Here is a 108,149-nt window from a genome sequence, read left to right as displayed (position 1 = left end):
TATGACAGAAATTCAACGCTGCTATTAATTTACATGAGCTGGGTGAAGCGTAAGCAAGAGGAGTGTGGGGGAGAAGGAGCTGGCAATGTTCTCCAGGCAGGTTCCTTACGCCAGCCAGGATCGCCTTACAGAGATCCCCAACTGCACCCTGGAACCAGAGATGCAGTGGTGGTTTGGGTGACCCAACATTCCAACCCACGGGAAGTGTCCTGAAAGGGGGAAAATTGCATTGGGGTCTGGCCAGGGTGCCTGGGAGAAGGAATTTTTTGGGTTTCATCCAGCTCTACAAAACTTTCAGGCATGCACAAATCTGGATTTTAACTTACATTTTACCAATTTCAGGAATAGAAATCTATTTTCCTTGTTGGGGGAATAAAAAGTGAACTGAATTCAGTGACAGAACTCCCTGTGTCAGGCAGTGTTTTGCTACCTGCTTGCTCCAGCAGCTGTTGGGGATTCTGGCATGAGTCACATTTTTGCAGAATGCCTATAACCACAGAGATGCTGAGGCTCAAACCCAGTTAAACATTTTGGGTTTTTTGGGGGGTACAGATCACGGTGAACCTTAGTACTGACCTGCCCCCAGTGTTCTGCCCTGGTCTCATCATGGTCGCAATGGTGAGGAGAGGCACATGCTCCAGGAACCAGAGAGAGGGATGATGTTATGTTTGTTTGATACCTGATTAAATGAGCTTCCCTTGGTTTCTCTGTGACTTGAAGTGATTTAATTAATGCTGAAACTCGGCATACACAGGCTATGGCAAAGCCATTCACGGTTAGCATGGGCTACATCTATAGAATTATTTCTGAGAAAGGAAAATGTCAGCATGATAAAAATGGAAAGTGTTGTTAGTGTGCCATGGGCTGCCAGGAAATGGGGCTGCTACCCTATTCTAAACCTGGATCAGACTTTTAATGGAAGTTAACTTGTTCGCCCAGCCCTTTAACATTTAAAACTAATTTAGTGGAACACCCACCCCCAGCTGAGGGCCAGCAAGTGCTGCCGCAGGAGGCAGGCAGGCAACCACCCACTAAGTCATCAGTGCACATCAACTGCGGACAGCCAAGCGGCAGCAGAACTTCAGTCAGGCCATCACAAAAAGTGGGAAGAAACCCCCAAATGTCTGCAGGTTTACAAGATTGCCCTCTGCAGCCAGGGCAGTGAGGTGGCTGAGCAGCGAGACTCAGGGTGTCTGTGCCCCAGTGACTGCTCGCACACCTGGCCAGGGCCACCTGCAGCCCAGCTGCTCCCAAATCCACACCCTGCTGCAGGCACAGATGCAAAGACCACTGGTGAATTTAGAGGAAGGACCCCAGATGAACTGCAAGGAGAAGCAAAGCTGCTGGCCCGACATCAAGTGTGGAAATTGCATGGGGGAGAGCAGGACAAGGAAGGACACCACCGTTTCAGGTACCGCTCTTTGATGCCAGCCATTTACAGGCACGATCGAATTCTCTCCTTCCCTGCAAGATAGCGTTTTTCAGCATACAACTCTGCTACAACATTTCAGACAAACATTTACCTACCGGTAAATACTAATCTGCAATTCCATCAACATCCTCACCAGGCCAAAATCCTGACTGCTGCGGTGACAGAAGCCATCTGCATCTGACCAGAGGCAGGACCGCGCCCGCCTCCCTTTCCCCGCGGGGCAGAGACTGAGACTAATTCCGGCCATTTGGGCTCATCCAAAGCGGCTGCTGCAGCAGAGCAAGCGCTGTTCCCAGGCTGGGTCCTCCAGCAGCTGCGAGGGGAGAGCTGCCACCCCTTCCCAGACCAGCTCCTGCTGGCTACTGCGAACCTGCACGTTGCAGCTAATGAGCTGCCAGTCCGACGTGTCAGAGCCAGACCAGGCCGGCTTGAGCAAGGCTACAATCAACAGTGAGAGGCAGCACAAAGCTTTCACTACATCAGAACCTCTATTTTCATGTTTGTTTTTAAACCTGACTGCTGAGCTATACTTCATCTTCCCCAGTTCCCCCTCTGCAGGACATCCACCAGAGAACTTCAACACTGACTAGAGAAGCTAAAAAGCATCCTAGGCAGCAAGGGCAGCACTAGCCAAAATCCACAGGAACGGTTTGTGGTGGTACTGAAGATATATTTGCATTAAAGGGTCTTACTGCCTACCTTTAACTGCTGGTATCTGAAGCAAGCACAGTCCCAAGGAAGGCTGCTCCAAGCAGCAGCTATTGCAGAAACACCTGCTAGACATAAAACTCATGGAGGCCACTGTGCCTAGGTCCTCTGAGCACCAGGAACATCTCTAAGCCCCCACATGGGTCATGCAGGAGAGGGAGGCTGCAGAAACAATTTTAAATAATCACCCAAGTGCTGAGCAAGCCAGTCCCAACACCCCAGAGATGGCCCACGTGTGCAAATCAGACCCTGAAACTCCACAGCTTTGGATTTTATGTTCCTCTTGGCATTCTAAACCCAAACCTTGTTTTCCAAGGGCTGAGCCAGGGTCTTGCTTCAGCTGGTGATGTGCTGGTGTACCAATCAGAGGCAGGGGAAGCTTCCTTCTCAACAGCCCTGTCTCTGCAAGGGTTTAAGCAGGAGGCTGGCCATGACCCACTGCCCACCTTACCCACCTGCAGTCCTGAGGTGTGGGGGATGTGGCTCCAAACCCTGCCAGGATGGAGGGTCCAGGGCACATAGCCTCTCCTTCCCTCAGCCAAGCTGGAGGGCTGCTGCCAGAAGTGGTGCCTACAGGAGGCACAGCAGCAGCACCAAGACAGGTCCCAGGTCCATGGCATGCTTTCAGAGCCCCGGGGCAGCTTCCTCCTTGGGCAGTTATGACCCATGATTTTGGGCACATGCCGGAGGTTTTGGCAGCCACTGCTTCAGATCCAAGTCCTCTGATGGATCTGCTGGCACAGTTCCCAGAAGACCATTGTGCAAGAAGGCACTGCAAGGAACACAAAGTTCACGCTGAGGAATATACCAAGGTTTGGTATATACCCAGGGGGTGCCATCTGGATTTGAGAAGAATTCGGGTGTCTATCTACCCAGTTAACAGCTTCCTTAATTACCAGCTGTCTTTTCTTTCAAGAGTAATCCATTCTTTGTAAATAAAGCTTCTCATTGGCTTACCTGGTCATAGCACAAGATATTTACCTGGAAACTCCACTTTGGATTGGTGCTACAAAATGAATTAAAACTTCTCAGAGAAGTGAAAGAAAATCCACTAGCACCACTGATCATCAAATGAATAGTGATTCTTTGGATGAACGTTAAAACCCATTTATTCAGGCTTTTGTGCAAGGGTGCACAGTCCAGCAGTTATGTATACACAGTATGCACATCCTGACAGCATACAAAAAGGCAAGGAGCAATGGGTGTTTACACTGGGAATGTATGTACAGACATATTAAACTGGGATTTTTACATTAGAAAATTATCTGACACTGTTCAGGTATCATCAAGGCTATTAGAAATTGTGTAGAAAACCAATAAAACTTGGAAAGTATCTACTGTTATTTCACTTTACCCAGGCTGGATAGAAGTCAGGCTTCCCACACTACATCACTTGTGGACAAAGCCTACAGGATGCCCCAAGCACTTTGGAGAGTCACATTACTCTAGCACATCCCATTACAAGTTAAAGATTAACACATTAGTATTATTTCCTGTTTTCCTGGAAAAAAACAACAGCTTAAATACTTCAAATAGCTAATTTTCTCCTGGGAAAAGACATCAAAGGAAAGATTCAGAGACCACAAGAGAATCAAACACTAATGAAATGTTGTAACAGCACTTCCTGGTCCTTCCAAAAACTCTTCACAGACCAGGCACCTAATTTAAAGCACTGTACACTGTCCAGATTTACAGAAGTGCAATAGCAGGCCTTGGCAGACCCCAGGTCTTCTGCAGATCTTTACCTTGCTCCTATCCTAAGGGTTGCAAGAGATCGTACTTTTGTAACCTGCATAGAAAGACACAGAGAGATCAAATAGATTTAGCAAAGATAGAAAATGTTAGATAGACTAAACAATAGATAAAAATATGCAGCAACATCATATGAGCCATACTTCACTTTCTGTAGCTATTCCATATTTAATTCTGACTGAACTTTTTTCCTAAGGGGTCAGCAGAACCAGGGAGCCTCAGAAACACAGTGGTTTCAGAAACACAGGATTCTTGTGGCCAAGGCACCCAGGGACCCATCTTCACAGATTTCAGCTTGAAGATCAGGTCCAACTCTCTATGTACACTTCTATGCCAATTTTTTGCACATAGCAGTTCAGTTTTGGTATTAAATTTTAGCATTATAAAGAACCTAACTGAAAATCCACCCAGGGAGCAGTTTTAAGTGGCCAATCTGCTCTTGCAGGTAACAGAAACCACATGTGAGTGCAACACAGATTGTGTTAAAACTGCTCCCAAAGATGGCTGAAATAAAATGCCTTGTACACAAATACACTGAATATAAGACATCCTTGTAGAACATTCAATCACAGCCAGTATGATTTCAGACATATTTTCCTTTTAGCATAGCACATGTGCTGCTTGCTGCGTAAGCTCTGGCATTTAGATTATTCCCTTTGTTCTTTTGCGTGAGCCTTTTGGAGAAAAAGGTAAGGACAGCATAAAGAATCTCTCTCAAATTTATTTCTCTCCTAAAGTTCTCCGGTGGAAATCTTTACAATGAGTCAAAACTTACTTGAGTGGAGACACATTTCAAAAACGTCTATTTTCCATGCTGAGTTTTAAAAAAAAAACATTGTTGAAGTGGTTTGAAAATTGTTTTCCTTTTGGAGAATGACTCCCTTTAATATATTATGACTAGGCAAAGAATAACCAGTATTTTATATTCAACCTTCCTATATGAACCTTCCTTTGTTGTGAATATCTCATTCTGATTGTTTTAGAGAACGAAACACTTCAGCTGGAAGCAGTAATATATCACAATACTCTTCAAAATTAATCAGGGAAAACAGTAAACAACCAGATTCTCTTTGATATTAGTAAGCAAGGGGAATAAGCAGCTATTTCAAAGAAAGAAGCCTGCAATACCTTTTTTTTTTTTTTTTTCATTTATGACCGCAGGTACAGCATGTAATGTGTAGGAACATCAAAACTCTATACCACAGCCTGTTTCCCTCACAGATCATTTTCTGGCACAGAAAGTCAGCAAGAACTTCCAGGGCTTGACCATAAGCAAATAAGGCATGTGGTTAAGACTGGTGTTTTAAAACTCTGACAGCAATTCCTAGACATGGGTGGGGAGAAGGAACAGGTTTCTGTCAGTGAGTGAAACTGTAGGCTGGGAAGGCGCCACTGAAACCAGTGAAATGCTTCCCGGTACTAAGAGATCCCCAGGAACAGCTGGCTGCTGGGATATTTTTTTTTAAGTCATATTTTAAACTCAGTTTTGAAAGGTCATATTTTTAAAGTTATTCAAGATCAAAGTTCCTATAAGTAGCAATTTGTACATTTCACTTTAATATAGCCATTACAAGGCCTGACGTCACATGCTGTATTAGAATTCTCCAATTTAACCATGCTTTCTACATATTTTATATATATATGTGCATATATATACATACATACCAATTATCAAGTTAAACACAAAACCAATCATGATACCTTTCCCTCAGAAAATAGTTTCTTCCATTAAGCTTCAGATTGCAAAGACAATTTCAGTGTCATAGGCAAAACGTAATTTTACAAAATTGCTGGAGAGGAAAAAAAAAAAAAGCATTTCTACTCTTAAATTGGTGGAATAAGCCACAACAGAAATAATTAAGGGAAATATGATGGAAGAATGATTCAATATTTTCTTGTCCAGTGCTCTCAAAATAATCCAGCAAGTGCAAATAAATAAAAAGCCACATGAATTTTACCAAAGAATTTAATTTGGGAAGTCCATCTTGCCATACCCAGCTGTCTGCCTGCATTTTTCACCTTGAGTCTAAGGTCTAATTAGTCAGCTAAGTGCAACGTATTTTTTTGCTAGGACTTCAGGCTTAAACTTATCCTCACAATGTTTTTAAACTAATAATTATGCAACATATTGCTTCCCTGTCTTAATTTGCATCCTCATATTGAAACAAAGTTATTTAATAGCATTGAAGCTCTCAGTGATGTAAACGGAAATCTGTTCTTCAGATGAAATAAAAAGCATGACACATTAGCAAGAAGAAAAAAAAAACAAACAAAGACAAGCCCAAACCAAGCAGTAAAGCAGCAAAGAGAAGTGAGATGTAAGAACTAGTTCAAAGAAGACTGGGAGAAGCACAGTATGAAAGGGCCATCCCAAAGCATAGGGAAGACACTGCTGGAGAGAAGCAGAATTCCAGAATTTCTTTTCATGGCCCTCTATTAAAATTAACAGACACAGGTATTTTGCCCTGCACCTGCCACTGTTTTTTACAGACAGGGAAGGCTGAAGAACCATGGGATACCTGACTCCTGCTCTCAGATATCTGTGCTTATGTTATAGAGGAGTTCAGCTTTTACAAGAGTGACGTGCAGAAAAGGTTCAACCCAGACAGGAATAAAACTATAAATAAATCTTATTTTGGATGCCATAGGAAAAGCCAACTATTTCATGGCTCTTTTTTTTTATTTTTACATCCAGGATACCTGTTGTGCAGAAAAGCAAAACTGCAGCAGCATGCAGTTGTGCCTGACGGCTCTGCTGTCTGAGCAGGAATAACCATCCTGCTCCAGTGCTTTCTCCTGCCTAACCCAGCCAGCCAGATGAGCTACACAATGAAAGCACAGAATTTCTCTCTCCCACATGCTTCCTTGTGCATGTGAGCAGAGCTAGGCTTAAAGCTGAACCTCATGGGTATAAACACCTTGATTCAGATTCTACATTAGCAAATTAGTTTTCTGACATTTTCTCCAGAAAGGTACCAGCAATTAGTAACTAGTCAATACAATTATTTATGCTATAAGGTGGCATATGCCATGCATGTCTGATAAAAGAACATGCACCCAAAATTAATCCAAAGACTATTTTGAGAAGCAGCAGTAATAGTTCTAAATTTGAAGATGATGAGTTCACTGACTTTGCTGAAAAGAACACTAAGATCCCAAATGCAAAAGAAGAAAGCTGTGTTTCCAAATGGTATGGAAAAGCACAACTGGCACTGAGCAGAGAGACAAATGCCCAAAACACTGTTCACAAGAGAAGAGATCCAAAAATTCAAAAGGTGAATTAAACTGAAGAAACACTATCAAGGACATGAAACAGAGTGGAGTGCTGATTAATGGTTTAAAGAAGATTTCTTAAAATTTTTAGAATTTTTCTGATGTATGAACAAAGTTGCCTGAATCTCAAACACCAAATCTGTTCACTTGGATATAAATGGACTTGTTCCCAGGAACAAAGGCAACAGCAGGATCGACTCATCTGTGTATTCTGGATGTTATTTCTCAACTTTGCTGAAGACAGAAATGCACTTGGCAGAAAAGTTCTGACCCTTGGTCTCAATGCAAATGAATCTCTTTCTGGCAACACAACTGCAATTACCATATTCACAGAGATTATTAATTAATCAGAAGTGCTATTTGAATGAAAATGTGGCTCGTCAATGTATTTTAAGAAAGTATTTAACACAGTAGTCAACCATTCACCTTAAACTCAGTTTAGCAGAATGTTACTGAAGCCATAGATGAAGTAGTTAAATACTGTATCAAGTTTAAAGAAGAAATCGAGGGTGAATACCAGGTGTGAAAGCTGAGGCTGTGGGGAGCTGTGGATACAAGATCCCGAGGAGCAGAGGGTAGGCAGCCAGGGAGCTGTGGAGCGATTACTGTTTCACAGGGGGACACACTGGTTTCGTGTTGCTGGAACAAGCAATGGGGCAGCAGAACCCTGCATGTGCACAGCTCCTGGCCCTGCAGAAATGTGCAGGGGCAAAATTACCCACACTGCAGAGAAAGTTATAACACAGAGGCCAGGCTGGGAGCACATAGCCTTAAGAACTCCAAGATCTTTTGGTGCTGGGCAGCAGGCTTTCTAAAAGCCTTCATATAATGGCAACTCCTCCTCTGTAAAATAAGGTAGCTTAAAAGCAAACAGAAACAAACAAACAAAAAAAACAACAAAAAAAACTAAATCAGCAGAAAAAGCAATGCAGTTATCCTACCTCTGAGCTTGATCTCTTTTTCACCTGATCCACTTATCCAGAGCACAGGAAACATTAACTCTTATGCACACGTGCATTAGGAACATTTGCACCAACCGGGCCGCCTCCTTTGATGTGCATTTCCATCTCCCCTCATTTCTTCTGCTGCCTAAAAGCTACTGCTGCAAACAGAAACACTCTGGACATATTATTTACAAAAGCCAATATAAACACCTCATGGAATACCAGCAATTCAAAATGCTCTGTTAACTCCTGCTAAACTACGAGTTATGTGGGCATAATCCCTCTTCCTGAGGCACTGCTTCAAGTATTGTGGTCCCTTCTGAAGAAACTATATAGCTTGGTGAGAAAGCCTTTTGGGCTTGGCAAGCCTGCTTCATTCACATCGAACAAAACATATACATTTGACATGGCAGGCAGCAACCTCTTGGGTGGAAGGAAGAAGAAAAAAAAAAAAGCAAAGCAAAACAAAACTTCTTTAATAGCACTCCAAAGTGGCAGTTTATCAACTCAGACAGTAAAGCGAACAAAAGTGACAAACTCTATGAATCAAAACAAAATCAGGCAACTGGTCTACGCCTATGGATCTAGACTCGGCTCAGTGAAATGGAAAGTGCAACTTGCTCCAAAAAATTGGCTTCTAAATTTGCTAAACAGATTATTGGTCACACACCTGCCACAGGACTACACTTTTCTGAAAAGGAGTCCTCCACACAAGTAAATAAATGAGCCAGTAAGGGAATCTAGTGCACATTTGCATTAGGGTTTTCTCCCCTTTGAGACCTCTACCATCACAGCAGCTCTTCAGCTTTTAGTTGCCCCTTGCTACTAACTGGGTCCCCAAACTGGGAAAAGGAGCAGGCAGGCAGAACTCCCCTGCCTGCAGACCAGTTTTGTGGGGAGGAAAGGCACTGGACTCTGCTGCTTGGGAACGGAGTGCCCACAGCTGCCAGCCAGAAGCATCTCCTCAGGCACCCAGGCAGCACAGCATTCCCACTGGGAAGCAGGTGCTCTCCACCTACAAGCACAAACAGCAGAATGTGACCCCAGGGAGTCAAAGAAATCACCAGTTTGTACGCTGATACATTGACACGTATTACATTTTCCAGGAAAATCTTATCTCCCAGCCAAGATAAATTAAATTATGTGTATGAGACAACTCCTATAAATAAGTGAACTTTGCTCTTTTGTAAGGAAGCTTTCAATTTTATGTTGCTATTTTTACTCCAAGTACATTAACAAACACCAGGGTACCTCAGCCCACCTGGATACATCATCTTTGTTAAAATCCTTGATGTCTTGGGCAGAACAACTTTTTAGATCATCTATATGTAAACAGACATGGAAAATGCTTGCATAAAGGTTCCTCTTCAAAAGTAAAAGGTTTTAACTGATTATTTTAATCTCTATATTTTCTTTTAAAATTTAGAGAAAATATTTGTGGCATTTTTTTCTTCAGAAGTTTGAAATACCTCATTTAGAACAAACCTCCTTTTTCCTCAGAGTTGCTCAAAGCAGGTATTTGAAAAACCCTAGAGAATATGCTTTAAGAAAAGAGCAAAAGCACAATAATGCTTTCCAAACTGGTACAAGTGACTGAAAATGTAGTAAAATGGACTACTTCAAAAGACAGAATATCTTCTCGCACAATGAGGCATTGTGTGATTGTAATAGCCTGTAAATCGTGGCAATATTTTGCATCTTTTCCTCTCCACCTCAAGAGCATACTTTTTTTAAAATCATCTTTCAAAGCACTTACCTCCCCTTTCAAGTATAATATTGGGAAGCTGCATACCTATGCAGAAACTCTCTAACAAGTAAGAAACCTCAGAGCTAAGGCTTCAGCAGGAGGGGCTCCAACAAAAGGGAAGTATCAAACTAAAAATATGCATGTTTACAAGTACCAGGTTTTAATTCCTCACAGCAGTCCTGCCCTAAGGAGCAACAGAAGGGTCATGTACTTGTACCGAGTGCAAGGCCAAACAAATTCAAAAGAGAACAGAATGGCACCTGAGAGGAGGTCTAATTTATGTGAGAACATTTTAGCAGGTTATTTGTACACCTATTTACATGGGACTGTTCCTGTCTTTTTCAAGTGTATTAGAGAAATGAAAAAGCCCATTAACTTATCATTGTTTAAAACACATGGCCATGCATGTGTTTGACAGCACTGTCCACTGTAAGGTGCAGTATCAAAAAATAAAACCAAAAAAAACCAAACCCAAACAGATCAAGGTTTCACAATAATTAAGATATCCATTAAACTAAAATTCACTTAACCTGGGGCTAAGCAATATGTAGGCAGTGATTGAAAGTTCTTACATTACCCACAGAACTCTTATATGGCCAAATTACCCTCTGTTCTCGAGAGCAAATTTGCTGTGATGATTCAGATCCTGTTTTGAATCGAAAAACACCAGTGCTTCCTCCTAACTGTATGTGATAATTTCTTAAGCAAAATACCATTCTCTAGGGATCCACTTTGATTTTTTTTATTTCATTCTGACCAAAGTGTGAAAGAAAAAGATGATCAAAATTTCTACACTGCTCTTGAAAAAGAGGCTACTGGAATATGCTCCATAAAGCTGTCAGAAAAAAAGGGCATTAAATAACAACAATGGACCTCAGAGAAATTAACTGTATCTCTTTATTGTTAACCAATGAATGTTATCCAAAATAGTAGATGTAATTGTAGCTTAATTGTACAACACAAAACATGATGCTAAAGGAAAAAGCTTGTGGAAAATTACTTCACCGAGTAATCATTAAATGTATTCTTAGTACTTCTTCACCAGTAAGTGTTCCCAACTGCTGGTGAGCAGCTATTATCACTTTGTTCATTGTGAAAACCTGTATTACAAATGGTTGTTCCTGGTTGTTTGAATAAAATAAAATTTAAAAAAAATCACACAGCTTTATAAATGGATCTAATCCATTTAGCCCTACTCTACATGTTGTAGATTTACGAACAACAATCTTTACTGGTGTTTTTTCCCAACACTGAAACTGATGGATCAGGGTTAGTGCACGCTTTTCAGGGACAAATGAAAACTCACTGGAAGCACAGTATTTCACCTGCCATGGCAAACTGTTCAAATACTTCAGAAATTTGCTTAAGCTTCGGTGTATGAAGCCTGTGAAACAAAAATTGTTCTTACAATGCACTGCAAGTTGAAACACCAACTTCCACCAAGCAGCATTTTGAAGCATGTGCACAGCATCTGCACATCAGTCTTCAAGGTCAAGCAGATATGTTTAGCCCCACAAACCAAAAATATATTAATGTATCTTTATTTAATTTTCATGATGTCACCCCACATAGCCAAACTTTTACTCCACAAAATAAAAAAAACGAACTTAGACTGTTCATGAGAAATTTAGACCTATTGTGCATGAAAAAAAATGTTTAATAAAATGGCAAAATTTAATAGGTAAGTGTAAATTTATGAGTGCATAATACCAAACAGAAAAGAAGCTGAACCATCCTCAGAGAAATCTAGGTTCTTCCACTGTCAATATTCACTAGGGTACTGTAACACAGGGAGTAACTGAAGTCCACATTAACTGTAATATTATTACTAAAGTTCAATTTTTAAGCAAATTTTTCAAAAGAGCAGGTTTCCTTTACAAGAGGGATAGGACTTGATAACCTGACATCAGATATGACAATTACAATACTAGCTTCACTGAAAACTGAAGCTACAAACACTTTTACTCCAATTCTGGGATATTTCAATTTGTATTTGAAACCCAAACTGACTGACACACACATTCTACACCCCTCCCAGAATATATAGTATACCAGTGACAAATTACAGCTTTAAAACACACCAGATGCTTTTACAATTTAAACTCAACAGAAGGCAGTTAGACAGTATTTAGCACTATAAACCCATCATAAAGTAAAATAAAATTCTAGGAATAAGGGCTCTTAGCAACTTGGATGTTACTGTGTAGTGACAGTCAATTTAAACAGTTTTTTTCATGGTGTTTGAAGGACCAGTCATCATGTACGTAGTAGTGAGGTAGGATACTGTCCCCTCCCTGGGACTGATGTTTTCATATGCTCCCTTGCCAGAAAGGTCTAGGTCTCCCTATTGCAAATAAAATAATTACAAACAAATAGCACAATAAGCTTTCTTTATTTTTTTTCCCCTCTTTGCTGCACTGGAACATTTTGCACATCTAAAAGAATCAGCTAGGAAAAGCAACACTTACTCAAGCCTATCAGCAGCCATATGCTGCCCACAGGTAGTGTTCCATTTAAAAACATTTCCTGGAACTACCACCTGTCATCCAGACCTTTGTGAACAGGTAGGCAAAGAAAACCATCAATGATGACAGGACATGAAACACCAAAGAATTTCACTTGGGAGAAAAAAAAAACAAACAACCCCCCCCAAAAAACAAAACAAGAAAAAAACAAACAGAACTGAAAGTGAGCAATATCAAATTCTTAATGGAGTAGCTACACTGAAAACTAATTTCAAATTTCATACTGAAATAGTACCCATCTAGTTTAGGTACCGTTCCATTCTTCTTTCTATTTCTTAATGTTTAAGCAATATATACACTTATCAGTCATTATATACTTCACATCTGTTTTCAAAGTGGGGAAAAATACCCCAAACAAACAATGAAGTTGAAAACACAATGGGGAAAAATTTGCTATTAACCTCCACACCCTCCCCCCCACAAACCTACGGTTAACAGACTGCCTTTCTGTTGAATAGTTTCCCCTAAATTTGTCTTCTAGTCACTGTAGTCAACCTGGTATTAAGTGCTTTGGCAAAGTGGGGTGCAATCCATCAAATCTGCAAAGGCCTGCTTTTTTTCTCTGTTGGTGGTTCAGCTTTACGAGGAACATATATGCAAAATACCAGCTCTCACATTGCTTCAAACTCATCAATACGCTGCTTTGTATTGCCTTGTCGAATTTGCCGGAGAGTCTTGTACTTATCGCGGCCTGCTTTAACATTCTCAGCATGAAGGACATCATTTTGTGTTTTCTTGGTTTCATCTCTGGCTTGAGCCAACTCTGAACTTAAAGCCTGTTGAATAAAATATTTGAATTTAAGTGCTTTGACTAATTCTTTAACAGTTCTGGAGTTTCTGATAACAACTATTCTGCAATCTGGGTAAAAATTTCTTGAATGCCAACCTATGGAATGCTTGTTGAGCTCCTCAGTAACTCAAGTTGTGAGGTCTATCAGAAGGAATGCAGAAGGAAAGATAAGGAGAGCATAGGATACTGTACTTATATTATTGTAAGCATCAAACTGTAACAAAAAAAAAAATCCTCATACACCATAAAATCTGAGAAAGGGACCAGCAAGATAAAGTAGGAAAAAAACCACCTTATTTTTCTGTTTTTCTTTAACTAAAGCCTTATCTCCCTGATCTGGCCAGTGACTGACCAAGAATACTGCACATACACTCCACTAACACAGTACTGCCAGACAAACTAGCAGCTTTCCTTTTCTTCTGTTTTCTTCCCAAATAAACATTTTGTAACCAGGAAAAGGGCTATCACTACTATAGATTTTTTTGCCTCGATGGCTAAGACTTAGCCTGGGAGGAATTGTTCAGTTTCAGGGAAGTAAGAGTAATCCAAAATGGGTGTAATTTGAGTTTCTGCATTTACAACACCTGTGAGAGACTACAAACAAACATAAATACCACCAAGCAAGCATCTGTTCATACCACTTCTTGAGTTTTGGTATTGAAAGAGGAAAGCATTATGTTTTAACATGCAGAGTTCTGGAAATTATATAATTATTAGAAGCATTTACTGGCCAATGCAACAGCGTACTTACACTTTCAAGCTATAAAGCACAATCTTGCATCCAATCTTTCTATATATTCCACTTCTGGAACACTATGAATGATATTGGTTGATAAACTGGTCATAAACCTGATAAATTATAAAGAAGCTGTTTCCTTGGCAGACCAAAATATCAGTGAAATTTCTTACAAAAGAAGGATGAAAACCCAAAGCCTGAATTTTGTTGATACAACTATGAATCTTCATTACCTGGAGCTGTTTCTTAACACGTTCATTTTTCTGTGTTTCTGTTACCCGTTCTTCCTCACTCCTGTGATTCATGACACCATCAGAAGACAGTTCTGCACTGGCTTCAGCATTGTTCTCATCATGTTCATCGTGTTCATTCTCTGTTGGAGGAATAACTGGTGGGGGTGGAGGTGGAGGAGGAGCAGACATCACAGATTTCAGTTCTTCTTTGGTCTTTTCCAAGTCCTCTTGGGCTGCAAAAGCCTAAATACAGTAAACAGTACTTAGCACCTTTTTTAAAATGCTTTATCAAGAATCAAAAAAAATAAAAATAAGTATTTGAGATGTTCTCAGACACATGAAACTGTCCTTTATAACTGACATGACTAGTTTACACACTGATAATTGTCAAATAGAGACAGAGTAAAAACCAGATATGGCTCAAAATAAGCTGTACTAGGGAGTTCAGCTATTTCCAGCAGTATACAAGAGAAGAGTGAAAGAATAGGGCAATCAAACCAAATGTTTTCCAACTTCTCTAGCCACCAGAAATTTAAGGGTCAGGGATTTCCTGATCAAAGGTGACGTCTTCAAATTTCATACTTAACCAGAACTTAGGAAAACTTGTTCAAACCCTTTTGGAACGCATGCACAGTAACTATTCACATTCCATAGCTAATTAGAGATTTTATGAAGAAAGACTATTTTGCTTTAAACTTTTGCCCAGTTGCATTTCATATGCCTTTGTTAACTGTTTTGGTTCATCTTTCCATCAAATCTCATAATTTTATACACATCCCTCCTGAGGTGTTTTCCTCTCTAACACAAAGCTCCAATCTATTTCATCATCACACAAAAGGAAGCCATTTCTAATCGTTGACCATACCTTTGTGATGAGAATTTCCCCCCCTTCATGGCTATGTAATATCAAGAAATGAGTTAAACAGAAGCATAGGCTAACTTCAGTAGACTGGAGGACAAAAGCCTTTAAGAAAGACTTTTCTGAAGCCTAAGGGAAAGAGAGAGATTTGACCCCATGGACTTCTAGTGAGATTTCCACATTCATTTCCCTTAGTTTCTTTGAAGTTCTGACTTCACACAGCATGGGCTCATTACTTTGTGCTGCCATTCTGAAGCTTCCTCTTCTTTCTTTTTCTTGGCCTCCTCTAGAAGTGCAATCTTGGCTGTGAATTCAGCAATTTCTGCTGCCTGAAACAAACAAAAGAACAAAGAAGTTTTAATTTGGTATCAGCCTGGCTATGCAGTGGAAGGAAGCAGAGCCTTTGCTATGATCCAGCTTGAAAAGAGTTAGTTACCATCCATCACTTCTCTGTGAAAAATAGAAATTTTAAGCATACATGACAGAGGGAATGAATCAAGAGTACTCTTGCATAATGGAAATAAGTCCAGAATAAAAAAAAAATATTTACCTTCTGCTCTTCAAAGGCTGCTAGGAAACAGCAAGCTGTCATTACAAACTACCATTTCAGGCTGTTTCAATCTAATACAATTTTAATGGTCCCACCATTAAGATTGTGACTCTGGATCATAATCTCAGTACTATTAAGCTAAGTCTTGCCATCAGAATTACGTGCTAAGTTTACAGAAGATCTAAACCATTTATAGTTGAGAAATCATTTCTTCTATTTTCACGCCTTTCTTGATTATTATGCACAAATCTTGAATTAGAAGTAGTCTAATCCAGAATGCGAGAAGACACTGCAAATACTGGCAACAGGAGAGGAAAAGCAACAAAAACACCCCAACAAACCCCAGTATCACCAACTCCCCACTCCCACCACCACCATCAAGCTTCAGAACAGACCTGACTCAGAGAACAGGCTTCCCAGCAGGCTGTAGAAGGAAGCTACTCTTGTTCTCAGCTGAATAAGCCTGAGACTATTAGAGAATGTAGTGAGTCTTGTCAGTCGGAATGGTGGTCCTCTTTTAATCTCGTACAGATACAGAGTTTTTTATCTTGCAATTAGTGGCAAGTCTAATGCAGTTTCCTAACACATTTCTCACAACACTCTGTAACAGTATCTCAAGTACTTTTGTGTTACAATGTACTTCTTCATTTGACATAAACAAGAGTAAAGGCTAAATTTTCAACTATCTTTTCCAATTTTAACCTTATTTTGAGGGAAAAAAAATAAAGTTTCTTACTAGCTGTTCCTGGTTCTTCATTTGATCAGCTGCCTGCTTGGCTAGAGCAGCTTTGGCTACTTCAGCTGCTCGACGCTCTTTTTCCAGGCGTTCTGCTTCCTCTTTTGCACGTTTCCTTTCTTGATCCAGTTCTAGAGCTCTTCGAGTCTGTTCCTCTAGCTCTGCCAAGAGGAGAGTTTGCAGACAAGGTATCACTACCTAGCACTTCCTCATATGTATCACAGATACCAGCTGTAATATGCCCAAAATAACGTAACCTAGAACACTAACTGAGATTTACAAGACCACCTCAACCTAAGAAAAGCAGTTGAGCACATTACCCAGAGCTCTGTTCCATATGTGGTTTCCCCGCCACTTTAAGACATTCTTTGGATATATTTTATCTCATCTGACATTTCTGACAGCCTAGTGTCTCAGGAAAGTGTCGCCTCACTGATAAATCTAAACACCCAAATACATGTACATAGACATGCACATGCTCCTATTACTTTATGTACATTCAACCACTCTCTTAAAGAAAGCAAAAAAACTTCTTCTTTGTTAAAATGCCTGACAGATTCCTTAATTGCTGCCGAAAATTTAGGCACATGTCTCCTGCAAAATGACTTAAGACCCACTGGAAGGGTCAGAAAAAATCTTTGTACATCAGAGGAGGAAAATTTGAAATCCAGGGAGAGATAATAGCTGTCTGGCTGCCTGCATAGCAAAATATTGAAATCTAAAGGGCAGAACCTAAAGGAAGGTTCTTCTAAAGGAAGAAGTAATAATCTAGGAGTACTGCAAGGTTAGGTTTACACAGACAAAATTAAACCCCTCCCCTGATGAGAAAAAATAGGTGACTATGTAAAGAGTCCTTCTAAAGCTGTTTGGTGGTTCTAATGACAAAACTTGCACTATGTTCTTGGCTAGGCACAGCTGTCATAGACTCCTTCAACAGAAAACCTAAACAACTACTCATTTTTTCCAGCAATCCATTTGCCTTCACCATAAGCTTTAATACTATAAAAGCACCTCCCCAGGTATGCTGACACATGCTTCATCTTTACACTTCTAGTTTTAAGTAGTAATGTAACCATTATTCTTCAGTTGGTTTCCCAGGCCTACTACTACTTCAGTCATTAAATTAAATGAACAGGATCACAAGTATGTGGGGTTCTACAAATGCAGTACCTAGAAATTAAACAGAACACAGAACTTTTTAAAAACACTACTCAAATCTTCCCATGAAGATGGAGAACATGAAACTAACACAGACCATTTATATAAAGACTTTTCCATGTGTGCATAGAAGGCTAAAAAGACATTTTGTATTGCATCAGAAATTAGGCTATACTGCTCACAATGAGAAAATGTGAATTACAAGAAAATGTATATTGTCAAACCTCCAGAATCACCCTGTTTCAGAACTGACACTGTTCTGTCCTGGGCCAAACAGCTCTCCCTAAGCAATTCCATGGCACAGATGATGTGTTACCTGTCTGGATGCGTCCAACCTGTTCTGCATTGAAAGACTGCAAAATGCAGGAGAGCTGGAGAGAAGTGTCAGGTATGTATATAAATTTATGTAACTTACTTGCATAGAGTTAAACAGTGATTCTATCTATGATGCTTGAAGCCAAGAGTTAGGAAAAGAAAGAAGCAACAAAACTTTTATGAATGTGAACCAAGCCTGAAGTAGGGAAAAAACAAACAAACAAAAAGAAAGAACATGGAGAGGAACAACTGGGAAGTCATGGAGACAAGGACTCTACAGGGTGATTAAACACAAAGAATTGTGATTGGTGAAACTACATGTGCTTTCACTAATGTTAGACAATACTTTAGTTTTCTCAAATCTTACAAGGGAATACAAAAGGAGGAAGAAACAAGGAATTTCCAAATTTAAAGCTAAATTCAACAAAATCCTAGAGAAAGTACTTTGAATCTTTCCCTCTAATTTCCCTGCTCCCTTCAACTCCAGGTATTCAGCATTTTAAGCGTTTAATAATTCTGAGTTGAACTGTGTATACGCAATAATTTTCTTTTTACTAAATCAAAATTTTTACTATATTAGAAATTGGTTTTATATTAAAAAGATACAGACAAAAGTATGCACACCATTGTTTAAACACTGAAAAAGAGTATCTCTCATATAAAATAAAACACCATTAAATTCTTGCCACTATTAGTAAAATAGACTTAACCCCTCCCACACAGTTAACAAAACATACTGACATACAAAAAGAATTGTGGAACTGAACTACCCAGCTAAACTAAACACTGTCACTAGATTTAAGAAATCTATGACCTCACCTTTCTGAGCTTTCATTGTTTGCTCCTCAATTTGTCTTAAGCGCTCCATTAATTCCTCCTTCTCACGCTCTATTCTTTCCTTTTCCTTTTCTGCTATCTCCCTTTTTTTCTTCTCATTTTCTAATTGTGCCCTGAAAAAAAAATAGTAAAAAGGTTTTTTTTTCTCTCCAACATATTAAATGCTACTCTTTGGATACAGGTAGCAAATTTTTCAGTTTACTCAGCTAGCAGGGAAGGACAGACAATTTTAAATGCTTCTAATTCAGCTGCTGCTTCAAAATACTGTAGAGAAAAACAGTTTATGAACAGAACTGATAATCAGCCTTAGTTATGGTCAGCCACATAAATCCACAATTATATCTGCATTTTAGGCATGATGTTTCATCAGGGCTAGAAATGGCAACAGTATTTTTTAGATACACAAAAGGTAAGCCAGGACATTCTTCAATGAACTTGCTTTAAGGGTTCACCAGTAGAGTATAAAATCCTCTAACAATCAAACAACAGAGAGCTAAGACTTGCACAAAATACATAACAGGGAACAACAGTACAGCTACTATTACTGTGCTGAAAGCTCAAAAAAGATACATCTTTACACTAAAACAGGGGAGCCATGCCAATTCACAAACCTGTTTACATAGTGGAAAAAGAAAAGCAGTTCTCTCTTTTCCAGAATTCTAAGATATATGATATTCTATCACTTCTTAAAAAGGTAGAATTTTTTTCTGTTTCATGGAAGTTTGTTAATTACCTTTCCAATTGTTTCTGATGTTTCTCTTCTCTAGCTTGGGCCTTCATCTGTTGCACTTCAATTGTATCAGGTTTCCTCCGCCTCATGTACAATTCATGATTTCCCATACACAGTGCCAAAATTCGCTTGTTAATTCTCAGACGGGGTGCATAAAAAACAAAATCCTAGGAAAAAAGTAATTCCAGTACATCCATTAACCTAAAAAATACACTCATGACAAGATTCAAAGCGTTGCTGCATTCTTGCATTGGTTAAATGAAAACTTACACATACTTTGATATTTTGAGCAAGCAAACAACATAATCTATAAATCTAGTTACTGTCAGAAACTTGTAAGAAAAATTCAAAATTGCACCATGAATACCCCAGAAATTAGCTGCTTTATATAAAATTGTTCAAAACATTAAAAAAATGAGACTATATTCTATTCTGAAGTCATTTAACCTAGAAAGTCTCATGAAATGTGCTGTTGGAACAAAAAAAAAAAAAAGAAAAATAGAGGAGGAAAGAGGTAGAGAATTTAGCATCTTATGCTGTCTTTTCAACTACAAAGTATTTAGCTGACTTCGAACCTCCCCCACAATTTAGGAGTATCAAACAGAATGAAAAGAGAGGAAATAAACATACAAATGAACATTTTCTTTTGATTAGTGACTATTCTATCAGTAAAAGTAATAAATGTCACCAATATTTACTCATGCCTTAATGCCAGAGCAAGTCCCTGCAGGCTTTAATCCCTTCACACAGGAAGTGATACTATTGCAGACACTACTTACAGGGGCCTTTTTGTCAATTGGCTTTATGACAAATTTTTTGTCGTTAAAAGAGATGTTTCTTATTTCACTCCAAGGAAAACCAATCTTGGGTGTCAGCCTTCAAAGAAAAAAAGTCCTCATTAGAAGCAGCAAGGATGTGCACTTCATACACACAGGAATTCAGTAAGGCTTATGTCTGTACCATTCTCATTATTACACTTAGCTACATTCAGAATATTACATTTATGACATTATGTTCTAATAGAAACATTAACAACAATTCAAACATATTTTAGTAAGATTTTTCTTTTTACAAATATTCTTTCAAATTAATTACATTTTAATAAATTACATTGCTTTGTAACACAAGGAATTTTGATCTGTGACTTATTCTGCTACTATTACCTACGTACTAAACATCATGCATTCATTCTTTACATGGCATTGGTAACTGCATTTTCACTTGAAAGAGTAACTATTTAAATGTGAGAAATTGACATTTCAAATACGGAAATTAAAGTAGCTTTCAGCCATGTTGTACTTCTGGTTTAGCTCAGATTTGTGTTCTTACATTTTCAGAATTCAAGTTAAATTTATTTCCCTTGCATCTTAAGCAAAATAAATTAAATCAGAAATTGTCACAATGTTACACATCAATTGCATAACAGAAAATATTTTTCTGTCAGCACAGAGTTTTTTTTTAATTCATATTATCTTAATTATAAATATCAGAAAATATTTAAGTATTTGATTGCTAACTATCAGGAGACAGGAAATACCAAAAATTGCCTCATGGCTCAATCTGATCTGAACATTTTGAATATTTCCAGCTTTCAGGAGTTATATTGCCATCTAATGGCAATTAAGGCTTACAGAATTTTGTTACAGAGTATATACATCTAAAGTTGACTGCTCCTATCTGGAGTTTGGCATATCACATGTAACCACCTTCAAATCACTGTGAATGGCTTGTTGACACCAGACACAGCTAACAAGTGCTTGTAAAGAAAGAAAAGAGTAAGTCTGTTGTTCCATTTCCAAATTCTTTGTATTTCCTTAATTTCAGCTTTTCCCTCTTCAAGTAGAACAGATTATTTGATCTCTTTATCAGGACACATGAATGATCTATTTTCTTTGGTGTCTAAAAGGTTCCCTTTTCACTTTTAAAATATCTAAGTTTTTCATGCTCCAACATCTATAATCCTTGTCATGGCTCTTACAAATGTTTCTCATTAAATATGTTGCTCAGCTTTAAAATGTCCTTTTCATCCTGACCAAAGGGAATGTTTTGAGTGAAAGGTACAGGAAGAAACAATATAAACATGTAGTATTCCATATAATGTGTTTTAAATTTAATTTTCCATAGAACTGCTCTTCTTTTCCCTTCTTTAGCATCCCTGATCTTTACAATTCAAACATTCTGGCAGTTAACATCTCTCTCTCTTTTTCTATCTCTTACATAGATTAGAAGGAGAACCTGTTTTGCCAGATCTTACTGAATAGGCAGTAAGATGGGGGTTGTACAATCTCAGGTAGCAACTCCTAGGACAGAACTGCAAAATGAGTATTTTCCACTTACTTATCATCATGCTCATAAATATTCAGACCCAATGCATCAACTCCTAGCCACAATTCAGTTCCTTTTTTATTCTTTATTTCAAAATAGTTGACTCCATACATTTCCAAGTCTTGTGCTATCTTAAGGTACTCCATCATAGAATCTTCCCTGATGAAGAAGAAAAAATTGGTATAGTTTAGACAACAAATCGTAAGTACAATGTAAGAATAAGGGAACTGCAGAATAAAATAGCTGGGGTAAAATTTAGTTATGAATTAAATCTCTAAAATAGTTTGACTCAAATACTTTTAAGAGCTCTACACCCTAATATCCAAGTAGAATCCAACCATTGCACTTTGTCTTTCTGTGCCATGAGCTAAGGAAATACTAGATGTATTTTAGAGGCAGACAACTGTGGACAAAGGCAGTTGACAGCCTTTCCAGAAATCATGTGGGTATACCAACAACCTAACTGGAAACTCAACTCTCATGGAAGTCTTTCATAACTACCTATCCTGGTCAGAATAAAATAAAGCCACTTTCCAAATAAGTACCTCCCAAAATACATTTTTTACATAATTACCTTAACATTCCCCTGTGCTCTTCATGCCAGTTCTGTATTCTTTCTTCCCACTGTTCTTTTGTCAGTTTGTGCTGTTCTAACACACTGTGAATAGAAATTGTTGCTATTAAATGACACTGGCAACAAACTTAACCTCTTTTGTTGCACAGCACAACATATGCTTTAACTGAATAAACTTAAAAGATGACTTCCTATACACTGTTCACATTTTCAGCACAGAAACAAATTCTGTATTTCAACAAATTCCCTTCTAGGGAAGAAAAGAGGTGAAACCTCTTTTCTTGGTATTCTGTATTCTTTGTTATATAAAAGTCACACTATTGCATACCTCACGTAAGTCATAAAATGTAACGCTTACAACAGCTGAGAATGCACACCTATAGAACCCTCTGGCAACAATGCTGCAAATTAATCTCTAGGTGCGCAAAGATACACTCAAGCTTTCATTCTGCTGTCATTTGAAAGAAAAGGTAAGACATTACAACAAGTTAGCAGACAACCTTGTTGAGAGTTTTTTTATTAAATTTTTTATTTTTCCTTTATGAATAAAATCAGTAGCGAAGCAGCTTCAGAATGCTATTTGATGTTTAATCTACAAGAGGCTGCAATGATGGAATTATTCTAGAACTTTCAATGTAGAATTGCAGTAAGAAATCAAACGCATATACTAACTGTATTTTGCTTTCATTCCATGCACCCAGCATTTCAGGGGTTTCTGAAGAAACTGTTCTAAAGGACAATTAAAAAATCTGAACATTTGTCTACCGAAAAGGAACATGAATTGTATGAATTTGTGTTGTACTCGAGCAGTGTATATTATTTGCAGTACACTTACTTTCAGGAAATTATTATCATTTAAGTGTACAAAACCATAAAAACTGAAGAAAAGGAGAGAGTATCAAATGAATTTTAGTTACTTCTATATTGGAATATTTAGATTTTAATTTAGCAGAAGCAGGCCTCCAGTAACATTACATGATTTTGGAGTACTTTCAAACTGTGTTCAACCAAGTCCGTGCAGCTGCTTGTGGACAGGACAGGAAATACATCTCAAGAAACCTGTGGCTATGACGCTTCTTTGTTATTTAGTCTAAATTAGGATCTCTAAATTTTACTAGCAAAAAGAGGAACTACAAGAAAGCCACCATTAAATACATGTTATCACTTAATATTTTATAAATAAAAAATGTGCTACAGTTAAGTCTGTGAGTAGCATTTGGTGCAAAATCCATTTCACTCACCGCTGGGGGAGAAGCCTGTCATTGGCTAGGTAGCCCAGTTTATGGATTTCCTTACTGTAATCTCCATACTTGGACTGGACAGCATAAGAAGCCAGCAGAACTGCAGTTTCTGGTGGGCAATATATTTCATCATTTAAGATCGACTCTTTGACTTGCAGGAAGAAAAGTCTCTGAGTTATTTCCTGAATTAATTCTTCAGATACATCCTCTGGAAAAAACTTGGCCCTGAACTTAAACTGCAAAGGATTTTCTTTCCGTACATCTTGCTGTGTTACCTGAGGGAGAGGAATAAAGACAAAAATAAAAAGAGCATTAAATGGTAACTTAAATGTGATTTAATAGCACTTAACTCTTTAGCTTCTCTGCGCTGAAACCCAGAGCTTCCTGACAAGCCCACTGTGGAACTCACTGAAAGGTTCACATGGTGCAAACAAGCATATCAGTTTGAATAAATCAGACAATTTTGAAATATTACTTAAAGGCTGATGAGGAGATTTTTTTTGTAGGCTTGTGTGAATTTTCATTTATCACAATATAGACCTGGAAACTAAGAAGTTGCAATAGACATTAAAAAGAACAAAATTATATCCAAGGATGATTTGCAGGAAGTAATAAATTAGGGGGTCTAACAATGGTCCTTTAGCAATAACTAGAGCACATTTCTTCAATGTGAGTGTGAAGCTGGATTATTTTAGAAGTCTTTCAACTATTGAAATAAATATATGTGCTTTGTTCCAGTGCAAAAACCTTAATTCCTTTAATCATTTTTTTTTTTTTTTTTAGAATGGATAAGCTTTAAAACTGTGATTTCTGCAAAGAAATCAGATATGGTCTTAAGATTTCCTCTACTTCAGATTTCAACAAATACTCGTTTTTATGTAGAATTTTATTTCATTTGTGCTCAGCTTGTAGCACCAGTTTATGGCCAAAGCAAAAACATTCAAAACTAAACTAATTTTAACATAAAATAATAATTGTTAAAATGTACATTCACAGTAAAATAATTCTCATACATCCCAGTTCAAGCACTTTATTACACATTTAGTTTTATGTGTACTACTACTAGTCCCACTAAAACTTCTTTGTTATGCAAGAAATTATGTATGTTTGCTCAACTTGTAGGAAGTCTCAAAAACTGTGAATATAATAAATATAACCTTTTAAACACCTAAGATACATAGTATATATAGATTCAACATTTGAGACGTCAGTTTTAAAAGTTTCGCTCACTTTTCATTATTGTCGTGCATTATTTACAGACACAGCATTTCATCTGTGAAAAATTCATTTCAGCAGTGAAAAATTAGTTGAGCTCGCCATAATAAAATCTTACTCACACATCTATTCTTTATCAGATTTTTATCTGTATTTACTGAAAATATATAAATAATAATATAAAAGTGAGAAACAGCTAATTTGATGCATATCAGAATCAAATCTTACAAGTTTTTTTTAAAACTACGATAAATAACTGTCTAAATCAAAGTTTAAAAAATGAGCACATCCTCAGCTACTTCTGAACTGTACCGGAAACTTAACTTGCTAAAGGTTTTCACAGAGCAATGTCTTCTGTATTTTTCACAACTGATGCAATAAATCCCATAGTCTCCAACCACCCAAGACAAGCCATTACAGTTAACAAAGTATCTGCAGCACTACAATGTTTACTGTGTATGAAACAAGACACATATGAAATTCTAGGAGACAGATTTGGTGGCTAGCAGGCTTAACTCACTGGATTTACCACAGAGGAGAAGCAAAGATTACCTAAGTGCAGACAGTGGGACTTGCTCCTAAAACCCTCTCAATTTGCCCTTTAATATTGAAGATAAAAAAGGTATTCTTGGTTAGGTTGAAGTAAAAAAAAAATATCTCCATTCTAAACAGTGGCATTAACAAATAATCTGACAGCCAATATTAAAATAAGAAGTGACTGTTCAAATTCATAAATACAATTTCAAGTAAAATAACCCAGTTCCCAGTAACTGGGAGATACAATGCTGTTTGGGAAAAAAAATAAAATTATCCTACAATCTACCTATTAGATACCTGAAGTTTAGAAGCTGATTATTTTGCCTTGTTTAAAGATTCATAGCTGTATGCATACAAATTCCTAAAGCTCAAATACTTCCCATATACATGGCCAAAATCTAAAACAACAATTCTATTATGTCTTGCTATGTGAAAATGGGATAATCATATGAATTCAAGTTCTCCTAATGCATGCATTCCACAGTACTGGAAACCATCTCCTCAAATTAAATATTGATGCATCTTTGCCTATTCTTTATAACTAATCCAACTTATCACTATTTTGTCATTTTAAGCACATGAAAAGCAAATTTTCAACCAAATTTGAAGCCAGCTATACCTCACTTAAGATATTAAATCAGCAAAGCTTACAAAATATATTCAAACTGTACACTTAGTTAAATATGAGGGAATTGTTACCTTTTTATTTAGCTTCAGCCAAGTTGAGTAGCCTTTGCTGTCCACATACTGCAGCCCAAAAAACCAGACTTCACGAAGACCAACAGTTTTCACCACCTAAAGATAAATGAGCCATAATGAGCCATCAGTAATCATTACAATACATTTTTTTAACTGGTACTATGAGGCTTATTAAAGCTACATAAGCAATTTCAAACTGAAATGTAATCAAGTCTTACAAGAACAAAAAAGATAAAATAGCAACAAAACATCAGGTTCAGAGAACCCCAGAATTCTAAATGAACTCAAATGCTCCAAGCTACCAACTGGAGCGTGCAGCTCACTGGGTACATCAGCACCTGAGGAACAGAAGGTAGTAACAGGACCCTGAGGTTATAAAGCACATCTGGGAAGTGACCTGCACCCCCATGGAGAAGTGAGTACACTTCAACCGAAGACAACTGGTGAAATGATAATAAAGAGTAGTATTTGTGGACAAGTATGAGATAATGAGGATGAACTGCCTCCTTCAAATAGTTCTGCCACCTTCTAAGAGTTAATGATAAAAGGGGTAAGGATGATCTACCTAATTAAACATACATGACTTTCCTGTAAGATTTCAGATCAGGTCTATCACCAAAAGCTACTAAAGGAGCAAAATTGTCCTTGAACAGAAGGAAGGTTGTTTTATGGATACAGTGCTTAAAAAGACAGACAAAAAACACAATCTATTTTCATAACAATTATAGTGTAACCACTAGAGAAGTCCCCCAGGACTTCAAAAAAGGATGAAACTGATGTGCCAAAAATCTGCTATAAAAAACCTTCCATAAAGATCTGTGAATAACAGCAAAAAGATGAACCTCAATAAATGATCATATTCAATAAAAGCAACATAAAAGACAGCAATTTAAATCATGTGAACAAAGTTCTAGTTGTAAAGCAAAACGGCAAGAAAGATATTACATTACTATATACATGTATGGTATTCACAATTCTACATAAAGTCTGGTCACCTCAACTTATAAAAAAAGATGCTGCAGCACTGGAAATGTTTCAGAAATGTTGAAAAGAATGATCAGTGACTTGGAACATTTTCTGCATAGCTAAGACAAGAACTAGGGCTACTGACAGAGAAAAAAGGGAAGCTATGACACAGGTCTATAAAACTTGCATGGCATGTAGAAGGAAAATAAGGAATGATTGTTCATTATTTCTTATAATGTAAGAAGAGAATCAACAGAAATCATAACATAGCGGGCTCAAAGCAAGGAAAAAGAAGCACTTTTACTAGAGAGTATAATGAAACTGTGGAACTATTTTACAAGTCTTTTGCACAGCAAAATTAATCAGAAAGGTCCAGCAAAGATTATTAAATGACCATAAACTCTGGCTCCAAAGATCACATACGGTAGTACTTACATATGTCCTCAGGTTGGACCATGGTGCCATGCTGCTTTACTGAAGGCTGTTTTATGGAAGCATTCAGATGCATGTGAAGTAAATAGAATTTTACACATAGATCCTCCTCCATTTTAAAGTAGTACTATCGGGTTGCAAAATTAAGATTTTGAAAATTAGAAAATGTCATAGGATAACTATGCAAACTTACTTCTGCTGCCTTGTATATTTGCATAATCACTTAACCATTTGAATGTGCACCTTTTTTCCTCCTTTATCATTTCACCTTCAAACTCCAAAGCACATAATGGACAATGCTTGTGGATCCAACCTGATTGATGTCTTGAGTGGGCACAGTTATTTCCTCCAGAATTCCCACATAATTTACTTTAGATTGTATGCTACTAGTATGGTCCAAACAACATTAAATTTGGTAACCCAACGCAGGAATTTCAGACCTGCTGTTTCTTTTGGCACAGATATCCTATATAACACTGATCAAACTACTTATGGCTTTATCAGATGACTGAGAATGCTCTTTACTTAGCAGCTGTCCAAGCTGAGCCCTCATACCTTATCAGCTCTCTGAGCTGCAAAGAACCGCAGATGCTCAACAGCTCTGCCCCTAAGGCAGAAGGAGACAAGTGCTTATGCACACGTCAAAACATTTTGCTCTCAACCCACTAACTATGGCCCCTGAGATGCACATGATCTAAATCATCAGGCAACCTGGGTACAGCAATGCAGACCTACGCAAGTTTGCAAAATCAACATTAAAACCAGCAGAATCCACAAATAAGGAAAAAGCATTGCCTACACTGCCTCTCAGCTCAAAGGAAAGAGAACTAACATTTCTGAAACTTTGTAGCAAGATAATACAGGAGAATGAAAAACTTAGGAGTTTGATTCTGGCTCAAAACTTCTATTAAGTAGCTTCAGGCAAGCGTTCATCACATCTGTAAAAATAGATTTATCCACCATCACATCCTACAACTTGACTATTAATAGGCAATGAAAACTTCCTGGAGAAGAAAAGCAACCTGAACAATGTATGTTTGGGCAAATCACAACATACACATAAAGACAACTTAACAAGGGTTTCATACTGTCACCTTCCACAAGATGGTAAAGAAGGCTTTGAAGACATCTGGAAAGAACAGTGGGGTACAACACAAAATAAAGGAGACAACCCCCACATTCCTTCTGAATGGCAGTTACAGTGAACCAAAAGCTACTGATGCACAGTGCTAATGAAACAAAACAACTCCCCCATGATTACCACCAGTGTGTGGAAACATATCCTTCACAGGGCTCTTCCTCTTCCAGGAAAGCTATAGATGCTTAACTGGTTGACTACCAGAGGACAGATCCCCCTCTTGCCTATTCTGACCACTGACAGAATAGACAGAGAGACAAATGATAAGTATACTAGAACACCTTCTGAAATGCAAGTAAAAAAACCACTGATTTCAAATGCTGAATTCTTGCTTGATAACAGATGATGATGAGAACACATATATAGAATGGAAAACAAATCAACAACTCCAGAAAACGCCAATTAAAAGCTTAAAAGAGCACTGGCTGGTAAAAGGTTGAAAAACTGTTCACCAAAAATGTAGGAGTACTAGATAACAGCTGAATTCATGGAGAGGTTATTTTCTGCAAACAATAATCAGCCTGTTTGTCATGTTCACCACTTCTGCACAAACCTTGAAGGCCAATCCTTTCAGTAACAGTGCTATTCGATCCCCTTTCTATAGAGAAGGGAGATAACTTCTTGTCCAAAATTCCAATACTGTTTAGATCTTGATGTTAGACTATGGAACTCACACATGAATTTAAAATCAGGCTAAAATGTTTCTCACACACAACTATTCTGGTTGATTTCTCTTGACACAAATTTTTTTTCAATTTAAGATTCCGGAGGTAAGAGTTGGTGAGATGTCAAACACCACACAGAGAACTGAAGAACAAAGAAGAGCATGACAACAAATTCAGAACTGTATCTTTGTTCCCTGTTTGCGAATGCCCCAATTTGGATGAGCCTGATTACCTGGGCACAAGACATCACACAGCAGAATGTCACCACACCCAACAGTGCACAGCAGAAGATAGCAAAGGCTGGCAAAAGACAAGTAACAGCTTGAGCCTTCTATGTCACCAAATACCATACTTTTATTTGATGATGATGATGCTGGTTAGGCAAAAAGCAAAACAGCCTGTTTTTTTAAGAAGGCTTTTTAAGAGATGTGAAGTTTATTCCTACATAGGGGCTAAAGATATACTGCTACTGATGTTAGAGAAAAGGGCAGGCAATAAGGGTTAAGAGTCAGTCATCTCAAACGAAAACTGCAAAGGCAATTTCATTTATCTAAAAGTTCAGTATTAAAACACACATTCTCATCTTTTCAATTTATATAATAAGACACTTAATTGACTCTAAAAGGTCAACTAAAAGTTTAAAGAGCTTTTTTGATGGCTTACTTTCTCTTAGTACTCATCATTACATCAAGCATCTATAGTGGAATGGACAGAAACAACTACTAGACATAACTGTTCATCTACTTAAACTATTTTTGAAGAGTAATTTCAGATATTTTCACATTTCCTAAATAAAGGCATACATCTTGAATCTAGAGAACAAAACATATTTATTGGTATCTTATTGGCAAACGACACAACACATTGACAAAATTCTATTCTTAAGGTTTCCTGTAACACCCCACAACACAGGTCAAAAACTTGTTCTGAGATTCTGATGACTAGCATCACATGAGTGCAAGAACAACTCTGTTAAAGAAGTCGTTCACTTGGTCCATTCGACTGATGTACAACACACACCATCAAGTGAGCGTGCAGATCTGATACATCTGCAATCCATAAGCACATTAAGGCTGTCATTTTCAACAATTCTTTTTTCCTTTCCTTTTTTTTTTAACATAAATTCCAAGTTGGTCCATAAGACAACAGTATTTAGTTCTAACATTAGAGAAGTGAAAGACCATCTTATAGTGTCTATTGTTGGAAAGCAATTGCATTAGCTTTCATTAATGAACTAACTTACTGTTTAATGAATTTACATACACATTTCTAAAATATGCAATTCTAACAACTATATTGCAGTAGCAACTATAATATTATTAGACATAAAGACCACAATTAATTTCAAAGCAGTTGCATACACAATTTATCTGAAGCCTCACTGGTAACATATTTGTCTTTGAATTTGAATATGTTCCAGGAGAAGTAATGAGGAAATTCACACTAGCTCAGATAGCTTAGATAACATAAGGAAAAACAATTTGTGCATGAGACCACTACCACTTTTTCAGACCATACCTTAATAACTACAATACTCTTATATGCTTGTACTCATATATACATAGAGAGAGATATAAATTACCTGATCAAAGAGCTGCTTGCCTGTTGTATTGGGCTGGATGGCAAATTCCAACTCTGCATCCATTGTGGTTACTCTGACATTGATCTACAGAACATAAAGAAATATTTAAATCATACCGTAACAGTGTAATGCTTCTATATCCTGTGATTAGCCTATAAGAAACAGTAAGTTCAACAATTTTAATGGTCTTGTGTACACATAAAACATAGCTATAAGAAAAACAGAAAATTTTAATCTGAAAAAAAATCTCATCTTTATTTAGTACAAAAATGTAATCAGGATAGTATTTACCAGTATGTTGGAAGGTAAAATTAAAGAACAAAGCTCAAAATTAATTTAAGGGGAAAGCTGACATCACTACTGAACAGCTGAAAAACACTGGGACACTGAGCTACTGGGCACTATCTTTCAGAGGGCTTCCCAAATGCATGCAAAAGAAGTTGTTCTTGGTCACATATATATCATTTTAAGGTATTTACGCCTAGCAATATAAACAGACAAGCAGCCTCCTGCTTGCCATTTCTAAAATCAAGCAGTTTGGTGGTCAAACTATTTAGAACTAGAGCTTGCATATCTCAGGTCAGACTAGCAGTAAGTTTTGATCAATGGAAAGAAAAAGGACAGAAGTCAGCCCTCCTTAGTGCCAACCTCCTTCAACTCCCTTACTACAAGACAAAAAAAATCACCACCATTCAATGTACCTCCTTCTCCTGAAAGGGAGGACCATTTTCCAGATGACTCTTGATAATCACTGGGCTTATTTGTTAAAAAACAAGTAGTCAAATACTGCAGGAGATAATTGGAAGCCCTACTTGGAAGTACAACAGTCTCTTACAATTTCTCTTCAGCTGGTACATATAGAAGTGAGAATTTCCATGAAGCAGAACAAAGTATTAAATGCACAGCACTGTTTTCTCAGCGTAAAACAGTCCTCCACTCCTACTGCCAGGGTGTCACATTTTATTCATCTTTAGTGCATAGGAATATAAAGTGTTAAAGGTCAAATATACCTTCCTATAAATGCAAAAAAAAACAAACTCACACAGATATATTCTAATTTTTCTCTACTGTTAAAAAAGGAACAGAATAAATTAGGACTTGTATTACAGGTGCTTACACTCCTTGATCTATGCATGTGTGAACCATTTCCATTAACTATTTCCCTAATTTTGCCACCAGGTGGAATACTTTGAGAAGTGATTGTCTGGAAAAGAAGACAAGGCAAAACATGGAATGAAGATCTAAGGTGGGAAAAAAGCCTGCAGAGCAGTTTGTCCTCATGCAACAGATAAAGTTTGATCACTGCTTGCTTCAACATCAAGGAAAACACAAGGGGGATATACAGGACAAGAACAGCAAAAGCCTAAGGACCTCTAGGTTATAGACTTGCAAACAAGAATGATAGATGGGACTTAGCCAGCTTTATTGTGTGTGCAAACACTGATAAAGAACAAGAATTGAAGACTTTGGAGTAAAAAACAGTTTCATTTTATTGCAAAATGTTTTTTTAAAAATAGAGGTTGTGTGTCAGGAAGAGCGAAAAAGATGTTTTCTGTAGATTCTCTCAGTCTGTCCATTTCAAGAGAAGGAAAAAATACCCTCTTAGAACATAATTCCTCTAACAAAATAACTAATTTTAAATGGTAGGTCTAATTCATTGCTAGTTGCACTAGTTTAAGCATGAGGGATTGCCCCTTAATTTAAAAAAAATTAATTTTTAAAACAGCTTTTCTATTTAAAAAAATGAAACCTTCTTTAGGGCAGTCACAAGTAAGCATTATTACAAAGGATATGGCGAAAAAATATTTTTCTTAAATGCCAAAGTGCTCTGTTATATAACAGCACCATTGCCAAAACAAGAAGCATCACAGAAGATCTACAAAGCACAGCAAGTTCAAAACTAATTGCAGCAGCAGGTAGCAGAAACTTCTTATATAAATATCCTTACAACAAATGTCATCTACAAATGCAAGAAATACTATCTGAGTTTATCCTTCACAAAACTAGAAGAGTCAAACAGTAAAACAATAACTGTAATACAGAGACAAACTCAATATAGTTCTAAATTCTGTCTGCCTCGGGATGTTACTACCCCAAAAAATTTGAGTGCTCCAAGAGTACAGAGTTTCTACACCTGCAAGAGGTACAGACATTAAGAGTACCTGGTCACTTATAGACATTACAGAAACTGCTTAAGCCTGTAGCACTTCTATTAATCTTTCAACTTCCAATTAACAGATCACTCAGCTGCTAATCAACATTTACACATTCAGTTTTAATAAGAAAGTTACAAATTAAATTATGGCAATGTTAAAATGTTACCTTTTATGATAAGCATAATTTTAAAATATACAAAGTTAACACTCAGTTAACAGTTCATTTTGTTTCCCTAGAAATTTGGACTGACTTTGATTTTTGGCATACAAATAGCAAGCTTCTGCAAACTTGTAACATTGTTTCATAGCTTTAATTATTTCTATTCATGGAACATAAAGTTGCTTTTGTCAAAACCTAAACAGCCCCAAAGGACTACTTATCTAATTCAGACCTTGATTACAGGGCACCCCCTCAACAAAAATCAAACCACTGGTATCAGTTGCATTGTCTGTAAAATAAAGCTAGAAAGCTACATAAACAAGAGTCATAGGGGAAATTTCTACATCATAAATACAGCAGGGAATTGAGAAAATGGGCAGAGAAAGAAGGTCCGGGAACTTCAGCAATGGTCTGTCCCTCCTAACCTCTGCTGGGTATCTGGCTACTTTGAAGCAATGCTCTTCACCTGACGTTGGTGACAGGGGGAAATTATCTGAACCACAAATTACGGACAGGCACTAATATGAACCAACTTTATCACACAAATAGGGAAACAGGAAGGAGCTCTTGCAATAGTGGCAAAAGAAATGCATAAAGGTTTCCTGTAGCAAGTATTGGAAGGCTACCACTACACATACCACAAGACCCACTCAGTGACTGCTCTTCAAATTTGCTGTCACCAGGATCCCACATCTTTCAAACAGAATTTGACAGCTCACTTCTTCACTCTAGTTCAGTCAACTACTAGCTCAAGTTTGCATATTAAACAGAATCACAGAATAGTTTGGTTTGGAAGGGACCTTTAAGGTTCATCTAGTTCAACCCCTTGGCAATGAGCACAGACACCTTCTCCTACATCAGGTTGCCCGGAGACCCATGCAACCTGACCTTGAACATTTCCAAGGATGGGGCATCTACCATCTCTTTGGGCAACTGTTAGAGTGTCATCTCCTGCATCATAAAAATTTACTCAGTGTATGTAGTTTGAATCTATATCCTTCTAGTTTGAAACCATTTCCCTTGTCCTATTGCAACAGGCCCTGATAAAACGTTTGTCCCCACATTTCTTGTAAGCTCCTTTTAAGAACTGAAAGGTCACAGTAAGGTCTCCCCACACCTTTCTCTCCCCCAGGGAGAACAACTCCTACTCTCTCAGCCTTTTCTCATAAGGAGGGATACTTCATTCTGAGAACAAATTTTGTAATCCTCCTCTAGACCTGTTTCAACAACACCATATCCTCCCTGTGCTGGGACCCCAGAGCTGCTGCAGCCCTGCAGGTGGGGTCTGAGCAGAGCAGAGGGGCAGAATCCCCTCCCTGGCCCTGCTGCCCACGCTGCTCTGGATGCAGCCCAGGACACCTTTGGCTTTCTGGGCTGGGAGTGCACACTGACAGCTCATGGCCAGCCTCTCACCCACCAGCACCACCAAGTCCTTCTCAGCATGACCGCTCTCCATCTGTTCAATTCCTCAGGCTGTGTTGACTCCAGGGGATGCCCCAACCAAGGTGAAGCACCTTATACCTGGTCTTGTTGAACCTAAGGAGATTCACATTGTCCCACTTCTCATGCTTGTCCGGATCCTTGGCATCAGCAGCAGGCTGAGTTTATCTGTATTTTACTAGACTTGCTTCAGAATGATTAAACACAGCCAAAGGAAAGGGAATACACATTGATTATTCTTTGCCAAGGGTGCAACTGATGTTTTGATAACAAATGTTGCTAATGGGTTATGAGGATATTTGCCACAGCTACAAAATACTATTCATAGAAAAACATTCTACAGCAAATTATCTATTAAATAATTTATCAAAATAAAGAGTATAGTCAATGAACATATCTGGAAAAAGAAAAATCGATGTGCACTTAATAAAAGCATGAACTTCATAAGGGAATTATATATATTTTTTTTGCATTCTTTCACCTATAAGGACTTGAAAAAGTATTTCTACATTTTCTTGTAGAACCTAACTTCAGCCCTCCACAATTCATGGGAATATTACACCATTACCACATTAAACTTTGAACCTCTCCTCAAACAGATACATGCACATTTTGTCCATGAAATATGCACAAAACCTGGCTGTAAGCTCAATAATCTAGAATTTTCTATTACTCCAGCCATCCTTTGCAGATATTAGTTATGGCACTTCATCTTTCACGATGAACTCCAAAACTGAGTAGGTACCAATACTGAGAAAAAAAGCCATTTAAAATATCGTGGAAATGGTTTCCAGTGGTTTTGCTTTGGTTTAATAAATGCAAGTCAAATTAGTCATTTGTGAAAGCCACAAAAACCAGTCTGATCCAGAAGAAAATTGCATATGGCAAAAAAAGTTTGTTCAAAGAGCTTCCTCACACTGCTTCAACGATTTACTACCTCAAGTTTGCATATTAAATTGTTTTAAGAGTAGCAGTGTATTAGTCCAACTGCTTTACAGACTGCACACATACACACAGCACTCTTTCCATAACAATGTCAAAGTAGCTATAGGAAGAAGTGGAAGAAAAAATTTTATGAAGAAAAGGCTAAAGGGTAAGAACTAAACAACATTAGGAACAGAAGGGTACAGAATAATGCCAAACAGATTTTACCAATAGATGAATCAAAAGAAAGCAGTCCTCCAAGCTGACAGCAGTTGTCTATTTATATTACAGAAATGAATAATAAATTCAAGTCATAATTCAAATACTGCATTACATAGACTCAAAAGATTTTCCTAACATCACTGTAGTAAAAAAAACCTATACACTATTTCAATTTGACCACCTTACAGAAATTTGATCTTGCAAATATTAGAATTTTATATCATCATATTATTCCAGAATTAATTTACTTCTGAATACACAGTTTCATAAAACATTAAATAAACCTGAAAAAAAAATCCTTTTTAGTTTTATTAACTTTGACATCTATCTCTGTTTTCTTTCAGGCATTGCAGTTTGTACAAAAGTGCTGCAAATTACCGCCAAAACCAGATGATAATTTACACCCTATAAATGCAATATTTCAGTCAATTATATCCAATCTTCTTAACGTATGAAATGATTAACAGTTATGTAACCTATGATATCTAATTTTAGCTTCTATGTTACTATTTTCAGTGCAGATCTGTGAGGATGCCATACAGCCGAGAAACATTTTGTACCTATTCTTTTAGTAAGAAAGCACTGAAAATTAGAGTCAACAAATATTCTGTTCTTCAGCAAACTGAGAACTAAGCATACTGAGAACAGCACTTGCAACACCTCAAATTTTGATTACAGCAGCAAAGATGTAATTAAACAAAGAAGCCATCAGTTTTATTCAGATGGATCACAACATGCTAAATGAAACTAAAATTCACACAACTAGGTAGAACTGAGAAAAAGTCTCTTTCAAAATAATTTGGTTTTAAAAGTAGAGTAGATGCTGAATAACAGCTTGAAAAACTGGAAAGCCACTTTGTCACAAACACAGCCAAAGCAAAGGAACAGACTTTCTACTGAAACAATCAAAAAAGAAATTGTTTCAATTACGTATATTTTTCAGTCACATAGTACCTTAATATCTCAGGACAATACACTAAAGTTGTTTCTACCCTTTCAAAACAGCCTTTTCACCCAAGCTGTTTAACCTACTAGCCTCTGAGAAAAAAAATCCGAAACACGTGACCTTTTCCTACCATGTATAAGAATCGTTCACAGTGGCATGAAACTTATTTCAGACTCAGATTTCCAGGAAAAATGAAAGATGATTGCTATAAAATTCCAATATGCCAAGACTTTCTACTGGTCTTCATTTACTTAATTTTGTCTGGAATACTACATAACTTTTCAACGTAAAACCAAAAAGAGTCAACCCAAAATCTATTTAATTGCATTTCCTGTGGTTCAGTGGGCACTGACTTAATTTAAATTGATCTATGGCTTATTTATTTGTTATTTTCTCAACAAAAAAAAAATCGTTCCAGAAACACATGAGGAATTTATAGTTGTACTGCAGAGGCTTACATATTTAGAAGACTATCAGACTTTTATGAAAACTATCAATTGGATCATTACAGCAGAATCTGAAAAAAAGAAAACCTAAATAGGTCACAGTAATACAGAAGAGAGAAAACACTGTCAAAAATCTCACCACTTGTGTTAACTGGGTTTTCTTAGTTCTTACTCATGATTGTTTCATTAGTTTTCAGGTTAAATGATTTCCAGCAATAAAGCTACAGAACACTGACTGTCTTATTGCAACAGCTGTCAAAAATAAACAATGAGGACTTAAAGCATAAATAGTTTCTGGACTAGAAGAACATTTGGTTATTGTGGATTGTGCATAAAGACAACTCCCAAGAACTGCAGTAAATATCCATAGCAAGAGACCTTCTACTGTCCAATATTATCAAATCTGAGCAGAACAGAAAAATTCTTCAAAGAACAACGTTGGATTCATTAAACACAACCGTGGATAGGCTCTTACAGTCTCCAAAGAAAGAAGGAAAAAAAAAAAGAGGTGAGGGGGTAGGAAGAGAGCTCCAAAGCAATCTAACATTTAAGAGGCAACCAGAAGAAAATATAAGGTTTGATTTTTATAGGTAATACTAATTAACCTTTGGCAAGTGTGCTACTTCTTCATTCACTGATTACCAACTATAATCGCAGCAACCTGCAGTTTACAGGAAGACATTGAGAAATGTAATCAATTTAATTTCATTTATAATGGCTCCTTTCACTTGGCTTCCTCTAGGACTTCACATGCACCTACATCAATAGACACATGAACTCTTCACAGAAAGTTCCTTATTAAAGAAAAAAAAGCTACCTTTGGCACAAGCACAGCTTCCTTGTCAAGATCTGGTAGCTAATATCCATTATTAGGGTGGATTGTGTGCTCTTTCAACATCACTACAATCTCAGTTCTAAGGATATTGCTTTCCTCGTGAACAACCCTAAAATTCTTATTTCCTTCAATTTTCTCTGGTCCTTAAAATAGAGGGAACCCTGCCTGCCTAAATTTAATGGTTCCAATCCCAGAATTTAAAAAGAAGTTACCTCACCCAAGCTTTTTTTTTTCTAGTCACCTCCTCTGTCGCTCCATGCCTCTATATCCGCGTGCAGCTGAAGGCCTCAGAAACCGCATGAACTCACAGTGACTTTTTGCCTCACTCTTAAAAAACAGTTTTTCAGTTAAGAAGCTCCATCAAAGGCAGTACTCAATTCTCATAGCCAGCACTCAAACAGGTCAGAAAACAGTATGCTGCTAATTCGTTTTCCTGCCCTTCATAGTGCAGCTTTCTGTCACCAATGAGCAGGATACAGACAGCTACTTCCAACTGGAGAAAGTGCCAAGATACTGCCCCTAATCCACTGGCAAGAAGAGAAGAAATTACAGAAACAAGGTATGGGCAGTTTGTCATCAGACCAACTGCGAGGCTCAGAATAGAACTTCAAGCCCTTAGTCCCATGCTCACACTATTCGTTGAGCTGTACCAGTTCCAAACACTGGTGTACAACACAGATTATTTACAGGGGTAATTTCTCACCAATAGCAAAAACCTTTTATATACCTCATATAGAGAGGTATGTGTGTATACACATGCACAGACACATTTATTCTTAGCAACAGACCTGCCCTGCTCCTATTCTGCTACCAAAATGAAACATCAGGAAACAAAGAAAGCCTGAAGGCTATTACATAAACCAACTGAGCTGAGTAGAAAAAAACCTGACAATTGAGTTCCCTTTCTGAATGATTTGCTCACTGGATACAAGTGCAAGAGACAAGCAAAAGACACTTAACACAAGGTAGATGAAATCCTAAGCTAGCAATATAACATTAACAGAAAAAGAATCAACCAAATGAATAAATAAATCCTCAATCTAGAATTATTATCAAAACAGAAGATGGAGATCTTTTCTGCTGGATAGAAAGTGGGTGAACCCTAATCTTAGCTGAAGTGAGAAGAACAGGAGATCAGAAACTGCTTATTTCCTCCCTTCAAAACTTATTCTATGTGATAGCCTCTACCATGGTAAAACTACTAACTTGGTGCTGACACTTGACACACGTTCTGTCTTCCCCTGCCAAATCCTGCAGCAAACCCTTCCACTGATTCTCAGACACTTGGTCAGGCACAAATTATGCTTCCATTAACTACTGTAAGTCAGCTCGTCTCAAAGTCAACAACTCCTGTCAGCCAAATGGGCTCCAAGTACCGCTCTCATTTCCAATCACCCTCCATGCAATTTGCAGTACCGTGCTCCATTGACCATTTTTTCCATACATTGGTACTACACTGTCTCAACTTCAATTGTACATGATCAAATCTTATGAAACCTAGAAAGGGAAGAGTCAAAATAATTAGAACAGATATAAGATTATACCTCTAAAATGTAAAAATCTTTCTAAATTTTAGATTAATATAAACCTGCTACTTACTGGTTTCGGCATTTTTCTTGTTTTCTGTCGTCTCCTGTCCACTTAAATCTTCCAAAAACTCTTTGCCCCCTTCTGCCAAAAACAAAATTAAAAGGGTTGTTTTAAAATTAATCAAAACTTAATCATAGTAAGTAGTACAAATTCCAAAACAAGTAAGCATACTCTACATGTACAAAATACACTTCTCAGTAGATGACATATAGAAAGAGCAACTAATTTAGCCAGTGCCAGAATCTACAGGTCTCTAAGCAGTAACATCCTTCCTAATTTCTGTAGTATATTTATGTAGTAATGTTACAATAAAGAGATGACAGTTCCTCAAGTCCTACAAATTCTTTTAAATATTCTGTCAACATACAGCATCTACTGTTAAAAGCCTCTAACATTATTTACAAGAAACATCATCAAGACAAAAAATCCACTAATAATTCTGAAGCATCAAAACTTTTATTTCCTGGCTATTTGTTTCTCTCAGCAAAGGAATGACAGTAATTTTTCCCAAATGAAAAGAAATGCAAGTATACCAACACCATTAAAAAAGGAAGAAATTCTGCTGTGCTTAAAATAACAATTTTTTTTCTTTTTAAGCAGAAGTCTATAAATTATGTCTATGTGCTGATGAAAGTATTCACTATTGTTTTCTGTTCCAAAAAAGCTTTTATGCCTTGAAAAAATATGCTTCCAAAGTTATTGGTAGATATCATCCTACCTCCTTTTCAATTCCTTTTAACTCAGAGCAAGCAGCTAGTCACCTTCCTGCACACATTTCCAGTAGTGACTTCCACAAATCAGATTGTTGCTGGTTTGCAAGAAGCAAAGACTGCATCGCCTTCAAAAATAATATTAAGTGGAATTACACTTATACTAAGAAAAATGAGTGTGACATGCTAGTCAGAATCATCTGAGATTTCAGTATTATAACTCCACAGCTACAGCAGATGAATAAAATCTTCAGAAGCACTTAAAGAGAGAGAAAAACAGAATACTTGGAAGCAATCCAGTTTTCAAAATCAAGCTTTTGTATGACCAATCTTTCATTCATAAAGAAAAATGAAAAAGTACTTTTATATAAAAATTACAGAAGAAAATTTTCCTTGCTTCTTAGCAATAGAAATACAGTTTCTAAAATATTAGAAACATTTGCACAGCAATTTAAGGTGCCATAGCACTTTATTTTTTATTTCTCCTTCTAATCTGTAGAGATATGTTTGAAAAGGGACTTAAAAACAGATAAAGGATGAAAACAGAATTTAAGAAGCATAAATGTTGCTGGCTGGTAAAGAAAACAGATGTTAAGACTAAAGATTACAGAAAGACAGCTTATGGCATAATTCAAATATGTAACAAAACTGTGTTAATTTCAGAAAATCAGCCTGAAAACATTAAAACACTATCTTGAAGTTACATTCATTATGATATAACTAATCCAGCCCAACTCTAAAAGTATAATACTTGATGCCCAGCACACAGACAATTACCTTCCAGCTGATTTTTTTAATTACAGAAGATACTCTTGTGAACTGGACAGTATCAGTCATGTCCCAAATGCAGGCTTGCTGCCTGATGTGCAGTGCCAATTTATGCACTGAGCCAAGGCATTTCCTTTTCTTTATTCTGATCTGCACAGAGCAGAGAACTGGGTAGGAAACCACCACATGCTGTCACTCTGATCATCCAAATTTTATACCTTTCATACATTTCAGCAAAGAAATCATGGTTTATTTGCAACAGGTTACATGGCTCTCTTTGTGATTAACATTCCACCTTCTACAGGTTCAATGATTCTCTCGTTTCTCCTGCCAATCACACCACATGCTAAGCCATTCCCCTCTGGAGGCGTGGCCTTAGGGAGTCAATGGGTCCTGAGTTGTGGTCCCAGTCTCCCCCTGCCAGAATTACCTTTTCTCCACTTGGAGCTGATTCAACACGGTTGTTGAGTTGGCTTTGTTTGTTTCTTCCTTATCTTGGGAGTTCAGCCAAATATCCTTGTGCCTCGTGAATTTTGCATTCCCTGTGGCCACTATCAATGGAACATCCTTCTTCCCAAACTTTGCTAACTTTCCCCTGGGTCTGAGATGATTGAAGAGTGTCAAGCCCTAAACTTTTACAAGGCAATTCTACTTACAAGTCATTTATCTTTCCAACACCTGGACATCAGCAGTAAGGCTACTGTTGTAAGATACTGTTAAATATGTTCTTGAACATTATGAATACACTTTTTCCTCTATTCTTCTCCCCTGCTTTAACCACAAAGGCTTCCTGGGGAGGAAAAAAAATTGGCTTTTGATAAAAATTCAACAGTGTTTTTCCCTTTCAGCGAAGAGACTGCCTCCTCTTCTCCCTTCTTTCCCTAATGTACACTTTGGAAAAATTCAAGGGAATAACAGAAACCAAAACAAGCTTGGCTCTAATATCTGCTAACAGTTAGCAGGATTCCAAGCTATAGTACTCCCTCTGCTCACCTCTGACAGCAGAGGTTCAATGCTTGAAAAGCTGAAGGCAGATTGAAGCCCTAGAGTTACACTCAGTTAATTAACGATGCAAAAGCCAAATTAGATTCTCATTCACCATTTTGTAAGTGTGCCAACTCAACAGTACCAAAAGGAACAGAAAGTAGCACAGCTACCTTCCTGTGCCTTTAGTTACACAGCACTGAAAAGAAGGGGTATGGTAAGATGACTGATAAGGAAGTCCAGTCTCCAGGAGAGCAATGACAGCACATGGCACAGGACCAAGATCTGTGCTATCAAATTATTCCTTTCTGAGGTCTTTCCAAGAGACAAACACGTCTAGAAATTTCTACAATGACTGTCATACCCTCATATATTTCATCACTACAAATTCATTCATAAACACGTCCCAGACTTTTGCTTTGGGATTTACTCAAACATTTTGTTATAATACCATCAACAAACCATAAATTATTTATTTGAAAACTCCCTTTAAAACCTTAAGGTAACTTTTAAAATCAAAAACATGACTACAGAGTTTTATGGATTAATCCTATGTCATCAAACCACAATTGGAAGACATGTTTTCACATGCAAGAGAACAAAGTTATCAGCAAAAAGCAAGAGTCCTCTTATGTAAAATAAAAATGAAGTCTCACTGTTAGTCCCACAGTCTCATAGGCCTGAGAAATTTTCACAGTATATGAGCAACAGAAACAAATATGCATGAAAAACAAACAGCACCCTATGTATTTTTTGTTGAAAAGTTTGTTCATAATATCTTTTACTAAGTAAAAAAATTCTGTAATTTATTTTTAAAAAAAAAATTAGCCAAATATAAATTTATGGCCAACTATGCTGACTTATTTCCATTGTTTTCATTTAATATATAATACAAAAAACAGCCCGTGTCAGTCTTAATATGCTTTCATATTCAAAATGTGCAATTTTGAAACAGTACATTCACACGAACACATTGTAACTATTATATGTGAATACAAATCAAGAAGTTCACAGATCTTAAAACTGCAAACATTGACATCAAATAGGCACTGAATAAAAACTGGAAATTATCCTATCTTTTCCAATTTTTGGCACCAGCTAACATTAAAAACAAATATGAGGGAAACATTGGGCTAAAAGAAACTAAAAATTGCAGCCAGGCAAAATATTGTGTATCTCCACTGTTATTACTGGAGTAGCAGTTCACTTTTGCTACTAATGCCAGTTCAGATAAATTTATATTTAGCAGATGCAAAATTTTTAACTTTGAAGCAACTAATTACTTACACTTACTTTTATCGTAACACTCATGGGAAATGGCAATAGAGGAAAAAAAAAAGCCAAAAAACACCAGCAAAAAAGACCTCAGTCAGCTGGGACTGGGAATCATATTCCTTTTGATTCCTGCATTCTGAAACCAGCTTATGACCTACTAGGCATACAGGCTCATCTGCATTTAAAATCCTAAAGGTCCCTCTTCCAAGTCAGGATTAACAGGGTTGTGACTTTGCAGACTTCCTACTGCTACAGCACTCAGGACCCTATGCAGTAATCGGACTCCGGACCAAAACAGAAAAAGTATCAGCAGGCTCCGTATCACAAACGGATAAAAAAGTCATCCAGAACATCAAGAACTCTCTTGAAATGAAAAGCTGTGATTTCAATTTGTTTCTCCTACTACAAGGCAGTTGAGATTTTTAAATCATTATCATCCATGTTTCTAGTTATGCCACAGAAAGCAACAAATAAAGCAATTGTTGAAAGATGACAATGAAGGCTTTCTTCAGAAAATGATGGTGCATAAAATGCCTGATGCCAAAATTCGGTCAAATAATTTATGCAGCAGCTGTTTTCAAAAGATACATTCATACACACAGCCATGGGTCTGAGGTCAGGTGAGGATGGGATAGCAAGCAGAAAGCTCGAGCAGAATGCTTGGCTGGTAGAGAAGCAACACTCAAAAGTGGAATCCCTATCTCACGGTTAGGGCCCTCTCTCAGCAGCAGTCCGTCCAGCAGCATCCCTCCTAAGCCTGAGCAAGATGTTCACCATCTGCTTCCCTAAATACAGATAGATGCCAGGGGCCACAGAGCTTTACCCCCAGCAAAATAACTCACTTGTTTATTAAGAGAAACTTATTTTAAATTAATATACTTTTTCTTTCCAAAGTCTTATCCCATTCCATTTTCTGTGGCACCTCTAAGTTTTAGATCTTTGCAGCGGAAGCAATAGGCAATTCACAGACCATTGGACCTGAATAACTGGTCTCAGATTTCTACAAAAATGTCTCTCTACTCCCAAGCAGTCTGTGAATGTCTGCAGGGCAATCATCCTTCACACCAACAGCTCCCTAATGACACACTTGGTGCAATCCAATAAAGAAGTTCCTTTGCCACAGACTTTACTTCTGCATACATCTTTTTCAGACGGACAGAGCAACCGCCTACACAGCTGTCTGCAATAAAAGCAAACCAGGGCAGGAACTAAAACAAGCCATTTATTTAACAAAAAAACAAAACCTAAAAAAAAATCCCTGAATTGTACACCTAATACACAAAAACTGAGATTTGACCAGTACTAGACATCACATACAGTTTTATGTGCCAACTTTTTTATGTGTTGTATTTTTCCCTTCTTAAAACCACCATTTCCCCCAGTCCTCCCTTCTCTGAAACACCAAAAACAGGCTTGCTGTCTCTGAAAAATAACTGAAATAGAACTAGTACAACTTACGTATTCAATACATCTATAGGAAAATTCATTTTGAAAAGTGAAGTGCTTCTTCTTAACCGGACTTCCTGTAAACTTCAGAAGTCAAATGAAAACCTGGCAGTTGCCAACACAGTATCCAACTAAAAGCAACTTCATACCAGTCAAGTAATATTTATGCACTGCTTGCAGTTTTGCCAGCTAATAAACTGGTATGTTTTAGATGTGCTACATGATTTACATACATTTAATATTTATTGAGCTTAGTAACCTTAACTTCAAGTACCCACAAATGCACTATAGGAAATAATTCAAAGATTCTGAAGAGTTCTACAACGATAGAATGGCCAATATTACCATCTACATTGGATACATCATCAAAAATGGAAATCATGAATTTAAACTGATGGAAGCACTGTTGCTTCCAAGTGCAATAATCCTTTCTCTAAACATACAGTTAGCAAAGAAATAGGACATGTACTCAGAATTTTGAATATATCTCATCTCAAAGTCAACAGCATCATTCAGAAAATACAGTACTTAAGTCTCTTACAACTAGTTCCATAAAATAAAAGGAAACCTGTGAACTGGCCAGCCATATCATTCTTCATATAAAATAGCTAGAGTTCTTAAATTGCAATGTTTTAGTGTAAAGATTATTAACTGCCTTTTTGGGCCAACACCATATTTCCTTTTCTTTGTACTACATGACTTGAAGGTTTCACTTTACAGAGTGATTAATAAATATCTAAAGCAGAAAGGGAAAAAAAAAAAAATTTAAATCCAAAGTACAGCTAAGTATTAGCCTATTGGTAAAGTTAGTCAACACACACAGTTCTTCAGTGTTGAAAGAGTCTACCTAGGCTCCTTCAGCTCCTTCAGCTGCTGAGCACGCAGGACACACTGGGTGCTGCTTTAATGGATCAGTATCTTTCCACAATCAGTTCTTTCTCCAAGTGTTTGTATAAAACTTTGTTTACATTTATAAACTTGAAAATCCTCCCTTTCCGCTACTCCCACAGACATCTAATGCAATATAAAGCGATAGGATGGCTTTGAAGTATTTAACCCAAGAGAAAGATGTAATGCCTTCAAGAACTTTCTCCTCACCTCTGCCAACTGAGGCACCCCTTCTCAAAAAGCAGAGCGAGGCTGCTGAAGAAGGCCGTTCACCTATCCTGGCAAAGGCTAAAGAAACTTTGCCAAGAACTGCCTTCTCACGTCATAACATCTATACATCTTACCCTCCTGGTTTTGCAGCTCGTAGGTGGATCTAAATCCTCACTCTCTTTACGGCTTTACCCAGTTTTCTGTGAAACAACCTTGTTCTGGCAGTACCATTACCACAGTCCTGCAATGCTCTCTACTGCAATGGCAGAAACAGTCCGAGCAGAACTCTTTTTGTCATCTCTACACACACTTTTACCCCTTTCTCTTTGAGTCAGCACTCAATGAAAACTCTCTGGACAGCTCCAGACATGTCACACCATGTCATTTTTTCATGCGTTTTCTAAAGATGTTTCACTTTTGCTCTCCAGTTTCCCAACCTAATAGAACAACTGTGTCACTTCAGTACAAAGCTTGGAAAAACGCCACTGCCTTGCAATTGCCGTTTGCTGGGAGGCTGCTTATCTGGGAACATTGCACTGACTAGCAGTTTATTTTTCTCACAGTCCCACTTATGCTAAATCAATAAATCAATGGAGGTAAATCTTATAATCCAATAAACAGTTACTACCTGTCCCACCTTTAATGATTAAAAAAACAACTTCATGGCAGTAGCCATAGTATTACTGTACACCAACTCCACATCTTCCCTGGGAGCACACGTTGCGCAGCAGCGCTGTGCCAACGCACCAAGAACTGACAGCAACAACCGCATTTCCACAATCTCCTCCATGTGCGAGGTGCTGTGCAGGCACACGCATCCCCAAAAATGCTCCCGTGGCACAGGCACGGCGACAGGCATCTCCGATGGAAACAAAGCAGAGCGACATACAGGGATACATTTGAAGCCTCACACGAACCAGCCACAGAGACAGAACTACTTAAAACTCAGAAACGCCACTCCCGTAACTCAGTTTAAAAAATGGAATATTTTTAAAAGCCTGTACCAGAAAGAGGAACACGAAATACTTGTCTAGGGTGTTACACAGACTGGAAAAGACAGGTTAATAGCACCTTACAACTAAAGTGATTAGTTGTGTTGGCATGGAGTCCAAAGAGTTTTTTTTTTCGCGTTCAGATTAAGAAACTGACAAAAGACAAGTGAATTCCACAAAGTTGAAACTAAAACCCCTTATCTGCGCTAAACTTTAAGCGACAAGGTTAATTACAAATGCCCACGACTTGTACAAAACATTAATCCATTCAAAAAAACAATGCACAAAGGCTCATTCAGGGCCGCTGCGCCCATTACGTCGGTCAGTACTTAAGGACTCTTAAAAACGCGCATTTGTCGAAAACAATAGACAGCAACAGATGCTCCACAGCACTTGTTTATGAAGTAATTCCTTATTATTCTCCCACACCGCCGCACTCAGCTGGCCCGACCCGACTGCCACATGTCTTACTACGGTATAACCTCCCGAGCCGCGCCGCTCGGGGACATGAATAATGCAGCGGAGACTGCGCGGGCACGCCGGGGGCGCGCTCCCGGGGCTCGCCGATGGAGCGGGGCGAGCCGGGTCCCGGTCCCGGGCGGAGGCGGTGCCCCGCACACGAGCGACGCGGTGCCGCGCTCCCGCCGCCGCAACAAGTCGCCTGGTACCCCCCCGCCCATCGAGGAATGCGGGCTGGCTCACGCCTTGGGGTGCCGCCCCCGCGCTGCCCCTCCGGCAGCCGCCCGCGCACCCCTCGCCTCAGCGCTCCCGCCTCACCTGGGACTCCGCTCCCTCCGCGGCGCCGAGCGGAGGGGGGGGGGACGAGCCCCCGAGGCAGCGTGCTTGGGGCGCGGCGCTCTCCGCTCCTGGCGGGGCGGTGTGTCCCCCCCCCCGCCGCCTCCTCGCAGAGGGGCAGGAGGCGCTGCGGGGCCGCCCCGCGCTGCTCACCGGGGATATGGCGCGGAGCGCAGCGTGTGCTGTGACAGCTCCGCAATATGGCGCCCGCCGCCGCCGTTCGGATTTTCCCCCCCTATCAGATGTGGCTCCTGCGCACGCACTGCGCAAGCGCGGCGCGGGCGGGCGGGCGGGCATGCGCGGCGAGCGGCGCGAAGCTGCTGCCCGGAGGGGCGCGGGGGTGGGGGCAGCGGCCGTGAGGGGCTCCCGCGAGGGTCTCTCGGCGGGAGAGGGAGACGGAGCTCCCGTAAGGGGACGGCGGCGAGCGCGCGCCGGCTGAGGTGGCCGCCCCTCCGTACGCAGCTCCGCGCCCCTCTGCGCGCTACCGGCGGAGCCGGCGCTCGGGGACCCCGCGCAGTCCACCCGAGCGCAGCCTTGCCCGTGTTAATGTGAGCCTTTGGCAACTGCTCCAGCGGCAGAGCTGCCCTCCGGGACCCCACTGCTCGCTTGAGTGAGGAGGGGATGAGGAGAAGAAGCTCTCCCGTTAGCGCGGGCGGGCGGGAAAGGAAAACGTAAAAAAAGGCTTGAGCCAGGGAGGGGGAGTTGGCGGCGTGGTTTTTGGTTGTTTTTTTTTTTTCCGTGCAAAGCCCCGGCAGGCATAGTGCCGCCTTTTTGTGGGGCATGTGCCCCGGGGCGCAGTGTGAGGCCGGGTGTCACACCAGATAGGGGGGCTCGGAGCTGGCGATGCCACCAGCCCCGGGGTGCGGCGGGCTGGAGCGGGGTGAGTTGGGGGCCAAGGGCTGAGAAGGGTCGAGCTGTGATGGCTCATGGGAACAGGGATGCCTTCAGGGAAAGTGCATGGAATGCAGTCTGAGTGGAGAGCACTGACCGTCTTCCTCTCCTCCATATCATCACAGTGATGGGCGTTCTCTCTTTTTTTCATCACTCAGTCGCGTGAAACAGTCACGCTGGTGGATGGGATCACACCTTTTTATTTATTTATTTTTTTAATACAGTCCCAATGGGAATGTAGAAGAAAATAGCAATAAGGAGAATCCTTCTGAAGGACAGAGAGGTTGAGGCAATCCCAGCCCCCACTGTGCTTTCTCAGTTTATTTTTGTTTGCAAGGAAGTAAAGGTGCTCCCTGAGCTCAGCGGCAACCCAAGCAGGGAAGCCAAACAGCAAAGCTCAGTGCAAAGGGATCCACTCGAACTATCGAGTCATGCAGCTGCTATTAATACACCTCGCCCTCTGGCTCTCTGATAAGCAGAGGTTGGGGGAAGAACTATGAGGAATTTTCAATTAAAAGCTGCTTCAAAAAGAATAAAAAGAATATTCTAGGGTGAATTGGAGGTGGGAAGAAGGGGAAGAGGAGGAAAGCAGCCTGGAAAACAAGGAATAATCTCCCAGAGAATTTGTGGGAGCCTCACTGATGAAAAATTCTTAAATTTTTTAAACAAAATTTAAAGAACATTCTGAGAAGGCAAATGACCACATAATACAAACTATTATAAAATTAATTATTGACACAGGCTTGAACATAAATACTTTTTCTGGAGACATTTACTTTAATTTGTAATATTTTTATGCATTTTTGCTGTATTTCAAACAGGCATTTATCTTAAGGGTCATCATCACAGAATCTGAACATTGGTCTGTTAAAGGTATGTTCCAGTTTCTCACGTGGGCTAAAATTTCATTTCCATCTTTGTGCTGTTTTGCTCCAAAGAAGAAGTGACAGTGGCTAATTCTTTATTGCCTCTGTTGAGGCAATAAATAGATAAATAAATAAAATACTGTTTCACACATCCTCATGTGAAACAGTATTTTGCAGTACATTAAACTTCTATGGCAGCTTGCGGCATCTGCAGATACACAGTTTCACGGACCAGCCACCATTAGTATGCACTGTACTGTTCCCTGTTCAAATGGCCTTTACCTGCAGGTCTGAGCAAGGGAAATGAAACAAAACACAGAAAAACAAACGCTGTTTCATTCAGTCACTTATAAATTGGCTATGATTCACTGCAGGGCACAGATAAAATGTGTTTACTTTAGTTGACTGAATTAAAGGCTTGGTTTCTTCTCAAATAGTCCATTCTGAACTGGCTCAAATATAGGATTATTGCACTAGTGCTCGGTTTCATTACTGGTGTTGATAGCATGTGAAAGCCAGTTCCTTTCAGTTTGTGCATTATCACTGCAGGATATGCTTTATCTCTTACCCTGTTACATGAAGAATATTATTGCTCAGAAATGTCAAGGTAAATAATAGTCTTATCTTCCTTGTCAACAGTATAATGTGGTTTTCTTCTCACCTTGCTCCCTTAACAAGGTGTAAAATTGCAGTTTGTCTGATAAAACAGGGCAGTAAAAACAGAAGTGTAGTTAGAGATCATATTCTTTGTAGCCGTGAAACTAAAACTACAGAAAGAAGTAGAGGCAATAAAGAGAGCTTTCAGATACCCCTAGCAACTTAAATTACACAGTTCTTTAAGAGGTAGGTTATAAAGATAAAGCTAATGATAAGAATGCCGTAACTACAAGACATAAAAGTTTATCTTCCAGCAGTAATGCCAAATCCCAGCTCTTCCTTAAGAAACAGATTTTAAACTTCTTGTTGCCTGATCTGAGAAATCAATCCTGGAATCCTTTCAGAAAGTAAAGATTTTAGGGCCAAGGTTTCTCTTCTTCAGTGCACCTGCAAAAGCATAAAGCATCAGTATTAGTGAATACCCAGTTGTGTGTTAGAGTCTACTTTTATTAAAGCCAAATGTACAGTTCAAGGGCATTTACTAGACAAGGCATTTTGGAAAAGAGAACTAAGAAAAAAAAATACCATGATAAATTTCTGATTTTCTTTTTTTTTTTTTTTATTTTCAAATGGTATGCAAAACACCTTGACATTACTTAATTCAATTATGATTTATGCCACCAGCCTTGATAGAAGTGTAGTGCTGCCCATACCATGCCCCTAACGTGAAAAGTTATACATGGACTCAGCCTACATGCCTGGAAGGCAGCCATTCTGGGAATAATTATACATATGACTCAACACACATTCTCAGCTATTAATATGTTTACAGAAGCAGACCTGACATTGTCTAAAATTATTGCAGGGTAATTTTACTCTTACTAATTGCATGGTGGGTAATTTTACTCTTACTAATTGCATGGTCTAAAACCAAATTGCTTTTTCTTTTGTTAGTTTTTGAATAACAATAAAAGGATACATTGCCTTAATGGACATTAATAGTAATTATTTGTCCAAAAAGTATGTTGGATTGCCCTTTAAAGTCTTTGCCAGAAGCAAATGCAATTTAAAGTATTCTGTGGTCATCAGATGAATCCAATTCACAGATAATTTAAATATTTCGTGAAATTACAATAAATGTCTAAAGTAATAGTTTTTATGTCTCTTGTTAAATTTGTCTGTCATTTAAAATTAAATGTATCTAATTCCAAAAATTATTTTTCATGCATGGTATTAACATATCAGATTTCACTAAAAATAAAAGGGTTCCAGTAGCAACACTGAGAATTCCAAGTTGCCTTCATTACATGCATATGTACAGTCTTAGCTTTGATCAAGTTCAAAAGGCAAAATAGGGTATGGTCCTGGGGAATTTGTGTTTTCCCTCTCTGAAATACCATAGGATGTGAAGCTTATTTAGGTGTCCTCCAGGGCCAAGATCCTGCACTTGGGCAGCACCTCCAGAATCCTCTGCTCCAGAGAAGTTTGCAACTCCATGTCCAGGATAATTCCCTGCATGAGTGTTGTAATGAAGGAGGACAGACCTAGTGTGCAAAAAGTTACATGGAAGGGGGATCCTCCCTCACCAGAGGCACACAGTGAACAGAAAGGATAAATCAGCACCTGAAAGCCTGCACAAAACACCTGAACAACCGTAGGCAGGGTAATCTACTACTGAGCTGCAGTGTTGGCAGCTGGCTCCGTGTCAGGCTATCCTTCCACCCATTGATTTAATCACCTGGCTGAGGAAGCTTAGCCTCTAACATTGACTGTGAAGCCTGGCTTCACACGCCTTTCCCACTGAAAATCCAAGGGGTTGTTTGCAAAAGCTTTGTGCTGCAGCCAAATAAATTCCTGCCAGAGTTAGATTTAAGAACATTGTTTCTCTTGCTGACTGTGCTCACCAGAAGCCTAAGACCCAGGTGACTAAGACGCCCAAAGGCTTTATCACTGATGCTCCATCACACATGGTGACTTTTTCCAGTGACAGACTTTTGGCTTTTTCCTGGTATTTGGTATCTGATACTACAGCAAAGATACCATTGTGGTGTCCACCTATCTCAGAGTCAAATATTAATACCTTTTCTACTCAAGATAGGGAGTAGCAGAATCACTTGTAGAGGAATGTGTTTATTGAAGTGCCAAATATGGATCTCAGCAATTCATTCTAAGTGAATCAGTATTCACACCTCTTGGTAATACTTTGCTCATTTACCCTTTGTACACAAAGTGTATTATGCAGCACTTACATTCCATTATGTCAATCACCTTTATAATGTTATGATTGTTTTGGGGGTTTTTTGCAACTGCATGAAAGACAGGTTCACAAATATAAGCTGCTTGCAGTTGAGGTTGGGGCAAGCTGTCTGATTTCTTCTATGTCACTACTCTTGTGTCATGTCACCACAACATGCCTTCACTGGTACATAAGGTTATCATCTAATAGCTGACACTTAACTGGAGTTCCTGCTTGTGTCCACTTAATATTTTTGTCTCATTCATAGTTATAATTATTATGACAAGTACAAGTTGTTCTGCAGTGACAGCACTGTTTTGTTTTTTTTTTGTGGCAGTGTTTATTTAGTTAGAATATGGCAGTAGCTGTGTCACGTCCATAGCACTGGAAATCAAAGTCATTGATAAACATAACTCACTTCAGCAAAATAATGCTATAACAAAATAAAATAGTATGTAATGTACTAAGCAGTTAAAGGCACCAATACAGATGTCTTTTTTGAAGAATCTATTTCTGCAGCAAGAAAAAAAAATAATAAATATATATGTATATATATGTGTGTGTGTGTGTGAGATTACCAGGGAATTGGATGCAAGTTTTTGAAAACTTGAAAAATGTATCCACCTGTTAGAGCCAAAGCAAGTTATTTGGGGGGGGTTCTGTTGTTGGGTTTGTGTTTTGTGGGTTTTTTCACTTGTCTCCTAAGGTGAATGTACACTGTTCTGAGAGACAGCTATACACTGTGTTAATAAATAAAATCATAATAAAATGTAGATCTTTTTACTACAAATCCATCACTGGAGTATTTTTAGGTCCTTGTCCCTTCTAATTTTACTGCATTTTCTTGCTTCTTTATTAACAAGCAGAAAAAACAAAACCATAGAAAGAGTGTTAAACTTTTCAGGCAAAATATAGTCTCAACATTTTGTCATCTCCCAGTTTTACAAAAATATAGATGTCAAAACCTCAAAATAGAAGTACATATTTCTTCACAAATCCAGCCTTTTTAAAATATGGGACATTTTCTGGAATACTTATATATATTGAGGGGGGAGGAGGAGGAAAGACTGAAAATTGAAATAGGTTTGTGTTTTCTGGATATGGGGCATTTTTGATGGCATGCCAGTAGCATCCCAAAAGATGAAAAAATGCCTAAAGGAAACACTCCATCACCACTTTAAAGGGGATGTTCCACAACAGTCTCCTCAACCCATTTTTGCCAAAGTTGTTTTCAGCTAAACCTTAATCATAAAACTGCTTTAAAAAAATAGCAAAAAACCCAAAAAAGTCTCAGCATTAACATTACGTAAAGAAGTAGCGAGAGACTAAATACAATTCCTCTGTTATTTTAAATGTTCTATGCTTCCACTGAAATCACTGGTTTATTTCAGAGTTAATCTGCCATTACTGAGTACAAGGTTTTAAGTCCACGGGCATTCTAAACTTCTGAAGGAATTTAGGAAGAAGAAGGCTGAGCTGATATTAGCAAAAGCTCCATTGCTGAAGCAGATATCCCCACAGATTAATTTTTTCCACCTCACGAGCGTAAAAAGTGAGGAATGTATCGAGGCATTTCCTTGCTGAACAAGAATACCACAAAGCTTTATCATCAGCACACCTACAAAGATGTAATTTGGAGGCATGAAGGTAATTTAGCCTTAAGAGGGCATGAGCTTTTGCAGCAGCAATGTTGCAATTGAAACTTATCAGATCAAATCACCCTTCACTGAAGTTCATCAAAGAGAAACAAGGCAGAAAAAGGAGAAAGGTAAGGTAATGCTTATGGTGCTAAGATCAATGCGCTGTGTCTCCCAATATATTTTTAAAGGCTGCTTCTCTTTCATTTCACTGTGTATGAAGAGGGTCTGAAAGATTTAAAAGTATTTATTTGCCTTAGGAAAAAAAATACTAAAAGATGTGCTACTACTCTTAAGGATACCTCAAAGGCAGTTGAAGAACCAGGTGGGCTACAATATAACAAGTACCAAAACCATGAGGTGTGATTAAACTGAAACAGGAAATTAGTCCCCTTAAGAATTTAAATTCTGCTAATGGCTTTCTGTTACCTGGTGAACAGAGATTGAAAGGATGGTACATAAAGGCAGATTTGATACTGCAGATGCTGATGAAGTTGAAATTAGAAAATAGTTACATCTCTGCACAAAACTAGATTGACTTAGATTGTGGGTGCTTGGAAACAGAGCCCTGTGACTGACTGACTTGGAGTAGCTGGAATTCCGTCCTGTGGCTGAGGCAAACTGGGAGCTCTGCCTGGTGTGGATTCCCTGTAGACCAAGAAGTTACTAGACTGCTCAGTCAATCCTTCCAGCTGGAAACACCTCAGTTGTCTTTTTCTGCTTTCCTGATGGACGTTAACATAAAATTTCTAGGATAATAGTTTTTTTCCAGGGCTTCTACCTTTGTTGCATTTGGTTGTATTTGGCTAACAGGTTTTAACAGGTTTATCATGTAAACTTGCAGAGGAACTTAACTTTGATGACAAAAGCTGGGCTGAAAATAAAGTTATAAAACAGATCCCCAATGAAGACAGAAGACATACCAATCCCAGCTATTTACCTTGTTAAATAATGAAAAGCTTTTTTTCCTATATCATGAACTAATGTTCAGATTAGACTGTAGATTACACATTATTAAATTTGATATTTGGCATTAAATGCTACTTGCAGCCTACATTGAAAACTAGCAGATTTGGTTACAACCTTTTTCATCTGAAAATTCAAGATTTTGTTACATCCCAAACTTGAATTCTGGGAGTAGGTTGAACATCTGTCTGCTGCATGCATCTCTATAGACCAACTGTTCATCTTTTCAGTTTAATTAGATGAGATGGAGCATTCCTCCTGCAAAGATGTTTGGTTTGCTCACTTTTTATTTCTTTTTTTAAAAAATAGGTTCCTTGCACCCACTTAACAGATCAAGAGGAGAGTTATTCTGGTTGCCCTGCTGATTGCTCATCATCTTCTATATGGAGTTTCTTCTACATGGAGCCAGTCAAAATCATTGAGGCTTTGCATGAAAATGAAGGTTTAGTACCTTGAAGATCTGCCCTTTCTTGTTTTTTTGACATAATTTCCTATGGTTTAAGTATGGTTGAGATTTTTTTCCTTCATTGCTTCAGCGGTGCCTGCAAAGTTCATTTCTGTTGTCAAATTACATAAAAATGGGAAAATTTCCTCAGTGTTTGTGTAGAGGGAGCACAATGTCAAGTTAAGTTTGCACAAGGTAGAGAAGATAAAAAACTAATCATGCACATTATGTGTTAAAAATATTGTTTCCAGAAAAAGACAGAGCTATCAATGCAGACAGTACAATACTTGGTTATGATCTAGAAAATTTTTAAGATTGATCTATGTACAAATGGTACGATCTTGGCTGAAATCTGTATAGCTCTGGTTGTTGCAGTCTAGAAGGCTACAGAATTAGGAGACATTTGGATACAAAATTGGCATGGAAAAAAGGCCTGTAACTGAATTAGAACATTTTGCCTAAGAAATTGAATAAATAAGAAGAGATTCAAAAATGCAGGCCTGAGGCTTAGGAGAGGACAAAACAAACAAACAAAAAAAACCCTTGAAAAAACAAAGCCAACCCTTCTCTGAGCACTGTAGAGGAATGGAAAACCAAGAGGGGGTGAGTGCTCCATTTCCATCCTGTGGATACAAAAGGAGCTGAGCAGAAGGGAGAAGGCTTGAAACCTTCTTTTGGAAGGATATGCTTTGTTGTATTTCTGTTAACAATTCAGACACTGCGAAAAAACATGGTATAAATTTGGAATTGTGATGTAATTGCAGTAATGTGTGAAAAGCCCGGGCAAACTAACTCAGCATAAATGTGCTCAGGGCTAGTAGTCATCTGAATCTAAAACCTCCCTTTAAGCCTAGGGTTGCAGCAGCTCCTAGAAGAGAAGACTCCGTAAAAAACAATCTTCCTGGGGCAACAAGGATTATTTGTGTCTTCATGTGTTATCTCCCATGAAAAAGCACAAATCACTAACAAGTGAGTAACAAAAAGCAACAGCCATCAGGATGGTGAGTAGGAAAGGAAAGGAGAGGACTGGGATCAACCAAGCCAAATGACATGGTGTTGTTTCAACGCATAATAGCCTGGATTGAGGCTTGTGGTCGATACACTGGACTTGAGGTACAGTGCCAATGAACAAAGTATTACCTAAGGGAGTAAGTAGCTGCCACCTGCCCTAAGAAATCAGGGGACCACTCTAAGTTATGACTACTGTCTTTCAGGGAAAGTGTAATTGCTATCCCATTTCCCTTCTTTTACTTTCCTCCTTTCTAAGTTCTGTTTTATTAAGCTGTTTGTGAATAGGAAATACAGTATTTTAAGGTCATTTTTTAGTAAATATTCCCTTATAGATTTTTCTTCAAGGTCTAGGAAATGGATTGAAAATACAAAAATAGTATAGAGAGCTTTCATTTTCTCAGTCTTGTAGTAAAAGAGGAGGCAGGCTGTGTAGCTGACAACTCTGAGTGTTGTCTTTTCATCAAATAACAAAACAGACTGCAAAACTCACTGCTCCAGGATGTTATTAAAGTCAAAACACACAGCAGGAGTCTAAGAGGGAGGACAATATTCTCTTGTACTATATTTTTGGATATTCTTGTTATTTACATAAGAGGTAATAAAAGAAAAAAGCAGCTCGAAACACAAAGTTTAAACAAGTTAGTTAGAATGAATTCTCCATCACCCCAATTCTGTCGAAAATATGTTTGAGTTTGCTTTGGTTTTGCATCTTCTCTAAAGCACTGGGAATCGACAACAGTTACAGATACACAGCTGGGCTAAATGAACATAATGCTGTATGGCAAGTTATATGCTTCAGTAAGCTCAACGTTTTCTTAGAAATAAAACTAGGTTTGGCCCACAGAGAGAGCATGTCAGTGATCAAACTATACATGCCTCAAGGAAAACCAGAGGAAGGAATCTCTAAGGTTTAATTTTGTAAAGCAAAGTTTCAAAGAGACTGCTGAAGAGCAAGTAATTGCTCCAAACTCTCTTTTTCTGAAAGGTCATTTTTTAGTTCCCTTTAGGAGCATGTACCCTTTAGGGGAATGTAAGAAATACATGTTACACAACTGTTCAGAAAATCCTTCATTACCATGGGAAGTCAGTCTTTTAGGCTACTTAGGCTTTTGGGAAATTCATTTATGCAGAGATCCATTTCAGATGTTACTATACAACTACTGGGGCTTGGAAAATCTTGTTCACAAATGCAACAGACCATGAAAATGGTGAGATGGATTTCTGTTTATAGCTCTTCTAAGAAATTCAAACTTTTAAGTTAAATTGCAATAGCCAACTATTAAGATCCTCGGAAGTGCTACCATTCCCTGTGGAAGGGTTTGTCATGGTTCCACCCAAGATTCTTTTTAGTTCGCTGTATTTGCAAAGGCTCATTTTGATATTCATTCTCCCACATATCCAAAATCTGATGGCAGTAGTCCTGCTTTACAACTGTAAAATGGAAGAAGAGAGTCCTGCTCCCACGATCTATTAGCAGCATAGTCACAATGTTACTGCCAATGGTAGCAGAGCAGAACACAACATTTTTGCTTACATGTCTTTTTCATTAGTAGTTGTATGCTAAAACTAAAACACCACATTCTGCAAAATATAACAAGGAAGGCTTTTTCGTTAAATCAATTTTACAAGTAAAATCAAGATATGCCTGAAGTCTGCATAAGGGCTTTAATCCAGATATTGTGAGTAAAACCAGCAGAAGTACTGTCACATGCGCATGTAGGCACATTCTCTGCCCACTTCTTCACTTCTGCTGAACGGCTGCTGAAATTTCTTCATCAAAACTAAAGCCTTCAGAGCAATGCTTTAGAGAAGGTTCAGGCCTTCTTCAAGATGTTAGTATAATGAGATGTCATTTGCTTTGCATTACATTTTCAAAATCCCTGGAAGAGATTTTTAATTGCTAACACTTTTGTTCATCAGTTTAAGATACTCAGTGTGCTCATCTGCATCTTAATATATTCAGACATATCAGTTACAAAAATATTTGTGTAATACCTAATGTTATCTATTACTTAAAAGCTCACTACATTCCATTGCAGTAAGATAAAATACAGAGTAAAGTTAGTCTCAAAAGAGCTATGAGTCTCATTAGTAGAACTGATCATTTTAGTCAACGAACTGCTCATATGCATTTTGGTTTGCAGAACTGTGATCTAAATTTTTCCTGATTCAGTGAAATCTAAACCACAGGACTGGTATTTTTCCTACCACATAGGCAATGCCAGAAAGAAATCTGTGGGGAAAAAAAAAATAATTCAGCAAATCAAGGAAAGACGAATTAAAATATACTGTTTATTCTAAATTTAGACTGTTACATTTCTTTGCAGAAGATGTCAGAGCTGTAGCAAAATTCTGGGAAAAGAACTCAGGATTTTCCCCAGATTTATTTCCTTGTGAAGCAGAGGCAGATAAATCTAAGACATCAATCCTGCAGGGAAGGATGTGGGTAATTCTGGTCTCATATTTGGTCTGGGTGGCTGTATCTCAGCTGCATTTTGAGGAATGCTCCGTTCTCGTCCTACGCAAGAAATGTACTCTGTCATGCATAAACCTGGCCACACAGCATGAGAGAGAGCCTCAGAGAACCTCAGAGGCTGGTTGTCAGTAAGTACAGCTCAGCCTTGGCCACCACTCTGCATCAGCAGAGAGACAGGATGCCCATGGGCTGCCTGTGAGCATTTCTGCAGGTGTCACATGGGCTGACACTTCCACGAGGGACAGCTGCATCTTGACACAGGTTGTGTTCCAGAGTGATGCTGGAGGGTGAGTGCTGTTCTAACTGCTAACTTCTGTTTACTTCTTCTAAAATACGATACTCTCAAATAAAAGAATGGAACTCTGTGGCCTTGTGTTTGAAATGAAGTATTTTAGCTTCCGTAAAATTTGAGTGTTTGTAATAAAACGGATGTAAAAATACAAGTATTTTTTCCTGTAGCTGTTGTATGACAACACATGCAGTGAGACTAGTCTTTTGAATGCAACTGTTCATATGTTCACAGTGCCAAGCAACTTCCCTTTTTTGTAGCTCTTAACTATTAGCCTAGAATAGGTAGATACAAAAGGAAACAAATTCAGGCCAATGGATGTCCCAATGCTAGAAAATGGTAGAGACACAAGCAGGCCTGCAATGACTACAACAATGGTGGCCCAGGAAACAGCCCACACACTCCTACCCTCCCTCAATAAACAAATAGTAATTTCTGGGAAAGCATTTGCTTCTACATTATATAACAGCATAGTTCAAATTTCTTCCACCTTAGCAAGACAGCAGTCTACAGATAAAAGCTGACAAGTGCAAGAAACACCCGTCCTGAAACCACAACTGCAAGCAACTCAGTGAGACCAAGATGTTACAAAGAAACTTTGACAGACATTTGCTTTTAACGTTACTAAAAAAAGTACCACGATTAATTCCAGAGGGCATAAAAGCTGGAGCTAGACATTCATTTACTTGTCTTTGCACAGGCCTCCGCATTGGGACTGTAAGCCCAGCTCTGAGCTGGCGCAGCACAGCAGGACTCTGCTAACTTCACAGCTGTGCCTGTTTAAATCACAGAATTTGGCGTGGTCTAATACTTGAGAGCTGCACGATTCTGTTCCCCTTGTTTCCACATAGAAAGCAGAAGTGTATGAAGGAGTAATAGGGTAGTGCACTACCTTAGCAGTTTGGAACCACAGCGGTACCGCTATGGGTTGCAAACTCCATCCTCATGCCCGCACTTTGGCTAGGAGCCCTCAGAGCAGCACGGGAGAAACCTAGTGCATGCTATGTATACACCAGCACAGCGCTCTGCCTTGAAATACGAGCCGACAGGCAAAGCCAGTGGAGTACATTGGAAGCATTGTTTTATTGCTGCCTTACCGCTGAGATTGCTGAATGGTCACGAAAATGCCTGGTGCTGCTGCCGCACTGTTCCAGCAGGACGTGACCTGCTGCAGGAGATGGCTGCACACTGCGTCTCTTTAGAGTGCAGCAGCAGCTCATATGAATGCTGAAGAACTGGAAATATCAGCAGAGTTCTCTCTATGCAACTGGGTTTCCAGCAGCTGGACTAGTGCCAGCTAAACTAGCACAATTTGAAAGTCAAACAGAATTTCTACACCAGCTAGAGTGTGTCAGCTGGACTAAACCCACACAGAAGCTGGTCCCGGGGAAGCAGAGTGGGCCCTTGGCTCCTCATCACAACCCCGCTGGCCCACACCACTAGCCAGGCCCCATGGCTTTGGGTCACTTTATTCATTTCCCATGCTTAAAGGTTCTTGACTGCATGCAGCAATCTTGGATTACAAAGGGGCATAGGCTACATCTCAACTGTTTTAAGTGCTGCCAAGAATAAAGGGAACTTGGGTCATGCCCAAGCTAGCCAAGCACAGAATTGTCAAACCAAGGCTTTCAATAAATTGCTTCTCAGAAAGTCACAAGGCCAGCATTAAAGAACAAAACTCACAAGGACTTAATAATAGTTTGGTGTTCTCTTTATTTCTTTTCCACGTTCTTAAGTTTCTCTTCAAGTCTGGGAAGAGAACTTACTTGCTTGGGTTTAGATTTTCAATTCCTAGCTAATTACCAGATTTTGAAATGACATAAAATAAGAATTTTACTACAGCATTTTAAAAATCACAAAATGTAGCAACTTTGAAAACACTATTGGTCATATTCTTGATGTCCTATACATGCTTCTAGGATCAGAGAGAAGGATCCTCGTTTGTAACTCCAGTTACACCATAAGAGAAGGAGCATAACTGATAAGCTTATTCCAGCTTGTATTCCCACAAAGTCCCAAATATGCAAGTACTTACTGGTAAGCTTCCAGCTGTTTTTTCAACCTATTTTATATTGTAAAGATGTAACAGATATGACCATTCACATCCATAAATGTTTGTGGCATCACACAGTTTGATTCTTGGGGCAGTCCTGTGGAGGGCCAGGATCAATGATCCTTATGGGTCCCTTCTATCTCAGGATAGTCTATGATTCAATAATTCTAACCTTGTCCTTCTCCACATGTGCATTAGATACACAGAAGTATGTAATTTGGCCTTTCACACAACTGCTGGTATATACTTTAAGAAGCTGAGCCCCAGTATTGCTTCATACACTGATTAGCATTTTTATTTTTGTGATACTTCCAATGACTGTGAACAACAGCAAAAAAAAATTTTAAAATTATGGCCTTTGACCAGACAACGTTTTGACATGTATGCTTTTCATTCAGCTCTTGCCAGCTCTCTCACATTTTCTACCTCCGGCTGTAAAAACCTGATGAACACTTTTGCTCCCCTTTACTGCTGGTACCTGCCGCATTTCCAGGACTGTGGACGAGACGGAGCCCGAGCTCGCTGTGCCTCCTGGTGGACACACAATCCCCTGCCTCAGTGCACTCACTACCTTTGAGCATCACTCTTTCTCTAAGAATCTTATACTAAAGCCTTTCTCATGTGCCATTGAACTGCTTCCCATTACAAACCAACAGACTGCCACTAACAGGAAATTAATTCCTTCACAGAGGTTTATACAAAGAGGTATTTTTCAAAGATAGAAAAGATAAGCATGTAGGACCTTACACATCACTCGTTCACTTGCTACCAACAGCACAGCAGGACTTGCAGCATCTAGAGCAATTGACATCCTTGCTTGATGGAGAGATTTTACTTACACTTTGTTGCACATGTTCTTACTAAACAACTGTATGGACTTCTGGGAAGAGAGTGGAAATACATTACTGTGAAATCATAACAGCATTATCCAGAGAAGAGAAAGAGGTGGGTAGCAGACATGAGGAACACGTCAGGCTGTAATTCATTGCCAACACAAATCCTGGGAAGTTGGAAATGCTTTTTTATTTAATTGGAGACTCTAATTACTGTCATGATCACAATTTGTGACACTGGTAGTATTGAAAAAGATGGCCTGACCCAAATTTACCAGGGAAATTGTGGATTTTGGTCCTCAAGTCCAGTCCTCCAGTAAAAACAAGTTCCGTTTCAGGGTGTTATTATACATATGAAAATTAGGAAAGCATCAGACCAAAAGTCTGTTTTATGTTAGATCAAAGGTCCCTCAAGCCCCATATTTTGTCTGCAGCAACTGTGAAAGTTGCCACCTGGAAAAGAAACTAAGAATGAAGCAAGCATTGGTTTCCCCAGAATACTTTCCCATATACCAACAACACACAGGTAAAGGATTTCAGACATGAGCTGGACATGGTGCTTTTGTATTTCATAGTGGTTTTCCCTTCCATGACATTGTATGGTTGCATTTTGAAAACACTTCAAGGTCCCCTGTTGAGGGAGACAAATAATCAAATTGGAAATGTGGCTCTAGCTCAGTGCTGACAAATTCTGGTTTGTTTTGGAAATTTCACATTACACTGTCTATATACTTTTTCAACTTATCATAGGAAGGAACTGTTGCTATGAAATGTTATGCATAACATGAAGAATTTCAGAAATTCAAAAGAGTACGAAAAGTTTTCCTGTGGAAAAACTCATGGATCTTTCTATTAAAGAGTATCAAGACTTTCAGCCAACTAACTCTAAAATCCCCTACTCAGAGATGCAAATTCTCACACAGATTTCACAGTCTGTTATGTATGACAGAAGCATGGCTTTGAAGAAATGGATTATTTACAGTTTAGCAGAATTTCTTGGCAGTAATTCACCTTCCTGTCATAAGACAGACATACTTCCTTGGCTTTCCTCTCTGAGTGGATAACAAACACCAGGCTCTCTGGCTTATTCCTAGGGTGCCACCTCTTTGAATGACAAAACTCCAAACATTTCTATCTGTTTCCGGCTGTGTTTCAGGTGCTACAGAGAAACCAGCAAAGATAAAGCAATTGCAAACTGAACAAACTTCCACCTTCCTGCACCACAGTTACTGGATCCTCACCAACAAAGTCCCACATCTCCCTTTAGCTACAGAATTATTTGGCAGCTACGGACACTTCCATGGTATTTGGTGATTACCTGCCCTTTACAGGAAGGCTTGCAAACCACAATAATTCTCAAAATAAAAACAAACACCCCGTGAGCATTTTGCCTGTCCATTAATCTTTCATTGATTGATGACCTCTCCTTCACATTCCTCTCTTTTCTCAAGCATGGATTGCTTCAGACCTCACTGCTCTTAAATTCTATGCTCCTGGGCTGAAACTAACAGGGCCTGCATCCCACCCACTCAGCTACAGATGGAAACTTCACAGGTTTATGGCTGGATGGATTCTTTCCTTTCTCTGGATCTCCCTGAATATTTTAACTGAAAGAGTTAATTTGACACAATTTTACTTCCAGGAAAATCCTGGTCAAAACACATGTTCACAGAGAACTTGAGAGTGACCAGAAAAGCTAATGATATATATAAGTCTGATTACTTGGTGGATTTTTTTTTATTTTCAAAAATTTCTAAAAAAAAAACCTTTGAATTTCTATTTTGTAAATATGCATTCATTCCATGTTTCCTTTTGATAGAAAAACAGGACTCAGAGAGACCCTCTGTAGTAATTTACACAAATTATCTGCTGATAATGATACACATATTTTATGTTTGTATCATCCTGAATCTTGGAATTCTATACAAAAAAAAAGACTATGTGGTACTTTTGCTTACCAGCATAAAACAACCCAAGATGGCAAGCTGGGACTGCTTTTCTCCCAGGATATATCTTGTTCTACACAGTGGGTCTCCAGGCTGGTTGATGGAAGTGAAATTCCTGGAAACTGCTTGCTTTCTTCTTTTTCCTTTCTTGTTTTTTTCATTTTTTGTGGGGTTTTTTGTTGCTTTTTTGTTGTTGTTTTGGTTTTTTTTGGGATGGGGGGTTGGTTTGGTTTTTTTTTCCTTGTTAGTTTCAGCAAAAGTCGCCTGTAGGAATCCACCCACACCTGACTCATGAATCTTACAACAGCAAAAGAGAGGGACAGGCAGAGAGAAGAAGGACTGTGTCAGCTTCAACCCAGACTCTCCAGGACCAGCTCACGAAGTTGGACAAGAAAAGGAATGATGAAACTCAGGACAAAAGGATGTATCAATGCCCATGCACTAATTTTCTTGCTGAAACTGTTTGCCATCTAGTGGTTTGTTGGCCTCCTATAAGTACCTTCTTAAAAATAGTAAAGACTTGGAGGACATACCTACCAAAAAAAAATTAAAAAAAAAATAAAAGAGTTCCCCAATGTGCAAGAACTTACACAAAATAAAACTCATGCAAGAAATTATGAAGTGCCTCTCATAAAGTGTATACCATCAGGGTGTATATCCCACAGAGATGAGGAACAGCAACTTGCACACAACCAATGTGAGATTTAGAGAGATAATATGTTTGTAGTTTTTCTCTTTTATTTCACTCTGCTACTCTTATTTCATCAAGAAGTCCTAAATCACGCCACCATTTTCTTCAATCTTGCCCACTCAAAATTATACATTATATAGAAATTATGAGGGGATTAGGGGGGCTCTGTGTTTAGGGGTGGTGGATATCAGGGAGCAGCAAGATTTGGCTGCTTTGCAACAGAAGCAAAGTTTCTAAACTAAACTAAACTAAGTGTGCTTAGTTTCTGGCACACCACCAAGGCAGGTGAAAACAGTCACTTCATCAACAAGGAGGCAGGATGTGGAGCAGCAATCCAGGACCAAGATTAGGTCAAGAGACAGTGGTCGGGGTCAGACACAGCCCATATGGGCACCCAGCAGGGCTGCAGTGGCAAGGCAGGTCTGAGGCCAAGCCAGGATGCCAAGTCAGCAAGTCTGGATGAGAGCCAGACTCAAGGAGATGTGAGATGGTGTGAACAGAGCTGCTGCACAGCTGCCCTGGGGCACAGGTGAGGGCTGGAGAAAAGCCACAGGTTAAAAGTGGCTCTCGAGGGACAGACAGGCCCTTGCTGCTGGCTTTTTTTACAGCTGGTCTTATCAGTGAAGAAACTGACCTTGGACTCTGACAACTAAACTTCTGCAAAGGGGTAATGTGCTCAGGGCCACAGCAGTCAGAGGGATAGAACAGATCTATGGAACATATCCAACACATGGGAAGCAGGTTCATGGAATTGGCCTTTTTTGTTAAAATGGCACATGAGTGAAAACCCCACATGAAAGCAGACCGAAGCAAAGTTCAAAGACCTTACTCTGTTCAGTTTGGGCAAGCCAAGGACTCTTGCTATTAATGATGGCTTCATTAATGAGAAGCAGCAAAGGGCATTCTGGATTATTGACTAGTCACACTGATTTAAAACTCACTGATTTGAGGCTACTAATTTAATTTGTACATGAAAAAAAAGATCAAACACAGTCCTAGGATTGTGTACCCTATGTATCAGGGTCATATTATTAGGGACACTCTATGAGACCTGAAGTGAATGTTCTAACTGGTCACCCGTGTTTAACAACGGGGAATTCAAACTAACATACGCACAAATGGGTCAGTGGGATAACAGTGAGGGTTTCCTGTATTATGGAAGGAGACTAGTAAGAACAGTGGCTAAAATAAAAGGGCTGGAGGGGGTATAACAAATGTTGGGTGAATGTCACGAAGAGAAATTGTTTTAATTTGTGAGCAGCTCTGGCTGTGGAAAACTGACATAAATATTTCTATACTCAGAATTAAACTAATAAAAGAAATTATTTGAAAATTGATAAATAATTAGGCTTTCTCCACTTCCAAGGAATGAAATTTTGGGACTGTTTTTCAGTGCAATTAAAAAGAGTAAGAAAACTCTAAGAAATGGATAAATTCTTCTTTATTTAGTTGCTTGAGTTGAATGTGACAGCAAAGGTTTACATTAGAAGGTACAGAGGGTCCCTTTCAGGCTTATTTCCTGCATCAATCATTAATTTACAATGAGCAGCCATCTGGTTGAAGTCAGACTAGATTATATCATGTGCTCTTTTGGCTTTACAATATTAGACATCCAGCTGGAACTGTATGTATTTAGCTCTATACCACCTTAAGATTATGTATATATTAACCCCATGCTGCAGTGACAGCACTGAAGTAAACTGCATTATTCATGGCCACATTTGCTTGTGGTGCAAAAGAGTGAAACCAAATGAAAATGAGTTCAGTGTGGTTTATGGATCACTTGGTTTATGGACAGACAGTTTGGAGGCTCTTGACAATTCCACCAGGACATTTCCACCAGAACCTACTCTTGTCCTTAAAGAAAATACAGAAGTTCAAATTATATAGTATATTATCTCCCTCTTCAACCTTATTCTGATGCAACAAAATTATAAGCCATCAAGAATTACCTTTGCAACCTCAAGTGTATCAGAGGTATCATTCCCTCCTCTTTTGCCTCATTCATTTCCATTCCACTTTGAAAGAATTGTTTCCAGGTAATTGTTACTTTTCTTCCTTATTCACTCAGAACTCTCCAGTCAGGGTGTGGTAGAATGAAGGGTATCTACATAACCATCTGATCAAAACTACCAGAGACAAGTTAAGCCTGCATGTGCAGTCTGTGATTGCTCAGGAAATTTCCTAATTTCCTGTGGCACATACTGGTACTTGAGCCATGCACCATGGACGTTCATCCCTAGTTAGACCCTCTGACAGCAGTACTGCTGTCCATTTGATGACAGCCGTGTTTTAGAGGTTGGGTCCTCTGTCATAAGAAACGGTAACGAAGAACTGGGAATTTCTCCATCATCCTGCCTGGATAGCATAGGTGGACGGCTCAGACTTCCCAGCTGCCAGTTACATTTCCCAGGGAGTTCCACAATTATTATAAGCTGTTTCAAGGGAACTCCAAATAGCATCGCCCAGCCCGGAGCTGGTGCCCACTCCTCCACGGGCCAGGCCTCCCAAAGGGGCATTTGGGAAATAGTGACGACCCTTTGAGTGACTGCTCCGCCGCGTTCCAGCGCCGAGTGCTTGCTGTGACAAGAGAAGCCTCGTGGGCCCAGCCGGGCAGAGGGTCAGCACACGCTGGGCTCCATGGCTCCGCTCTCCCGGGAAGAGGAGAGCCAGCGCTGGGATCCGGGGACGGGGGCGGTGCGGGACAGCACGAGGGCACCTGAGGGCAGCGGCGGGGGCCGGGGGGGGGCCCTCGCGCCGGCCCCGCCCCTCCGCGCGCTGCCGCGCACTTTGCGTAAGCGCCGGGCCACGACGGTGGGGGCGGGCCGCGCGCTGCGTAAACGGCTGCGAGAATCGCCGCCGCGCGCGCTGTAAGCGTAAGCGGCGGGACTTTGCCCCCGCCCCGCCGAGCCCCAGCGCTCCCGTCCCACCGCCATGGCCGCCATGGCCTCCCCGGGGCCGGCGCGGCTCCTCCGGGCCGCCGCCGCTTCCTCCCGCCGCTGGCTCTTCTCCGCCTCGCCGGCAGCCGGACCGAGACCGGGCTGCGGCAGCGCTGCCGCTGTCGGGCGGGCAGCGCGGCCGTTCAGCCTCTCTGCCCGGGCGGTGCTCAGGTAAGAGGGTCACAGCCGTGAGGCGCCGGGCGGGCTCCCCGGAGCGGCGGACCGGTGGAGCCGGACCGGGCCGGATCTCGGCGCCGCGGGCAGCCGGGGCCAGCGGCTGCCTGTGGCACGGGCCGCCCGAACCGGGCTGACGCGGGATGACCTTCCCGCGGTGCCCCTGGCGGTTCCGGCCCCCTCCGCCCCTCACCGGCTGCTTGGCGGCGGCACCGAAGCGGTCTAGGGGGGCCCTTCCGCCGAGCTGTGCCCCGTAGGACTGTGTAGAACTGTGCCGGCGCTGTGGGTTGGCTCGGGCGAGGCCCCGCACCGGCACCCGCTGTGGGTGAGGCTCAGGGTCGGTGTGACCTGGAACCCCGTTGAAGTGGCTTGTAAACGCTATGGAACAGTAAACCAGCATTCCTGGTGTTCAGACTGGTTTTCTAAGAGGTTATGACCTTACTAAAGTTCCACTTGTTTTTCTCTGTTGTTTGGTTTTGTTGGTTTTTTCTTTCCCGTGATAGTCTGGCTGGGCTTGTGGTAGAAGTACAGCACGTATCAGAGAGATCCTAATACTTAAAGTGTCTTCTGCCTTTGGTATAGTTTTTCTGTACTGAAGAGCACTTTTGCATCTTTCTTCATGGAAGGACTGGAAGTGACACAGTGCCATGGTTTAGTTGACATGGTCATGTTTGGTCATAGCTTGGACTTGATGATCTCAGAGGTCTTTTCCAACCTAATTGATTCTGTGGTCCAATGTAAATGTGCAGAGCTCCCCCTCTCCTCACCAGTATGTGTGAGTAGGTGTTTCAGAATGCATTACATCTGTGGGCATTTAATATTACACAGCCCACAGCTGTAGTTTTGATGTTTATTACAGGTGGTCATAGATTGTTGATGCACCACCCTCTGCCTTTTGTTTGTGTATTCAAAGATGGTCAGAGTCTGCAGCTTTCAGTATTTAAAATACAGAAGTTTTAAAGGCCTGATGTACTTGGTTACCAGAGAAGTTTTCTGGACTTGAAACGGGACCCACAATCAGCAGCCCAGCATCAGGGGTGTAGCCTGGCCTGTTTCCAGAAGATTGGGATAGTGCCCTCGACATCAAAGCTGTCTCAACAGTTTGCTTTTAAACTTTCCTGCAGGTGATCTATGACTTTGTTCCAGCAGATACTTTTAATATGGAGAGAGAGAGAGAGACTTTTCTAGCCTAGAACTCCATATGACATGAGTAAGTTGCTAGTCAGGTCTCTTCTCTGGGGGATCCTGCTGGTAATCAGTTGATTTTGAGGTCCCTGATTAGCAGTTTTTATTTAAAAAAATAAAGATGTGATGTATTGCCAAGTTTTTTTAAAAGGTATGAAAAGAATTGAAAAAAGAATCCTATAAAGGGAAAGCATTTCCTTACCTTATAGTAATGTGAGAGCTGTAATTCCCCTCATGTCTCCTCAGTTCTCCTTAATGTCTTTCACAAACTGGCTGAATACAGAATAGAATTTATTTACATTCATTTTGTGAGCACGCCAGCAAAAAAGCTCATGCAAACAAGTGTTGTTTGTATACTCAGTGTCTTAACCTGGCTGAGTGAGTTGGGAAAAAAGAAAAATTCTTGTGTATTACTGTTCTTTCCATTTATGCATGTTACTTTCTCTGGGCATCATATGTGAGAACCACTTCCTGACCTTTATGTAATCAGCCAGTGTTATTTCAGTAAAAAGATACATCATCGTTTATGCATGTAAAATTACCTGTATTTGTCTAGAGGATTAAAACCTCACTATACAAAACATTACCTGAGGTGATTCCTGTGAGCAGAGGTTTCCAAAGATTTCAGTGGAGCATCAGGTGTTATGTTTTCATTTCCATTTCCTCCTTTTTCTTACTCCTTTTTTATCCCTTATCCTTCCTTTTAATTTCATGGTGAACAGTAGTTATTTCAGAATTCTTTTGTACAAGTCTGGTTAGCTGTACAATGTTTCTGGTGCACAGCATAATAATTGCGTGCTTTAAAGATCAGTTCAGATTTAAAACTTCTGTTGATTGAGGCCTGTATAATAGTTTAATTCAAGGAACTCCTCAGGCAATTAGGGCTGATGGATTTTCTGTTTATTAAAAGATCTGCAAATAACAGAGCTGGTCTCACCATGTGTGATACGAGGTTAAAGTTTTTATGTTTTGTTAATTGTATTTTACACCTGGTGAAAAGCATTTATTTGAGCATGAATTGGAATATTCATGCAGATAACACAAAATAAATTGTGTTTTTCCTGATAATCCCCAGGCTATTCATGCATAGACCTGGCTTGTGTTTCATGTTAAATGCCTGTGACTGGTTTGCAGCATCTTGGTATTTGGACAGTTGGTGTTTTTTTGATGCAAACGATGTCTGGGTGGGCAAAACCCATGTTAGATGAAATTTATAAACTCTAAATATTGTTTCATGTGGGTGAGATTTTTCCTTTTTGTAATGTATCCCCCAGTCATTGAGGAGATTGGTGCAGTATGTGTTTTGAATGTTTGACTAGTCTGATTATTGCATACACACAGTATTTTCACCAAGTATAGCACCAGAAATATTTTCTTTTAAATATTTTGGCTAAGTGAAGGGTGATAGAAGGTGGCAATAGCAGAAAAAACCAGATCTACTGAAAGACTTGACTCTAACGTCACATAGATAAATAAACTGTAGTTTCAGTTATAAATCAAGGTGTATTACATCCTGTTGAAAGATTAATTATTGTGTCAGTTTTTAAGAAAAGTCAGTGACCTGGTGGTGATGCTTCCATCTGTCCCCTTGCTGCATGGCACACCATGAGGCATGCACAGCCACAGTGCATGTCCTCAGCTGGCTGAAGCAAATATCAGATTGCCCCTACTGACAAGGTGGGGCTACTGCTGTTTCCTTGTTTTTGTTTTGAGCAGTGGCACTTTTGTCAGTTTTGCTTTATGGTCCAGTTGGGTCTACTTTGTTTTTGTGGTTGATTTTCATCCACCATTAGCAAAAGGAATTGACTTGTGGGAATACCGGTGTAAGGATGACGGCTAAATGATTTGGGGCGGGGATCACCCAAACCCATGTTTTTATACTGTGAAGAGATTGGTTTAATCTGATCATGAAACTCAGATTGTGTCGTTGCAATAACACAGCCGTTCCAAACTGGTGTAAATTTCATCCAAGGGCCGGATCTGACTCTGCTGGTTCTGACATCTGTGGGGTTATTGACCTTGGCTTTCAGCCAGTGCATTCCCAGACCGAGGTTACTGCGGGACAGTGTGAGCGCTGGAGAGAGGAGGAACAAAGGAGCGGGGGTGGGACTGTTCCTCACGTGGCACTGTGGTGTTTTATCAGATTCCAGTGTAACCACAGGTGAAGACAATTTCAAGTGTGTTTTGAAAACTGGGAGGGAGTTGACTCGTCATTTGCAGAAGTTCCAGGGATCTAAGGGATGCCTAGACATCTTGGTGTTTGGTCCATGGTACTTGTGAGTGCCTAATCCTATAATAGAGTATGTTTAAGATATTGGAATAAATACTTAGTACTTGCCATGTCTATACCTTGGGCAGAGTATACCCAGAAATGCAAGTACATGTTGCATTGTGTCTCCTGTCAGCGTTGTTTTTGTCACGTTAACACAAACCTTTCATCAAAGGAGAGTGTACTTTGAGCTCTGGAAGGGCTTTTTGAGGCAGTTTAAAATTACACTGTCAGATGTTATCTTAGGCTCTCAGAATGTGGATCTGTACCTTTCCAGATGCAATCTAAACTCATCAGTCTTAAAACTCCCAGAGGAGGTGATGAATTTTGTACTAGTTTATCTAAGTGGGTGTTTGTTTCCTTGGTTCTGCTGTGGGAGGTGTTAACATAGCCGAGGAGCAAAATGAAAAGCAGAGTGGTTTCTTAAACTCCCACAGAATGGTTTGGTAGTGGTCCTTGGATATCACAGGTGACTGTGAAACATAAATCATATATTGTAAAGATATGTCCTTAAGACTCTGAATTTTTTTATAGCATGTGCTTCAGTTGCATTCTGCAGGTCAACAAGGTCAACCCTTTGTTATCAATTATAGTTTTGGAATGAATTTCCAGTTAATAGTAGCTTGTGGCTGGCTTCTAGAGAGGGGATTGAGGGATGGTAGGAAAAGAATTGAACATGATATCATAATGAATCATCACGGAGCACACTGGTCCCAGTGGAGCTTAAGAGTTGTGGCAAGTGTATGAAGTCTACAGCAACATTTGTTGTTGTTTCATAACAGGCTGGGAGTCAGATTGCTAAAAACACATTGTTTTACAGCCAGTTACAAAAACAATTTGTTCACTGATTTTTTCAGCATGGCCACTTTCAAACTTTTTCTTTAGTATTCAGATGCACATGTTAGCGTTTTCCAGGGGTGACTTGATTTTAAAGTTTGAATATTTTTCGTATGAAATAAATGACTCTGGGTCCACTGTTACTAAGAGTATGGGTAATATGAAGCATGTTGTTCTTAAACATGGATTTCACATGGAAACATAAATTTTTGAATTAGCTTTCACTTGTTCTGTTTTTATCTGTCATCTCTTGGCAGATTTCTTCACTGTCCATCCAAAAGGTTTTTGTTTTGCTCACTTAGTGTAGGAAAGAAAATAGTCTGTTTAAAATGGAACATACTGTATTTTATTAGTATATTTAAAGCTTTGCTTTGATTTGCATGTGAAATAATATGGAATGCAAAAAATTAATTTTTTAATGTTAAAAGCTTTAGTCTTAAGACATTTTTGTGCAGACTGCAAGTGAATTTTTTATTAACTAAACAATTGTGTGGAAAAAAACCCCAAAAAATATAAAACCTTCTTTCCTTGAAACCAGTAAAAACTTTGTACTTCACTAGAATTAATATTTACAAGATGAACTCCTCAGAGAGTCTGTGCCTAAAAACAGCAGAATGCTATTGGAGTATTTCCATTTGTGGGAGGAGAGAAGAATTAAATTTCAGAACTAATAAAGTAAAATATCTAAAACTCTAAGCAGAAATGGGAAAATTTAGAATTTGTCCTAAGTGATAATTATAAGAACATCAAAAAATTCATAAATACAAAGCATGAGTTCACAGAAAGCTGGGGAGAGAAACATTTATAATAAGCTTCCTTATTTGTTAAAAATACAAATATTGTGCCTAAAATAAACTGTCTTTGGTGAAAGGCAAAGCATCTGTATCCCATATAGTTTGTAGTGACAAAACGAACACCAAGTTTTTTTTTGTTCTTATTTTTCATGGTATTTTTTCAATGTACAGCAGTAAAAGCCTGTACCTGTTACAGCTTTTAAAAGCCAATAACTTAGGTTTGCCTTTTCTTGGAGTTGATAGTAGTAGTTTCAACTATTATTTTGTAGTATTCAATCAATTCTAAAGCACTAAAAAATTCTAGAATTCTTTAATTGTATTATATAATTTTCTTTTTCAGCTCAGAAGATAAAATAACTGTCCATTTCATAAACCGTGATGGTGACAAACTAACAGCCAAGGGAAAACCTGGGGATTCACTGCTGGATGTTGTTGTTGACAATAATCTAGACATAGATGGTTTTGGTAAGTAGATTAATTGAATATTTTATTCAGTGTCTAGAAATTATGTTCTCTTTATGCATAAATATTTATAGTATCATTTAGATTGGAAAAGATCATTGAGTCCAACTGTCAATTAATATTTTATAGATAAAACCTAGCTGTACTTTGCTTGGATTTTCTCCCCTTTTTTTCTTTCTGCAGGTGTATAGAATATTTTGGTTCAAGTTTTAAAGAAATACTTAGGATGATCTTGGCTTGAGTATTAAAGAGAGGAATATGCACAGAGTGCTGTCGAAGTGGAGTCTGAAACATGCCACTTGCAGACCTCTTCTGAGCTGAAAGGTTCTGTTCTGGAGGAAACACAGAGCTGGTGTATTTCTAACAGTGTCTGGTTACTTCTGTAGCGCCAGTTTGTTTCAATTTATTATCAGGCTTTTTGTAGCACCGTATCTATAACTGAGGAGTGCAAAGTGAAAGAAACAGCCAAAATCAGTGTCAGCAGGGAAGAGCAAAGAGTTTAATTCTTATTAAAGAACTGGTGTAAAGGAGACCTTGTGAAATTCTGACTTGATACAAGTTCTGTTTAAAATCAAAACAAGAGGCAGTTACAACTTCTCTCTATTTCTTCGAACTTTTGCACTTTCCATAGTTAGAAACATAGGATGGTTTGGTTTGGAAGGGACCTTGAAGACCAGTTCCAAACCCCCCCTGCCATGGGCATCTTCGACCAGCCCTTGTTGCTCAAACCACTAGACCACACTGCTCAAAGGTATTAGGTAATTGCAATTAAATACTGTGGGAAGGTATTTATATGAACATGAGCTGTAAAATTAATAGAACTAAAGCAGAAAGTGGTAGTACAATTTTCAGAACTGAATGCATGTGAAGCAATTGGTGAAAAAAAAACCCAGCAGAGTGTTGTAGCAGTTTGAAATTTGATGTGTTTTAGTTATGTGCAAATAAATTTTATTACTAGTAATAAAATCTTTGATAATATTTAAAATCTTATATTTTATGAGTATCTGAGACATCTTTTATGTCTGGAGTTGAATATATCTGGGGAAGAAAAATTGTCTCAAATTTGTAATGCCTTTAACTAGCTTTATGTATCACTTATTAAATGACTCATTTAGGCTTATGGTTGGTCTGCTTGTATTCTACAGTAAATGTTCCCTGTGTCAGTATCAGCTGTGTTAAAGCATTGTGGTAAAGTGGGAAAAAGCAATGGTGTCAATAAAAGGAAACCAAACTGAAAATTTGGAATACTGTAACAGTCTAATTATAATATGTGCCAGTCCCATTTTAATAACCACTTGCTAATGAAAACATCGTACTGGGGCAGAGAAATAACATAGTAAAAATGTATGTTCTGTGTTTAAGCAAAAAGTAATGAGGGAAAAGTAAAAATGTAAATCCTGCTTATTTGCTTCTATCACTAGGGGGCATCCCATGTGCATTAACAATAATAGAAATAACTGTGTAAAGTGTTACAGATCTACTGAATGATTCAGCTGCACTCAATTCATTTGTTATTGCCAGTTTTATAATTGTGGAAAGACCTTCCACTGTTCAAAGAGACTGGTCAGTGTTCTTCCCCCCTCACCCCTTCCCTCACTTCCCCAACATTAACGATCCCTAAGCTGCTGATATGACAAATTTTATGTTTGGCACTTTAATTAAACTCTGCTTTTTCATGTGTATTTGAAGACATGATATAATTTAAAAATCGAGTGTATTACGGTGTCCTGATCACTTTGAATATATGCTTTTGGTACTCTTGCAGCACAGTGCTTTCTGGTTCTCATGGTCTAATGATGAGTCCCACTACTTTTCGTAGCAGTGGTTGTACATACAACCTTTCTTCCTTTATTTCCATATGATTACAAAGGTGATGTGGTCACAATATTTTTGGTTTTGCTCTCCCTAGAAATAAGTAAATAAGTGAAGATTGGCTAATGTGTTATCTGTTTCTTTTCTATAAATTTAAATTAGAGCCTGAGGTTTGTAATCTCTACAGTATTTAGCTTTCCCTTTCTTCCTGATGTTACATATTTCTTTTTCAACACTGTGGAGAGCTTGGTGCCAGCCCAAGACACAGCCCAATTCAGTGACAGAAACAAATTTTTTTGAGTTCAAACTTCTACTGTGCTGTGGTGACCTAATTGCTGTAGCAGGTAGGTGGAGTTGGTGCTTGTGCTACTCTGCCCCAGCAACTTGTTAGGTCCTTGACTCGCACTGGAACACTTCATAGTCCATGTAAGCCATCTCTCTCCAGCTTGACTACCTTTGTTGCTGTGAATTAGTACAGTGAGAAGAAATAGGTAAAAAATCCCTCCTCCCTGTACTTCTGAGTAATTGTTTTTGTGTAGCAGGTGTCTGCTGTTGAACTTTTAGAGAAAACCTTCTCAAAACCATGGGAAAGAGAGAGATAAGAAGGATCAGCATTGGAAATAAATGAAGTAGTGTTGATTGACAGCATTGTCTGCTTTTGCATTCTTATGGTAGAAAGCTATTCTTTCTTTTAATGGTGGAAAGGGAATTACTTAAGCATTTTTTAACTGATTACTTAGCACTAAGATTTACTTAAATGCTATAGTAATTGTAGAAATACTATTATACTATTATATAACTATATAATATAACTACTATTAATAGTTGAATACAGAGTAGGTATATGAATGTGGAAATACACAACATTAATTTTGCTGATTAACTGAGACTTCTTGTATGAAACAAACATATGCAGGATTTCTTTTAAAATTCAGCTGCAATTTGAAACTTGGATTTTTTGTTATCTTGATTTACTTTTCTTTAGGTGCATGTGAAGGAACGCTAGCCTGTTCAACTTGTCATTTAATATTTGAAGACCACATATTTGAGAAACTAGATGCAATTACTGATGAAGAGATGGACATGCTGGACCTGGCGTATGGCCTCACAGAAACGTAAGGCAACATAACACTTTCCTACATTACTTCTCCAAGAATGGGAAGAAAGGTTTGCAGATGCGGCAGTCCAATGTTCTTGGAGCACCTCAATCAGCTTTTAATGAATAGCTGGATTCTGTTACACAAATGGGACTGCCATGTTTAAATGTTGTTTGTCTGAATTAGTATTAAAAAGATGTCAGTAATGTTTTTGTCACTGAAAAATGTCAGTTGCCAGTACTTGGTCTTCAGAGGGGTTTGGTGCAGAAATGTTAGCTCTAAAGTATGACTGGAAACCCAGTTGTTTTCACAAAAGCTCTGCCACTGCTGTCCTGTGTGTGGATTTTCTTATTCTTGTTTCTCTTGGACCCTTCTGTTTTCTCTCCCTTGTTAGTCTGTAGCTAGTTAATATATTTTATGAATGTGTTTGTCAGTATTTTAGGTTTTGGTCAGATCGTCTTTTCAGAGAGTCACAGAAGGGTTGAGGTTGGAGGGGACCTCTTGAGGTCAACTGGTCCAACTCCCTGCTTAAGCAGGACCACCTAGATCTGATGCCCAGCACCATGTCCTGACAGCTTTCGAATCTGTCCAAGGATAGAGACTCCACCTTCTCCAGCCTCTTTGGTATTTATGTATGTTGCTGATTGTGGTAAATATCCTTCCTTCAAGCCTTCTCTAGGACAAACAGTGTAGAGATATGTCCGTGTACAAACTTGCTATGCTTTGACTCATATCACAGTGCTCCTTGTGCACACAAACCAGATTCCCTTTGGGAGAAACTGATCCTGAAGAGTGCTCTAACTGCTGGTAGGTATTAGGATTAGAATAGAGGTACTCTAAAGTAAAGCTCTGTTCTGCATCATGCCCACTACCACACATCTTGTAGTTAGGATGTTAATCCTCATCACAGACCCATTCCTGGTGGGCTGTGGTACTTGCTGGTGCACAAGTAGCCTTTATCACAGAACATGCTCACACGGACAGTAGACAGCTGTGCCTTGTGAGGTTTCCTAAGCCCTTTCCTTCATGTTTCAGCAGAACTGCTTGTTGAAGTCTTTGAGAATCTTTCCAATTATGTTCTGTATAGCATAGAGTTTGTCTCTGCAAAGAAGTACTCTGAATTAATTTGTCTATCTCCTTATATCAGTAAAAGGAATCCTATACTCATTTCTACATTACAATACACTTTCTCACTTCAGCCAAATCTGAACATTTGTGGGAGGTTGGAAAGGCAAAGAAATCAAGCTACAAGAAACTTAGAGCTTCTTTTGTTTTAACATTTTTCCTGTCTCACAAAAACTCATTCTCAGTTTTGAAAAAAAAAAACATAAGCCTATTAAGCCTACCATTATAAAGAGTAACTTCTGGGTTCAGGGCCAGAATAATTCCTGAATAGGAGGCATATGATCTAATAAAAAACTTTTTCTTTGGCTACCTTTTAAGTGAAGGTTTAAAGCAAGGAGATTTTACTGAAGAATTGGAAAATAGTAGTACGCCAGAGCTCTCTGTTTAAATGTTTCTATTTTCCCCTCTAAGTTCTTCATAGCAAATTAAGTTTTACACCCTCTGAAGGTGTTTGGTACTTCTATTAGGTTTTTCTAGCATCACATGTTCTTCCTGTGGCCAGGGACCTTCCATTTATGTGAGAGGATGGCTCTTTTGAAAGACAGAGCTTTAAGTGGCTGATATTTGCTGCAGGTTAACTGGACTCCTGTGCTGATGTAAATTTGAGTAATGGAGATGAACTTCTATGTTCTGTCATAGGTACAAGCATAGCAGCTTTTTCTTGTCAGTGACTCTGTATTTGGAAAAGTTTCAGCCAGCAACTGCCATGAAAGCTCATGTTTTTTAAAAAGAAGGATTAATTAGGTTAAAATTAAATTGTTCTGATGAACTGCAGAACAGTAGAAAGTAGTAAGACGGGGGAGTGCAAGCCCTGGTAAGTTAAAATAAGAATAGTAAAGCAAAAAATAAGATGAGAAGCAGCTTGCAAAAAGTAGGCAAATATTTTTGTTTTTAACCTATCAGAAGCAGGGAACTGTCTACATGCAGAGCCAATGGGTGATGTAGGAAGTGCACGTAAAATAGAAAAAGATAACATAAAAGCAAAGTTTCTTTTTCATTGTTATCTCTGGAGGTTTTATGGGCTATGTACTGGAAGGTTTCTTTGCAGAGGGCGTCCTGACTTATTCTGTGGTCTTTCAAACCGGTGTGTCCGCAGAAGTAGTATTACTGCAGATAAATAAACTAGAGTGGTAACAAATAGTAATGGCCAGGTAGCATTCACCCAGGAGCTCTACAGAAATTCATTGACATTTCTGAACTGCTGTCTGTAAGGTTTAATTAGTTGGTTTGAAATTGCTTCCACATCAAAGGACTAGGAAGGTGGGAACTCAGTTTTTAAAATGAGATTCAACATTTTAAAGTGAGATTTGGAACTGAAGAACACTTGTCATTCTGTGAGCTGTTTCTAATCTATACTGTCTGCTATGGGTAAGGAAAGAATTCAACAGAGCTTTTGTAGAGGAATGAAGCAGATATGGAAATTCTTCATATAAGTCACTGTGATGAAAGATCTTGCAGGTCATGCAGTTTATTTAGGTCTAGAAATTGTTTGCTAAACTTTGAGGTGCAACAGCATAAGAACAAAGGCCCTGTAAAGGCTAAGAAATCGGTTAAAAAAACTCAGCCATCTTTTAACAAGAAGTATTAAGCTGCCTGGTAAGAGTATGTGATCAACAGCATGATGTAAAAGTGATTTGTGCTAGGTTTTAATTAGTGTGAGCATTCTTTTGAAAGACTTAGGAAAACACAGGGAGGAGTAAGGTTTGTTTACAGTGATGTGGTCATATCACCTGCCTGTGAAAACATGCACAAGGATTCTATGCTCTTGAGCAATAGAAAACGGCATTTGGAGTTAAAAGGCAAGTGCCAATAAATGCATATGGAGAGGTGGATAAAAGAGTGGCAACTTTACATTCTTGAAACAGGCTGTCAGCTAGCTAAGTGTCTTGCCAGGGACTGGTGCTACAGAACATTGCCCATCCTTGCTGATGTCTTTAGTGTTCTGTACTTAAATACTGAGACATGGACATTGAATTAAAGTTATCCCAGCAATAAAAGCAGCTTGTGATGTCTGCAGAGTTTTGTTGTGGTACTATATCTTCTGGTTTTAATTGCTTGTGTGCAACATCTGGTTTTCTCGTGCTGAATGATAGGTATAGAAACGAAAGGCAACATCTCCTCCAGTGCCTTGCGTGTTCTATCCTTCTCCTTCCTACGTTTGTCTTTTCACTTTACTTTCCTGGCTTACACCCAGTCTTGGCTTTTGTCGTTGGAGAACATTGAACTCTGGATGGAGGGGCCAGGCTTTGCTCTCTCTGAGGCTTTCATTCAGATTCATTGCCTTTATCTCTTCAGAGGTGCCAGACGTCCCTTGAGAGATCAAGCATCACTCCCTGCACTGGAGTGACCTCAGTGACCCACTGAAAAGGGAAGGGTCACCCATGTTCTGCATTGTCTCAGTGAGAAGGAAGTACTCAGCTGTGGGACTTTGCAGTGTGCCGAGCTCTGTTCTGGCCGTAAATCCTGGCTATTGCCACACGGATCCTTGTGCTGATGCACGTGGTTCACTCCTGTGCTGGATTAAGGCCCTGCACAAGAGTGGCTGTTCCTAGTTCATGGTCAGTTTGGGGTGGCTGAGTGTTGGAGATGTAAGAGGGTAAATGCTGTTAGATTGCTGGTGGGCAAGAACTAACAATAACGTCCTATTTCCCCACAGATCACGTTTAGGCTGCCAAATCTGCTTGAAGAAATCAATGAATGATATGACTGTTCGAGTACCAGAAGCTGTGGCTGATGCTAGACAATCAGTAGATATGAGTAAAAACTCCTAAAAGAAAATATCCTAGGGGTTTTAAAGAAGCTTAATTATTTTTATAACTTATTTTTAAATGTGTAATTAAATATGGAAATTTACATAATTGTGAGTTATTTTATATGACTATCAATATTAGATTAATGCTATTTTAATTTTCTTTATAGAACCTCTTATATTTTTACGCTTAAAATGCAATAATACTTCTTATAAGTAGTCATTGGATTATAAACATTAGCAAGTGTATTACAGATTTCATATTACATTATTCTGCCAAAACATTTAATGACATCTAAAAACTGGATCACTTGTACAGGACTTCTCCTAAAACAAGCTCTGAGTATTTCTTGGTGTCAGACCTGAATGTTTAAGAGAAAAAAAAGCTTGTAGGACTGAATGGGGTCTTTTTGAAGTGTTGCCATTAAAGATGGTATGCTCAGAGCTAATTAAAATTCTCAGTAAATACGATACTTTCTCAGCAAATAGTGGATTTTCAGGATAGGAATTTTCCAAATTTTGGAATCTCAATGAGATGTGGCAAGTGTTGTCTTGTGAAAATTCTGCTAAACCCATGAGTTCTAGGAGCTGTGTTATGGTTTAACTGTCTTAGTTTAGGCAAATTAGGAAGGAAAACTCCAAATGGGGATTTCCCCAGGGAAATGCCCCTCCCCACTAACTGGTCCGGGAAAAGAAAAAAAATTCCTTAGAGAGAAGTGGAAAAAGCTGTTTATTTAACAGAAATTGAGTAATATTAAATAATAAAACCTCTCGCTGTTCGATGGGATGGCAAGTCTAGGAAGAAAAGTCCTTTTCATGTGGTGTAGCTCGGCTCGCTCAGGTTCTTATCAGTCCCTCCGGCGCTGGAAAGTGCCGAGGCCCAGGCCCCGGTGGGCCACAGGCGTGAGCTCCCGGGGTTTGGCTGGGTGTTCAGTCCAGAGCAGGCTTGCACAGATCCAAGAAAATTGGGAAAAAAACAAACAAAGGTCCAGGGAACTCCTCTGCCTCAGCTAGCTAAAACTAACTAAAAGCCAGAGAGAAGCTCTGTCCCGCTGTCTGTCCGTGCTGCAGACACCACAGTCCAGGAGCGGGATGTGTGGGAGTGATGTTTTTCCTTAACACAAACTGCGCGCTTCTTCTTCCCCCTCTCTTGCTCTCAAAGCCAGTTTTAAAGGTGCAGAACTTAATATATAACATAAACCAGACGATTGGGGATACCAGTATCATAAAGTCACCCCAGGACATTTAACCCAGCAGGCAGCTAAATGCCACTTAACCATTGACTTGCACCCCACCACTGCCCACCCCCCTTCCAAATGGGATGGGGGGGACAGACTTGGAGGGGAAAAAATGGTGACATTCATGTGTTAGACAGTTTAATAGGACAGAAGAGAAAGGAAAACAACAGTAATAATGACTAAATACATAAAACAAGTGAGGCACAACACAATTGCCTACCACCTGATGACTGATGCCCAGACAGTTACTGAGCAATGACCCCCAGCCAACTTTTGCCCCAGTTGATATTTTGAGCATGACACCATATACTCTGGGACCTCCTGCTGGTCACTTGGGGTCAGATGTCCTGGCTGTGTCCCCTCCCAATTCCTTGTGCAGCCCCACAAGGTGAGGTGAGAATCTGAAAAGGCCTTAGCTGTTGCTAAGCTGTGTTTACATTTAAACACCAGTGTGTTACAAACATTATTTTGATTCTAAATAAAAAACAGCACTGTACCAGCTACTGGGAAGAAAATCAGCTCTCTCCCAGGTGAAACCAGGAGAGGCTGATGCAGGATGTTGGCACCTGCAGTTTAACCCTGGCCCAAATCAGATGTGAGTAAACCTCAACAATATTTACATTTGACTACACCACAAATATTGGGATAGACCAGGCTTAGAAGAAGGAATTCTTGGAGCTGTGTAATGGGAGAACATACCCGGTGGAATTACAGTTTACCCATCGCAAACTCTCACTGTCCTCTAAAATATGGCTGAGTTTGGATTGAACAGGGCAATGTTTGTTGACATCAGATTTGTTCTGAAATCTTTATCCCTTTTTAGTTTAGAGCTTGTGCAGGTGGCAGTTTGATGTTAGCTAGGCTGTTCAGCTTGGAGAGATTGCTTGATTCTGGGCCTTGCTCACAGAATCATTTCAGTAACAGTTGATGTGAAATGACCCAAGTATATTTGTTTCATAAAAATGGCCTAGGTTCCCCAGAAGGTACAGGGAAACCCCTGTGGAGAGGTGGTATCTGCATTGATGATGAAGAGGTTTCAGGTGAATACTATTTTAGTCTTTCTAAAGTAGCCCAAATAAAACAATGTTTCTAAGATTATTATTCTCTCCAACTTTACATAATACTTACATGAACTGGTTGTATCACCAGTAGTTGTTAAATTTAATTTTTTTTTGCATTTATATATATGTATATATATATAAACCATGTTTGTTTACATTTGAATGATCTAATGCATTCATTAATGCTTTGTTTGAACTGGTAACAATGACATCTGGACATCTTTTCTTGCATATATGTGAGGAGATAAAAGTTATTTTTCCAGTGTCAAATATTGGGAATATTTTGAGTTTCATAAAGAGGGAGAAAAAAGTTCCTCTTTGTTATAAAAATTAATATTTTCTAGAACTATATTAAAAATAGATATGGGTCAGATTCTTTTATTTTCTTTCTTAGTTACCTCATTTCTTTCTGTTACCTTTCAACTTCGTCGCAATGCAAGGTATACTACTTGTGGTCTGCTCAAAACTTAATCACGTAGGGGTTTCAGAATACGCTTCTGATGTCATCTGATTAAAACAGACTTCAGAATTAAAATTTCAAGGCTTTATGGAAGGGCAGAGAGAGGAAGGTCAGGGAGAAGGGGAGGCATACACTGAAGGAATGTCCTGAAGATGCTGCTGTCTTCTGCTGCTGCGATTCTAACTATGACTGAGAGGTTGCCCTCACACAGTCAGACAACAAGGTAAATCTTACTTTGTATTGCCTTTGTCCTGAGCTCATTTGTATACAGTTAGTACTATTAAATCTTGAGATTTTGGTTTTGTTTTGTTGTTTTTTTTTTTTTTTTACATGAGACAGCTTATCAGCTTCCAAGAGAAGGAACTTGGGTCATAACCAGATGTGTTGTGCATTTGTACATCAGAAAGAAATATAAGGTTTCAGTATACCTGTGAGGTATAAGGGTAGATGTTGATATTTATTAAGTTTTGGGCTCTTGACTTTTTGCTTTGGGTTTATGGTATTTTTTTTCATACAGCACCAGGTACTTCTTGTGAGAATCTTGAAGTGCTTAACACTGTGTTAAACAAATGTGGAACAGCTCCCAAGTGAGTTTTCTTTCTAAGCCAAGGTGGTTTTGTTGTGTGTTTCCTGTGACAGCTTCTCATTACAAAGACTTTGACTCTCCTATAGTGTGCCTGTGGAATGAATTTCTCAGCACAGCAAGGCAAAAAAGGACACTTCGAAGTTCATTTTGAATTCTAGAGGTATCCCATACTGCATGCGAATGGAAATCTCGGAACACAAAGGAACTGTCTTGTAGTCCCCAAAATGCACAACTCAGAGATACTAGTTTATTGTCAAAGTGATTTGCAAATAAATCTTATTTTTAACCTCTTTCTGACACCTTGTTTTATGGATTTTTCTTTCCTTCTTATCCAAGCTATTGAATGTATTTCTGGGTGAAAAATGGAACTTGCCCATTAATGGTACACTTTAAAGTGCAAGTATGATTTCTTGTGCAGTGACACACAATTACAGCATCAAAATTAGTTGCATATGTGTTTACTTCCCTGTTCAAATAAAGATTACAGGTAATTTGCTTTCTAAAACCATTTTCTTTCTCTCTTAAAAGATGGGGTCAGTGGGTTTCTTCTGTCTCTCCCCCCTCAAAAATGAGGAGCAAATCAAAACTGACTGTTTCCTTTTGCGTATTAAACTAAACTTTAGAAGTATACTCTAAGTCTGGGGCTGGCACAGACCTTTACTTCACAAACAATGGGGGTATGGTGGGTTGCATTGTCTTCTGTTGCTTCTGTTCCTGTAAGAAGGTCCTTTGGATTGGGTTGTGTTTGTGAGAATGTCAGGCCAAAACCATCCCTTTGCCTTTTCAAGAGTGTGGGGGAGCTTGTGTGTGGCTCTAGTGTTGAAAGACCCCCGAGCTGTTCACCAGTCTTCACGGAAGTAATTGTGAATGCCGTTTATTTCTATCTTTAGCACACCTTTTATAGGGTTCTACGGGGTCTGCGGGCAGAGCAAGCTACTATTGGCTAGTACACACAAGTTTACATTCTTATCCTTGTACACAGGAACATTGTTTTACTTTCTACAGGCAAGTTTCAAGGATTTTAGCCTTTAATATTGCGACTTATCCCAGAGGCTGGTTTGTGCAGACAGACCTTTACCAATATATAAAATACAGCAACAATTCCCCCTTTCTCTTTTTGCACAAACCAGGCTTTGGATAAGATAACACACAACTTAAACTGTCATCTCAATTAACATTGTAAGTAAAGTCCGTCCCCCTTCTAGCACAAGAGACCTTAACCATCCGGTGATGCCCCAGCTGGCGAACCAACTTCCAATGGGGTCACTATCTTCTTTCAGGGCATGTAACCCATCCTGTAGCTGTTGTAGTTGCCTACGGATGGAAGCTGAATGATCAGTAAGATCCAAGCAGCACATGCCTTCAAACTCTTCACCACCATGTCCTTGTGCTAAGAGCAAAAAGTCAATTGCAGCTCGATTTCATAATACTGCATGACACACTACTCACATCGGCTGAAAGCTCACTTAACAGCGTGGATGTTAAGTTCAATCCTTCCTTAGTCTAGCAAGCGAGCCTTTTTAGAGTTGCTAGGCCTTAATTCATTCAGGCTTCGCTTTGACTGTTTGATGTTTTTCATTTTGCTAGTTACATTCAACAATTGATGTAAACTTGGGTGGAACAAAGTTAATTTCCCAAGATAACAGGGTCCTCTGTGGATTAGCAGGAATCTAATTCCATGCTCTATCTCCACAGATGAGGAAGATGGAACTAGGTAATCGCTTTGGTAATTGTCCTATGAGATTGCACCACAAATAAAGGCTTTACTTTCAGTGGTAGTAACAAGATCAGCTATAGGGCTGACTGCAGCTCAGTGCTACATTACTTTGTTAGAATGACTTTTTGTCGGGGGTTCAAACATTATCCATCCACCTGAGGTATTGGTGGAACTTAACAAGTCTAATTCTTCTGAGGGTTGTAATATTGAGAACTTTGGTAATTTTTGCTTGCCAACAGGCTTCAAGTTGTCTTAATGTGAAGCCAACAGTGCGATTGCACTCTTGCAGCATTGCCAATCAATTCAGTTGAGTCTCATTACTAATTAAACCTTTAAATGCTGGAGGATCCCATTCAGGGACTCCCATGAGACAGGTGCGAAAGGATCTCCAGGTGTGGCTAAGCTCAAACACATTGACCTTTGGCCAGTTCAGTGTGCCAGAGTGACCCATATGTTCTGTCACTTTTGGATGTTAGTTAGCAGACAGTTGGTCAGGACTATACACCACACAATTACCATAAGCAGTTTGTTCCATGTAAATGACACCATACTTGCAAACTCACAGCTAAAACTTTAACGTTAAATGAACTTTCAAAGATGCTTACACTAGCTCTTGAAGGGGGAATAATTATACTTTATACTAACATAACAATTACTACACAGGCTAAACTCTTTATCTTAAACTATTATCTAACTACCTTTAACACACGTGCTCTGGTATATATGTAGTCTAAGCGTGAAAGCAATTTGCTGAAAGGATAAAAACACAACTAAAATTTGCTTTATATACAGTTAAATGGAGTCTCTACACTTCTTAGATCTTCTACAGAATTTCTCTAACACGATTCAGTCCTGGAACCTTCACTGCTCCCGTGATGTCAGCTGGCAGTTGATCGGTGACTGAGGGCTTTGATGTTCAAGTTGTTCTTCAGATCCTTCTAAATCTTAAAACAAAGGATACCTGAAAAATTGGTAGAGACACAACATCATAATAACAACATAAAATTTCTGTTGGCAACTGTCTGTATAGTGTTCAGACACAACTGTGTCCTGACAGGTCCACTTCTGATCCATGTCTGGAGTACCAAGGCTGTGTGATGACATCTCTGTTCACTGGATCTCATGTGTTCAGAGGCACACAGTCTGGTCAGATGGACAGGTGACCTTTTTGAACCTGCCAACAAAACACAGACACTTCTCTCCTTGAAGTTAATGAATTACACTAATCAAATCCTTTTAGGGCATCCATTTCCCCCGTTTTCTTAAAAAAAAATAAAAATGAGATGTACTTCTGTTATAAACATCAACACAAAACCATATACACAATTAATAAAAACCTATACCAGTTAAAAATCAATTAAATCATAAACATTAATAACATATGTAATATAAAACTACTATTAATTACTAAAACACTACACTAGCATCCCATAGTTAGCAAACAAACAGAAACAAAAAAAGATCAGTGAAGGATTGGGTAATCATCTCCGGAAATGATTCTCCAAACCCACTTCAAAATTGATCCAGCTGTCATATTAATAGGGTCACATTGTTGAGTCAAAAAGTGACTCAAATACTGATTTGGTACAGAAAACATCTGGATCTGCTGGCAAACATTCCATCCAGGTAAAGTCAAGGCTTGGCCAGGGCCTAGGCTTTAAACTGGAAAGATGCCTCTTAACTCATTTCTAAAACAAGGTTCTCAATAGTAGCAGCTATGAGATGCTTACAGCACAGCAAACTGTTAAAATGCATTTGTACAAATCAAATTATCAGAAGCCTTAGGTACCAGACCAATTAAGGCATGCAGCAGTTGGTTTAATCTGAAGCCTCCCCCATGGCAACTGATCTTCAACAATGATACATCTTCTTAAAATTCTGGAAACACTGAAAAATAAGAAAGCTATAACAAACAAAAACTGCAGATATTGCAACAACCAATAGAACTCCCAGTGAAGTCAAGGGTGTCACAGACTGCATTCACTTCCATCCACAGACAGGTGTTCACCAGTGTTCCATCACTGCTGTTTCAGTTGTGGTTGTCTTCATCTCTCTAGGAAAATAACTATACTTTGCAGTTTAGACAAGTGTCTCCAATAAAACATAAAACCATTTAAATTAAACAATATTTAAACCTAACAATAATTATTTATGACAAAAGGAAATAACAAACTTAACCTTAAAAGAATATCTAAGTTAGAAAACTTAACTTAAAAACATTCAAGCCTAAACATTATAAAACTTGACTATCCTTAATTCTATTAACAATTAATCTATACTAAATAAAAACATAACTTAATCTTATTCTGTTACTACAAAAAGGCAGCTAAAAGTTTGATATATACCTTTCAAACACAATATAACAATAACATGGATTCACTATAAAGATTATAAAAATGTAACAAATACATCACAATTCTATGTCATCTAACTTTAAGAATAACCCACAATAACTGCAAATGTTACTAAAAATACTCATTCATAACAGAAATTTACCTAGTATATGCTTAAATTGGTTAGGATTTAAAAGTGTAGTTTTTCTGGAGAAAAACCACAACACAGGAATTGGCAAGTTGCCATTTAGCTTTTGTAGCACTTTTCAAAAGTACTACATTTACATTTTTTCAGAAACATTAAGTCCAATTCTTAAACTAAAACCCAAAATCCAAATTGGTGTATATGCAGTTATATGTGTTTTATATAACAAAATAACTCACATTAAAATTACCTTATTAAAATTGTGGAAAAAACAAGCAAATGGATAATATATACTTTAACTTAACTTTGTCTTGTACAGTAAAGTTCTCTTAGCTAATTATTTTTTAAACCATAAATCTCTTCTGTAGATAACATTAATTGGAAGGTTTTCCTAGAAGCTGTAAATCACACTATATTTTAACCTTGGGTTCTAAAACCAATTATTGCAAGGCAACTTCTGTTAAACACTTTTTCTCTTTCTTTTTTTTTTTTTTCTATTTTTTTTTTCTATTTTTTTTTTTTCACTTTCAAAGACTCACAATAATTTCTCCACTAACACTCTAAAAACTGCAATTGCATAAACTCATAATTACTTAAAACACAGAATTAACTCTAAAATGGTATATAAAAACATTTTGAAAACCCAATAAATCACAACTTTTTAACAAACTGGGTATAATCCCGATGCTTTTTCTTAGAGAGGGAGCGGGGGGGGGTTTGACTGCCCGCCCTGCTGCTGCTCTCTGCTGCTCTTATCTTGCTTCACATTCTCCATATACTCTCGCAGAGAGGAAAAACGGAGAGAAAGAAAAAAAAACCTCACAAAGTTAACTCTAACAAATGCAGTTTTTTCTCTCAATCTCTCTTCTTGTTCACCGATAGAGGAAAAGGGGCATGATTTTACAAAAGCAGGCGATGTTACACAAAAAGTCTCTCACGGCCAGGTGCTAACAACGGCGATCATTGCAGCTTATCAGCGTGGCCTTGGAACTTTTCTTGCGCTGCTTCTACCCCGAGGGTGCCTTTGTTCTCTGCACCCACCTCGCTCCCCCATGTCCCCCTGGTTCGGGTGGAAACCAATCTAAATTTGGCTTCTTTTCTTCCAGGGTGGTGAAGATGGAACTTAAATAAGATTGTAATGCTAAAAGTGACTCCAAAAATGAAGCAAATATTTCTGGATGTATCACATCCTGCCATAACTGAACAGATTCTGTTCGTTGTTTCAGCGTTCGCTGTGGAACTTTTTTTTTTTTTTTTTTTTTTCTCATTATTTTCTTCTCTTTGACTCTCCCTCCCTCTCTCCATGAGCAGCACAGATAGGAGTGCCTGCAGCAGTGGGAGGTAAAGGCATCTGCCGCTGTGACGCAGGTAGAATTACGGGGCTCACAGCCTCAGTATATCTTGCTTTTCTGATTTTAAGGTATTAATTACAGTCTGCCAAGTTCAACCGAGAGACACAGTGTCCTTACTCTTTTCCGTGATTGCCGTTTCCCATATCAGAGCCGATATATCAGTCCGTTCTTGCACCGCAAAAAGCAGTGTGGGCACTGCAAATGCCCATGACAATTAGCCCATATAATGAGCATATCCAGGTCCTTTTCCCGGGCTGCTTCGCCTCGTTTAACGAGGATGCAGAGAAGCAGTTTATCTGCCGCTGCAAATTCCACATCCATGCTGACGGCAACCCGCAAGGGGGAAGGTTGCGACCCTTCTACCACGCCCTTGCCTGCCTGGGCCCCCCCCAGCAGCCTGACTTTCCACGTCCTACCGCTCCGCGTCTCACCGCGCTCAGGCTGCCTATCCGGTGCTGATCCAAGCCCGCGACGTCTAATGCCCAGATCCACTCCGCTGACTCCAAAGCCCCTCTGCCCGCAGGGGTGTCCTTGGTCAGAGCACCAGATGTTGAAAGACCCCCGAGCTGTTCACCAGTCTTCACGGAAGTAATTGTGAATGCCGTTTATTTCTATCTTTAGCACACCTTTTATAGGGTTCTACAGGGTCTGCGGGCAGAGCAAGCTACTATTGGCTAGTACACACAAGTTTACATTCTTATCCTTGTACACAGGAACATTGTTTTACTTTCTACAGGCAAGTTTCAAGGATTTTAGCCTTTAATATTGCGACTTATCCCAGAGGCTGGTTTGTGCAGACAGACCTTTACCAATATATAAAATACAGCAACACTCTAGACTATGTCCCTTCCCTCTACTGCCCTAAACTGTAGTCAGGCCCAAGCCAGCAGTCCCACCTGTGGCATTTTGTGTGTTTGTGTGGTGTCTGAAGGGGAAAGAGGGGTGTGCCTTGCATTCCCACACCGCCACTTCTTGATATGTCAAAAGTTCCCATTATCTGGACTGCAGGCTGTCATGAGAGTGAAAAAGGCAAGTTTTCTAGACAGTTTACGGCTTCTCAGACAAGAACTAAATCTTGAAAGTTGATTATTTTTGGCTATGGGGCTCCGAAAGATTTAAGAAAGTCATGTCCAAACCTACTTCACATTCCCTGTAGGAGGTATGTTGAAAAGGCTGCATCCAAAAAAGCTGCAGGGAAGAGGCAGTGCTTGCCCTGGTCACAGGTCCAGGCTGGAGTGTAGGGGAGATTTCCTGCAGCCTGTATTTTGCCCTTGCAAGGGAAAATGTGGTATACCAAGATAGGGTATACAAAAAAATCCTTGTTCTTTGGGAGAAAAAAGGAGAAATAAATCTTTAAAGGAGGAGATGCTCAAGCTGATTCAGTGAGTTATCAAATAGTAGCACTGGGAAGAGTACAGCTGCTTGAGATGATTTCTCCTCAAGTGATCTGCAAGGATGTGAGAGTGGGAATTTCCTGCATCATGGCTGGGGCTGTGGCCTCTCAGGGTGGCCATGTAGATCCATGTCCTGCTGTGGACTGTGGTGCCTTGGTGCTTTCTCTCCCTGTTGCACTGCCAGGAGAGTGCCAAGAGGCACAGTCCATCCATAAGAAAACAGGCATTAAAAGCATAAACAATGACACTAAAAGTAACCCTGAGATTTACTTTTTAATCAATTGGCCAACACTTGCTTTTTATGGAGTTAAACAGAGGTTTTTGATGTGAAGTCAAAATTTCAAAATGTCTTTCAATTTCTAGCTGGCAGTGGTTTAGTATTTGCAGCTTCAACTCGTCATCAAAAAGCTGTTTGTTTATTGTGCTCGGCCAAGAGTCTCTGGGGCTGCCCTTCGCAGTTCTGGAAGCTCAGCCCAGCCAGGAAAAGGCTATTCCATGCATTTACACTGGCCCTGTGTTTCCAAGTGCTCAGGTCCAGCTGGCACCGTGCTCCCTGCGCCTACTCCCACAGCGCCGTGCCTCTGCCCTGAACCAGCACTACCCGTGAGACTGGTGGCTTCCCATGACAAGCCTGGCAGCAGCCCCTTCAGGAGCCTCTGGTGGGACCCTTGTCTGCTTCCATGTCTTGGTGGCAGTGATCCATCAATAACATAACCTAACGCTACTCAGCGCTGGACTTTTGTGCTCCTGGTTTCTCCAGCACCGCTGCAGAGTGTGTATTACACGGGAGAAGCGGTAACAACCGGGAATGCTGGTGCCATGTTAAGTAACCTCTTCCAGATACTCCAGGGAAGTCTGCAAGCACCCATGGCAGCTGTACCTGCTTGCAACTGTGGCTGATTTGGTTCTTCTCCTGTTGGCAGCACACTGCCACTGGCAGCCGGTGGGCTGAAATCTCTGGATTTGCAGAAGTCTGCCATCTCACTGAAGGAAATACCAAGCCATAGACAACATTCCTCCTTCAGGATGTGTTTGGTTAAAAGTGCCTCTCTTTAAGGATCCAGTTTTGGATCAAACAAATATCCAGGTAAGTTGGATGTTCCTCCATCCAAGTGCATCTGAGCAGACTCGGGGGCAGGTTAGCAGCTCATTTTCATTTTACTCTTCGAGGAACAGCCCTGCCTTGCATAGGGAAGCTAGTACTAGCTTTTGATATGGTGACTGCTCACAGGCTTTACTGGGAATGGCTGGGAAGAAGGGCATCCCCTTCCTAGAAAACTCTGACTGGAGGGAAGAAAGAGGAGACCGGACACAATATCACAGTGATGCAGCTGCAGCTTCTCAGATCCAGGAGAGAGGTAGACATATCCCACCCAGGGAGCAAGCAACGGGTTTTGGCTGCAGATTAAAGGAGAAGGTGTCATTTCAGAGGAATGTTTAGCAGCAGATGAAAATATCTATAAAAGAAAACAAATGGTGTCACAGAGACAAGGAATATGGTAGCTCAGAGTGATGGGGAAGCTTGTTAAGGCTGTGGTTCAGTTCCAGGGAATGATGACTGTCAGGAGGGAGCACAGCAGGGAATGGCTGGAGCAGGAGAGTCTCTACTTCACATTTCAGCACTTTTAGTTTTTTTTCTTCCAGCCTAATTGAGTTGTTATGATCATCACAGTCTGTGTTTTCATCAGAAAATCAGGGAAAACATGTTTTGTCCTAGCATGGAGAAATAAAAGCAGTCAATGTCCCTTGTCTTGAAGTTCCCTCCACTTCTGGGGTTGTCCTTCAAGGAGAAGGGCATCAGCAGGAGTCTCTGATGCAGAGGTCTGGGGAGCAGAGCAAACCTGCCCTGAGGGTGAATGTTGTCCTAGCAGCGAAGCTCAGGAACATGGGATCTTCCTCTACTGAGTGATGTATATAGAAAATGTTTTTCCAGCTTGAACAGCCTGTGTCTGAGCATTGAATGCAAGCTTCACATTAAAAATTAAGTTAGATACCTCATCACTGGTCTTTATTTTCTACTATTTTGCCTTTTATCAAATATTTGGTTAAAAAGGTTGGGAAAGACCTAGCTTCTGAGTTGTCTTTTATAGTACTTACTTTTGGAGGTAAAATGCCTAAAGTGGGGGACAAGACATCAGAGATCTTTACAGCAGCACACAGAAATGACAATTACTGAGGAACAGGAATTAATTCTTAGAATAAAAGTACAGGGTAACCACCAGATACTTGCTGTGTTATTTCACTGCTTATGTAACTGGTTAATCAGTGCTGCTGACTGCCTGGCACTGGGCTGCTCCTGGTTTACCATAAAGCCACTATATATAATAATTTTAATCCATTTCTACTTTCTTCCAGCTGAAGAGTCTCTATAATGGCTCTAATCACAGGAAATTTGTAACATTAACGTTCCCCTGAGGGTCAGGTACCAAAAATTCTTACTCTGTTGAAAAATAATTTCCCCAAATCTTTTAGCCCATGAATAAAAAGTTAGCTCAGCTTGAGCTGCAGTCTAACCTGTGCAGGTGCAACTAACCCAGGACCTGATATACTGCCCGATGCAGGCACAGGCAGCAGTTCATGTTTTCTGCAATGAGATGCTGTTAACAAGACCAATAGGGATTTTTTAGCCCTTCAAATCTGGAGTACACTCAAAAATACACAGGAAGATCCTTTTGCTGTAAAGTCGTGGTCACCTTCAACCCTGGATGGAGACTCAGGTTATTTAAGGAGTTCATTCCTGCCAGAAAATCCAGTTGGATGCTGCTCTGACAGTAGGATGTGTGAATCTGTAAACACTTGACCCAAATCCACTGAGGGAAGAAAAAGACCCTTTGCCAATACTTGCCACTTGCTCCTCATCTCTCCAAAATAAACAGGCTGGTATGTTTTGGTTTAGCAAAAACGTTTAAACAAATTATGTTTGACACATGTCACAATAGTAGTTCAAAAGTAAAAACCACAATATTCCTTCCAGAGCACCCTCAATATTTAGAAATAAAAATAAATCACCTGGCCAGGCCCCACTGGTGCACACAGTGAGCTCCCAAGCCCTCTCTGCTGTTACTTCCTACACTGCTTCTGCAGGAGAGCCTGTGATTTATTGACTCTTTCCCTCTCACTCCATTGCCTGCAGCTTCTCATGACTTCCACTCACTCAGAGTACATCTGTTAGGTTTTCATTCTGCTCAATTTACATCCTTTTTATGGTGTTCCTTTGCCAGAGAGATGTCAGGTATGCTGCAAAAAAATTTCTTTATACAAATCAATATTTGCATTGAAAGCGAGCTTTGCTCTTTTCAATAATAATGAAATTCTTCAGCTTTTTCTTACTTTCCAAGTAAGAGAACCATGACACCTGGAATCTCAATGGGGTAAGCTGCTGGTAGAAATACAAGATCTGAAGGAGCTGCCAGAGGAAACAGGGAAGGGGTGCAGGAGCAGCTCCTGTCTCCAGTGCCACATCACTGGCTGTGTCCCCTATTCCATGCCCAGGAGCTGCAGGAGGAAGCCAGGGTTTGACCCCAGCGTGGCACTGCTGCACAGCTCAGCACTGGAGGAGCTGCCCAGACGAATTTGTGAAGCAGACATTTGCAGAGCTACGCAAAGACAGAAAACCTCAGGTTTCTGCTGTGTGGCTTCTGCCAAAGCTCCTGTGTTGGGTGGCTGAGCAGAGAGCAGGAGACAATTTAATTGGTGACTGCAGAAAAAACTCGCATGCAAATAGCTCCATCCGGCACCGTGGTCTCCATACGCTGCCTCTGCCAGTGCTGCTGTCTTGGATGTGCTCCTTAGAGACATTGCCATCATTTCTTCCGAAAGGATGGAGCAGCAGAAGTCTGGGACCTGCTGCTCTACTTTCTCCCAGGTTATCCATGGCTCTGAGGCCATCTGTAATGTCAAAGTGCTCTTCTTCTAATTTCATAGTCTTGGTAGTAGGGCTTTTGAAGAAGATCCCCTTTGCTGACAACTTCTCCAGGTCCTGGCTGGGAGCTTTTTGATTTCCAAACTGAATTTCAGGGTACAGCATTTTCACAATGACCATTTTCTCATGGAAAATGTAAATAAACTGAATTTTTCTAATTCTTCTAATTATTTTTTTCCCTTGGGAAAAGAAGTATGGAATCTGAATATTTTTCTTTTTGTATTGGTCTTCACACATGCTCTTCAGTGAAGCAGTTAATTTTAAATGCATGTGTTGAAAATAAATTCTGGTTAGCAGATACCATTTAATTCTGGTAACCGTGCTCATAATGTTTTCCAAGTCTGGTATATACTGAAATTATCTCTCTGTAGCACAAGGTCTAAAAGATCTTTTCTAATGTTGCATTATTTTTAAAAATGATGGACAGAAGGGTATAAACCCCAGCTATCTGCTGGGGAGTCACACAATCTCAGAACAGTTTGGGCTGGAAAGAATGTTCAAACATCACCGATTTCAGCCCCCAGTGCACTTGATTTATGCAACTGCATAAACTTTGTGCATCTGGTAAGCTTGTTGCATAAAATTTCCAGTGTATCTGATAAGTTTGTTGCTGAACTGTTGCTGATTTTTGAGGAAATTGATTACTGAAATTTGGTATGTTCTCACAGACTTTATTAGTTTAATGTGTTAAATATTTCATGCTACATTATAAAGCAGTTCTCCTTAACAATTTTTTTTTACTCCAGGATACCAGGGGTATTGCCCAAGACATTTTCTCTATGGGCTTTAAAATTTGTTTTATTGTTGTTTTTAATAAATACAAATCTCAGGGGCAAGGATTCAGTTCAAGAGTTAGTTCAAAGCATTTTTTAGTGTAGAGCTTCTGGTGTGACATGTGTGAACCCAATGTGTCCTACTCTGGCATGAGCTGAGTAACCACCATGGGGATAAGTAACTTTAGAAGGCAAAACTGTTCTTCTAGCAGAAGAAAAAAAAATCCAGAGAAAGCTCTTCAGAGATGAAGGCTGAAAAGGAAAAATTATAATTGTTGGGAAACCACTCAGCTGGAAAAATAGCCAAGTTCATGGAGTCCATAATTTTTAGTATCTGAAGTAATCATGAATTTCTCTTTGAAGTTTTACCTTTTGAAAGCAGCTGGATCCCTTGAGAATGATATCTGAGGGCCAGAAGTGGAGTGCTGTGAATGCACATCTCTTGTGTGTAGCTGGGTTCTTCTGGGTCTTTATCAGCTCTCCCAGTTAGTCAGGTTTGGTGACTAATGGTCACTTAGTTTTTACCCAAATAATTTCTAATCCTAGGTGTCTTGCTTCTGGTGATAAGACTGGAATAGGTGGGAGGTGCCTGGAGGGCCAGAGAGGTTGTGGATAAAAAAACCCAACAGAGGTCTAAGAAAAGTTATTTTTAAGTACAATCTTACAACTAGGTTTTAATTACTCAATATTTTTCGAGATATACCCAGAAGGAGGAGAAATCTTTACGATCTCGGGTGGGTCTTTTTGTTTTCCTGTCAGTCTGCACAGAGTATGTTAATACTCAGATGCTATCATTTGTCTTGGGAAATTAGGGAAATTAGAGTGGGAGGATTAGAGACATTTTTAATCACCCTGGCTCTGCATCCAAGGATTTTTTTTTTTTTTGTGATTCATCTTCATGGGCAAGGAACTTCTATGCTGTGCTTCAGAAGGTGCAAACCCTTAACTCCATTCCCCTCTGTTGACTTTTAGTCTCTCCATTTGTGGATCTTGGGCTGTTTTAGTATGAAGTGGGTGTGGTATGGTGCATCCGTGCTCCCAGGGCTGTGTGCCCACTCCCTGCCTGCACTGTCCTGACTCCTTGTGGGAGTTTCTGGCTCAGGAACAGTGTCAGGGCACGCTCACAGCCCTGTGACCACCAAGGCACTTCTGTCTGGCAAAGTCCCTGACGGTGACACAGGATAAGGGGTCATCTGAGGAGTCTTTATGGTTTGTTTCTTTCCCCTTAATCTCTGCAGGCAGGCTTTTTGGTTTGTTTTTTAGAATTGTTTGGAGAGTTCTGATGAGGGTTGACAGTCGTCTTAAGCCTAGCCCAGTGCCTCATGACAGGTGTTTGCTGTGCCTGTGTGTGGTTTAGTGTGGATCTACATTTTATATTTTATAGAGCTCTATGCTCAAAATATTTGCTAATCCCAGTTTTATCAGGGACTATGCAACAAAGTGGCTTCATGCATCCTCTCTACCTAATCTTTGTTGTGCAAATGGAATTTTAAGCTGAAATTGACTCATAAGCTCTTCTTTTTCACCATGTGTGTTTTCAATTGATCTCTGAGTTGAGTGTGTGCATGCTGCTTTCTTGTTTTCCAGGTTAGGACAGTCCCCTTCACAACAGAGTATCTTTCTGTCTTAGGAAATGATCTTTGGAAGGTGTCCTGGGAGGGTATAAACACAATAGGGTTGGAAACAGAAATGTGGCATTTATTTCTTGGGCCAAATATCAAGAGGCAAGCAGGGAGTTAAAAGGGTAGTACAGAAACTGTTATTAAAATGTATTTAGTGGGTAATGCTGATGAGTGGTGAGGACATTATTGAAAAGCTTTTGTTACAGAGAAGGATAAAATTAGAATTAATATCTCCCACAGGCAATTACTCTTAAAAATCACAGCTTGTTCCCTGTCTCAGCTTGGTGGGACGATGGAGCTCTTGTATGGGAACAGAAAGGACCGATATGAGAAAACTCGACTCCTGCTTTGTGCCAGGTTTCTCTGTGTGAAAATTCCCTCTCCTTACCACACCTTGCTCTCACCTCTGCAAGACCAAGAGAAGGGCAGCTTGAGGAGTTTGAAGGGCCCATGCACACTCAGCAGCCCCCTTGGCAGCCCAAATCTGCCCCAAAGGGGGCACACGGTGAGTGCTGGCTGCTGCTGCCAGAGGGTGGGATACAGGGCTGCTGCCAAATGCACCCCTGGCTTTAGGCAGCCTCTGGCTTGGGCAATCACCCCACTACACCAAGGTCATGTCTAGCAGGTTTGTGACTGCCTGTCAATGCACTTCAGATAGTAAAATAGAGGTAACAATGGCTAGAATTGGTCCTTCTAAATCCCACCTAAAATAGGATTTAACCTAAATTCCACCTAAAGGCACCTAAATCCTAGAGAACCACTTAGGGTCCTGCCTAGACCTATGTGGCATGACACCTGTGCCTCATCTCTGTCACGGTGTAACCCCAGCCAGCAGCCAAGCCCCACACAGACACTCACTCGCTGCCCCAACAGCGGGATCAGGAGAGAATCACAGGGACAAAAGATGGAAAAACTCATGGGTTGAGATAAAGACAGTTTTATAGGGAAAGCAAAAGCCATGCACACAAGCAAAGCAAAACAAGGAATTCACTGCATTCAGTGCTTCCCATGGGCAGGCAGGTGTTCAGCCCTCCCCAGGAGAGTGGGGCTCCATCACGCACAATGGTGACTTGGGAAGACAAACTCCATGAATCCAAGCACCCCCCTTCCTCTTTCTTCCCTCCCACTTTGTACACAGAGCATGTGTCTGATGGTTCCAGAGATGGTCTGGAATGTCCCTTTGGTCAGCTGGGGTCACCTGTCCTGGCTGTGTCCCCTCCCAACCTCTGATGCACCCCCAGTCCCCTCTCCAGCATGGCAGTACAAAAGCAGAAAGGCTTTGGTTCTGTGTAAGCCCTGCTCAGCAATAACAAAAACATCTCTGTGTTATCTGTGCTGTTCAGCACAAATCCAAAACACAGCCCCATAGCAACTGAAGACAATTCATTCTACCCCACATCCTGCCCTCTGCCAGGGGTCTGTCTCCAGGTTCAGCCTGAGCTGGTTGGTGCAGCACTGTGGGATTGCTGACAGATCTGTTCCTTGCTCAGCTGCCCCACATCCTTCTCCCAGCAGAATGTTTGGGCTGCAATGTCCTAAAGGCTTCTCAGTAAACAAAAAAGTAGAGGGAAATCACATGGAATCAAATGGAGCCTCTAATTCCATTTGAGACATTAATTTTCTGACTTCTTGATGTTTCTAAAAGTATGTCATTCATTGAAGCAAGATCTGACATAGAATTTCATTTTGCCTTTTTAATCTAAAATATCAGAGGAAAATGTGGACTTTCATGGATAAAGAGAACAGGGCTTCAGCACTATTTAAAAAGAAAAAAAATAATTAAAAATTCATTGTGTATTTATGAAATATTCCAATAATGTCTTCCAATGGAAAAATATTTTGACCAAGAATCTCCACCCAGCCTTTTGTGTGATCTACAACATCACCTGCCAAGAGCACAATGTAGCAGATGAAAACAAGCTCTGTAATCACCCGGCACAAGCCGCCTATCTCTCTTTTTGCTTGCAAAGAGCTGCTCTCTAGTCACTGCGGCAGCAGTAATTATAATTGCCAAGAATTTTGCATTTCTTTTATCCTAAAGCCTGGTATTTCAAAGCAGACACTTGAGAGAACTAATGAGCACAGAGGTTCATTAAATCTAAAAAATGCTCTCACTAGGTAGATGGAGCATCCAGACCCTTAACCCATTTCCCAAAGGCAAACGCCTCTCTGTCTCCTTAGGCTTTTAGCAGTCTGAATCCCTTTAAGCTGCAGGAGCGTAGGGAATGCCAGTTTATATCATCTGCCGGGCTTCTGCACCCGCGCTGGGCAGCCCGCGGGACAACGAGGGCTGGGGCAGCCCCAAGCCCAGCGCTGGAGCCCCAGCACAGCCCCACATCAGGGCAGGGTTCCATCCACCCATCCATCCACCCATCCATCCACCCATCCACCCATCCATCCATCCATCCATCCATCCATCCATCCATCCATCCATCCCGCCGCAACGAGCGAGCTGCCTGCGCTCCAGCACAGGGACAGCCCTGCCAAAAATGTCCTAGAGAGCAAAGCTCAGCCTGCAGCCAGTGTGCGTCTGCAGAGAGGAAACCAAAGGGAAATTACGGCAGCTCTGTGCTCACATTCTCCTCTTATTCTTTCTCAGAACCTAAAGAAATGGCTGTGGCTTTGTGTGGAAGTTAATTAATGATAGTAAATAATATTCCTTTGTGCTAGGAGTGAATAGCGCCCTTTATTGGGGGCTCTCAGCGTGCCTAATGCTCTGTATTTAATCCAGCTTCCCAGCTAAAGCCAGCTGAATTATTCATTGCAAATAAATTATCTGAAGAATACAGTCCTCTTTTTTGCTGCCTGTGAGCCCAGCCTGCTTTCTTTGACGCCCTTTTCCAGAGCCAGCAGTGTCTTTGCAGCAATTTGGGCAATTTGCTAATTGTGGCGGTGCGTTTGCACGTGTCGGGGCGGCCGTGGGACGAATGGCAGAATCCAGGTCCTGCTCCTGCTCCGAGCCAGCCTCTGAAGGGCGAAGGAAGCAATAAGCAATGCTGAACAGGTTCCTCCTCTGCCCACACAGATGAATACATGCACATGCATATGTATATGGAGCTTTTCATACGCATTTTCTGGCGCCCACAAAGCGCCCAGACTCCAATTAAGACCAATTTCGTATGGGAAATCGGCAAATAAGGGATTCAGACGGCATCCTTCTGGACGGATTTTTGGTATAATGCTCAATGTTATGCACAGAACGCATCCACTCCCCAATACTCGGCCAAATAAAAACCTCTCCCCCACACCCTCAACCAGTAAAAAGCTCTGATCGCTCAAAGAGTGTGAGCTCCATTGCTCCAGGAAAGCAACAGGCTGCATGTGACCCGACTGTTTGAGGTCCCACAGCACACACGTTCAGGCCTGTCCACTGCTGGATCCCAGGGCCTTCTGATGCCCTAGGTCTGGGGAGGGGACAGGTTTGAAACTTTGGTTGTGGTTTTAGCCAACCCTTCATCAGCATTTTGTTGCAGGTGGCAGGTTTGAAAGAGAGCCCCAGGAGACCTTTCTCATGCAGGCAGAGCTCAGCCTTGAACTCACTGCTACCAGCAAGTCCAAGATGCCGAAATCTGATGTGCACCCAAAAAGCTTTTTGCAGCACTCCCCTGCGTGGAAACATGCAGGCATCACCTGTGCAAGGAGGCAAAGGCCACCACCACAGTTGGACCTCCTCTCCCATGTCCTCACTGCCTGCCCCCATGGAGGGAGAAGGGGGGCAGAGCCTATGCTGGCTCCAACCCCAGTGTTGTAGGGAGGCTTTTCCCACATGGATATCCCATCATCATGGAACAGATGCATGGGGCAGCCTCATCTCCCCACCTCCAGAAGGAGTTGCTGCTCTGGGCAATTTTGTCAAGAGCATTGGTTACTTTAGTATTTAATGTGTGTCTGTGTGTCCTTGAGCAATGAACCACTCAGACCTGGTGGCCATTGGGGAGCCCCCCCAGGACAGCTCCCTGTGGTGGATGTTAGGGGCTGGGCTGGACATGGATATTCCACAATCAACAGCTGAAACCCTGGGCAAAGTATCACTAAACCTCTAGGTTAAGTATCGTGGTAAATCTATATATGACTGAAAATTATGATTTCCGAGGTTTTAACATAAAAATATCTGCTTGCTCTTTTTTGTTGTTTTGTTTATTTATTTTTGAAAATAAGCTCACCATTGTAGGAACTGCTTGGGTTTTTCCTTAAAAAGATCATTCTACACAATTTTTTTTTCCCTTTGGAAGTAGCTGAGCTGCCAAAATAAAAAAAAAAAAAATCATAGGTGCATGTTTTTGTCAGTTCCTTGTAATCAATAATACCCACCTAAAAAAAGCTGAAATCAGCAAGGGAACAGGCTGAATCCATAATTGCCGGGCTGAGATTTTGTAATCACATCTACTGAGAGGAAAATAAATGAAAGTAATCCAGCCTCCTGCCTCAAACCTGGTGGGTTATTTTGGATTTGTTGGGTGGTCACCCAAAGGCCCTCCAGGCACTGAGTAAGGAAAGTGTTCAGACACCTGGGCTGGGCTCAGTGGGGATGTGATGCTCAAGGGATAATAAGAGCAAGATTCATCCTGCCAGGAATGGGCTTCCCAAATGTGCCCCATTCCTGAATTTCCTTTTCAGTTGATCCATGTAGGATGTTTTCATTTTGACTTCCAAATGTATGAAAATCCATGGTAAAATAGCTGTCCTGCTCCCCAAGGACCCACCTGCTGGAACTGAACCCTGAGCTGCTGGGTCTGATACATTCCCTGTTGGGGAATTCAGCTGTTCCAGTGTCACTTGGACAGGAGATTAAACAGCAGAAGATTGGCAGAAACAAAGGAGCAGTGGGCTTGCAATGGAATGATGGTGAGATTTTCCAGTGGGAGTGACAAGAGTGTTATTGGAGCCACTTTGTCACTGGACATACAAGAAGCATCAGGATCTGGTTGTTTACACTGCTGTCAATGACTGCAGGTGTGATGGACTCTCTCTGCCATGAGCTAAATGACCCACGTGTCAAGAGGCAGGTTTTCTTTTCAAGGCTGTGATCTAGTCTCTCACACAGGTTGGTAGTTCCCAGAGTCCTCCTTTCTGCTGTTTTTAAAGATGGGTACAATATTTTCCTTTTTCCAGTTACCTGAGGCTTCACCTGACTGCTATGACTTTTTGAATATCATGGAGAGTGGCTTGGCAGCTACATCAGCCAATTCCCAAGGGGATGCACCTCATAAGGTTCCACAGATTTATGTACATTCAGGTTCCTCAGGTGGTCATGAACCTGGTCTTCTCTTACAGTGGGAATCTCTGCTGCCCCAGCCCCCATGTTGTCCACCCATGTGAGAGGTGTGGGAAGAGAGGCTGCCATGGGCAGAATGAGGCAAAAAAGTTGTTGAGTACCTCAGCCTTCTCCTTGTCCATTATTACCAGTTCACCAGTCTGGGGTGGAGTAGATAGTTCCCACTTATATCCTGCATGGGCTGAACACCTGAAGTGCAGTCAGGAAACAGGCCTGGCCAGGCAAGCCCAATACACCTTCTTTTGCCTTTTTACAGAAAATTATTTACAAGATGTTTCTGAACCACTGAAACAAGCAGGAAAAGTTCTCCTGGGATGCTTCAAGGACAAGAGAAGCAGATCAGTGTTTGTTCTGGACCTGAATCCAGATTCCAAGTGTTCCTTCCTGGCCACCTCTGTCCCTGTCCTGCTCTGGAGGACTGTCCTTTCCCTGTTTCTCCTCAGAAGATACTTCACAGCCAACTGGTGACACAGACCTGAAGAGCAGAGAGGTGTTGTACCCTGCTTTTGGAAGTCTGGCAGCAAATCCCACCTTCTCCCGTTCATTGCAATAAACACAAATAAAATAAATTTGTTATAAAATAAATAGGTTTCAGGGCCTGCTTCTGCATCAGCCACAGAAGAAAATCAGATTTGGGAGCACTCATCTTTTTGTGAGATGGCAGTCTAAACATTCCTTACAGAAAGAGAATTATGGGGACTGTATCAAGGCCATAAATACCTTGGAGTGATGAGCCTGGACTTACAACCCATTTTACAGTGGGACCTGTTCTGCACCCACATTGTGTGCGTCTCCTCACCCTGAGGCAGGGCTGAGATTTTGTTCACTGAGACCTGTTTTCAGAATTATGTATTTTATGGCCTTTTTGAATGTGAGAAAAGCAAAGAATTTACACAGTAAAAATTCTTGGCAAAGTCAGAGCCTTCAGCTTCTGCGTAGTAAACCAATTACCATGTTGTTGAATTTACACACTTCAGACAAGTTGACTGTAAATTCATATCCCAAGGTAAAAAAATGGAAAAAATTCAGACTTTGGCTTTGCCAAGCATTTTAATGGAAATTTTTTTTTTCTTTTTTTTTTTTTTTATTATATCTAGACAGGATGTATAAGTATTGAATCCTTTTTATTATTTCTTACACAATAAAAGAATATTTTGGAAGTCTCTATCAAACAATAGATATACCTCTGTAATATAAATTAAAATTGTAAATGGAAACTTCATAGGAATATTTTTTTTTTTCAATAAAGTAGGAACATCTGTTATGGTTTCTAATTTATTTAGAAAATAGGCACTGCTCCAGCCCAGTAAGGAATTTAAGTGCATAAGCAATCTCCTTGGACTTCTCTGGGACTATTTACACATAGAAGCTAAGCCAAAGCCCAGGAACTCTGCTGAAGGTGACCTTCCAGACTCCTCATCTATCTCTGGATGAAAAGCATGACATCATTTAGATGCTGCACATTTCTGCAAGTATTCGGATATTCAGCAGAGGGATAGCGATGCCATGGAAGTATTCAGATGGGCCTGAGCAATGAAAAGCATCTTTCAATTACAACCATCTCTGGAGACCAAGTCCTGCATGGAAAGATGACTTTGGACCACGAACTTCCTTGTCTGCCCGGTCACCTCAGGTTCCTCAAGTCACAGGCACCTGTGTACTTGGTGTCAGATGTCCCTTTCCCGTGCAGCTGTGCCAACTAAACAATTAAGCTCAGCCCTGCCTCCTTCCTGACACCCTCACCCAGTCAGGCCCCCAGCTCTGCTGAGGGAACTTCCAATGGTGCTTTCAGTGGTGTCTCAGGTGAAAACCATTTGTTCAGGGAAAACATTTAAGTTGCAGCATTAACAAAGCTGCTGTTGCCTCCTCGAGGTCAGGCTGCACATGAGCTGCTCCCTGCAGCAAGCAGTGCAGGAGAGGGATGATCTCCCCAGATCCAGTCAGAGCTACCAAGGGGCTAAGTCCTTTCAAAGCATTTTACACTACATCTCTGCAAGCTGTCCATGGGGCACTTGACATCTAAAACCCCTCTTGTTCAAAGCTGCTCACTCTGTTGGGAGGCAGCCACTTGAACATGGTGCTGGCATGCACATGTGACAGGAACTGCTCCTTCCAGCTCATCAGGATTGACATCCACCAGGGAAATACACACACACACGGAAAATGGGTCTCTCCAGTATCTGGCATTGGCTACTCAGTGTGCCCCAGAGCTGGCCCCAGGTCACCCAGGTGCTGGCACTGGCACCCTCCAGACTCTGAAGTTTGTGGTCTCATTTCAGCTGCTGGCATTTGGCTCAGTTGCAGCTGCCCATTTGTCTGGCTTAAAGGTTGGTGCTGTTCTCTCACATGGACTCAGAGTAGAGGGTGTGCTTGCAAAGTCAACTGAGAGAATGTAACAGTAATTATTAGTATTATTATATATTAAGTTACATCATTACCTCTGAATATTTAGTAAGACTAGGTCAGGCTGTGGTGATGAGGTACAGGGCTCGCTCAGAGGGCTGTGTTCTGACCAGCCAGCTGTCACCCACACCAGCCCCCTTGATCCCCTTTTCCCTCTATTTTTTCATGCTGGCTCCTCTATGGTCCATCTTAATCCCTGCCTGTCCCTGCCTTTGATCCTTACCCTGAACATCCCATAATGAGCCTGGCACAGTGCTATAGCCCACTTGGAACATCTCCTAAGATGTTGTCCATCCAGCGTCCTCAAATGCCTTTCCCCGCAGCCCGCCATGAACCTCATGTTCCTGCAGGGTCCCACTAATGCCTTGATGGGGCTCACCCCAGAACCCTGAGCTGACCACTCTCCTCTGACAGTCCAAGAGATGGGGCTCCCTTGGTGTGACTGGGATCCTACAACCAGCACTACCCTTTGATTCCTGTGTGGATCCTCTTGAGTCCGGGCTTCAGTCACCAGTGAGTGACTCTCCACTTCCTTTAAAGACAGGTCACTCTGTGTTTATCAGCCCTTACTGTCAGGGCTCATTGTCTAAACTCTCAGCTGGGATGGTGTAGCCTCAGCTGTGCACACTGGCAGCACATTCCTGTTCCTCCCTCCCTGGCAGACCACCCAGCTCCCCCACCCATCCCAGCCTTAGGGGCAGCAGGGAACACTGTGGAAACTCTTAAAAGCCAAGAGGAGGAGAAGGAGGAGGAGCAGGAGAACCTTGCCTTCAATGGTCATATCAGAATTATTGCTGAGCCTGAGAGCAGATTTGTAGCACATTGACAGAAATAGTTTGTGACATGAGAATCAAGTGCAGAGAAATAATTTCTGTACTGGAAACACCTCTCCCATGTAGGGTCACAGAATGGCTAAATTCTGAAATATTTAACTTAATGAAACTGGCAGCAGCTACCGAGTACTTGTCCTCGAGGAACTGCTGACATTTGCAGTGAAGCCGCAATGAAACCGACAAAATAAGGCCTGGAGCAAACCTACTATCAAGGAAAAATCATTACAGACTGCATTGTACATATTAATAAAACACAAATGATGTCCAAAACCCTTAGGCCTTGTGTGGTAACCATGCCCTAACAGAAATATTCAACACCTTTAACCAAAGAATCTTCCCCTTTGGACACCAGTGGGTCAATCAGTTTAGCTTGAGAGTGGCCTCGATACAGAGGCGTCGGTAACTAAACTTGGGAGCAAGTGAAATCATGCGAGCACGTCTGTGAAAGAGAGAGCTGGCTCCCTTCCCCTGATGTTGATGTGGGGGCTCTGCTCAGCCAGCAGACATCATGCTCCAGTGCCTCTTACGCTTGGCAGGAGCAAAGGACTCTTCCATGGGGAAGTGGCTTTACACAAATGCCAAAGATGAGGCTCGATGCAGCCGCAGCCCCTCGCTCAGCCTCTTCCCACATCAGGCCTTGGAGAAGGAAAAGCCCCCAGTGTGGCTGGTGCCTTGGGTCTCCTTCCAGATGTGAATGATTGAGGATGTCCAGTGGTGACTGAGGCTATGTCCTTAGGCAAGTTCAGGTATTCCAAACACAGGATATGGAGAGATGCTAAATACTGGGGGGAAATGTGTCATAGTCTGCTCCTAATACGTAAGTTTACTGGGATAACCTGAGGAATGGATGTAAGACTACAGCTTTTGCTGGTTTCTTAGACCTTTTCTGGGTTATTTAAGGCATCATCATCATTACTCTTGGGCACATGGTGTGACTCTTGGGGATGGTGCTGTGCAGGTTGATTCTTGTGGGTCCCTTCTGACTCAGCATATTCTGTGACACTCGATTCTGCAATCATTGTTCCAAAACATTATGGTTATTTAATTTGTCTGAGTCAGCTGCTTTTAATGCTTTTAGTGAGATTGTTTGGGACGTTTTGTAGATGCACAGGCTGATCTGCAAGACATAAAACAACTCTGTTTGCATGGGTTATGGCAGCCTCACCGTGTGCATGTATGTGTGACTGCACTTCTGCATGTGGTCCCCAAAAGCACCAGCCACCTCCCAGCCCCCGTGTCTGCTTGTGGGTGGGTGAACAGGTAGGTTTAGAATGGCAGGAAACACCAAACACCACCCTGACCCAGCACACCAGGATACTTACAGAAAGTGAGTGGTGCAAAACAGGCAGCAGAGGAGGCAAACAAGCTTGCCAGATATGATAGAGTAGATCATGAGCAGAGCTGGAAACGAGGTGTCCACCACCAGGTCCTGGGACCACACATGTCCCCAGAACAAAAAAGGGTGTGAAACAGCAGCTATTAACAGAAATTCAGTGATTTGGAGTTTTGGATAGACACCTTCAGTTTAAAGGTCATGCTTAATTTCCTGGATCTACAATCTATTTTGCTTGAACTCTACAAACTTGTTTAGACAAGTATTAGATGGTACATGTCTTCCTGCTTCGTGAATTGGGCTGTGCTGGAGAGATAAAGCTTGCAGGGATGAAGCAGTAACATTTATGATATTGATGAAGAATGGAAGAGCCCACAAAAAAAACCCAAAAAAAAACCAAACCAAAAAAACTCAAAAAACTTTCAAAGCAGGCTGAGAACAAATAGCTCTAAAATTACCTGAAAGGAATGATAGCTTGCACTTGGGAAACAGAGATGCTCCTTAGCAATGAGAACATGAACCCCTGTGGGACAGAAAGTCCAAGTAGTGAGGTAATTTGTCCGTTTGCTGCATTTTCTGTCTTTGACAGCAGTAGATGAGAAGTCACAGCCACTCTTTCTTCCCCTAGTTCGGTCATCTTTTTATTTTATGGGGTTTTTTTCTGTGAGGTTTTGGTACTTCATGAAAGAAGTAAGCATTTGGGAAGCATCTCATCTACCATTTGTCACAAAAGCTTGAGCAGCTCCTCCAAAGCAGCCACCCTGGTTTATGGGGACGGGTGACCCACAGCGAGCACGATGTGTGGGGGACACTCAGCTGGAGCCAGGGCAGAAGAAGGAGCTCAGCACTCGAGGCCACCCCACCACCTTCTCACAGAATGTATTGGATTTACATGGCAGGGTTTTGGTAGCGGGGTGCTACAGAAGAATGTGTATGGGTGTGTGAAATGCTGTCAGAAGCTTCCCTGTGTCCAACAAAGCCAATGCCAGCCCACTCCAAGATGGTCCTGCTGCTGGTCATGGCTGAGACCAGCAGCTGGGATAACAGAGTTAAGAAAGGAAAAAAAATGCACAATGGCAGCTGGAGAGAGGAGTGAGAATGTGTGAAAGGTCTGCAGACACCCAGCTTGGTGCAGAGGAGGGGCAGGAGGTGCTCCAGGCACCAGAGCTGAGATTCCCCTGCAGCCCCTGGTGCAGACTCTGGTGAAGCAGCCGTGCCCCTGCAGCCTGTGTAGATCCATGGGGATGCAGAGATCCACCTGCAGGAGGAGATCCACAGCAGACTCAGGGGGATGCTTACTGCAGTGCTCAGATTGGTATCTGACACTCTAAAAAGGTTCAGTACAATCCATTTTGGATCTTACCAGCATTTAATTCCTGCACTGTGTGCTCACAGCCCAGAGGCACTGCAGACAGTGATTTTTCCCATTAGTGGTTTTTTTTGTGATTGTCACAGAACACACCTCGTGCAGCAGCAGGGTGTATGTCTTGTAAGACAGGAGTGCATTTCAGATTGTGCTGGGTCTACATCCAGCTTGTCTGCCATACATTTAAAGCTGAAAGCACTCTAGCATTAGCTACATCTCAAAAGCAGAGACATAACTCACTTCACATCGAAGCACACTTTGATATACTCTTTCTTCAGACAGCAGAGATAAATGTCTTGTAGGAAGATACCATTTGCAGGACAGAATATTTATGTTGCAGAGACTAGAGATTTTCTAAAGCTTTATTATTGATGCAATGAATCAGTATTTGCTACTCAGTGTCATCTTGGCAGCACAGCAATATGCTTTTTACTGTTTTGAAAATAAATGGAAATGCAGAGTAGCTGTTT

General features: G+C 40.2%; 2 protein-coding genes across 3 annotated transcripts; one reads left to right on the top strand and one right to left on the bottom strand.

Moving 5' to 3' along the window:
• Positions 1 to 10,739: 10,739 nt before the first annotated feature.
• Positions 10,740 to 47,691, bottom strand: RDX (radixin). The gene is made up of 14 exons (XM_005516242.3): positions 47,469 to 47,691; positions 39,428 to 39,499; positions 30,700 to 30,783; positions 25,917 to 26,012; positions 23,466 to 23,740; positions 22,225 to 22,308; positions 21,663 to 21,809; positions 20,105 to 20,201; positions 19,329 to 19,492; positions 18,578 to 18,708; positions 16,286 to 16,446; positions 15,236 to 15,328; positions 14,141 to 14,383; positions 10,740 to 13,157 (listed from the first exon to the last, which is right to left on the bottom strand). The coding sequence occupies exons 2-14, from the start codon at positions 39,437 to 39,439 to the stop codon at positions 12,993 to 12,995; spliced, it is 1,752 nt and encodes a 583-aa protein (XP_005516299.1). The 5' UTR covers positions 39,440 to 39,499; positions 47,469 to 47,691; the 3' UTR covers positions 10,740 to 12,992.
• Positions 47,692 to 67,301: 19,610 nt separating this feature from the next.
• On the top strand, positions 67,302 to 83,508 carry FDX1 (ferredoxin 1). 2 transcript variants are annotated; one of them, XR_015771839.1, is made up of 5 exons: positions 67,302 to 67,533; positions 72,962 to 73,086; positions 75,881 to 76,010; positions 79,774 to 82,848; positions 83,265 to 83,508. XR_015771839.1 is itself a non-coding variant. In XM_005516244.3 (4 exons), exons 1-4 carry the CDS (start codon positions 67,358 to 67,360, stop codon positions 79,886 to 79,888), a joined length of 546 nt encoding a protein of 181 aa, XP_005516301.2. In that variant the 5' UTR covers positions 67,302 to 67,357; the 3' UTR covers positions 79,889 to 83,508. The 2 variants fall into 2 exon arrangements, 1 of the variants encoding a protein (XP_005516301.2); XM_005516244.3 differs by having other exon boundaries at positions 79,774 to 83,508.
• Positions 83,509 to 108,149: the final 24,641 nt, after the last annotated feature.

Source organism: Pseudopodoces humilis, chromosome 2, assembly GCF_049639895.1.
Source record: "Pseudopodoces humilis isolate 2021_Gansu_Grassland_sample_001 chromosome 2, ASM4963989v1, whole genome shotgun sequence".
Lineage (NCBI taxonomy): Eukaryota > Metazoa > Chordata > Aves > Passeriformes > Paridae > Pseudopodoces > Pseudopodoces humilis.
Note: the sequence above shows the minus strand (reverse complement) of the source record. Positions and strands in the feature narration are given on the sequence as shown.

Excerpts from the sequence above, each read along its gene's own strand:
- RDX (XM_005516242.3), bottom strand. Across the intron at positions 23,741-25,916 it reads GGCTGAAGCTAAATAAAAAG|GTAACACAGCAAGATGTACG; the intron begins GTAACAATTCCC and ends CCTCTCCCTCAG. Across the intron at positions 21,810-22,224 it reads GAGCACAGGGGAATGTTAAG|GGAAGATTCTATGATGGAGT; the intron begins GTAATTATGTAA and ends CTTCTTCATCAG.
- FDX1 (XM_005516244.3), top strand. The coding sequence starts at position 67,358 with ATGGCCGCCATGGCCTCCCCGGGGCCGGCGCGGCTCCTCCGGGCCGCC. Across the intron at positions 67,534-72,961 it reads TCTGCCCGGGCGGTGCTCAG|CTCAGAAGATAAAATAACTG; the intron begins GTAAGAGGGTCA and ends TTTCTTTTTCAG. Across the intron at positions 76,011-79,773 it reads GCGTATGGCCTCACAGAAAC|ATCACGTTTAGGCTGCCAAA; the intron begins GTAAGGCAACAT and ends ATTTCCCCACAG.